Genomic DNA, 143,460 nt, shown 5'->3' on the forward strand with positions numbered 1-143,460 from the left:
GTACACTCGGTGATGGGACCCCTCACAATTTCCCGCGAGAGCCGAAGTGCCGACGGCACATACACATGTAGCGCTATCCTCGTTCATTTTACTTCGAGTCACGGGAGAGTAAGAAATGCGTGCGAAGACCTTGAGGATCTCGTTGAATCCAAACTTCCCATCGGTCATGACGTCACGCTCTATGTCGAGAATTGCACAGCAAAGGAGGAGGTGGTACCCTGGGCAAGGCAAACCGGTCCACATCACCTGGAAAAGTGCAAAACGAAGGGTTACATGTTAGAAAAAGTTGAAATTGGTTGGAAGAACTTAGTGTATACGCGGAAGGTTTTAAGGGTTAATTTAAGTCACGGGGGTTCAGGATGGGAGAGACGGGATGCAAATTCTCCATGTGAACATGTATCGTGTAGCGCCGCTCCTGGTGGGAGAGTGTATTACAAGTCCCAGGGATTTACAATTTGTATTATAATAGTATCTCTGTATGAAAACCTTGGAATCAGAAGCCACTTGGCTAATGTACATACGTGCTCTATGTTTTATGCACTCCTAAACCGATGGACGAATGTTTTATGTTGTTTTGTGTTGTGTTTTCGCCCCCGTTTGTATGTGAGCAGAATATCTCAAAAAGTTGTGGACATATTCGGCCGAAACTTGGTGGACAGGTTGGGTGTGTGACGAGGACAAATCGATTTGATTTTGGTGAACATCCGGATACGAGAATTTTTAAAGTGATTCTTCACAATTGAGAGATGGGGCCAAAAACGAGATATAGCATGGTATCTCAAAAGGTTATAGATGGATAATGACAAAACTTGGTGGACGAGTTGGTGAGGTGACGAGAGCCGATTAGATTTTAGTTCAGGTCCAGATCCAGATCCGGCCTATCAGTGGTATACTAAACTTAAACTATTCAGCCTGGCAGAGGTGCGCGCTCTACCGAGTGTCGTTCGAGTTTTCATTATAAGTGGGTGAATGATCATGCCCGTGAATGCGACTCATGTACTGCTGGACAGAACTAGAGAGTTCAGAGAACACGATACCCCGCACCGTGTTAAAGCATATCCGGTAGGGTCTTGCCATTCGCGAGGGTTACATTCTTGAAAATCCCCGTGAACTGCAAATCCGCAAACTTCGGGGTTAATGCGGAAAATAGTGATAAGCGTTTAAAATTTGTGCAAACTGTACCCTTGTTTGGGCATTGCTGTTGTGCTATTATTTCATGAATAAAAGGGTTATTAAGAACATAAAATAAAGTACATTTTGTTGAGTTATTATTATTACTAGTGTGGATTGGTGCACTCCATGTGCCTCACCACACGTCACTGCAGAGACATGGGCATCTTTGACCATGCCTATCTTCTCTGGGAGTGAGGGAAGGGGGGTGGGGGGGTGGTGGGTGTGGGTTAGTGGTGGCGATAGTGGTTTGGGGATTATTTGGGGGGGGCGGGGGGGAGGTGGAATGGGGGAAGGGATGGGGTGGATGGTGTTGAGAGGGATAGTGATGGAATGGAGGGGGGGGGGGGTGGTGGAGGGGGGTTGGGGTGGATGATGCTGGGGGGATGGTGGGGGAGGTCGGCCAAATATACTTTGTGCTCTGATTGAATATATACTGTAAATCAGAAATCAGAACCCAACACGTATAAATAAAAAGGAACTGAGCACAAATTTATATTTATTTGAAATTATCAGTAAGAGCTGGAAGGGAAGGTCAATACAAAATTATCAAAAACTGGATGGGAGAGTTGAACTTCCAGCCTCATAGAGCAGATGTGCCCCCAATACACCAACTGCCTTCGGCTTCTGGCAAGGTTTTTACGATGTATCTTTTATTTTGCCCATATCACGATCTACATCTCGATTAATCAAGTCAAAGTAACAAAAAAAGTAGCGCTGATGAACACAGGTAAGTCAAGATTGTGTTTCTTAGGTTAGCATTAAATATATAAATAACACGATGGAATTTGTTAAAGAAAATTTGAAGAAGAAGTAGACGTTTCAGTCACAAATATACAAACATAACCACATACGTTTGCTCCATTATAGCAACACACTATTGAAACCTGAGTACCTACATTAATTTTTGACCTGCTTTGATATTTGTAACCCTATGCTTCATGTATTCGCCGTTTTTCACAGGATTTTTGATTTTCCCTTATGAATCATGAACCGCCGGGAACCCATCCCCTCGAATCAATGTCCCAACATTCGCGGATTCAACATTTGTGTTGTGATATTTTCCAAGAACGTATCCCCCAAGAATGTCGTGGTCCGACAGCACTTCAATTTTAATAAAATAATGATTTTAAAGATCGTTTTAAAAAACATCTGGAAGTTTGAGCGGTACTGAAGCAGTCTTATACATCAACCACCCTTACACCCTGTAATAAGATAACGTTGAGTCGCACTTTAGGAGTTGGAGGCTTCATTGATCACCATAGGACACAGCGTCAATCAGCATCGCACAGCACATAGCAATATTGCCGGCCTCTTCTTCACCCCAATACACATGCTACACCCTCTCATGCTATATATCGATATATTGCATAGTTCTTAGAAGTATTATGAAGGTGATTTGGGTTCTGCAGTCTTCAAGTATAAAATTAAATTTAAAGAGATGTGAACACATATAAATAAATTCTTGCTTTTACCGCCATTTTCCTCAGTGTCTATTACACCACCCTATCTAATGTGGAGACCAAGGGTCTATTCAATGGTAAAAATACAATATTTAGATGAATACAATACTTAATTGAGAAATTTAATATATAGGAACATGAATTGTCTTAACTTGGCACAACTGCTGACTCAAGCCAAAAGTCAACTTGCGTGCTTTCCAATCTCTGAGATTGCAGCATCCGTCGCAAGTAAACACGCCTGGAATGTGGTTCATGTCCTGGGTATTGTTCTATACCGACAGCTTGATTCTATCGCCTCACTCTGTATTGACATACAGGGATGAGCGGCGATTTCGTAGTTCTTAGGAATGTTTTGCTTGAATTTAATTATGATATCTTGAATTATGAATTATATTTAAAGAAGGCCCTTCGTAGTAGATTTTCAGACCGTTTTGAAGGCGCCTCGTCTCTGGCGACCATCTTAACGTGTCTCCACAGCTGTGCTTGGTTCTTCAATAAACGTGTGACTTCTTCAAGAACTGGACTCGAGGCTCGGTCTACATCGGAGGGCGAGGACCGGGGTCGGAATCCCACACTAACGCGTCACATTAGTCATTCATGCCTGTTGTATGTGTCCTTTCTAGCGTCCTTAAAAACAGTAAGTTTCCTCTTTGGAAGGATTTTCAGCTTTGTTTGACTGTCAGGCTGGCAGAGCCAAACAATTATCTCACTCTTCTCTATGCATGTGCGATCGGGACGAATTGAGAGCCAAGGTATCGTAAAACGAGAAACTTGTCTTCTTTTTCTTGTTCTGATTCGTGTTTCAAATGTAACATTCAATTTAAATAAGTAGTTCGTCGATCATAAACTGAGACGACAGAGGGATGGATGGATGGACATACGGACATGACCCAATTGCTTAACCCCGCTTTTCGCTTTGCTTGCATGGGGTAATAACATCAGAAGTGGATCTTAATCCCCCCCACCAAAAAGAAAAAAATAAAACTCCGTGAAGTTGTACAAATCATTCTAAAATACGGCAATTATCTGTTACAGTAAAATGACAACAATAACCATCATAGATGTGGGGGGAATGCATTGAAACGTGTGTTTGTTTGTTTGAGGGATAAAATGCATTGAAACTTTGTGGTTATACCTGGGGTGTACATGGGAATGTTATACTAAGTTGGGATGGCGACCTCCAACTTAAAGTTGCACCTCCCCACACACTCTGCACCTAGGGAGCAGGTGTTTCGACTAGGAATAATAATAATAATAATGTACCTCCCACATGCGCAGAATGTCTGGGAAGCAAAACTCCCGCTTGAAGTGGATGATAAGCCAGCGAAAGCAGAAGTACAGATTGCCAGAGTCGTGCGCCTCTGCAGATAAACACAAGATGGAGAGGTCAGATAAGGATGGACAAAATAAAGACAAAAGAGGGCATGGGCACATTTTATAGGTGACATAATTTGGTCTTTGAGAATTACCTGCTTGAGGACTCGGTCAAAGAGAGTAAAGTACCTGTGCAACAACACTCAATACCATTTGAACGGATAGGAACTCGAATAACATTTAAACGTTCAAATCAGGAAGTCTCACGTTTTTAGTGAAGCATGAAGAGTGGCACAACACCTTCAAGGCATGTGAGCATGCTGTAGGAACCAGCAGTATATATATATATTGTTGCAGTTTTGTGTTTTTACAATAAAAGGTTAATTTCCCCTCATAGTTTACTTACACTACAACACGTAGCCTCGTTTAAGCTGTTATTTTTTATTTTTTATTTATTTTTTTGTATACAAGATCGAGGCTCGTGAAAGAGCTAACATTAATCACACAAAAAGACAAACCGACACACAAAACACAAAAAACAAGGGGAGCGGTAGACAAGATGGGGAGAGAGGGGGAAGGACACAAAAGAGAGGGGGAAGGACACAAACACAACATTTGAGAGCAGGGACATCGGGAGGACTTGGGGGGAGGTGGGAGAGGATTAAAACATATGAACACTGCAAGGACTCTGGGGTGAATTACCGGGGGTAGAAAAGATCAAGGTTTTCGATGGGGGAAGATAAGAGATGGTGGTGAACAGCTGTTTTAAAGACCTGGAGGGAGGAGTGGGATTGAAGGGAGTGGGGGAGTTTGTTCCAGAGGCGGGAGAAAAGGGGAATGAAAGAGTGAAGGTGAGCAGAGAGCCTAGACTTTGGCAGTTTAACCAGAAGAAGGTTGCAGGCAGATCTTGTGCGACCTGAAGGAATATTGGGGGGACAGAGCACAGAGAGAGCTGGGGGAGCAAGGCCGGAGAGGAGTCGGTAGAAGACAGAAAGACCACCAACCTGCCTGCGGTGAGTGAGTGAAAGGCCCTTGGCGTTGACTACATCGCAGGAGATTCCAATGATTCTGAAAGCTTTGGCCTCAACAGCGTGAAGCCGAGCAAGGTGTGAGGCAGGAGCACCAGCCCAGAGGGGGGAACAGTATTCCATTGAGCTGCGGCTGAAAGCCTTGTATGTGGTGAGGAGCTCAGGTGTGCCAAGGAAGGACTTCGCACGACGGAGGATGCCCAGTCGGCGACTGGCTTTGGAGGCCAGCTTGGAAATGTGGTTTTCCCAAGAAAGATCATGGCAGATAGTGAGACCCAAAAGCTTGAGCGACAGAACTTCTTGGAGAGGATTGTTGAGAAAGTAGATGGGAGGGTTGTCCAGTCGGTCCTTTCGGAGAGACATTGTAAGAGTGTGAGATTTGTCAGGATTGAAAGACATGTTCCACTTGTTTGACCAGTCTGTGATTTTGTCCAGGTCTGCAGAGAGTGAGGAGGCTGCAGACTGCCGATCTGAGGGATGAGGAATGGAGCGACAGAGAGTAGAGTCGTCAGCAAAGAGATAGAGAGGATTTTCAAGAGAGTCAGAGAGATCATTGATGAAGACCAGAAAAAGCACAGGGCCCAGAACACTACCTTGGGGAACTCCAGCCTGAACAGGAAGAGGAGATGAGAGAAACCCATTCAGGGCCACACGTTGACTACGACCAGAGAGGAAGTCCGCCAGCCATGCGTGGAGATTTCCATGGATACCAAAGGAGGAGAGTTTGGAGAGCAGAGCAGGGTGCCAGACCGTATCGAAGGCACGTGAAATGTCAAGGGAGACAGCTCTAATTTCCTGTTTGGCGTTGAGGACCTCCATCCATTGTTGAGAAAGCAGAAGCAGCATGTCCAGAGTAGAGTGACCAGGTCTGAAACCAAATTGATGATCAGAGATCAAGCCATTGGAGAAGAGGAAAGATTTAATATCTGAAGCAATGATGGATTCCATGACTTTGCTGATAATTGGGAGAAGGCTGATTGGTCTGTAGTTGCTGGGATCTGTTTTTGCACCTTTTTTGTGCAAAGCGGTGATGTTGGCTGATTTCCAAGCAGATGGCAGATGACCTTGAGCAAAAGAGAGGGTGAAGAGAACAGAAAGAGGGAGTGAAAGTGCAGAAGAACATGATTTGAGGACCCGTGGGCTGATGCCGTCAGGACCAGTTGCAGAATCAGAGTCGAGGGTTGCCAGAAACTTTTCCACCTTGTCAGGAGGAAAGGACACAGAGTCCAGGAGCAGCTGGGTACGACTGGGTACGGTGGGTACAGAGAGGGATGGGTTTGGGACACAAGATTTAGAGGCAAACACAGAGTTGAGGCATTCAGCTTTTTCACGTGCGGAGTCAGCCGTTAAGCCGTTTGAGGTGAGGGAGGGGATGGAGGGGGAACAAACACCAGAAACAGATTTGACCAGACGCCACCAGGATTTGGAAGAGGGAGACAGATAAGAGAGTTCGGTCTTGAGAATGGTGAGATATTGTTTCCTGGCTCTCCTGAGGGTGGACACACACTTGTTTCGGGCTTTGTGAAAGGAAATGAGATTTCCTTCCGTTGGATTTGCTTTCCAGGAGACGAAAGCAAGTTGTTTCAGGGCAACAGCCTCACCACAAGATTCCGTGTACCATGGACGGGAGGAAGGGTATGACAACTGAAGACGAGATGGTATAAATCTGTGCATGAGAGAGAGAGCAATTTACTTTGAAAGAATTCCCAGGATGAGTTGATGTCAGAGGCGGTAGAGATGGGAGACCAGTCCAGATGATTGATGGCTGCTTGAAGACCGTGCCAGTTGGCCTGAGTGAAATGCCAGACTCGTCGACGCTGAGGAGGCTCTCTGAGAATGGTCAGAGAGATGTCCACTTTGACAAGCACATGATCAGATGAGCCGATTGGAGCAGAAGAAGAGCAGCAGACATTTTCAAGGAAGTTTGTCATAACCAAATCCAGAAGAGAAGATGCTCCGTTGACTGAGATCCGGGTCGGGAAATTGACAGATTGTGTCAGTCCCAGTGAGTCGCAGAAGTCCTTTGCTGAAGAGCCATGGCTGGTGAGAGAGGTACCCACACCCAGCCAACTGGCATGGTGACAATTGAAATCACCACATATGAGGAAGAGAGAGTTGGGATGGGTAGATAGAAGTTGGTCCATATTATCAGACAGTGAGATGTAGATGGAGTCATCGCTGATTGGTGGACGGTACAACACACATATGAACAAAAGGTGGGAGCGAAGGGGAAGCCGTAGCCAAAGGTATTCCTGGGGGTGAGGTGGAGAGAGGGCAGTGGAGGGCGAGTGAGGAAGAGAGTTTTTTATAAAGATAGCAACCCCACCTCCAGGACGAGGCTCAGGTCTATCATACCGGAGGAGGGAGTAACCTGGGAGAGATACCAAGGCATCAGAGACATCATGAAGGAGGAAAGTTTCTGTTAAGCAGATCACATCTGGTTTGTCAGAAGCAACCTGTATGGAGAGGTCAGTCAAGTTTGAGCGAAGGCCCCGGATGTTTGAGGTCCATACCGTTAATGAAGAGGAAGGGGGAGCATCGGGTCCAGAACAGGGGGGGGGAGGGGTAGGGTAAGATGTGGAAGAGGAGGAAGAGGTAGGGAGAGCTGTTGAAGGTGTGTCAGAGATTTCAGAATAGCTTGGAGAAAGGGAAGAATGGGGCGGACAAAAGGTTTGATGGAGATTGGGTGAGGCACAGTGAGGTGTTATTTGAGGAGGGGGAAGAGCAAGGCAGAAGGTTTGGGGAGATGAAGGTGAAAGTTGGAAGGAGGAAGAAGTAGGGAGGATGCTTTGAGGAGGAGGGGTGAGAGGGGAGTCTAGGAGGGGAGGAGCGAGGGAGAGTCTCGGAGGGGAGGGGTGTGGGGGGAGTTTAGGAGGGAGGGGAGGGAAGGGGCAAGGGGGGAGATTTGAAAGGGATGGGTGATGGGGAGGATTTGGAGGGGAGGGGTGAGATTGGATTTTGAAAAGTGTACGATTCATGGGAAACGAACATTTTTTGCAAAATGAGTTTGAGACCTTCGAGTCAAAAATACGTTTGAGGACACTGGAGGAGGGATGGAGTTCTGGATAGTTTAGGGAATGTAGAAAGGAGGAACTGTAAGAGATGGTATTATATATATTTTTTGGAATGAATAGATTTGGTGAGCAAGACGAAAGCATCCTTTTGTAGGAAAAGAAGAAAAGGGTGTTATAATATATGAGAGAAAATAGTTGTTCAGGGGAGAGATTATACATTTCTAACCGCGTGATCGCGAACGAAGAACGAACGAACAAAAAGAACAAATAAACGAATAAGACCTGGGAAGGAAAGTTTTTTTGGGTTTTTTTTTTTTTTTTTTGTGAGTACAGATATTAAACAAGGAGGTACGGGGTGAACGACTGGGACGAAACAGTGAACGAAAATAATTTCAGCGCATTCGACGAATCTCTGAGAGAAAAACAAACCACAAGGTCGGAGACGGTACGGTAGTCCAAGCCTACGAGTACTAGGCCGCAGAATACTCGATACCATTAACCGACGATTGTGTATACATGTACGAAAAATTAGCACCGAAAATTTTCCAAAAGATACGCTATAGGTACATACACCGAAAGATAGATACAGTCTCGACAAAAACACGATTGAGAAATATCACTTAGCTTCGAAAGCGTGAGCGCATGGAGCAGCTTCGAAAAGACGTGACCTCGCCGTGATCTCGCCGTGATCTTTCTTAGTAAGTGTAAGCGTAGACCTTTCCTATGTTTAGTTTTGCGTTGAGTAGAATAATGAGAGTTAGGATCTTTACAATGCTTATGCTGCCTCGATGCTTTGAGTTTTGGCGCAAAATACCACGAGGCCGGCCTGAACAAGTCGATCCAGGCCGAAGGAAGGCGGGGCAGAAGGAGTGGGAGTGACCGGTAAGCACGAGCCGCCAATCAGGGCTCGAGGGGAGTGGCTTACCACTGTGGCAAAAGGCGTGGTTTGGAACATTCGATGCGGGCTAGGGCGGGGCCAATATAACCCTGTGCCCGAAGCCCCCACCTCAGTTATGAGAAGGGAGGCAGACGAGTTATGAGAAGGGATGCACGGTGTTGAATTCAGTTATGAGAAGGTATGCGCGGTGTTGAATTGAGTTCCAGAAAGTTATGAGAGTCGGTTCGGAGCGTTAAGTTATGAGGAGAAACGCGCTGTGACAAGTTATGAGAAGGGAGGCAGACGAGTTACAAGTTATGAGCTCGGGTGAAACGCGCATGAGTTACAAGTTGAGTTCTCGGTTGAGCTTGAGTCAGATCCTCCGTTGAGCTACGAGAGTGAAAGCGCGCAGTTGTATTAATCGCGCTGTGAAAGACAGCCGTGCCGGGCTACAGAGACGCGCGTATATTTTCCCGCCTGCCTGCCTTTGCCAAGATACGCGCCGCGAGGATCCTTCCCGCCTGCCTGTCTTCGTCGGGGAACGTGCGGTGACCGCCAGAGGGCCACGCCGGGTGAGCTGTTCCTGGACGACCAACGCTGGCACGTTCAGCGCATGAACATTTCTTCCTTCATCTCCCTGATTGTGTGAGTGGGCCCATTATCTGGGAAATAAGCTAAGACTGTATAAGACTGCCCTGTGTCTCGACTTCTTCTACCAATCATTGTAAATAATAATTAAACCTGTTATTTCTTTGATTCAACCGTCTCGTGTTTTCCATCATTGACTTAGCACGGTATGAATTATATCGCTCTGATCGGGTTCCAATAGCCAGGTAACAGCACGGACTACGTGGTACGCCATCCGCTCGGGGGTACTCAAATTACGCGTGGTTCGTGCGAGACTTGATCCCCGCTTCCGCGGCGGCGTGGGTATTTAGGTACGTGCGAACATTGTCCCGAAACCGTGTCCCGCATCTGACCGGAAGTGGTGATACAGTCTCGCGGTTTCGAAGACCCAAGGAGAACAAGGGGCTTAACCTCCCCTTAACATCCTGGATAACAAACTGGACTTTCTCTGTCTCACCGAAACCTGGCAACAACCACTGGACTACTACACGCTCAACCTCACCACACCCAATGGATATTCCTACGTCAATAAACCACGCTCGGAGGGCCGAGGTGGTGGAATTGCCGTTATCCACCGTCAAGACATCAAGACCAACCTCATCTCCATCTCATCTGCTCCATCATTTGAACACCTGGCTTTTAAACTCTCTGGTCACACACAGTCAGTCATGGCTGTCGTCTACCGCCCTCCCAAACCACACCCATTATTCCTGTCTGACTTCTCCTACTTTCTGACCCAGCTATGTTCCCTCTCCCCCTCAATCCTCCTCCTTGGTGATTTCAATATCCACATGGACTCCACTGACTCCACAATAACCACTGACTTCACTGATTTACTCACCTGCTTTAACCTCACTCAACATGTCAACTTTCCTACGCATATCCGTGGTCACATTTTGGACCTTGTCTGCTCCACTGGATTAATTTTGCACCATCTCTCTGGCTCCGACCTCACCCTCTCTGACCACTTAGCCATCACTATAACCATCAACATCCCCACCCCAACACCAAGGCATTATCGCACTATCAACTTCCGTAAGCTAAACGCTCTTTCACCTACCTCATTCTCATCCACCCTCTCTGAAAAAATGTCCACTTCTCCCTTCATTGACCTCCACACCCCTTCCGACCTCACTGACTACTACAACCACACTCTCTCCTCCTGCCTTGACCAGCTTGCACCTGTAAAAACCAAAACAGTTTCTTTCACCCATTCTGCTCCCTGGTTTACCCCTGAACTCCGCCTGATGAAAACTCGTGCTCGACAACTTGAAAGACTCCGCAATAAAACAGGTCTCACAGTTCACTCCCAAGCCTACAAGGACCACCTACAACACTACAAAGATGCCCTCTCCCACGCCCGCTCCGCCTACTACTCTCAAATTATCCACTCTGGCTCCGGAAACCCAAAAGCACTCTTCTCGACAATAAACAAACTCCTCCGCCCCCTGGACACCACCACCCCAGTGATTCACAGGAGACAACTGCATCTCCTTCCTTTCTTTCTTCCAACGCAAAATTGACAACATCTACAACAGCTTGACCACCACCGCACCCGCTCCCCCTCCAACCACCTGCCCCCCCTTATCCTGCCTTCCCCTGTCTCAATTCTCCCCGGTCTCCCCTACTGACCTCTCTGAACTCCTCATAGGAATGAAAACTACCACCTGCACTCTTGACCCCATCCCCTCCAGCTTTGTCAAGGCCTCCCTCCCTGCTCTCTCTCCACTTATCATTGCAACAATAAACTCCTCCCTGTCTACAGGCATCATCCCACCATCCCTCAAAATTGCTGCTGTTACCCCCATTCTAAAAAAACCTGGTCTAAACCCTGACACCCTAAACAACTTCAGACCCATCTCCAACCTACCCTTTCTGTCGAAAGTTTTGGAACGCGCTGTAGCCACTCAACTCAAACATCACCTCTCTGCCAATAACCTGTATGAAACATTCCAATCCGGATTCCGCTCCAACCACAGTACTGAAACTGCTCTCCTCAAAATCACCAACGACCTTCTCCTCTCCTCTGACGCTGGCAACCTCAACATTCTCGTCCTCCTCGACCTCAGCGCTGCCTTTGACACCATCGATCACACCATCCTCCTCACCCGACTTGAATCCACCTTTAACGTTACCGGCACTGCCCTCTCTTGGATTAAATCATACCTCTCTGACAGACGCCAGTTCATCTCCATCAATAACTGCAAATCCCCCACTGCTCCCCTCCCCCAAGGTGTCCCCCAAGGTTCAGTTCTTGGCCCCCTCCTCTTCATCCTTTACCTGTCCCCCCTCGGTCACTTAATCCGCCGTCATGGTCTCCAATTCCACTGCTTCGCCGATGACATCCAGCTTTTCATCTCCACCAAGTCCGTCTCCACCGACACCCACTCTATCCTGACAAACTGCATCTCTGAAATAAAATCCTGGCTTCAAATCAACTTCCTCAAACTTAACTGTGATAAATCTGAAATAATCATCATTGGCCCAAAAACGCTCACAAAATCCACCCATAACTTTGCCCTCAACATCGACGGTATCCCAGTATCCACCTCCCCTCTCATCCGGAATCTTGGCGTCATCTTTGACCAAACCCTCTCCTTCGACAAATACACTAAACAGATCACAAAGACAGCCTTTCACCTGAAAAACATCGCCCGTCTCCGCTCATCCCTCTCCTCCACGGCTGCAGAAACCCTCATCCACGCCTTCATCACCTCCCGTCTGGACTACTGCAATAGCCTCCTCTATGGTTCACCCTCAACAATCACCAATAAACTCCAATGCATTCAGAACTCCGCTGCCCGTCTACTCACCCATTCCCGGACCCGTGACCACATCACCCCTGTGGTGAAAATGTAAGTTGAACCCAGGTGTGACGCTCACTTAAACCACTGGGCGGTGTCTATAAGACCTCGGGACGTCCGCGACTCGAGGCCACTCCTGCGACTTTATACAATGACATGTAGAATTGAATGGTACGTACCCACTTATATTCTAGGCTTGCTTGCATTGACTGATATATCCAATCTTTCTCATATGATGCCTTGATCCTGACATATATGTTGCATGGTGTATTTTACAGGATGATGTTACGATCTAATTGAAATTAAACCTATCTATGGGACGAGTTGTGGATTTGGTTGATTTTCACAACACTTAATTTCAATTATGATCTTCGGAAATGGCGGGACACGAGTCTTGCGATGGCCGGATGAACGCAGATCACAGACGAGCGTTCCCGACATTCTCCGCGCTCCTGCGAGGCCCACGTCGGAGAAGAATGACCGGCGGAGGACCCGTCGAGCTAGCTCCAGCTACGGAGCTCCGACTACTCTCGCCGCCGGTCTGCCTCAAAAGGACCGGATGCGATGGGGACCTCGCAAGCCTTTTGCGGGACCGCGTCGTCAAAACGCAAACTGCTCTCCTGAGGCCCGAACGCCGGAGCAGGCATGACGGACTCCGGCAAGGCGCCTGCTGAAGGAGGCCACTGGGAAATGTCCTGGGCCGCAACCCCGTCGGAACGACGGACGCGTTTGGCGCCGAAGGTACGAGTCTAGCCTCGGTTGCTCGAAACGCTAACGGCTCCGTCCGAGAGAATCATCCTAGATTTGCGTGCCTCGGCCCGAGATGAGATTCCCACGCGAGTGATCACGACTCCCATGTCGGCCATGCCTCCACATGGCCGGCACACTCCGACCACTCGCTACTCGGTGGAATCGCCTCCTCCGCACGGGCCGGACACTCCGACCACTCGCTGCTCAGTGGAATCGCCTCCTCCGCGCGGTTCGCGCACTGCTCGTCGGGATCACGCCGTGCCTCACACGGCCGGCTCACCCTGACCACTCGCTTCTCGGTGGAACCACCTCCTCCGCGCGAATCGCGCACTGCTCGTCGGAATCACGCCGTGCCTCACACGGCCGGCTCACCCTGACCACTCGCTTCTAAGGTGGAACCACCTCCTCCGCGCGAATCACGCACTGCTCGTCGGAATCACGCCGTGCCTCACACGGCCGGCTCACTCCGGCTGCTCGGTGGAATCACCTCCTCCACGCGAATCCCCTCGCTGCTCGGTGGAACCACCTCCTCCGCGTGAATCGCGCACTGCTCGTCGGAATCACGCTGTGCCTCACACGGCCGGCTCACTCCGGCTGCTCGGTGGAATCACCTCCTCCGCGCGAATCGTCGTGCACTGCACCCATCGCGTGCTAATACTCTGGGAGGCCCACGATTCCATTCTGATTCCGATCACCTCCTCGCCGCGAAGCCGCACGTTGCTCCCTTTGCGGGCCCTACTCGGCGAGGCCGGCGATTCCTATCGCTGCTCGCCGGAATCACCTCCTCACGCACAAATCACGCGCTGCACCATCGCTAGATGGCATCCTCACTAGGCACGACGCGCCAGTCGCGCGCGCCGCATCTTCGCTGGATGGACCCCTTCTTCACACGAAGCGCATTCGATTCCCCTTGCTGGCACTACTCTGTGGCCCCGTTGCTGCTGGTCGGAATCCCACCTACGCATGGCTTCTCAGCGAGGCCGGCGAACACCGCTGTACGGACTCGCCTCAACGCGTGTGGCTCGTTTGGCTCCACCCGGGGACTCGCCGAGCATGGTCTTCCTAAACTTTCATCTTCTTCCGCTGTCATAACATTAATAAACAATCTTAAAGGGTTCTAAGGGGTTCACGGCACTCGGGGATTTGTGTAATGTGATGTGTGAAATGTGATTTGTGTTGGCGTGATGTATCGTATCATGCTAGATACCGTTGATAACTACCGCACTGCGGCCGCTATTCCCCCGCTTCAACCCCGGACAAACCCTGCCCGAAAGCCATCGAACAAGACGCTACTTCAGGCCTCTCGTGCGTCTCGTGCGTGCGTCTCGTCTCAGCGTGCCACGCTGGCTGGTTTCGCCAACGAACCGCACGTGCCCGAACCAATTGATGACGTCACCGACTAATCACGCGTTTGCTCTACGGCGTCATTAACGTAATTGCGTGCTTCACGCGATCTCATCGGGGATTCGTTTACATTTCCATGTACCTTGGTAAACTACGTACCAAATGTCCTTTACGTAAACGACGTAAACTACGTAACGCGGCGCTACCTCAAGGTCGCGCGCCCGCGCCGTTTAGGGAGTACACGGTGACCTCGTGAAATGGTGACATTGAGCGTCGCGCCCAACTCCCTTGACACCTGCGCAAGTAACGGGGGCACCGTACTGCCTGCTCGCCCTTGACTCTGGGCTTGTTGTTTATCGGACAGAGCTCTTGGCTCGTATCCACGCACATTTCGAGACTGCGAGACGCCTCGTCTGATTCCATTTTCCCTCTGCCCCAGACTGTCTGTGACTCAGGCTGACCCAGACTGTGAAGGTCGTCTGACTTCGGTATGCAGCGCGCTGCTGCAACCTCGGTGGAGGAGGGGGGGGGGGGTGGGATCCCTGAAGGTTATTGTTGCTCGCCCGGATGCCGTCCGGTATAACGACTCCCACCTCGCCCCTTGTGGGGACCCAGGATGACGTCCATGGATGTCTTTGTGTCTTTGAGTGAGTCTTTGTGTCTTTGAGTGAGTCTTTGAGTCCATGGATGGTCGATCCGAGCCATTCAATGAAGGTGTTGATGGATGGATTGGTCGGACATCCGTGGATGGACAGTCCATCCGGGGCGATGGCTGTCTTTGGGTCTCTGAGTCTTTGCGTCCGTGGATGGTCGATCCATCCGTGGTCCGGCTGGATCCGTGCCATGCAATGAAGGCGTTGAATGGATGGATCGGTCGGACATCCGTGGATGGCCAATCCATCCGGGACATCTAGCATGACAATCATCTCGACATCTAGACAATCCATCCGGGACAACGCTGGGACAAACAAGGTTTGTCCAGCCGGGACTCTCTCTCGGTTTGCCGATCTTCTCCGATCCTCCGCGCGCTGTACAGCGGGACAGGATTGCCATATGCATCCCGGAGGTTCTGCGCGCTTCGCTGGAGAGGCGCGTTTCGGTCGTTTTTGTCGTCCATCCGGGACGTTCTCTCGGCAGCCGGTAAAGCCGGTCTTCTCCGATCCTCCGAGCGCTGTACTGCAGGACGGGATTGCCGTATGCATCGCGGAGGTTCTGCACGCTCCGCTGGGGAGGCGCGTTCCGGTCGTTTTGTGCGTCGTCGTAATCAGCCATGCCGGTCGTCCAGGCAGCCTTCAGAGGCCGCTCGTGTCTCATGCGAAGGATCGCTGCCAACGGTAGATTCGCGTGCCGAAACAAGAGTTTGTAATGCGTATGAGCTGCCGTCAGAGGACGCTCGAGTCTCGTGATTCAACAGGGCCGCTGCCGGTGTCGAGTAACTCTCGTTATGGCTCTCATCGATTCTCTCCCTCGGCAATTCCATGACATGGACCTAACATGGATCGACCCTGTACCCTTGGGAGCCAAGGCAGGTACAGACTTACTGTAATGGACTTACTGTAGTGGCCTCCTGTCATGTAATCTTCCTTACTGTTACAGCTTACTGTAAAGAGGCTTACTGATTTACACATCTTCCACATCGACACATCTTCCTGTAATGTGTTGCCTTGCGACAAATAGACATGGCTTACTGGTTTACACATCTTCCACATCGACACATCTGCCTGAAATGCGTTGCATTGCGACGAATGGACATTCGCTCTTCGACAAGGCACACCTTATGTAATGAGTTGCATATCGCAAAGGTACACCTTATCCAGCACATAGGCCTGTGAGACTAGCCTATTGTGACCCACAGGCTCATCGTCTGCCAGTATCGGACATGTTTGCTAACCAGGCTATGAGTGCGCCTAGAGAACATCTGCCGTCCCTCCCTTCGCCTGATACACCCCTGCCTGAAGCGGTGAGGGCACTGAGGTGCCCCTCCGACACCTGCCTCCAGCGGCTACTCCGAAGCAGGGGACTCCGGATTTGGGGACGACGTACCCGGTAGTTCCCGAACCTGTGCTGGCAGGGTAATTCGCCACACTGACCTCTACGGATGGACCGACTGACCTGCACTACTGATAATGGATTTGTTTCGTATAGCGCTTTCCAGGAAGCCCTAAAGACGCTTTGACAGTGTGCGAAACATAACACAATAGCGCAAAGACAAGAATCAATAGGGATATTTCTTTGACACCCTAATAATGATATAATGACTTCCTCTACCTATTAATGCTGACGCGCGCTCGCTTCCTGCCTAGTGGCAGCATAGTTCTAACGGCGGGGAGAATGTGGTGAAAATGTAAGTTGAACCCAGGTGTGACGCTCACTTAAACCACTGGGCGGTGTCTATAAGACCTCGGGACGTCCGCGACTCGAGGCCACTCCTGCGACTTTATACAATGACATGTAGAATTGAATGGTACGTACCCACTTATATTCTAGGCTTGCTTGCATTGACTGATATATCCAATCTTTCTCATATGATGCCTTGATCCTGACATATATGTTGCATGGTGTATTTTACAGGATGATGTTACGATCTAATTGAAATTAAACCTATCTATGGGACGAGTTGTGGATTTGGTTGATTTTCACAACAACCCCCGTCCTTTACAAGCTTCACTGGCTCCCCATCTCCCAGAGAATACAGTACAAAATCCTCCTCTTTACCTACAAAGCCCTCCATAACCTGGCTCCATCCTACCTGGCTGACCTCCTCTCCAGACACACTCCCACCCACAACCTCCGCTCTGCTGGTACCGACCTCCTGACCCCCCCCCCCCCCCCCATCCGGACCAAATTCAGATCCTGGGGGGACAGGGCCTTCTCCATCGCTGCTCCCACCCTCTGAAACTCACTACCTCACACCATCAGAGACTCCTCCTCACTCACCACATTCAAAACATCACTCAAGACCCACCTGTTCAGCACTGCATTCAACATTCAACCCACAGCATTTAACCCCTGACTATCACTTCTCCTTCTCCGTCCTTTTGCTTTAAATATTTCCCTATTGATTCTTGTCTTTTTGCAATTGTTGTTTTCATGTTTTGTTATGCATTATGTTTTGCACTCTGTCAAAGCGCCTTTGGGCTTCATGAAAAGCGCTATACAAAATAAATGAATTATTATTATTGGTAAGGGAACGGGCTTCGTGCAAAACCATAACAATATATATATATATATATATATATATATATATATATATATATATATATATATATATATATATATATATATATATATATATATATATATATATACAGTGGAACCTTGACTTACGAGTGCCCCAACTTACGAGTTTTTCGAGATACGAGCCGTTGCTCGGGCGGTTTATTGCTTTGAGATGCGAGCCGAGATCCGAGTTACGAGCTTTCGCCACCCGGTCACGTGGTTATCTTGCCGTGCAAGTACAGTATCTCTGTCGTATAGCGCTGCATTTTTGTTTTCGCATGTTGGTTATTTTGAGTTTACGCCGCCAGCTGGGTTCTGGTCACGTGGTTATCTTGCCGTGCAAGTACAGTATCTCTGTCGTATAGCGCTGCATTTTTGTTTTCGCATGTTGGTTATTTTGAGTTTACGCCGCCAGGTGGGTTCTGGTCACGTGGTTATCTTGCCGTGCAAGTACAGTATCTCTGTCGTATAGCGCTGCATTTTTGTTTTCGCATGTTGGTTATTTTGAGTTTACGCCGCCAGGTGGGTTCTGGTCACGTGGTTATCTTGCCGTGCAAGTACAGTATCTCTGCCGTCAACTTGTTCAGAGTGCCGGCGATAGCTCGCCTTCTCTTTGTGGAAAACACGGTACTGAGAAGAAGAAGAGGATGATGTGCTTGGATATAAAACACGCAATCGTCGAAAAACATGAGCGAGGTGTCGAGGAGGACGTATATAACGGCAGAGGAGAAGAGCATGCCAGGCCACAACTTGTGGATATAAAACACGCAATCGTCGTGTTTTATATAAAACTTGTGCTTGGATATAAAACACGCAATCGTCGAAAAACATGAGCGAGGTGCCGAGGAGGACGTATATAACGGCAGAGGAGAAGAGCATGCCAGGCCACAACTTGTTCAGAGTGCCGGCGATAGCTCGCCTTCTCTTTGTGGAAAACACGGTGAGATCCTTAACATCCAACAACTAATGGGACGCAAACGGGGCGCCCAGTTTAGCGGTACACACATTGATGAATCACCCTGCCTGTGATTCACCCATGACAGGTTATAGCTGGGTCGGGATTCAAACCCAGGCTGGACAGTTTAGACTTTAGAGTCAAGTGTGCGTACCTCCAGTCCAGGCCATCCTGCCAACTTGTATGCTGCATACAGGTGAAATATAAAGCGCGAGATATTTTTATATATACTGTATATTTAAAAAAAAATTGGTGTGGTTTTTGGCGGGCTGGAACGGATTAATAGCATTTCAATGTACTAGGGCATGCCCGTACTATATCTATATCTAAAATTATATCCCCCCCCCCCTCTATTTACATGAAATGGTTTGGTCCAAAGCGAACGGCTTGCGAGTGGTGACAATCCCCCCCCTCTATTTACATGCAATGGTTTGGTCCAAAGCGAACGGCTTCCGGAGTTTGGTAAAGAAATCGCCATCGCGTGCACAAACGCGCAGGAAAGCGAATGAATCGCAAATTCGTTTTTATTAGTTGTAAAACATAGTTTAACGCCAACATAGTTTGCAAACGTGAAATAAATGAATACGCTCTCAAATGTGCCATCCGAGGCAGAGTGTGCCCGCCACGTTCGGCACACGCGATCGTTCGCTGCTCTCTGATTGGTTGAATCGTTTTTTGGACATAGCTCGGTAAGTAATTGTCCGATTAATATGAAACCTTGAAAAGGCACATCCTCGGGTCCCCAGCAATATACCTGGCAAGTTAAAAGTATATCGGACCCGTGGTTGTCGAGAAACAGCGGTCACAGACAAACGTACAGACGTACAGACAGACAGACAGAGATTACTGGAATTATAGATAGATTTTAATGGGGAAATTTGATTTGAGAAACGAGCAATTTGAGCTACGAGCTCGGTCACAGAACGAATTAAACTCGTAAGTCAAGGTTCCACTGTATATATATATATATATATATATATATATATATATATATATATATATATATATATATATATATATATATATATATATATATATATATATATATATATATATATATACATATATATATATATATATATATATACAGTGCACACACATACAGTGCATTCAGAAAGTATTCAGACCCCCTTCACTTTTTTCACATTTTGTTATGTTGCAGCCTTATGCTGTAATCGTTTAAATTCATTTTTTCCCTCATCAATCTACACTCAATACCCCATAACGACAAAGAGAAAACAGGATTTTAGAAAGTTTTGAAATTGTAGAAAGAAAGTTTAAAAACAAAAAACTGAAATATCACATTGACATAAGTATTCAGACCCTTTGCTATGACACTTGAAATTTAGCTCGGGTGCCTCCCATTTCTCTTTATCATCTTTGAGATGTTTCTCCACCTTGATTGGAGTCCACCTGTGGTAAATTCAATTGATTGGACATGATTTGGAAAGGCACACACCTGTCTATATAAGGTCTCACAGCTGACAATGCATATCAGAGCAATACCCAAGCCATGAGGTCGAAGGAACTGCCTGCAGAGCTGAGAGACAGGATTGTGTCGAGGTACAGATCTGGGGAAGTCTACAAAAAAATTCTGCTGCATTGAAGGTTCCCAAGAGCACAGTGGCCTCCATACTTCTTAAATGGAAGAAGTTTGGAATAACCAGGACTCTTCCGAGAGCTGGCCGCCCGGCCAAACTGAGCAATCGGGGGAGAAGGGCCTTGGTAGGAGAGGTGACCAAGAACCCGATGGTCACTCTTGCTGAGCTCCAGATATCCTGTGTGGAGATGGGAGAAACTTCCAGAAGGACAACCATCACTGCAACACCACCGATCTGGGCTTTATGGCAGAGTGGCCAGACGGAAGCCTCTCCTCAGTGAAAGACACATGAAAGCCCACTTGGAGTTTGCAAAAAAGCACCTAAAGGACTCTCAGACTGTGAGAAACAAGATTCTGTGGTCTGATGAAACCAAGATTGAACTGCTTGGCCTCAATTCTAAGCGTCATTTCTGGAGGAAACCAGGCACCGCTCATCACCTGCCCAATACCATCCCAACAGTGAAGCATGGTGGTGGCAGAATCATGCTGTGGGGGTGTTTTTCAGCAGCAGGGACTGGGGGACTGGTCAGGGTTGAGGGAACAATGAACGGAGCAAAGTACAGAGATATCCTGAATGAAAACCTGAAACAGAGCGCTCAGGACCTCAGACTGGGCCGAAGGTTCACCTTCCAACAGGACAATGACTCTAAGCACACAGCCAAGACAACGCAGGAGTGGCTTAGGGACAACTCTGTGAAGGTCCTTGAGTGGCTCAGCCAGAGCCCTGACTTGAACCCAATCGAACATCTCTGGAGAGACCTGAAAATGGCTGTCCACCAACGGTCCCCATCCAACCTGACAAAGCTTGAGAGGATCTGCAGAGAAGAATGGCAGAAAATCCCCAAATCAAGGTGTGCACAGCTTGTCACGTCATACCCAAGAAGACTCGAGGCTGTAATCGCTGCCAAAGGTGCTTCAACTAAGTATTGAGTTAAGGGTTTGAATACTTATGTCAATGTGATATTTCAGTTTTTTCTTTTTAATAAATTTGCAAAACTTTCTAAAATCCTGTTTACTCTTTGTCATTATGGGGTATTGAGTGTAGATTGATGAGGGAAAAAATGAATTTAAACGATTTCAGCATAAGGCTGCAACATAACAAAATGTGAAAAAAGTGAAGGGGTCTGAATACTTTCTGAATGCACTGTATACATATACATATTTTGTCCCGTCCCCGGGGTTAAGAGCCCAAGAGGACGAATGGCCAAAACGAGCTTTAACTCCGAGGTGTATACCCAACTAGGCGGTAGTGTCACATGCGGGAGGGTTCAAAGTCTTACCTGATCGGGAACACACGCAGGGTTAATCCGAACCCACAAACGAGGAAACGGACATGACACACAAAAGTAATAATAATAATAATAATAATTCATTTATTTTGTATAGCGCTTTTCCAGAAGCCCAAAGGCGCTTAAATGGAAATGGCGCTTAAAGCATAGATATAGATAAAAGTAAGATGCAACAATAATCAATTTAATGGAAATAAATGCAAGTAACAATGAAAGGCGAGGTAAAAACTAAAATTCCAAATTTGCGATGTCTCCACTCAGTTTCGTATACAAACAAGGGGAAAACGAAAGTAAAAGAAAATAAATAATGCTTTGGTAATCGGCCAGCACTCAGCTTTGCGTCCCCAAATGGCTGGTAAGGCTTGCTGGTCGCTCGTCGCCTCCAAACCACCGCGCACGAAACACACAAAATGGCGCGGAGTCGCGCTCCTCGACATCCAGAGAAAATACGATGCGGATCCAGTCCACCGCCGACGTCGATCCTGTGCCTTGTAGTTCCGACTGTCCAAAACCGCTGTTTCTCACCAGCCCTTTCCCAAGAGCGCACACGAACCAAAGACCACACGCCCATGACCAAGCCGGAACAAGGAGGAATTGCGACTGCCTCCAACCAGCGCCAGGACAGAGAGAGGGACTAAATGGCGAGACCGCGTTCTTTTTCCTGCTCTTGAATGTTCGACGATGACGTCACACTCTGTCCAATCACCAAGCGCTATCCCATCATCCATCGCGCCTCCATCAATCACGAAGGCCGGGGCGTGGCCTTTTCGTTGTCGTGGGATGGGGGGGCTGAGTCTAGTCGTCCTTTGGGAATGTTCGGCTGGGCGGGGTTCCTTTGCCAATCGGCATGTCCGGTCATACCGTCGGCGATTAGGGTTGTTGTAATGGCAGCCCTTTTTGATGCAATAACAACGAAGGGAAAAACCACAGGGCAATTACACACTGGGGGTTATCCTTAAGCCCTACCTAATTAGCATAGCTCCACCCCTCACATGGAGACACATATACACTTAACCGGACATTTGACACTACTTAGATACATCGAGATGGTTTCTTCTTTGCGACACTCGGAGCATGCTAATCTACACGTTTCTATTTCAACTAAGGTATTTCATCTACCCCCACAAACATAACAATATATATCACACATTGTGCACTCCATGATGTGTGACCCTTTTGTATCAGCATATGAACCCATTTTTTTTGCTTGGGAGAAGAATACTCACCGAGGTAATCACAAAATGCAGGATCAAGCAGGTGCAGCAGCGTACTCAATTGCTCCAGCTGCTCCTTCATGCCTTGCTGGTTTTCCTCAAAGTTAGTCCTCTGCAAGCACGTGTGGATTGCAGATATTGAGCTGGCAGGATAGCTCGACGTAGAGACCTGGGTTTCCTATCTATAGGAGTCGGATCCAACTAATACCGGAGGAGTCAGAACAATCTCCAAAATCCCACTCACACCCACCTGCCAGAAATGGTTGCGATAACAAGCAGCACACCAACCATCGGAGAATGGGTTAAGCTGGCTGTCTTGCTTTACCTCGCTTGCGAGGACGAATGCTTCAATTGGTTATTGATATTTAGCATTAGTATGTCTTTGGGACAGCAGGAAAACAAATCCTCCCTACCAATGAAAGAAGTGCAATGTGCCTGTTACCGCAAGCAAAGCTCCTGGATCAGCCAAATTCCCCTTTCTCGTGTTGAAATTCCCAAAAACCCCTGAAACCACCAAACCAAACATTCAATCCAACACCAATGAAAAATTAATGATCTGCCCTTTTGAAGTGAAAGGAGCCATTCATACTAACCACGAGCTCCATGAATCCCACAAAACACCAGAACGCATCAACCTCGCTCTCCTGGACGTACAAGATGGGCGACAGCAGGTCACTCATTCCCTGCACGTAACCTGTGCACCGTCACATGGAATACAGGGCCAATCTCAGCTCTCACAAACCATCACCTTAAAAAGCGTCGTTGATTTACAGCACCGAGCTCCATGGTGGAGGTTTTGAAACACCTGGCACGAGGCATTCCCAGCAGCTGATCAAAACGATCCCGAAACAAGTTACATGGTACATTACCATAGAAACTCACCCAAGTCAAAGTCGTACATGCAATAGGTCATGAGAATGTCATGGAGAAGGCTCAGTCCTGGGTTGTTCACCCCCTCGTAGAATTTATTAGTTCGGTCGGTGCGATTCACATCCTTTTCTGCAGGAAAGGGAATTCAACACCACAATAAACAGATCACTGACATTTCATCACAAACTAGAACAGCACTCGGTAGAGAAAGCACACCTCCACCAGGTGAACAGGTTACGTTTTGTATGCCACTGATAGGCCGGATCTGGATTCGAATCTTCACCAAAATCAAATCAATTCATCCTTGTCAAACACCCAACCTGTCCACTAAGTTTTGTCTGAATCCGTCAACAACCTTTTGAGATATCCTGTTCACAGACAAACAAACAGACAGACAGACAGGGGTGAAACATAACCTCCAGCCACCTTCGGTGGTGGAGGTAACAAGGAGACATTACTACACTAGGGGGCACTGCGCTCCCTCCAAAAAATGACCCAGAAACCCCACCCTCCCCCCAGTCCTAGAAATGCACGTGACCTCTTCCCCCCCCCCCCCCCACCCACCCACCCAATCGGGGCAATGCATATTAACCCCCCCTTTCCCCAGTCATACCAATGAGGCTTCGGCAATCACGCAGGTGCGAGTTGCGCTTCTCCTGCTGCTCGCTTACTGACTTCCACTGCAGCTTCATACGAAAATACTCATCACTGGAGGGGAATTTGAGAGTGGTCGACATGAGGACGTGTATACGACAGCATGTGTAGGGACAGGTACTATGTGCTTGAATACAAAGCGAGTCACGATTATCAGAATCATACTCACGCCTTCTTCTTGATCACTGTGCGACGCTCTTCAAGAGTGCTGTCCCAAGGAAAGTATCCCAGCAGAAACTTCCAAGCTTCCTTCCGCAATGAATTTGACAGACCCTGTAAATAGAAAGCATAGAGTGTTGGTTTACAAGTAGTATATCTGCAAGGTCATGGGTTCAAGTCTCAGGATGCAGTTTCCCACTGAACCAGACTGCTGCTCCTATTTCCGTCGAACCTAAAGCTCCAAAGCAAAGGTAGAGAGAGAGGTGGGCTGAGAATGTCAATGAGGAAGAAGAGTGCATCATTCTAACCACTCACCCCTCGATGAATGTCTGCCTTGAGCTCGTCAATCCGCTGCAGTTGGCCAGCACCGTCCATGTAGCCTTCCCATTCCTCTTGGGACAGGGGATCACCCCGTGTAACAGTCGGCCGTGGGCCGAGCTCCGTCTGCAGTCGATCAAACGGGTCATTACCCAACAGTGCAATGTCTGTGGTAAGTCTGTGTAACTACCTCGATTCTTACACGTTCAATGCATGTCTTGTCCGAATAAACGCTCATAAACATGGCCATACGGGCCTTGCGTGTAGGCCAACAGGCCAGGTGCTGCTCACACAAGTGATGAGTTCAAATCCTGGCTCCTGCTCTTCGCTGATGTTGATCCCCGGAATGGCCTCGTGCAGGGGATCCGCGACCTCTGCGGCCGGACGGCGCTGTGGGATCTCGGTAGGAGGGCCCAGCGTATCACGGAAGAACGTAGTTACCCGTGAAAAACCACCCATCGTAGTAGTGTAAGGGTCCCGGATAAATTTCTGCCATCGAGGATGAGAACGAAAGAAAAAGAGGTTTCAGTGTCCAATCTATACTATAAGAACCACACCGACAGTGACATGGCCTCCTAGTTCACGGTTTTCCGAGTATTAATGTTAGGATTTCGAGATAGTAATAGGAAAGAGGAAAGGATCTTGGCGACCGACCGACACAAAGTGTGAAGAGGTATCGTTGAAAAGCTTCAGTTCATCCATGGATTGTGAGAGTGCCGCAGTGTCGTGACATTGAACCAGGAAGAGTCGAGAGTCTGTAAGGGAGCTGACCGGCACAGACACGGCAATGTTGAACCAGTGGTGGTGACGGAGCAGCTCAGTTTTACAAACAGTACATTGGGTAAGGGGAGAGGAGGGGGGGGGGGGTCAGGGGAATGAGGGGAGTCGAGTCTTATGTCAAGGGCACAGAGAGGCAGACAGACCTCACTCAACCCGATTACGACCCCGAAGAGGCAATGTTTCAACATTTGTCGGGGACATGGACAATGACATGTATCTGCCTTAATCGGATCATAGGCAGGACAAAATAAGCTTTAAATGGCAACTCCTTTTGGCCACGACTCCGTCACATTCTGGGTGCTTTAGCAAACACGACATTTGCATAACTCGAAACGTCATCATTCATGTCAGACTCGATTGACTGACGATGGGAAGAAAATCCGATGTGCAAAATCCACAACCGAACAAATTCCACAATTATTAGAGATATCACTCTAAAAAAACAAAACAACAACAAAAAAAAACCAGGACCACCCTCTCGAGGGAGCAGAACGCTTACTTAGTAAGCGCGACGTAGCGTCGGAGTGCGGCGAGTAGAGCCCGAGAGCCTCCGTGGTGGAAGTGCAGAGCAGGAAAGGAGGTGCCGTCACGGATGATGAAGATGAGGTAAGACCAACCCAGGCCTGGCTTGTTCTTGCGGATGGATTTCAGGTCCGACAAGCTGAAGGAAAATGACCACTTGCTTCGTCGGCTTTGAGGTGGATCCGTCGCCAACAGCTCTGAGACAGAAAGACAGGGAGACCAGACATTTTCTTCTCGACACGAGTAAAACCGGAGCAGGCCAACATCGGATCAAAGAGTGGATTGGAGTGGAGGACCACGAAGGCTGAAAGCAGGAGTCATCGGGAGAGACGACGGCGGAGGCCCAGACGGACGGAGCTAGGGAGAGCCGGGCAAAGGTGAAGGAAGGCTGGGGATAGCAGGATACTAGACGAGGTGGGGGGGGGGGAGAGCAGATGACCAGGATAGCTGGGATGAAAACGAAAGAGGCAAGAAGCGTGACACATGGGTGTGAAGCAACACAACAACAACATGCATTTTAAGGCCATTTTCCCTGCAAGAGCGGGGGTTAGCCACAAGGTGTGAAGGTTGGTGAGAAAGCAAAGAGGGGGAAGTGCCAGAGTTTTGAAGAGCGTCAACATCACTCACCATCCCCAGCTATCCTCTTGCGTCTCACACGATTAACAACGGCCCAGTCGGGCTCGAATCCGGGGTCGTGCACCTCAACAGGACACGGCGGGCATGCTTTTTGTAGTTCCACGACAGAGTTGGAGTCCTCAAGAAGGGTGAGAGGTAGAAGAAGTGAGTTTAGACAAGCTACAGAGAGGGGCACAATGATGGGAGCTGTACGGTAACACATATGGTACCTTTTTAGCACAGTGCATCTGTACAGTGTCTCCATCCTCGTCCACCGGACTCCAGTCCAGTACAGAATCGGTTCCCTGTCCCAAGAAAAAGGCAGGGTAGGGGGGGGGGGGGGGGGGGGGGGGTTGCTGGTATTGAAAACAATTAAATTCTGACTAAATAATTTAATCATCAACAGTGCCGATCTCCCTGAAACTTCAAACCAGGATTATCCAAGCATGGCGGCTCCTTGTGCAAATCCGACAAGAATCAAGGCCTAATCTCTTATGCAGTAAAACTCTTGGGTCTCCATATGTCCTTTGTGACATGGGTTTCTCTTCAGCTCCTCGAAACACAACCATCAACACTCCCTCTCAATGTCTTCTTTTTAGATATACTTAGTCAAGGCTCATGGAAGAGCTGGTACACTGAATGGATCAGGAAGTAATAGGACAGGGAGGAGGAGTAGAGAGAGGGGGGGAAACACAACTTTCTTCTTCAGGAGAGGATGCATGAGGTGGACAAAATGGATTCAGAAGGAAACTCATGAGGGGAAACTGTAAATTTGGAAGGAGGGGTATTGGGGTGGGTGGGAATGTTAGTGGTTGGCGAGGATCGAAACGATTATGGTTTTATGGTTATGGATTGGGGACGATCAAACCGCCTCGCTTGTGGTTTGGTGGTTGTGGTGAAGGGCCGTGCACGCGACAATTTGCAGATAAATAAATGGCCCTTCAACCTGTGTGCGCCATTGTTCGATCAATACTCCAGACTCAGCACAATCATCCATTTCGGAGAAAGAAAAAGTGCATTGTGCTTCGACACGTGAATCACAACGGCGGGTACTTGGGCAGCACAGTGTGCGCACAACTCGAGGTGTAAAATGCATTTACCTTGTCAAGGAGGCGCAGCACCCCAGGAATGAGTGCGTCCTGCTCATTGGAGCGTTTCATGCATGTGTGAACAAATACGCCATCTCTCTCGTACACCAACTGTGAACAATCAAAAACATACACGATGTTAAGGGAAATACAGAACAATCACTTTTCTTCATTGTTTACCACTAAAAGGCACTCCCGCCCTCCAGGTGGGCGTACCCTTCTGCGTTTATTGGAGCTTGGGCAGAGTACGTGCATCGGAGTACGTGCAGGAGTATGTAAGGCTAAAGTATATGCTCATCTGCTGGCCTTGGGTGGCCAGCCCAAGGCTTCAAGGCTTCAACTTCAGGCCAGTGTTGGGGTTAGAACCAGAGGTAGACTGGGTTTGGAACTTCTACGAAGGCCCAGGAACTGTTAAATGTCAATTTTGGAGTTTCAATGACATCCACATTTGCTCCACTATAATATTGTTGCGAATATGGAATTTGGCCTCCATATCCGCTTGTAAATATTCCCCTATTTTCCCCAATACTCCCCAACTATCCCCAATCCCCCATTCCCTAGTCCCATTGTCTGTAAACAACAATCAGTAGAGCCGACCTTCCCCTTATTCCCCCATTAAATGTCGTGCCCAGGTCCACCGCACCACACGTAGACAACTTTCGGACATCTTGCTAGTTATTCTTAGTCTATGTCAGTTAAGGCCTCGTTTCCATTAATTATGACTCTTCGTTGCACCAGAATGTGATTATATGGCATCAGTAGTGAGTTTAGGACCTTTCCCATACCTCCTTCCATCTTCTTCCACAACTATAACTACAACAACAGAGGAGATGGGGGCGGCGCGGCGGCGCGGGGGAGGATGCGTCCTCACACCGGCTCGGCGCTCCACGGGGTTACCAGAGGGGCTGGCTGTCAGCTCCTCGTCAAGGGCGGAGCCTGGTAACCCCCCCGCACCCAATCAGAAGGGCGGACCGATTCCATCTGGGGCGGAGCTAACGAGCCGAGGGCGTGTCACTCCCCGCCGGATATACGTGGCGACTTAGCGGACGTGACGTGAGATGCGCCCCCAGCTGGAGAAAGAAGTACCTGCGCGCGCTGAGTCAGAGGCGCCCCGCCTGAGAAAGAACGTTGCCTGCGATCGCTGAGAGGAAGCGAACCCGCCTGGGAAAGAACGTTACCTCCGAGCGCTGTGACCTCCCCGCATCTTTGGACCGGACCGAACCGTGTGGATTCTGCCCCGAGCCCAGGCGCACCTGGAGCCACCGATACCTGCCTTTCCCTGCCATCAATCCCCGTGTGAGTCAGCCGTTGTCCCGTTTATCTGTCGTCTGTCCGGGGTCAATATAAGAGTGTGTCTAAGTGCCTGTCTTCCTGTGATATACCTCTAGCCCCTGTAATCTAACCTTTCCGTACGAATATAATTGAGAATCGAAACATTGGTGTCTGTCATTATAATCCAGCCGGGTGTCTTCTTTTCCTTTATTGATCCAGCGTAGCGCGGCTCCGTCAACGTCGAGTATAATCGGGTAATTTGTGCGGACACGACGGCCATTCCGCTCGGCCCACCTTAACATCAAAGTCGTGTCTGTAACAATTGGTGTCAGGAGTGAGATTCGGACCCGGGACTAAATTAGTTAGGCCCAAATTTTGGGAGGGAAAATCGAGCCGGAGCGCGTACTGCGCTCGACAAAATCGATCCGGAGCGCGGTCCCGCGGTTACTGCGCTCGACGAAATTATAACAGCAAAATTTGGATTTGTGTTACGAAACTCGAATTTTGAAAGTCGCGCTATGGCGGATCAAGACGGCTGGGGTCCGGTAGGGGAGAGTGAAGCAGGGTCGGTCCAGGACCAAATTGAGACACGTGAGGAGAGCGAAACAGCGGGGGTAGCAGACGCGCGAAATGGCGCCTCGCACATAGCTACGGCGGCCGCACCCGCTGCACAAGTGGGAGGGATGGCCCAGATGCAGGTCCTCATGGAGCAATTTATGGCGCAAATGCAGGCGTCCCTCAAACTGCAGAGTAACCAATTGGGGGTAATGGGGAACCGGATGGAGGCTCAGAATGAGCAATTGGGGGTAATGGGGAACCGGATGGAGGCTCAGAATGAGCAATTGGGGGTAATGGGGAACCGGATGGATGCTCAGGGTGAGCAATTGTGGGTAATGAGGGACGAAGCGAGGGGTACCGGTGAGGGATTAGACAAGAAATTAGAGGGGTTAGACAATGGGATAGAAGGGGTGAAACATGGGTTAATGGGGGTAGAAAACAGAATGGCCGCTCAAGAGAATCAGATAGAGGGAGTGAAACATGGGTTAACGGGGGTAGAAAACAGAATGGCCGCTCAAGAGAATCAAATGGAAGGGATGCAAAAAGGGTTAGAGGGGTTAGAAAACACCATGGAAGGCAAATTGAGGGACATGAGGGACCAAGCGGAAAGGGAAGTTAACCAAATGGGGCAGCAGATAGAGGGGGTCAGAATGGGGGTAGAAACGAAATTGGATGCTCACAGGGAGGAAATGGAGCAGATGAGGGTGGCATCTGGGCAGGAGATGCAAGTGATGGGAGAGGAGATCAGAAGAGGAGTGAGTGAGGAGGTCGGAGGAGTGCGCGAGGAGGTGAGGCACTGTAAGGAGCGCATGGAGAAGGAGGTGAGAAAGGGGACTGTAAAATTGCAAGGGGGTATAGAGGAGTTGACGCTGGGAGTAGAACAACTGACAGTGGGACAAAAGGAGTTGGGGGAACAGGTAAAGAAGAACACAGCGGTAATAGAGGGGTTAAAATCGACGCAGAAGGAGATGAAAAAGGACGTAGGGGTAATTAAAAAAGAGTGTCAGACGGTACATGAGGACTTGACGAAAAAAATGAACAAAGTGGTAGAGGTGATGGAGGTTAAAGAGCGGGAGGTGCGGGAGCACATAGAAAAAAATAAAGTGGAGTTAGAGGAAGAACTTAAAGGGGCGCACGAGGAGATGAAGGAGGTGAAGCAGAAATTAGAAGAAGTGGAAGAGGGGGTGAGCGAAATTAAAAAGCGACGGAGAGAGGATAAGAAAGAGATAAAAGAGGAGGTAAAAGAATTGGTCCAGAGTCTGTGTTCGGATCGTGATGTGCTCATTAACCGGATGAGGGATTCGCAGGTGATGGAGGAGAAGCGAAGAGAAAGAGGACCCGGTGTAAGTGGTGACCAATATGGTCGTGCGTATGATGCGCCAGGTGATTTAATAAGCTTGGGGGTCGAGATAGACCCGGATGTTCGTGAGAGGCCAAGAGTGAGGTGTATGGCTGGTCCGGAGGGTATGGAACGAGAGGTGCGAGGTGTGGGTGAGCAAGGTTGTGGTGGTATGGAATGGGTAGCGGGTTGCGGAGGTGTGACCCATGCATCGACACCAACAGGGGTAGTTGTTGGAGGGACCGGGGAGGCACGAGAGCCCCTTGGGGGTAGTGTACTGTGGGGGCCCGGCCGGTTCGGCCCCGCGCTGACCCCGCAAGGGGCGACGCACGGGGTCCGGCAGGCGGGCAACGACTCACATACGAGGTGGTCCCACAAGGTCCCACTCGCGCCGTATGACGGCAAGAGTGATCTACGCGCGTACCTGGCGCAGTTCGACTGTGTGTGTAAGGGCAACGGTTGGGGTGAGGACGAAGGTGGAGTACACCTGGTGGCCGCATTGCGCGGCGCGGCGGCGGAGGTGCTGACGGCATTACCAGCGGGTGCTCTCACCCTGCCAGCCCTCCGCGACGCCCTAATTAATCGATTCGGCATAGAACAGCAGAGCGAGCTTGTTAAAGCTCAGCTCGCGCTGCGAAAACGCAAGCCCCAGGAAGCCATCGGGGAACTTGCCCACGACATTCGCCGCGCAGTGGGGATCGCACATGCTAGCATGGCAGCGGATTCCCGGGAAAGCCTGGCGCTGGACCATTTTATCCAGGCCCTCCCGGATATTGAGCTCCGGCAACAGCTCGCCATGTGGCGTCCGCAGACTCTGAGCCAGGCGGCTGACGCTGCGGCCCGTTGGGAAGCAGCGAGGCCCCTAGCCCGAGGGGGCGAGCGTCTCGCAATGGCGGTCCGCCAGGTGGGACCCCCGATGGAGGGCGGACCCCTTAGGGGACCCGCCCCCGACATGGGTCCTGACCTGGCGGGCATGGTCCGGAGGCTGGTGGACCAGCGCCTGGCGGGACCTGGACCATGGCAGGCGGCCCCGGAGGTGGCCCGCGGTGGACCACGAGCGGGTAATCCAATTCGGACCTACAGGGGGGGGAATTTGGAATTCCGGAGGCAAGCACCTTATCAGGTGAGGTGCTATACTTGCAACCGTCCGGGTCACCTGGCGCGGCACTGTCGAGCCATGCGCCGGGATGATCCCCGGCGGTTGAGGTCCTCAACTCCGCCCAGGGGGGAGCGGGTTAGCCGACCCCAGACACCCCCCCGCCAGACCCCGGGAAACTAGAAGGTGTCGGGCACGTAGGGCGGTGTTCGGCAACAGAGGATGGAGGAGAGCCCTCATTGACGCGACAGGTCATTTATTGTGGCCAAATTGGAACCGGTAGCCTGACAATTAGATGCAAAATTGCCGGCGTGGGGGTAGACGCCGTAGTGGACACAGGAGCTAGCGCCACGATCATCAGCCCTGTGGTCCTTGATTCGAGCGCAGGTGGCTGGGATAAGATCCAGCGCCTGCAAAATTATAGTTTGCAGCTTGCTACCGGGGTAACGGCCCCGATCATAGGGCGTGGTTCTGTGACCCTCAAGTTAGGGTCGGTAAGGAGGGAGATAGATGTTTGGGTGGCGGAGGTGTGCGACCCATGTTTAATAGGGTTGGACCTGTTGACTGCCAGCGGTTGTAAAATCGACTTGTGCCGGGGGATCCTGCAGGTGGGAGTAGAAGAGCTGCCGTTAGGGGGAGTGAGCACGGCCGAGAGAGCGGAGCTGGAGGCTTCCGAGGCCGTGACCATTCCCCCAAGGGCCGAGGCGATAGTGCCGGCCCGGTGGGCAGCTCGCCCAACATGGCAGGAGTCCTGCGGCCTGGTCGAACCGGTGGCAGCGCAGTCCATACCGGGTTTGATCGTGGGCCGCACCCTTGTAAAAACGGACGGGCCGGTAGTGGCCGTCCGAGTAGTATATGTGAGTACAGAACCACGCACTATAGTAAGGGGCACGAGGGTAGCTGGCTGCACCCCAGTTGAGGAAGTCGCGACAGTGAGGGGCGAGAACGTCCAGCCGAGCCGACCCCGGGGGGAGCCTTCAATAACAAGTAGGAATTGGCCCGATCCCATTTGCGAGATGGTAAATCGTAGTAGCGTAGAGTTGGGAGGTACCCAGAGGGAGGCCTTACACAAACTGGTTGGGTCCCATTTGGACCTCTTCTCCCTGTCCACCGAGGATATTGGACGTACGGGCCTGGTGAAACATCAGATCCACACCGGTGAGGCCCGGCCTATTCGTCAGGCCGCCCGACGGCTCCCTTGGAGCAAGAGGGCGGAAGCTGACGAGCAGGTTGCAAAAATGCTCGACGCAGGTGTGATCGAGCCCTCGGGAAGTCCTTGGATGTCACCTGTTGTGCTGGTCAAAAAGAAGGATGGGACCACGCGGTTCTGCGTGGACTATCGCCAGCTAAACAACGTGACACTCAAGGACTCATATCCCCTGCCAAGGATTGATGACACCCTCGATGCCGTTGCGGGCTCAAATTGGTTCACAACTTTGGACCTCAAGAGTGGGTATTGGCAGGTGGAGATGGATAGGGCAGGGAAGGAGAAAACGGCATTTTCCACAGGTAAGGGACCGTATCAGTTTACTGTGATGCCGTTTGGTTTGTGTAACGCCCCCGCCACCTTTGAGAGATTGATGGAGCATGTACTAGGCGGCATGCCATGGCAATCATGCCTGGTGTACCTGGATGACGTCCTGGTACATGCCCAAACGTTCCCCCAGGCAGTAGCTAATTTGGACCAGGTGTTCGGGTGCCTCAGACAGGCAGGGTTGAAGCTGAACCCGAGTAAGTGCACTTTGTTTGCAAGAGAGGTGGCCTATCTAGGTCACGTGATCGGCCGCGAGGGGGTAAAAACGGACCCAGACAAAATTAAAGCGGTAGAGGAGTGGCCCGCACCACGTACCATCAAAGAGGTGCGGGGATTTTTGGGACTCTGCTCCTACTACCGGCGCTTTGTGGCGAAATTTGCGGAGTTGGCCCGTCCCCTCCACCGGCTTACGGAGAAGGGGACGCGATTTAATTGGACACGGGAGTGCCACGAGGCCTTCCAAAAATTGAAGGGGTGTCTGACATCCGCACCCCTTCTAGCTTACCCCACTAGCGACGGGGCATTTACCCTGGACACGGATGCGAGCCAGGAAGGATTGGGCGCAGTTTTGTCTCAGACACAGGAGGGCGTGGAGAGAGTGATTGGTTATTATAGTCGGGCCTTAAGTAGGCCCGAGCGAAATTATTGTGTCACTCGCAAAGAGTTATTGGCTATGCTGGCTGCCATGAACCATTTCCACCCGTACTTGTACGGGCGGAAATTTTTGGTTAGAACTGACCATTCCTCCTTGCAATGGCTCCTTCGGTTCAAGGAACCGGAGGGCCAAATTGCAAGGTGGTTGGAAAAGTTGCAGCAGTACGATTTTGATGTGGCCCATAGGGCCGGGAAGGCCCATGGTAATGCGGACGCACTCTCTCGGCGTCCTTGTCTGGGGGAAAACTGTAAATTTTGTGCGAGACACGAGGAGAGGGAGCAATTGGGCGATTCCGCCCCGATTCTCGTCGTCCGGGCAACCCGGGTGAGAGGGCCAATTTTGCCACTAACCGCGGACGAGGAATTTGGAGAGTTGGCTTGGAGCACGGCCCAGCAGGAGGATCCTGTTCTGGGGCCGGTGTTCCAATGGGTCAAATTGGGGCAAAGACCAAAGGGGGAAGAGGTCACCCCCCTCGGGGCGCAGACAAAGGCATATTGGGCTCAGTGGCAGACCCTGGAATTGAAAGGCAACATCTTGTATCGCAAGTGGGTGGAGGTTCCCTCTGATAGAACTTCCTGGCTGGTGATAGTCCCTGACAAATTCAAGAACGTCATATTGCAACAGGTGCATGGTACCCGCTCCGGCGGCCATTTGGGCAGGACAAAGACAATATCTCGGGTCCGCCGGAGGTTCTATTGGGTGAATATGGGGCGCGACATACAGGACTGGTGTCGGAGATGCGACGCCTGTACTGCCAAAAAGGGACCAGCACGGAGGATGAGGGCCCCCCTTCAATTACACCAGGTGGGGGCCCCCCTAGAGCGGGTGGCCATGGATATCCTAGGCCCACTACCCCGCACCCGCCTAGGTAATAAGTACATCCTCGTTGTGATGGACTACTTCACCAAGTGGCCGGAGGCCTACGCCCTCCCCAACCAAGAAGCAGGGGTGGTAGCGCAGGCCTTCGTGGAAGGATTTGTGTGCCGGCATGGGATTCCACAGGAGTTGCACACCGACCAGGGACGAAATTTTGAGAGCAAATTGCTAAAAGATGTGTGCAGTCTCCTGTCAATTCGAAAAACCAGGACAACGCCTTTAAGACCTCAATCTGACGGGATGGTGGAAAGATTCAACCGAACTCTAATCCAACAACTGGCACTGTTCACCACCACCCGTCAGGATGACTGGGACGAACATCTCCCTTATTTGCTCATGGCCTACCGAACCAGCCAGCACGGGGCCACCGCATGCAGTCCAGCGTTGCTTATGTATGGGCGGGAGTTACGGGCTCCCGCCGACTTGCTATGCGGTCCCGTGCCAGACACAGTGGTTAACCCGCCGAGGGAGGGGTACGCACGTCACCTAGAGGAAGGCATGGAGCTAGTCCATGCCTTCGCCCGCCGCCAACTCCATCTGGCGGGGGAAAAGATGAAGCGCAGGTACGACGACCGGAGCCAGGGGAGTCAATACGCTCCGGGGATGAAGATTTGGTTCTTTAATCCCCGGAGGCGGAAGGGAAGGTGCCCAAAACTCACCTCCCCCTGGCAAGGCCCAGGAGTCGTCCTGTCGCAAATCTGTGACGTGGTCTTTAAGATCAAAATGGGGCCACGAGCCCTCCCTCGGATCGTCCACGCCGACCGGATAAGACCTTACACCGGCGAGCAGGCGCCCCCGTGGATTGCCTCGGCTTTAGATGCCGAGGCGGGACCCAGTACCTCTGAATAAGGGGGGCTTATTAGTGCCAGAGGACTGGGGGATTGAGGAGCGATAGGCCCGGTGGGAGAGGGTGGCATCCCTGCCACCCTTCCCATGGGGGGGGCAAAGGAGCAATAGTTTATGGGGTGTATGGCAGTGAAAACTAGCCCGGGTGGGTTAGGTTATATTGATAGGGATCTAGCGAAGATGACAGTAGGTAACGTTAAGATTAGTTAGTGACTGATACCTGTAGTGGGGACGCAGGTAGATTAGTGTGGATGATAATGACGAGGGAGCGCAATAGTTTAAAGGGACGACTGGGAAGCGCAAGTTTCAGAAGGGAGTAGTTAGCTGAGATGATGCTGTGTGTGTGAGAATTGAACAGGTGTGATTGCACGGGTGTGCAACTGGACAGGTGTGTGGAGCAGTGTGTGAGTAGTGAGTGTGTGGATCAGCGCGAATGCGCTTGGGGAGAGAAGGGTGCAGGTGGCACCAGGTGTGAGAGCACAGGTGTGCAAGTACAGGTGTGTGGAGAGAGTTGGAGTAAGTGGTACGGAGTGGTGTGCATGGTGCGAAGGTGTGGATGGGGGAAGAGTGGACCCCCTTTCACGAGTACCCGGGGCGGGTAGTGTAAGTGTTAGGTAGAGGGTACAGGTAAATTGTGGTTGGATATTGGCACTTGTGGTGCGGTTGCAGAATGGTGTTGTGAATGGGTGCATTAGTGTTGTGGAAATGGCTGGGCGTGTAGCCTGTTAGTGCGTGTAGTTGGTTGGGCACTCCACCACTGTGAGGATGTCGGCCAGGTGAGGCCGCAGGTGGGCTCTGGGAGCCGGTAGAGTTGTGGATGGGGCCCGAGGATCCGGAGGACGGACCCGGGTAGCCCAGTGCCAGAGAGGGCACCGAGTGGGGAGAGTGCCAGAGGGCCTTCCCCAGGTAGTTAGGTTAGGGCAAGGAGCAGGTAAGCTCGGAGGCAACTGCAGTGGTGGAGGTGTGCAGGTGGGTAGACCCACTGGGAGAGGTACACGCCGCAGCCCAGAAATTGTGCGAGGGCACCGGGAGATGAATCGGGGGAGTGAGACCCCAAATTGAAGCGCACCACAGTTTGGCCAATGGGAATTGGTTTTTAGAACCCATAGTGTAAGAGGGCCAATGGTTTGGCCGGAGAAAGACCCCGGGTAGTGTAAAGTTGTTAAAGTCATTTAGGAAATAGTTAGGATTGATGAACCTGTCGCACCATACGCAGCCACTTACCTGTGGTGATGATGATGACTCCACACCTGTGTTTTCTTTGTTTTGTTGCAGGAGATGAATCGCTGTGTGGATTTGTGAGACGCATCACGACGTGGATGAGACATTGGGGTGATTCCATCTCTCCCTCCCTAGGAGGGACTGATGATGAATTGGTAATGGCAAATTATGATGTTGAGTTGGAGATGGCAAATTTTGATGAGAGTTGAAAATGGCAAATTTGATTGGTTAGGAGGGAGAGAAGACGAATTTGGTATATGGGAGGAACGGGGAAGACAGTAGGGATGTTTGTTGATTTGTAAAGTAGATGTTTATGGGTAGTGTTGTGTTGTGTGGATACAGTAAGGGGTAAGGGAGGGGCCATGTAGGTTACCTGGTGGGGGGGGGGGGGGCGTACGATAGGAACGTACCTGTCTCACCTGGTTCCCATGTGCCCCCAGTGTGCATTACCTTATATTGCGTGCACTTTTGCGCCCTTACCACCTTACTCACTTGTTTCTTCTTTTGTCTCCCACCTCCGAGGATCTGGCTTTGGGGTAGAGAGAGAGGAGAGAGAGGTGCTGGCTACGCAGTTGTGGGCCTGCACTTTCGCTGTTCGCTGCCTGGATCGGTACACCATATGGACCGCAATGTTTGTGGCCACCCACAATGGACCGCAGTTCGTTTGCGGCCAAGCACCACCCGTTGATGGACCTATGGGTCAACGTGGCACCTATGCCATAAAGGTGAACCACTGTTAATTAACACCACTGAAGGCCACACGAAGAGCAAGAGACACCTGCAGGGTTAGGGGTTGTCGAATTTATTTTTATTCCAATGAACAATGGTGACTGCACCGATTGGTGGTGGGGTGGTGCTTTTGATGCTGGGACGGGGTGCTCTGCACGTTATTAAAGGCCGTCGGCCACAGAGCACTCGTGGGTTGGTGTATCGATGCTGGCAAGCGCGCTCTCTCTATGCATAACATCTGCATGTGTTCCTCCAAAGACAGGTCCTGGATCGTAGTGTAGATATCAGCGTAATCTTGTAAATAATGCTCCCTACCGGCTGTATGTGTAGTTTGAGAATTCTTTCCGCAATTCGGTTATCCTGTGGGTGTGTTTCTGTGAGGAGAAGGGTGCAACGTCGCAGGGGGACATATTTACTCATTTGTGAACATCTGTAAAACTGTCGCACTCAGGGTAGAGTTAATAGTAGAGGGAACTACATTGCGTGCCACACTAAAGTAGGTAAAAATTTATCGGGTCGGGACGCCCCGAGGGTAGAGAAGGGTGCAATGTTGCGAATATGGAATTTGGCCTCCATATCCGCTTGTAAATATTCCCCTATTTTCCCCAATACTCCCCAACTATCCCCAATCCCCCATTCCCTAGTCCCATTGTCTGTAAACAACAATCAGTAGAGCCGACCTTCCCCTTATTCCCCCATTAAATGTCGTGCCCAGGTCCACCGCACCACACGTAGACAACTTTCGGACATCTTGCTAGTTATTCTTAGTCTATGTCAGTTAAGGCCTCGTTTCCATTAATTATGACTCTTCGTTGCACCAGAATGTGATTATATGGCATCAGTAGTGAGTTTAGGACCTTTCCCATACCTCCTTCCATCTTCTTCCACAACTATAACTACAACAACAGAGGAGATGGGGGCGGCGCGGCGGCGCGGGGGAGGATGCGTCCTCACACCGGCTCGGCGCTCCACGGGGTTACCAGAGGGGCTGGCTGTCAGCTCCTCGTCAAGGGCGGAGCCTGGTAACCCCCCCGCACCCAATCAGAAGGGCGGACCGATTCCATCTGGGGCGGAGCTAACGAGCCGAGGGCGTGTCACTCCCCGCCGGATATACGTGGCGACTTAGCGGACGTGACGTGAGATGCGCCCCCAGCTGGAGAAAGAAGTACCTGCGCGCGCTGAGTCAGAGGCGCCCCGCCTGAGAAAGAACGTTGCCTGCGATCGCTGAGAGGAAGCGAACCCGCCTGGGAAAGAACGTTACCTCCGAGCGCTGTGACCTCCCCGCATCTTTGGACCGGACCGAACCGTGTGGATTCTGCCCCGAGCCCAGGCGCACCTGGAGCCACCGATACCTGCCTTTCCCTGCCATCAATCCCCGTGTGAGTCAGCCGTTGTCCCGTTTATCTGTCGTCTGTCCGGGGTCAATATAAGAGTGTGTCTAAGTGCCTGTCTTCCTGTGATATACCTCTAGCCCCTGTAATCTAACCTTTCCGTACGAATATAATTGAGAATCGAAACATTGGTGTCTGTCATTATAATCCAGCCGGGTGTCTTCTTTTCCTTTATTGATCCAGCGTAGCGCGGCTCCGTCAACGTCGAGTATAATCGGGTAATTTGTGCGGACACGACGGCCATTCCGCTCGGCCCACCTTAACATCAAAGTCGTGTCTGTAACAATATGATTCAAACCTGGCAACATACCAACCCCAGAGCGACGGTTTACTGGTCCTCAGCTTAAAGAGATGTTAACAAGCAACCAAATAGTGTGTTGACCGAGTTATTGAAACCTAAAAGCCGGGAAAGCTCTTGGCCTCGACAAGATGTCCAAGAAAATCATGACCGAAACAGCCCACTTGATCGGCATTCCTTTGCCAAGCGGTTTCAGATCCAACTTCAATTCTGGTTGTGCCTTACGATTGGACAGATGCAAATATCGGTCTTGTCCTCACATAAAAGGGATCCCAGTTTGGATATGAAACCTGCAAATAGATCAGTGTGACCTCTGTTTAGTACAACATGCATTTTAAGGCAATTTTCCCTGCTAGAGCGGGGGTTAGCCTTGCGGTCCCCATGACAATCTTCTCCATTTTGCCCTATTTTCTGCATCTCCCCTTGTTAACCCCCTTGCCGCATTCCTTCTTCCACCATCTTTAGCCAAGTCTTTCTCGGTCTTCCCCGTCCTCTACTTCCTTCTACATTCATTTCCATCACTCTTCTCAACCAGTCACTTTCATCCTTCCTCAACACATGACCAAACCATCTCAACCTGTTTCTCTTCACAGCATCAATCACAGGCTCTATTCCCATCAGAGGTTAGTAAATACATTGAATTCATTTTAACACGTGATGAGACCTCACTTGGAGTGCAATAACTTACAAAGGATCCACAGCATGGACGAGCATCGTGCAGGTCATCCACTTTACTGACCTCTCTTGACAAGGTGTCACCATATGCCGGTCAAGGTTTTCCAGTTGATATCCTGTAGCTGAACCTCCAGAGGACATCGGCATTGGATAAAGTGCTCAATAAATTCCTTCTATTGAAGATGAACCCACATGGAATCCAGCCAGAGGGTAGATATGGATGTGGATGGAAACATAGCTCAGAGGTTCACTGATGGACTAGTGGACCACAACTCATCGGCCTAAATGGTGATGGATTACTCAACATGATAACCTGGGATGAGTAGTGTGTCATTAGGATGAGGATGAGGCCAAAAGCTTTGCCCAATACCTGTGAACGATATTGACGAGAATATCGTCTCGAACAACCGAAAATTCACTGATGTGAAGTGTTTCACTCTCTCCGTCGGCTCTTGTTATTCAACCTGTTCAAGAGTAAGGTGTTTCATGTACATTGTAGCAGTCTCATTCATAGGAAGTCACTTAATTGGTGAACACCAAAAGAAGACCACTGAGGAGGCAAAGGACTTGGGAGGGGGGGGGGGGGGGGGGGTGGGAGGTGAAAGTCCAGCAAGAAATCAATACCATGGACAAGACATCGACCTATTCATATTGGAACAAGTACAGCGTCAGATGGCAAGAATGACCTCGGAGGTCAAGGGGGTGCCATGTCAAGGGGGTGCCATGTCAGATGGCAAGAATGACCCCGGAGGTCAAGGGGGTGCCATACCTTTAAAGGCATCGGGAGAGGGACGCGGAGCCAGGAGGAAAACGCGGAGCCAGGAGGGGAACGCGGAGCCAGGAGGGGAACGCAGAGCCAGGAGGGGAACGCGGAGCCAGGAGGGGAACGCGGAGCCAGGAGGGGAACGCGGCGCCAGGAGGGGAACGCGGCGCCAGGAGGAGAACGCGGCGCCAGGAGGAGAACGCGGCGCCAGGAGGAGAACGCGGCGCCAGAAGGGGAACGCGGCGCCAGGAGAGGAACGCAGCGCAAGGAGAGGAACGCGGCGCCAGGAGAGGAACGCGGCGCCAGGAGGGGAACGCGGGGCCAGGAGGGGAACGCGGCGCAAGGAGAGGGACGCGGCGCCAGGAGAGGAACGCGGCGCCAGGAGAGGAACGCGGCGCCAGGAGAGGAACGCGGCGCCAGGAGGGGAACGCGGCGCCAGGAGGGGAACGCGGCGCCAGGAGGGGAACGCAGCGCCAGGAGGGGAACGCGGAGCCAGGAGGGGAACGCGGCGCCAGGAGGGGAACGCGGCGCCAGGAGGGGAACGCGGCGCCAGTAGGGGAACGCGGCGCCAGTAGGGGAACGCGGCGCCAGGAGAGGAACGCGGCGCCAGGAGAGGAACGCGGCGCCAGGAGAGGAACGCGGCGCCAGGAGAGGAACGCGGCGCCAGGAGAGGAACGCGGCGCCAGGAGAGGAACGCGGCGCCAGGAGAGGAACGCGGAGCCAGGAGAGGAACGCGGCGCCAGGAGAGGAACGCGGCGCCAGGAGAGGAACGCGGCGCCAGGAGAGGAACGCGGCGCCAGGAGAGGAACGCGGGGCCAGGAGAGGAACGCGGCGCCAGGAGAGGAACGCGGCGCCAGGAGAGGAACGCGGCGCCAGGAGAGGACGCGGCACCAGGAGAGGACGCGGCACCAGGAGAGGAACGCGGCGCCAGGAGAGGACGCGGCGCCAGGAGAGGGACGCGGCGCCAGGAGAGGGACGCGGCGCCAGGAGAGGAACACGGCGCCAGGAGAGGAACACGGCGCCAGGAGAGGAACGCGGCGCCAGGAGAGGAACGCGGCGCCAGGAGAGGAACGCGGCGCCAGGAGAGGAACGCGGCGCCAGGAGAGGAACGCGGCGCCAGGAGAGGAACGCGGCGCCAGGAGAGGAACGCGGCGCCAGGAGAGGAACGCAGCGCCAGGAGAGGAACGCGGGGCCAGGAGAGGAACGCAGCGCCAGGAGAGGAACGCGGCGCCAGGAGAGGAACGCGGCGCCAGGAGAGGAACGCGGCGCCAGGAGAGGAACGCGGCGCCAGGAGAGGAACGCGGCGCCAGGAGAGGAACGCGGCGCCAGGAGAGGAACGCGGCGCCAGGAGAGGAACGCGGCGCCAGGAGAGGAACGCGGCGCCAGGAGAGGAACGCGGCGCCAGGAGAGGAACGCGGCGCCAGGAGAGGAACGCGGCGCCAGGAGAGGAACGCGGCGCCAGGAGAGGAACGCGGCGCCAGGAGAGGAACGCGGCGCCAGGAGAGGAACGCGGCGCCAGGAGAGGAACGCGGCGCCAGGAGAGGAACGCGGCGCCAGGAGAGGACCGCAGCGCCAGGAGGCACGCGGCGCCAGGATAGGAACTTGGTGCCAGGAGAGGAACTCGGTGCCAGGAGAGGAACTCGGTGCCAGGAGAGGAACGCGGAGCCAGGAGAGGAACGCGGGGCCAGGAGAGGAACGCGGTGCCAGGAGAGGAACGCAGCGCCAGGTGAGGAACGCGGCGCCAGGAGAGGAACGCGGCGCCAGGAGAGGAACGCGGCGCCAGGAGAGGAACGCGGCGCCAGGAGAGGAACGCGGCGACAGCAGAGGAACGCGGCGCCAGGAGGAACGCGGCACCAGGATAGGAACGTGGTGCCAGGAGAGGAACTCGGTGCCAGGAGAGGAACGCGGAGCCAGGAGAGGAACGCGGGGCCAGGAGAGGAACGCGGTGCCAGGAGAGGAACTCGGTGCCAGGAGAGGAACGCGGTGCCAGGAGAGGAACGCGGTGCCAGGATAGGGACGTGGTGCCAGGTGTTGATATGTTGTAGATGTTGACGGTAGGGAGGATGGGGATGGTGAGGAACGCAGCGCGTTCACAACCTCGTCTCCACGGCGTGGGTGGATACGAGGTTGTGCGGGTGGCGACGAGGTTGTGCGGGTGGCGACGAGGTTGTGCGGGTGGCGACGAGGTTGTGCGGGTGGCGACGAGGTTGTGCGGGTGGCGACGAGGTTGTGCGGGTGGCGACGAGGTTGTGCGGGTGGCGACGAGGTTGTGCGGGTGGCGACGAGGTTGTGCGGGTGGCGACGAGGTTGTGCGGGTGGCGACGAGGTTGTGCGGGTGGCGACGAGGTTGTGCGGGTGGCGACGAGGTTGTGCGGGTGGCGACGAGGTTGTGCGGGTGGCGACGAGGTTGTGCGGGTGGCGACGAGGTTGTGCGGGTGGCGACGAGGTTGTGCGGGTGGCGACGAGGTTGTGCGGGTGGCGACGAGGTTGTGCGGGTGGCGACGAGGTTGTGCGGGTGGCGACGAGGTTGTGCGGGTGGCGACGAGGTGGTCGGGGTGGAGACGGGGTCGGGGTGGCGACGGGGTCGGGGTGGCGACGGGGTCGGGGTGGCGACGGGGTCGGGGTGACGACGGGGTCGGGGTGGCGACGGGGCCGGGGTGGCGACGGGGCCGGGGTGGCGACGGGGCCGGGGTGGCGACGAGGTCGGGGTGGCGACGAGGTCGGGGTGGCGACGCGGTCGGGGTGGCGACGAGGTCGGGGTGGTGTCTGGTGACGCGGTCGGGGTGGCGACGAGGTCGGGGTGGCGACGAGGTCGGGGTGGTGTCTGGTGACGCGGTCGGGGTGGCGACGAGGTCGGGGTGGTGTGGGGTGGCGACGAGGTCGGGGTGGCGACGAGGTCGGGGTGGCGACGAGGTCGGGGTGGCGACGAGGTCGGGGTGGCGACGAGGTCGGGGTGGCGACGGGGTCGGGGTGGCCACGGGGTCGGGGTGGCCACGGGGTCGGGGTGGCGACGGGGCCGGGGTGGCGACGGGGTCGGGGTGGCGACGGGGCCGGGGTGACGACGGGGTCGGGGTGGCGACGGGATCGGGGTGGCGACGGGGTCGGGGTGACGCCGCGGTCGGGGTGACGCCGGGGTCGGGGTGACGAGGTCGGGGTGACGATGAGGTTGGGGGGTGGTTGGAGCGGTGTGAATCAGTGCCGCGTAGAAACGGGCGGGCGAGGTCGCGAGAGAGGAAGAGGGGACAGGGAAGAGCAGAGTGAAAATGATGAAAGGCGCGGAGGAGGTGAAAAGGACCGAGATACAGGGGACCGGCACATCAGCGAACAGATAAAATAACACACTGACTTTGTTTTCCTGCCGAGTTGACGCCATCGCTCCAATCCACCACGTGACGTCCGGTGATGGCAACACGTTATACTTTTTTTTATGCCGTTGTTGTTATTGTTGTTATCTAATAGTGGTCGAAGTACGTATTACTATTATTGACAGGAATCATGAGACGTTAAAATGATTATAATAACGTTGACGCTTGTTCGCACACTCACATTGTAAACACCACAGAATGTTTAGGCTTTCGTCCGTTTCGTTTTAATGTTGTTTTGCAAATATTATTAATGTTGGCCTCGTTCAGCCCGCGCACAACCACTTTATCACAACGTGAGGTTAAATTGTTTTCTTCACCTGATGATGTCTCATTCCAATGACGTGTCGAGACGTAGAAGGGGTCATCTATGTGTTCGGTGTGTAAATACGGTGAGATTTTGATCTCTGAACACTCCTGTGTCCACAGGCATGAGTGTACCTAATAAATAGATAATATCCCCAAATGACATCCGTCACGTGCTTTGCGCTACAAGTGAAATGTTCACGAGACGTCGTTGGACCTCCTGGGAGAGTTTAACATTTTAAAGTGAACCGCACACAGAACGGTTAAAGTATAACCATGGGTGTGTTCCATCAACAACTAGCAAGAGCAATCAGAGATTGCAAACCTTCCCTCACCTGGACGTGTTGGTGTGGTTTTGTCTTCTGGGTCTTCAGGATATTTGGGTATCTGGGGTCTCTAAGGGTCTTTGAGGTATTTTGGGTCTTTAAGGGTCTTTTGGTTTTTGGGGGTCTTTTGGGTCCTCTGGATATATTGGGTCTTCATTATGGTTTGGGTTTGTGGGATATTAGGGGTCTTTAACGCTCTTTGAAGTATTTTGGGTTATATGGGTCTTTTGGGTCTTCGTAGTCTTTAAGGGTTTTTTTTAGATGTTTTGGGGTCTTCAAGATATTTTGGGTTTAAAGAGTGTTAGGGGTCTTAAAGGTTATTAGTGGTATTGAGGGTCTTGGGGGGGGGCTCTGGGAGTTTTAGGGGTCTGAATGGTCTTCAGAATCTTAGGAGTCTTAATGGGTCTCCGGGTTGTGAATGGTTTTGGGGGGTTTTAAGGGGTCTTAGGGTTCTTTAAGATCCAATGTAATTCATACACATACTCATGTTCTATGGACAAACAAACATGAAATATGTCGTGCATAGCACGATACTTGCGAAATCCAAATAATCCGCCATTACCTCGCCGGTGAGGGTCTCCACACACCAGGCTCCTTTGCCTCCTGCTTCAGCGCAGCTCCACGTGTCGCCGGGGGTCTCCTTTACCCCAGGGCGCCCAACCAGACCCTCCACCGACGAGCTCCAATTTCCAGATACCACCGGCTGCCAGGGGTAATTGCAGCAGAGGGGGGCCGCAGGCATCGCTCCTCAGAGCTTGATCCGTACCTGCGGACGCACATACCTTCCCCACCTACAAGATCCCCAAAACACACTTCCTCCCCCGCTGCCATTCAATTCTCACACAACTCGGCACAATTCCAAAGATGGTGTAAAAGATGTTACAAGGGTTGCCATGGCCTGCTGCATGTGAAATCCCCCAATTCACATTTGCCATTACACATTTCCAAAAGCACAATCATCACCACTCATTGTCCTCCAATAATCATCACTCATCCATTTCCTCCAACCTCACGACCACATAGAAACACATAACCACCACACAAAAACATACGCCACCCACAAGACACTGTGTGGCCCCCATTCCATCCCCCTCACTGGCCATGTCATCACTCTCACCTGCCTCCCAACTCCAAATTACATGTCCCCAATTGAACAAGCAAGTCCTGAAGCCTGGGACTGACACATCATGACCCTACCTCTACCTTGATATACAGGCAACTACGGTTGGTCAGGTCCAAAGTGCAATCCACCCACAAAATCCCAAAATTTCACATTGGGCCTACCAAATTTCACCAAATTTCTCTTTTGTCCCCACTACACTGGCAGGTATGTGGGTCCGCATCCAACGGTGATCACCACTACACAACTACCTGTGGCCACGACAGCTCTGCACCTCTACCGTGCAAGGGTCATCGGGACAAGGTGAGCAGTCAAAACGCCAACATGGCCCATGAGTGTCCATAAGGGTGCGACCCACCATCCATCCTTCGGTGCCCCTGCGAGGAACACAGCTGCACCAGCCCCAGCTGGCCAATATGGTGAGCACCTGCTGCCGAAAACACACTACCGCACGCACAACCTCGGCCCTGGGGGGCACGGTCGCAGTGCGTGGCATCCCTACAGCCATGTCCCTTGCACCTCCACATCATCGCCCAGTCCGACCACAGAACTGCAAAGTGCTCACCCACACTTGACCACACCAAGGTCCAGTCAATAGCCATGCTCCATCAGGAGACCCATCCAGAAGACATGGTCCACACACCTCGGACACCCATAGCACCACGTTGACCCCCAGACCCCCAACTCCATCCCCATGATCCCGCGTCCCAAATATCAGCACAGTCGCCCCTGCAACCAGTTGAAAGCTCTGTCCTGCTACCCTATCAATTTTTATCACAGCCTCCAACACTTTGGTCTACACACCTGGATCAATAATGGTGTCACAAAACAGTGTCCACCATTTCTCTTCACAAAATTCACCCTTAAATTTGCATATAACCCCGAGATTACCCATGCCAAACATTTTTCACTTTTCACTAATCTCAACCAAAGAAAGATGCTTTGCCATACACATGCCAGCCGAGCATGGCCCATATGCTCGGCTCGTCACACATCTCCCGATTCACATCCCCATGGCTCTCTTCCCAAACCGAGAGTTCATAAATCATAACGAAACATCTGTGGAAGATCACTCTCACACCATCACGTTCCACAGATGCCCCAATGGTTGTCCGGCAGGCTATCTCCGTCCCTGTCCATTCGGTTCGACCCGCATCCATAGCCCAGCACAGCATGTCAGGTCACCACATGCTGGCTGTCCCAGAGTCTCAGGGAGAGGGTGTCAAGCCGCATGCCTGGGCAGTCACCACATCAGGCCCAAGTTGGCCGTCCACGGTGCCACCACCAAAGCGTGACCCACAACACCTCCCCATAGTGGTCCTCAATAAATGCCATCCCAGGCATGAGAAACCACCTCGGACCCCCCTGGAGGTCTTAACCCCCACCAGGATCAAGTGACCCTGCCGGCCCGAGCCACACGCCCGGACGGCGCCCGATGGACAAGGGATGCAACACTCCACCAGACCCCCCATGGGGCCCAGGTCGTACCATGACACCCATGGCTGGACCCCACATCCAAATCTCGCCAGCACAGACCCCAGCTGGCTGGCATCCCCAAATTTTGAAAGGGGCAAATTTTGCCCGAGGCCATCCTCAATGACCTCCCCCGGTCTACATCCCGCAGCCCGGGGACCAACTCCAACCAAGGCTGCTCCAAATCACATTCCCATTTTAATTTAATTTTAAATTCCCTTTTAGAAATTTTGGCCCCAGGTGTCCAATCACCACAGCTGCAGGTAACAACCTCTACCACAGGTTGTTCTGCCCCTCCCTGCAGCTGGTCCAAATTCCCTTCGGGGACCAAATCTCCAGAGGCTCTATCTCCCGACTCCCCAAGGTCCAAATCCAGCCCGGAGTCAAAACACTCCCCCAACTGGTTGTCCAATTTCGGAGCCTCTGTTACCAAATCAGAGTGCACGGTGAGGGTCCCCTTAGTCACCTCAACCACCTCCTCAGACCAACTCACCTCTTCCCCCAAACTCCTTTGGGTCCGGTCAACCTCTACCTCCATGGAACTGTCCCAGGTCCACAGCCGCTGAATCCGATCATGCTCATCATCATCATCATCACACCAAACCATTTCTGGCCCCGACAGATTTTCATCAATAAATACCCGGTCCGGCTCCACCACTCGGACCCCCAATAATGTTACCCCCTCTCGCTCTGCACCACCGCCCTGGTGATGCACCATTCCAAATTCATCCCCCGGTTGAGGTGTTGTGGCATCCACCCGGTCCCGACAAACAACCAGGCCAGCAGGTGGGAAACATTCCCCATTACCTTTTAATTCTCCCTTCACCTCCTGGCACTCCACGCTCACCTGTGAGCACTCCCCGTTTACCTGTAGGCATTCCACGTTCACCTGTGGACACACCCCTTTTACCTGTGTGAATTCCCCATCTACCTGTGAATTTGCAGTCTCCCGTTCCAATTCGGTTGCCATTACAATTCCCAATTTGCCTTCCCCCCCGCCCCCCCCCCCCGTTCCGATTCACATCCTGCCACCTTTGGCTTCTCCTGTGCCCCATCGGCACCAAATCTCCTCATTTCTCCGTTTAGTTCACTCCCCTGGGACTCCATTTTTTTTCTCCCATCTCTCCTTTTAACCCATCAATTTGATTTCCGAATCGCTCACCCATTCTCTCACTCTGCTCCCTCTGAGCCTTCGTATCGTCCTTCATTTCTTTACTGGCTCACTCACTGTTCTCCCTCATTTCGTCCTTCATTTCTCCTTTTAGGTCTTTATTCTGAGCATTCATTGCCTTCAATATGTTTTCATACAAGGCCTGTAAATCCATCGGGGCTGTCTTGATCGTAGCGGAGCAACATACTACCCTCTACCCCAACCACTTCTGACTCACCCCCAAGACTTCCCGCATCCTCCATCTTTCCTTCCGCCATATAACTTACCTCTTTCATCCGTGGAGAAGAGCTAGCTTCCCCGCGCGGCTTTTCCTCAAAGACCGAATTTAAATTGCCCGAAAACGCGATATCGCGCTTCGAATGCCCAATCGAGTATATAAATTTTTCCGCCTCCGACTATGAAATTTTTTCGTCTGAACGTTGGGCGTGATATATGCCCAACCGTGCCTATGTCTCGTCGCGGACAAAAAGGTTGTCCGATGGGCCCAAATCCTCACTCCTGACACCAGTTGTCGCGCAACTCCGGTTAACACCAGAATCGCAGATAGCCTAAACGGTCTTACTCGGAGGCAACAACCAAACACGAATTCGGCTATATGTCGCGCGGGAGAAGAAAGAAAATGGAGGCTGCGGCAAAAGCTTACCTTCAGCGCACCGACGTAGCTCCGGTCCTGTAAGGGGATTAACTCAAGCGGGCACAGGTTTAACAGGGGATGCAAAATAATACAAGGGTTTATTAAAGGAAAAAGGCAAGGACAGGAAAAAGCACGCGCCGGTAACAAATATCCTAATCGGGACGTCCCCACACGACATATTTCAGAAACGAGATGAGGGAATATGAATTAATAAAAAGAACACGTTCGTCGTGTAATTGGGAAAGGTAATGTAGTGTGCAGTCTTATCTGTCTGTAGTCTTGCATGTAACACGGCCCCGCTCGGCCGCCACCAGGCCCAGCTCCACGCTCCGATCGTTTGCACATGAGGTAGGCCCCGTTCCAAGCTCCGATCCTCTCCCCGCCCACGAGGTCCATGTACCAGGCACCACGCGTCCAACGCAGGCCAGTGAGCTCCACACAAAGTCGACCCTTAAATCGAGCATGAACACAGAATGATGAAGAACGACAAAAGGGGGAAGAGAGCGTGAGTCCACTGCACGCCAAGTGCTGCTTCGAGCCAAGTCCAAGCCAACGAAGCAACTCTCTCAATTCTCTCCCTGTCCGAACCCAACTGCTCGCCAACTCCTCTGCTTGCCAACTCTCTCACGCTACTGCGTCTCAAAACTCACTACCAGAAGCAACTGCTCTGAACCAACTGCCGCGGAACTCCTCTGAACCAACTCTCGCGCAACTCCCCTCCACTAACTGCCGTGAAACTCACTAACTCTCCGAAAGTCCTGCCGCCCCTCGTATCACTCCGTGGCGGTGACGTCAGCCTTGGCGCGCCACCAAATCAGTGGCCTCCACCGAATCACAGGCTTGTGGTGTGGTCATAGCACGTGGCACTCGAGGTGGATCGGCCTGTCGGCGGTGTAAATGGCGGCGGCCATGCGGTGGTGTCCTGGCCTGGTTTCCTTCTGCCGGTTCTCTTTCACAGTCATGTCAGGGAAGGGCGTTACTTAGTGTTGCGCTAAGGACCTGTCGGAATGTCTATTTTGGTCTGCAGTGCCAAAAGGGACAAAGGTTTGGCTAACCAGGTGAGGACACACAGGGGTTTATTCTTAATCCCTACACTACTTAACACACAAACCTCCTGGTAGGTTCACAAGTATACTCCTTACCCGACAAAACGCCTACACATGAAGAACTTATTACAGGTCGTTTTCCTTACCGCGACACACGAAGCATGTTACCTACTCAGATCTATCTGCTCTACATATTGCTCTACCCCGCCAGACATAACAATATAGCCCCCCCCAAAAATACTATTTTAAAGAAGTATAACATAAATGTTATATTTCTATAATTTTAACCACAACTTACCCACATCCTATCATATAAATTTTAATTATATACATTTTTTCATATTATTTACCTATGTTGTGTCGTTAGTACTATCATCGTTAAACATACACGCCGCTGCTGCTTCTGTAATTTTATTTTGGGATGTAAGATTGTTAATACTAATCATTAACCTGTTTGTTTTCCTAAATATCTCTTGAACAACTACATTATTTACCTTCAATTGAATGGATGGATCCACATCGCCGATAAAAATATTTGATATCTCAATAGCACAGATAACTTTACAGTTCACACCCATCAATTCCTCCGGCTTGATGCGATGATCTTCGATGCATGATTCTTCTGTGATTTTGTTATTGTAAGATGAAGTTAGAATTTCGGGATGTTTATCCGCCTCCCTGTACTTTTCATATTTGTTTAAAAGTTTTGGATACATTGTTGGTGGGTAACCTTCAATAGTAATTCCTCCATCACGTTTTCGCCAAAATATATCAAGTCCGCTAACACGGGCTCTAAACTTGTTCTGGTCCTTTTTCATCTTTTCAATAACATCAGATTTCATCAAATGTGTTTAAATTGCGTTAATAATTTCTTCAAACATTTATATTGTTTTTGTTTCCGCCATCGTTGGGAGGAAGCGTGAATTATACATAACAAGCGGCAGCGAATATGATTCAACTCGGCGCTCCTTAGCATTAGTTTCATTCACTTTAATACCCCATGAAAACAACGTTGGTGTTTCGATAAACAGTTTTCTTATACCGCTTTGTGGGTGAGTATGATCATAATAATTATATTTAATCATAATACGGTAATACTTAATTCCGTTGTTGTTGGAATATTTTGGTTCTTCAAAGATAATATTTTTAATATCAAAATTCAGATACGTCAACGCCATAATAGTTCTTTTTAATAATACTATTTTATTTTTTTAAACTAAAAATCAATTTTTTTTATTTAATTCCATAATCTTATATATAAATGACAATATCTATTATTACACAAATATTGTGTATCATAACCTCATTCTCCTTTATAAATCGTTGTACCCCACAGCTAAATGATAACAATAACCTTGTTATTCCCTGTTATTTTCCCTGTTGTTGCGCATGTGATTGTGTTATTACTCATGATTCTCGTCATTATCCTCGCCATGTTGATTATGGAGATTGTAACGGGGATCATCACGACGATTATGACGATCGTGATGATTTTGGCTGTAGTGGTGGTAAGGATAATGATAAGGATAATGATAATTACAATACTGAGTATTGTAAGTCCGTAACACTACCCGAATGCTGTGAAGACCCCGGTACTTGTATGAAACATGTTAGTGTTATAGATTCAACTACTAACGTTAATGTTAATATAGTAGAAAATGACGCCGATATTGATTATTGTCGCGAATATTGTTGTTCATAAGTAAAATTATTTCTTACTAACCTAAAATTTTGAGTAAATCAATAAAATCACAAAAATCGTGAAAATCGGATATTTTGGAAATTTTGGGAAATTTTCGAAAATTCGAGAAAATCATGAAAATCTGAAAATTAAATAATTAATTGGTCACTTCCGGTTTGTGGTGAATCACTTCCTGTTTTGGGGGGTGAGATAGGTTTCGGTTTGGGAACAGGGGGGATGTGGGGAATGTGAGGAATGTGATCTGAGCTGGGGGTGGTCTGGATCTCCCCTTTTATATCTACTACAGTCAGGTGAAAAAGTAAGTACACCCCATGTAAAGTTTTGACTTTTTCAACATATTTCAACATACAGCTATTTGATCTTCATTTCAACAATATTGAGAGATAAAGGTGATGTAATATAACAAATATCATGAAACATTTACATTTTGTAGTCCATTGTATAATTTAAATAAACATAAATGCAAATTTCGCATGTGGAAAAAGTAAGTACGCCCTTGGCTCTAATCGGTGGTATTGCCCCCTTTGGCAGAAACAACCTCAAGTAGGCGTTTCTTATAACTGTCTACCAGTCTCTGACATCGACTGGGAGAAATTTTTGCCCACTCCTCCATGCAGAATTCTTTCAGCTGTGCGATGTTTGAGGGGTTTCTTGTATGCACAGCTCGTTTCAAATCCCCCCACAACATCTCGATGGGATTTAGATCCGGGCTTTGACTTGGACATTCCAGAACCCTCCATTTCTTTCTTTTCAGCCATTCCTTGGTGGATTTACTGGTATGTTTAGGGTCATTGTCATGTTGCAAGGTCCACCTTCGGTTGAGCTTCAACATTCCGACAGATGGCCTCACATTATCTTCAAGCACCCTCTGGTACAATGAAGAATTCATAGTGGATTATACGATGGTGAGCTGCCCAGGCCCTGATGCAGCAAAGCTGCCCCAAACCATAATATTTCCACCACCATGCTTTGCAGTTGGTATCAGGTTATTGTGGTCAAATGCTGTCTTTGGTTTTCACCAAACATGTCTTCTGGTACTGTGGCCAAATAGTTCTATCTTTGACTCATCTGTCCAGAGCACATTGTTCAAGAAGTGCTGGTCTTTGCCGAGGTGTTCATTGACAAACTTTAGTCGTGCCCTGATGTTCTTTCTGGACAGCAAAGGTTTCCCCCTAGCACACCTCCCATGTAGATCAAATTTGTGCAGCCTCTTTCTCATGGTAGACTCGTGCACTTTGACATCAATAGTGGCAAGAGCTACCTGTAGGTCCCGTGATGACATTCTGGGGTTCTTAGAGACTTCTTTCAGCATCTTGCGTTCTGCTCTCGGGCTGAACTTGCTGGGGCGGCCTGGCCTGAACAAGTTGGCAGTTGTTTGGAATATTCTCCACTTGTAGATGATCTTCCGGACAGTCGAATGATTGATTTCAAATTGTTTGGAGATCTTTTTAAATCCCTTCCCAGACTCGTAGGCATCTATAACCTTCTTTCTGAAGGCCTCAGAGAGCTCTTTTGATCTAGTCATGGTGACACCGCAAACTTCAACAACAAAGAGCAAACCAAACGAAATGTCTGAGGTTTAAATAAGACAGGTTCCTCCAAGATCCTCTCTAACGATTTTCTAATCATTTGCACCTGAGCTGGTGCACCTGATTCTAATTTTAGGTATTTGAAGTAGTGATAAATGTAGGGGTGTACTTACTTTTTCCACATGTGAAATTTGCCTTTATGTTTATTTAAATTATACATTATACAATGGACTACAAAATGTAAATGTTTCATGATATTTGTTATGTTATATCACCTTTATCTATCAATATTGTTGAAATGAAGATCAAATAGCTGCATGTTGAAATATGTTGAAAAGGTCAAAACTTTACATGGGGTGTACTTACTTTTTCACGTGACTGTACCTGGTGGTTTTAGGGGTGACAATGCGTCCTTGTTAGTTTCCATAGAGTTCAAATTGTTCTGCTCTGATTACGGCATTAACCAAACTACTCCGAGCCCTCGATTTGCTCGTGCTAAAGGTGCAGTCACACTATGACGTTTTAGGGAAACTTATATCTAGCGTATGAAAAATCATAAAATAATGTCAACACGTCGGCATACGCCCAAAAAAGCATCGAAAATTCTCCAGCATGAATAAATTGGGCGTATGCATAACGTATTGAACGTATACACAGCGTATGTCTAACCTATTAGTAACCTATCACTAACTTATATATAACTTATGACAGCGTATCACAGCGTATCACAGCGTATGGCCAGCGTATGTCCAGCGTTCTCGACTTATGCCCAACGTATGAGTAACTTAGGAGAAATCTATGCGCAGCGCGCTCGGCGTGTTGCCGACGATCACGTGACGTTCTGCATAAATACGTCGCCGATCTCTACAGTACCGCGAGCTATCAACATCAACATGGCACCCAAGAAAACGAAGAAGATCCAGACCCCGATCCCGATCCATGGTCTGACTCAGACCTTCCCCCGTCGTTGACCTCTTCTCCTCCTCATCCTATTGGCACGGATCTGGTGAAGTGCCAATTCGATGATGTCATACTGATGTTGGAGAACGACTAGTTGGTATTCTTGTCGAAGCCTCTCAGGATCCTCCATCTTCTCTGATGACGGGTGGAGAAGTGATGGTGAGCTACTCACAGGCCCCCATATATACAGTGACCGCAAAACGCTGGCAAAACGCCAATAATACGCTAGTTGTACGGTAGAAACACGTTCAATAAGTTACTCCATCATCAGACATACGTCTAATACGTCTGAATACGTCAATATGCGTTGCAGATACGTCAGATATAGGTTAGATGTAGGTTAGAAGTAAGTTACTCATAGGTTATCAATAAGTTAGCTGTACGGTACACCTTCATGCCAACGTATCTCGACGTATGAGCAACCTACCTCTAACGTATTTAACGTATGTCTAGCGTATGTTTAGCGTATGCCTAACCTATGAAGAGGACGTCGGCATACGCCCAAAATTTTTGTGCATGCACAAAAAATTATTTCGGCCTCTGCGTACAACAACGTATGCCAGCTTATACCAGCGTGCTTTTAACGTATACAACTTATACCAAACCTACCCCTAACTTATGTCAACGTACACCAACGTGTTGGTGAAAATTCACATACATCGGCATAAGTTACTGCTATACGTTATAGTGTGACTGCACATTAACGGAAACATCTGGCTTTGTTGGACTACCGCACCACTCCGCTGGGACTACACATGTCCACTGCACAATATTGTTATTGGGTAGAGACCACGTGACAAGCTGCCTGGAAAGCACAGTGTACCTGCACCAAAATCCTCCAGCTTTCATGATGTTAAATGACGTTTTGACGTGGAGAAGACAAACCAGAAGTTCTATCATGTTCAGGAAGCACGAGTGCGGCCATCTTTAGTTCAGGGTCAGCAGGTATGTCCACGTGGAACCACTGCCAGGCTCTGGGAAATGGAGGAAATGGGTTCCTGGTGAGATCGTACAAAAAAGATGAGTCGCCTCGGTCATACGTGCTCCGAGCAGGTAACGGTAACCGTTTGTTCCGTAGGAATCACCAACATCTTCAAGGAAGTTGGGCAACTACACTGGTGTTGGATGACCAGTTCCATGAGCCTGTTGCCGACACTACTCGCTCTGTCCAGACTAACCTAAATCTGTGATTTGATTTTCATTCTGAAGGAGAGACGTCATGGAATGCAGTTCGTACTCCAGGTGTGTTTTGGTCTGGTTCCGTGTTTTGTGAACGCTGAACGACCATATGCCTTGTGATTCCAACGGGACGGGATCGAGTGAGATCTCGCGAGAGCACGCCAGACAACTATGGCTGGATAATAAAGCGGTTATCTTGGTGTCTTAGTGTTGGCTGCATTAGGTAGGCTTGATGGGTCTCATGGCCCCTGCGTTGAAGTTCCTTGTGATTCCTTGTGACTCTTTTCAACAGACACTACTGGAGGAGTAACATGGCGCTTCTAATGATTCCATGGAGGAGTAACATGGCGCTTTAATGGCTTCGATATCCTGAAAAGAGTGCACTCTATTACATTGAGCTGTGGTCATGTCGTGATCGGTTCACGTAAAACAACCCGTTAGGCATTTTGTCCTTGGCGTACGTAGATCATTCGGGATATAAAAACAACGTTAACATTGATGGGAGGAAGGAAATATGACAGTGCTGGGATCACGCGCTCACGGCGGGTCACGTGGCTCAGGGGCGTAGTGACGTCATTGGTGCTGGCGTTCTGGTCATGTGGAGTCGCCATTTCGGCGAAGCCAGGAAGGGAAACTGAAAGTGACGCTTGCGGGACTTTCGTATCGCCTGGCGAATTACGGAGTGAAGGACAGTGGTCGAGAGAGGGATAGAGAGGGGCTGCGTGTGTGGAGCGGGAATGGCGGGCGGGCAGGTTACCGGGCGGTCTTTCTCTTTCAAGGTGGTTTTGCTCGGTGAGGGCTGCGTGGGCAAAACGTCAGTGGTCTTGAGATACTGCGAGAACAAGTTCAACGAACGGCACATCACCACCTTGCAGGTTTGAACGTCACCCTTGTGGAAGCGTCACACACCTAGTTCTAGTCGTTACACGTCACTAGCTGTGCCTACGTCGTTACGCTCTTGATCCGGATAGTTTCCCTGTTCCGTTGCTGAACGTCACATTTAATATGCTGTTGATAAAATAAATGTGTTCGGAAACAAAATGAATAATTCCCCGTGTGGCTTCTCACTCTCCTCATTGACCCACCACCCAATCCCCATCCCCCCCCCCCCCCCCAATCACCACCCTCCCAATCCCCATCCCCAATCCCCAACCCCACCTCGTTCCAATCGCCCCCTGCTCCATGATCTTGCACCACTCTCCCCCCCCCCTCCCTTCCCCATCCCATGATCCCGCAACTTACTCCGCACCCTCCTCCCTCATGATCACGCTCTTGCTTCCCCCTACTCAATGATCTTGCACCACTCTCACCCCACCTCATGATCTCGCAACTTGCTCCGCTCCCACCCCCACTCCCAACATCTCGCAAATCATCCCGCAAATCATCCTCTTCCCCCCCCCCCCCCCATCCCATGAGGCATGATCTCGCAACTCACTCCCGCTCCCTCCCCCCCTCAAACATCTCTCCCCCCTCCCCCCCCAACCCATGATCCCGCATCTCTCTCCGCTCAGACCGAGAGCCAGAAAATACCTCCACCCCCTGATCTCGCAACTTCCTCTCTCCCCCCCCCCCCCCCACCTCCCCGTGATCTTGCAACTTGCTCCACTTCCCAATGTCTCGCACGTCATCCTCCTACCACCCACAAAATCTTACAAGTCGTCCCCTTAACTCCCCCCCCCCCCCCCCGTGATACTGCAATTTACTCCGCTTCCTCTTCCCCCACCACCCCCCAACATCTCGCAAGTCATCCCCCCACCCGATGATATGATCCTGCAACTCGCTCCAATCACCCCCCCTCCCCACTCTATGATCTCGCTCCTTGAGCAACTGATATGAGCAACCCACCACATTCCCTTCCCTCATGACCTTTCACCCCTATTTCCCTACTTCAGGCTTCCTTTCTCACGAAGAAACTAAACATTGGAGGGAAACGTGTCAACCTGGCTATCTGGGTGAGCATTTCCTCCTGTAAACTCATTTTACATCTCAAACACCGCCATCCCAACACAAACACCGCCTTCCCAACACAAACACCGCCTTCCCAACACAAACACCGCCTTCCCAACACAAACACCGCCATCCCAACACAAACACCGCCATCCCAACACAAACACCGCCATCCCAACACAAACACCGCCATCCCAACACAAACACCGCCATCCCAACACAAACACCGCCATCCCAACACAAACACCGCCATCCCAACACAAACACCGCCATCCCAACACAAACACCGCCATCCCAACACAAACACCGCCATCCCAACACAAACACCGCCATCCCAACACAAACACCGCCATCCCAACACAAACACCGCCATCCCAACACAAACACCGCCATCCCAACACAAACACCGCCATCCCAACACAAACACCGCCATCCCAACACAAACACCGCCATCACGATTTTCACATTATTGTCTTGTGTTTGTCCCAAGTCGTTCACAAACCGGCTGCCCGAGCCCGACGTTCGAATGAAGGTGATTTTGGCAAGAATGAGTAATTTGAGGGTGCCAGAGATAACTTTGCGACTCTTCATTCGACCCTTCTCTGGCCTGCCCCATCTGCTCTTTTTGTGCTTTGTGACCCCCCCTCGGTTATATCCTGATACATTTAGTGCTTTAGGTGTTTCTCGATCCTTGACTCGATAAAATAAAGGGACTTGGTGGGATATTTAACGTCAATCAACTAACAACTAATTTATGCTGGTACGCATTGATTGTAGCGTGCTAACTACAGACTTGGCATTTAATATGGAATATTTTTTTTGTGGGGGTGAACTTGCTTTTCAAGATGACTTAGAACCAAAAGTTCATTGGAATTATGTTGAAATTATTCTAGATTTTGTTAATGTGACCTTTAAAAGAAACAAAAACCACATTTTACATTTCAAAACAAATAAATTGATCCTTGAAAGTGATGTAAACCGATATCGAACTCAATTCATGGACAGTACTGTGTTAAACTTCTGTACGTTTTCCAGAAGTATCTCTTTATTTTGCACATTAGCCAAATTTTTTTTTAACAAAAACAAAAGTTAAATTACGACTGGGATTACGGACGTAAAATTACAGTTCAGTACTTCGTGTAACCCCCACGAGCATTCAGGCGAGCACGTACACGTCGAGGCATGCTGTTCACGAGATTTGCCAAGGTTTGGACAGGAATCGCTTGCCATGCAGTGACAATAGTCTGCTGCAATTCACGCACAGATGTCGGCTGCTGGTCCAAGTTGTCGACTTGACGCGTTAATTCTGCCCACAAGTTCTCTATCGGATTCATATCCGGGGACATGGCAGGCCACTCCATATGCTCTACACCACGGTCAACAAGAAAGTGTTGGATCATACGAGCTCGATGAGGCCATGCATTGGCATCTTGGAAGACAAAGTTTCCTCGAAAGGCTGCACAAACAAATGGAAGCAATGTTTCTTTCAGAATGGCCCTGTACTTGAACTGGTTCAGGTTTCCATTCAGAACAACCAGGTCAGTTTTGCCCCCTGCATGAAAAGCAGCCCAAACGGTCACCCCACCACCTCCAGCTTGGACTCTTGGCACTATACAATCTTCGTTGTGGGCTTCATGCACTTGTCTGCGCACTCGGTCACGGCCATCTTGACGATAGACGAGAAATCTAGACTCGTCACTGAAGATCACGTGATTCCAGTGTCCTGGCTGCCATTGACGGTGCTCTCTGGCCCACTGAAATCGGCGCTGGCGGTGTTGTCTGGTCAGACGTGGCTTTCTCAGGGGACGCCTGGCACGATAGCCTGCTTGAACCAGTCGTTGGTTGACTGGCCTTCTGGATACAGGCACATTTGTCAGTTGCTGCCACTCAGCCCTAAGCCGATTAGCTGACTTGGTACGGCCATTGCGGACTAACCGGTGCAGCTGGCGATCATCCCTCCTTGTGGTTCTGCGGGGACGTCCTGGCCTCGGTATTGGAGTAGGGACACCCCTCTGAGCATTTCGTTTTAGGATCTTTGACACCTGACCTTGAGTGATGCCATACTGCCAAGCAATAGCACGCTGTTTCATGCCGGAATTTCGTAAAGCCACCACTAAATGACAAACAGCATTGTCGAGTTGATGGACCATCTCCAGGGGAAGCGGCAATAACTTTTGTAGACGTGCAGCAGTTGTTTTCCACTAATACAGAACGCAACAACCCTTATATACCCGATTGTGAAGCCAATCGTCAAATGTACCTGTCCGTACATTTTGTCACGCCACCTGTGATATAATCCTGTTATTGACTTCTTGCTGCGACAGACAATCAGTGACATGGTTCTTTTAACAAATAAATCACCGAAGCGTAAAAGAAACTCACCAGATTGATATACTGAGTTCAGAAAGTAAACCCGAGTCAAGAAAAAAAAAAAAAATCCATATTAAATGCCAAGTCTGTAATTGAACTAACGACTACAGCCGGCTTGTAGCATCAGTCTGAGGAGCCATGAATGTTGACCATCGCTCAACCTGCAAATCCCCAATCGGACATTTTTATCAGGTCAGGAATCCAAACCGGATTTGCACCTCCTCTGCACCATCCTATGGGATATCAAGTTGTCGTCATCATCCTGACCAATGAAAACCCGACAAACTTTCGAACGTTGCAGAATACGTAATATGTAGAGTGTAGACGCCCCTTCCACATTGGTGTTCTTGCCATGTTCGTGTGTGACGGTCGAAACGTACGTGCTGCATATTTTGTGACGTAACGCGGGATTGTTGCATCAGTTAAGATGTTTTGTATAGCACGAGCACGTGATCATGACTGAAATCGCATAGGTTTACGGTACTTGTGCCAGGGACTCTTTGGGGCCCGATGAGTTACACAGGTGAGGGTCGATGTGAAGCAAACTGGGTTAAGGTACGAGCTTGTCGTGTTGAAGGATAGGTCACAGAGCCAAGAATGTGGTTTGAGAGGCTCACACCTCACCCGTTACCACCTCAGCATATGTTCCTAATGATTTGTCTACTCGTTTGCACCAAGGTGTGAGACTCCTCGGCATCAAATAATGAGCTAAGGTGTAGAGAGCACAGCAAAGGTGTATTCTGCGGCGGTGTAATCGACCTTTGTGTGCTAAAACACGTTATATGATGTTTAATCCACCAATGGTCTAGTCTAATCTAGTCGAGTCGTTTGGTCTCAAGTATGAATCCTTGCATCCCAAGTCTGTGTTGTGGTTGGGGAACTACGTTAAACCGCTGTGGAGCACTGCCTCCTACCAGGTTGCCATAAAACATCACAGTACATGGAGTGGTGTAAACTCGGAGCCATTTCTGGTACCAAAAGGCTCCAAAGAAATGCTCTGCACATGGTGTGAGTTGTGGAAGAAGGTAATTAATTATTGATCACTATATCATTCATTCCTTGGTATGCAGGACACGGCAGGGCAGGAGCGGTTTCACGCCCTAGGACCCATTTACTACAGGGATTCAAATGGGGCAATCCTGGTCTATGACATCACTGATGAAGACTCATTCCAGAAGGTGTGAGTGCGTGAGTGTGTGCATGCGTGTGTAACGCAGACCTCCCAGGTCTCGAGGTGCCCCCTCCGATTCACTAACAGTTCATGATTCATGGACCAAGCTGTGAAGTTTTCTTGATCTCGAAGTTTTATTCTGAGGGATCTTTTGAGGAGACCGGGCAGCTTCCAACTGGAGGTTGTTTGTAGTAATATTCCCTGGGGATGTTTTTAAAGATCTCCATGATGTTCTTCTTCATCATTCCAATTGCTCCAATTTTCACAGGTACAATTTTGGCACTCTTCAGTTTCATTTTTGTGATCCTGGTATTTGGTCATGTTCTTGATTTCTGTGTTTAGAGTTGGACCAAAATCGTTGGGTAATGACACCTCAATTACCAATGTTGCCTTTTATTTTTACACACTTTTATTTAATGTCATCTGAACTTTGTTTGTTTGTCCCTTGTCAAATCTTTGAGCCGTTCGTTTTCTAGGTTCCTTACATCCTAGAGAGCTGAAATTTGACCCACGGTCCTCTTTTCTGGCACATTTTCATCTATCAAAATTTAATTAAAAACAAAAACAACAAAAAAATAGGTTTAAAACTTAAAAAGAAAAGAAAAGTGTGTAGCCCGAAAACATGTTTTTGCGTTTACTTTTTTTGTACCTCAGTACTCTATCTGGTCACAGTGCTTTGTTTTATATTTTCACGCTCTATGGGATCATCAGGTCATACTTGAGCATTACGTTCTTGTTTTCATTGACGTTTTTCGTTCATGTTTCCATGAGTTTTCTGGAACTGGAATATTAAGACTTTTACAGATGTACCAGTGGATTACTCTACATACCTTGTTGTGACTTTGTGTGTACAGCTGCTCTGACATGAGCTTTTTGCATCCCGATAGGAGCTAGGAGGTGGCTCGTGCTTTCTGTTTCTACCTGTCAGAACTTGCACTTATCCGATTGACTCAGTCCCACCATTTTCTTAAAGCCATTCGTGTAGCGTCCCTGCTCATGGGCGTTTATGATTCGTTCTGTGCTTTTGGGTCTCACGATTTGCCATGATCTTTCCTGGGAAAACCACATTTCAAATCTGGCCTCCAAAGCCAGTCGCCGACTGGGCATCCTCCGTCGTGCGAAGTCCTTCCTTGGCACACCTGAGCTCCTCACCACATACAAGGCTTTCATCCGCAGCTCTATGGAATACTGCTCTCCCCTCTGGTCTGTTGCTCCTGCCTCACACCTAGCCCGTCTTCACGCTGTTGAAACCAAAGCGTTCAGAATCATTGGAATCTCCCGCGATGAAGCTAACTCCAAGGGCCTTTCACTCACTCACCGCAGGCAGGTTGGTGGTCTTTCCGTCTTCTACCGACTCCTCTCTGGCCTTGCCCCCCCAGCCCTCTCTGGGCTCTGTCCCCCAAATATTCCTACAGGTCGCACAAGATCTGCCTGCAACCCTCTTATGGTTAAACTGCCAAAATCAAGACTTTCTGCTCACCTTCACTCCTTCATTCCTCTTTTCTCCCACCTCTGGAACAAACTCCCTCACTCTCTTCAATCCCACTCCACCCTTCAGGTCTTTAAAACAGCTGTTCACTACCATCTCTTATCCTCCCCTATCCAAAACCTTGATCTTTTCTACCCCCGCTAATTTCGGTCCCCTTGTGTTTTATACCTCTCCCACCCCCCACCCCCCTCCCCTTCCCATGCCTCCTGCCCCCAAGCCCTCTCCCTCCCACACTTCTCACTGCTCTCAAATGTTGTGGTTGTGTGCTTCCCCTTCTCTCCCCATCTTGTCTTCCGCTCCCTCTTTTTGTATATTTTGTTTGTCTGGTTGATTTGTTTGTGAAATAAATGTTAGCTCTTTCACGAGCCTCGATTCAGTATACAAAAAGCCATTCCAAAGATCCTTCTTTGTCAATGCCCAATTTGTCCAACTTTTTTTTTAAAATATCTTACTGCTCTTTTATAATTTTCCCAGTTGTCAGTGTATATCTGTTGTTTTTTGGTTCACGAGTTATCAAGTGACCACTATATTCGTCGTGTGTGTGTGTGTGTGTGTGTGTGTGTGTGTGTGTGTGTGTGTGTGTCTGTCTGTCTGTCTGTCTGTCTGTCTGTCCGCAGCATAACTACCTGATAATGTCATCCGATCTTGATGAAACTTTGGTGGAAGGTTGATATCATGATCTAGTTGTGTCCTGCCTAGAGTGGGCGTATTGCGCCTATTGTGGGCGGAGCCACGCCCGAAAAAGATGTCTTTTTCGGAGTTATCGATTTCAAGCTACATCTTCTCCGAGGGGTTTGATGGAATCTGACAGGGGTTTCGATATTTGGTTAGGCCATCTGTCTAGCCCCACGGAGCTCGATTTTTTTCATTTTTTTTTCACCATTTCATTTTTCACTGAATTTTCGGTATTGTGTAGCTAACTAACCTCATAACTGATGACACATTATTTTCTATCTCATTTCAAGGTCAGTAACCTTCGTTTTGACATTTCCGGGCCTGTTTCGGTTATAGTCCGTCCTTTGTCATTGAATACCACTCGCTCGTTGAACCATCGTCGTCTCCTGACTTTTTTTTTTTTTTTTGGCTCTTCTTCCTTATTTTTTGCAATTGTTACCTCGCCACACCGGAGGTTGTTTTCACCCCTGTCTGTCTGTTTGTCTGTATGTGAACAAGATATCTCAAAAAGTTGTGGATGGATTCAGACGAAACATGGTGGACAGGTTGGGTGTGTGACGAGGACAAATTGATTATGGTGAAGATCTGAATCTGGATTCAGAGATGAGAATAATTTGAATCCGGATGAGAATGAAAAAAATTTTTAAAAGCGATTCTTCAACTTTGAGTGATTGGGCCAAAACGATACGTAGCACAGCATTTCAAACGTTGTGCACGAATTATAAGAATTATTGGTGGAAGAGTTAGGTAAGTGACAAGAAGAAGCCGATTCGATTTTGGTTCATGTCGGATCCAGATGCTGTCTATCAGTGGCTACAAAGCGTAAACTGTTCACCAGGTGGAGGTGTGCGCTCTCTTGAGTGTCATTCTAGTTAGGACTGTATTTGTTGCTCATTCGGTTTCATGTGTGACCCCTTATATGTGTGTACAATGTACATGGTCTCGTGTAAATAAAGAACAAACATGCATTTTAAGGCCATTTTCCCTGCCAGAGCGGGAGGAAAATGTAAATGTTGTAACATTGTAACATGTGTTGTAACATGTAACATGTAAATGTAACGACACGTAAATGTTGGGGGAAAAGGGGTGTGGGGGTGGGGGGGGGGGGGGGTGCCTCACGTACACATGAGTATGAGGTTGGGTGGAAGAGGGGGTGATGTGACGTGATATTGAAACAGATCGTTTTTCTTCAGGTGAAAAACTGGGTGAAGGAGCTCAGGAAAATGCTGGGAAATGAGATCTGTTTGTGCATCGTCGGTAGGTTTCCCGTATCCTGACGCACGTTTCGCCCTGCATGTACCAGATGTACCACTCGCTTTAATCTTCATTTATTTGTACATGTTGCCTTGCTTTCTTAATGGCGACAATATATACATAAACTGCTTTTATGTAAATATTGGACTGGCCACATGACCAGTCCTCTGTTGTTTGTGGGTCAAAGGAAGTGTTAAATGAAAAAGACTGCCTTGGCTGTTATTCCGATCACTTGCTTTGCCCGGTGCAGGGAACAAGACCGACCTTGAGGCCGATAGACACGTGTCCGTGCAGGAAGCCGAGGAGTAAGTGATTTCCATCCGCAACACCCGGCATGCCGACTTCGGTTAGTCTCGCTTCCCGCAACGCCTGACCGTGGTCCCGTGGATTCATGTTCCCGGTAGGTACGCGAAGTCCGTGGGCGCTCAACACTTCCACACGTCGGCCAAGCTGGACCGAGGCATCGAGGAGGTTTTCCTCGACCTGTGCAAACGTGAGTACCTGGACAGCAACGTATACGTTTAAAACGCTGCGATGCTTCCTTGTGGAAATGGAAACTCATTTTAGGTTCATCTTAAATGATGTACCATTCTCTTTTTCACATCTAGCTTGTTAATACATTCTGGGTTCACTTATTCTAGATACAACGAGTATCGCACAGTGTCCGAGTGCAACCAAAGTTCGTGTATCGTTTGTATATGCAGGTCCCAGTGTGTACCCCGGATAAGAATAGGTACGCCGTATCCCTGCGTGTCGTAAGAGGCGACTAAGAGGGTTGGCGTCAGGAAGGGCATCCGGCCATAAAAAAAAAAATTGCCTCAAAAAAAGAACCATGACAATTACAACTACATGTGGGCAGGGTACAGCCCGAAGTGGACATCGGTTTCTGAGGTTTGGGACATGGAATGTAGGGACAATGACAGGGAGATCAGGAGAAGTGGTGGAAGTATTGGTCAGAAGAAGAGTGGACATATGTTGTGTGCAAGAGACGAGATGGAAGGGAAGTGGTGTGAGAATGGTGAAGGGCAGACAGAGACAGAAATACAAGTTTGTGTGGCAAGGGTGCCTGGAGGGCGTGAATGGTGTTGGTGTCCTGTTTTCTGAGGAGTTTGTAGACAGTGTGGTGAGTGTGACTGGAGTGAGTGATAGGTTGATGATGGTGAAAATGATGATTGGAAAGCTTTGTGGTGAACGTCATCTCGGGATATGCTCCGCAGGTTGGTCGAAGCGATGAAGAGAAGGACAAGTTCTGGTGTGCGATAGAGAAGCTGATGGAAAACGTGAAAGATAAGGAAGTTGTTGTGGTAGGAGGAGACCTAAATGGACATGTGGGAAGGAGTATGGACGGTTTTGACGGAGTTCATGGGGGTTACGGATATGGTGTGAGAAATGGAGAAGGTGAAAGGATTTTGGAGTTTGCTGATGGAGCTGATTTGTTGATTTGTAATACTCAGTTCCAGAAAGAGGATAATAAGCTTGTTACATACACGTCAGGTGGGTCGACGACAACCGTTGACTACCTGATGGTGCGTAGGCGAGATAGGGGGCACCTCCGAGACACAAAGGTGATCCCGGGGGAGGAGGCTGTTTCACAGCACCACTTGGTTGTCTGCGACGTAAGGGTGAAAGGTGCGAGGAGAGCTCGGCGGGTGAAGTACCAACCGAGAATGAAGGTGTGGAGGTTGAAAGAGGTGACAGTAAGGGAGGCATTAAAAGAGAGGCTGAGTATGGTCGAGGATGATGTGGTTGAGCTTGAAAGTGGTTGGATGTCAATGAAAGCTAGTCTGTTGGGAGCCGTTGGTGAGGTATGTGGATGGACAAAAGGACCACCGAGGCACTCGGAAACATGGTGGTGGGATGATGAAGTTGGAAAGAGGATTGACGAGAAGAGGAAGAAGTTCAAGGAGTGGCAGAAGGCGAAGGGTACGGGAGCAGAAACAGCAGAGCATGAAAGTTATAAGGCAGCCAGGAAGGCTGCAAAGAAAGAGGTAGCAAAGGCGCAGGAGGCATGTAGGAAAATGTTCGGAGAACGCTTGGATTCGGAAGAGGGTCAGAAAGCAGTATTCAGGATTGCAAAGCAGATAGCGAAACAGAGGTGTGATGTGATGGGGCTGAGTTGCTTGAAGGATGAAGTGGGACAAATTGTTGTCGACCCAGATGGAAATAAAGGAAGATGGAAAAGATATCTGGAAATGCTGTTGAATACAGAGAATGAATGGGATGGCAACATAGAGAGTAACCCAGTTTTAGGACCGGCAGAGAAGATAACTGAGAAGGAAGTTGAGGAAGCGATAAAAGCAATGAAGAGTAGAAAAGCGGGAGGGCCGACGGGAGTTGTGGGAGATATGTTGAAGGCAGCAGGAAGTTGGGGTGTGAAGAGAATGACAGAGATCTGTAATCTGGTGGTGAAAGAAGGCCGCATTCCAGTGGATTGGGAACTGAGTACCCTCGTCCCTCTATACAAGGGGAAAGGTGACCCTCTGGAGTGTGGCTCGTACCGAGCGATAAAGTTATTGGAGCATGGAATGAAGGTATTGGAAAGGGTGTTGGAGAGGAGGATAAAGAAGAAAGTGAAGATCGACGAAATGCAGTTTGGATTCATGCCAGGAAGAGGAACGACAGACGCGCTTTTCATTGTGAGGCAGTTGCAGGAGAAGTACATGGAGAAGAGGAAGAAGTTGTTTCTTGGGTTTGTTGATCTGGAAAAAGCATTCGATAGGGTTCCACGCGAAGTATTGACATGGGCATTGAGGAAGTTAGGAGTGGAGGAATGGTTGATCAGAGTAGTGATGGCAATGTACAAAAGAGTGCGCACAGCTGAAAGGACGAAGGACGGGAACAGTGGTGAGTTTGAGGTGAAGGTGGGAGTGCATCAAGGATCGGTACTAAGTCCACTACTATTTGTAGCTGTGATGGAGGTGCTGGCTCAGAACGTAAAGGAGGGTTTACCGTGGGAGTTGTTGTATGCAGATGATCTGGTGTTGTTTGCGGAAAGTATGGATGGACTGAAGGAAAAGATGAACACGTGGAAGGAATGTATGGAGACAAAAGGTCTGAAGGTGAATATCGGAAAGACGAAGGTGTTGGCAAGTTGTAAAGCATATGGTAAGGTGGAAAGAACTGGGAAGTGGCCCTGTGCTGTGTGTAGGAAGGGTGTCGGAGTGAACTCCATTCAGTGTACAATGTGCGCTGAGTGGGTTCATCAAAAATGTAGTGGTCTGAGAGGGTCATTAACCAGTGTGGCAGCTACATTCAAATGTAAGGTGTGCACAGAGGGAGCTGCAGATGGAGGAAATGTTGAGTTGGATCTTGGAGACGGCGTGAAGCTGGAAGGTGTGAAAACATTTTGCTACCTCGGAGACATGCTGAATGGAGAAGGTGGATCAGACTCGGCAACGGTTGCTCGAGTGAGATGTGCATGGAAGAAGTTTCGGGAATTGAGTGGCGTGCTGATGATGAGGGGAGTGTCGTTGAAGCTGAAGGGAAAGGTGTATGCTGCATGTGTGAGAAGTGTTATGATTTATGGGAGCGAGACATGGGTAATGAACGTAGAGCAGCAACGAAGGTTGGAAAGGGTGGAAATGCGAATGGTTTGACGGATGTGCGGAGTATCGTTGAGAGAGAGGAAGACAAATGATGAATTGCGAAAGATGATGGGAATAGAGCCTGTGATTGATGCTGTGAAGAGGAACAGGTTGAGATGGTTTGGTCATGAGTTGAGGAAGGATGAAAGTGACTGGTTGAGAAGAGTGATGGAAATGAATGTAGAAGGAAGTAGAAGACGGGGAAGACCGAGTAAGACTTGGCTAAAGATGGTGGAAGAAGAAATGCGGGCAAGGGGGTTAACAAGGAGAGATGCAGAAAATAGGGCAAAATGTTGAAGATTGTCATGGGGACCGCAAGGCTAACCCCCGCTCTAGCAGGGAAAATGGCCTTTAAAATGCATGTTGTGTTGTGTTGTATGCAGGTCACAAACTCGAGCAAGTCAGTCGAGGTACCATCGGTACAAGCAATGTGTGTCCGACGGTTACACCATTTTGTGCGGGACAGTGCTCGGCATGTTTCTTCATGGTTGACCGTTTTGCTTTGTCCCGAATGTCCACTTACCCGTTATCAAATGAAACAGATGATCAAGGCCCTTGTTACCTCCACCACCAAAGGTGGATGGAGGTTATGTTTTCACCCGTCTGTCTGTTTGTGAACAGGATATCTCAAAAAGATGTGGACGGATTCGGACGAAACGTGGTGGACCAGTTGGGTGTCCGATAAGGACAAATAGATTCAATTTTGGTGAAGATCTGAATATGTATTCGGATATGAGAATTATTTAATTTTGAAGTGTTTCTTTGCCATTGGGAGATAGGGCTTCAAACCAACATATAGCAGAATATCTCAAAAATTTATGGATGGATTTGGACGAAACTTGGTGGACAGGTTGTGTGTGACAAGGAAGAATCTATTCAATTTTGGTGAAGATCCAGATCTGGCTAGTAGAATTTTTAAGTGAATCTTCACCATTGGGAGATCAGGCCAAAAACGATATCTAGCAGGATATCAAAAAGTTGTGGACGGATTTTGATTAAATGTCATTCTGTATTGTGACTTTCTGGTCTACTCTGGGATGCAAAACGTAAACTGCTCACCTGGCAGAGGTATGTTATCTACTGAGTGCCGTTCTAGTTTGTTCATGCGTCCCGCCTTCCCTCGCTCACAGGTATGCTGGAGGTGGCGCAGGTGGAGAATTCCCGTACAGATGGCACTTCGAGACACGGAACTGCGCGTCGAGGGGTCCAGATTGTCGACGACGAGCCACAGGGTCAAGGGGGCAGTGGCGGTTGCTGCTCATAGATCTCAAACGCCAGGGCGCAGTGCGGGTATGGCTGCGGGCCGTGAGCCAGACCCCTAATCCATGTTCGTGCCTTGCCAGTTGCTAGAATGCCTGGTAGAACATCTGGCTTTACCGGTTTCGGGTCGAGCCGCCTGCTTTCCTGCTTTTATTTTGTGGTGGGAGCGAGCGCTAGTGGCGGGAAGTGGCTGAGGGGAGAAGATGGGTAGGAAACCGCTGCGTGCAAGACATGTACCACGCATCTAACCACTCGTTTTAATCTCCACGACCTCCCAGCTTAAACTCCAATTTCCCCAAGAAGAGCGTGGTCCCAATTAACACAGATGTGCAGTCATAACAAATGTTCCCATGTGCCATCTCTGCTTTATCAGTCTTGTCTTTCCTTTTTGTTTAAATCAAACCTCATCACAACCCTCAGCAATGGATTTTATCAAGAAAACCTTAATGAAACTTAGTCTCTCTCTGTCCATGCGAGTCTTCACAGATGAGCATTCTGTGGTTCCTCTTCGCGTTTGACTTTGTGGTTTGTCATTTCAAGTTTGAGAAAATGGCGACTTGTAGTTAAACTGCCTCATCTGGTAAATGGTGCCTCATCCCGGCACCCAGATAACCTTAACCTCACCTGTTCTTGCGCCGGTAGCAGAATCTGCGCTAGCTCCTTCCACCTTCCTTCTTGTTCTACCAATGATTTGTTTGGATTTTGTGCACGTCGGATGGATTGTTTCGGGGAACAATATCATGCTAAGCCCGACAAATGGTTTCTTCGAGCATAGAACCCGGCATTTTTGTTTGTACTGAGGTCTTGGTCTTTCATTTTTCTCTCCAGCATCCTATCAACCTGAGCATCCATGTTTGTGTGAAGCTCGTTTTTCACTGAGGGTTTTACTTGCACTGAGCTTGCTCTCCTCTTAACTGACCCGCCGTGTTCGTTCTTCCGGCGAGTGGAGAATTCCCATCTGAAACCGTGAGCGTTTGCTCTCGTATCCAAACAAAATCTGTATCCAAACTTGCCCTTAATTTTGAGGTGAAATAGCACTTTATCGCCCCCTCCCCCCCCTCCAACCCCCTTTTGTGTTGTGCATCTGTCAGCAGTGCATTGTCAGTAGTTAAAGGAGACAACCTGGCTCGGTCGGTGCGTCTGCAATTTATCATTCTATTTCCCTCTGCCAGAGCCTGGAAAGTACTCCGCATACCGGTTCTACCGGTGGCACGTTGGAGGGGAAAAATGGCGGCCACCTTGGGCTTGTACGAAGTTTTGTTCTGTGCTTGCTGCGCACGTCTTTGTGCTGTGTATATACTGGGTGTAAGTGCTTGCAAAAGGTGCTGGCATGGTGTTGGGGTTTTCAAACATTGGTTTCTGACGACGGTGACACGGCGGGGCATGAGTACGTGTCACGTCCCCCTCATCCCGTCTTTGTGTGCGTAAAATGTCTGCACATTTAGTTTTGCTTTCTGTACAAGAGGAAATCGAAGAAATCTAAAATTGCCGAAGGTAAAATAAAAAGCAATGTGCATTTTGTTGCCGAGTGGGCAATTTTTGTAATTGTGCAAAGGTTGCTCTATAATGGAGATGTGAATGTTTAAATGTACATCACGATGTGGCGGACGGTTCTCACGGGAACGCTCCTGCTAGTTTGTTCCTCGTTTCATTCGTTGCACGCACGTTTGGGATGTGGTGTGTATTCATGGCTCGAGATATTTATGGAAAGCCTCTTTTATCTTTCTTCTAAAATTGTGTGAATATTCTGATTTGGACCAACTTGAGCTCAGGGTCTTCCCTCCAAGTATATCTCGTGGTGGCAAGCTGAGTGTGGGTCCATGAATGGCAGTGTGCGGTCGGATCGGGCAGCAGGAGGCAATAAAAGCTGAGCATGAACAATATTTTCTCACTGATAAACATGTTGCTAATAAATTATCATTGGCATCGTTTATGAATGGATTTCCAATAGATTAAAGTGGTTATCAAATCGTTACCTGTCGAAGTTGTGCGTATTTTCATTTTGTACCTTGTCAACTCTTGGGGGTACTCATCCACTTATTGATCTCTGTCAGGGTGGAGGTTTACAAAAGTTTGAATCCTCACCTGTAAGTAATGTTGCCAAAAGTCGATTACTAGAGAATGTTTAGATGTTGCACAAGGGTGGGTACAGAACTAAACTACTCGTATAAACGTTGGCTTTATTATTTAAGGAAAGAAATATGAGAAAATGTAAAAAATATTTCATTTTGTTGAAATAAAAAAGAAATAGAAAACTAGAACTGCAAGCAGTGATGATAGGCTTCCAGACAAAATGGCCGCCATACCACCCGACTGATGTCATCGTTTTCAATAAAGTTTCTTCGGAGGTAGTCGATATGTATAAATTTTGGGTTGGATCAGTTAAGTGGTTCTGGAGATGTAGATTGTAGATTTTCAATTTTTTTTTCCCCCTTAAATCCAAGATGGCCACCATATCAGTGACTGATGACGTCATAGTTTACAAAAAATTCCCACATCCGTAGTTGATCATATGACATTTTGCATTGATCTGTTAAGCGGTACTCTGGAAAAGCTTATTTATATATTTTTGCCTAAATTCAAGATTGCGGGCAAACCACATGACTGATAACACCATGGTTTGCACATATTCCCCCCCGCCCCCCAGCGGAATGTAAACATGTTTCAAGTTTCATATCAATCGGATAAGCGGTTTTGGAGTATGTTTTCAAAGTTTTATTTTTAAATCCAATATGGCCACCAAATCAAGTGACGGATGACGTTTCTTTTCGCAAACTTTTATCCCCATGTCTAGGTGGTGACATTTGTAAAATTTCGTGAATATCTGTTCAGTGGTTCTGGAGAAGTTGTTTAAATTTGATGACGTCATAAGCAATGGCAGCCAATGTCAGTCAAAATTGCAAAAACAAAATTGATGATTCACTAAGTTACATTGGTACCTATAATGAGTTAAAGTTTCGTGGAGGTGTGAGACGAAACAACCTCGTAGAGGTGCAACCTTCACATACAAAAGGTGTGAGAATGATACTCGTAATAATAATCCCAATAACAATAGCTTTCCAATGGGAACCTCACCGGAAGCCTAATAAAAACAAGACCAAAAGTCAGATAGCGGCGAAGCTGGACTTGTAAAATATTATAAAGCACAAACACACATGATTAGCTTTTTAAACAGTCGCTAATGCTGTTTATAACATTAAACCAAGAAATTTGGAGGAATCCCGACATCCTTGAGGTAAGTTTTACTTACAGAACCTAGCGAAGATCTACTGTAATCTATATACCCCACAAGGGTTGGAGGTGTGCTCATTTACCAAGCAACTAGCTAGCGCTTGCCTTAACGGTTTTGAATGGAGTGCTTGCTCGAATGCTTAAACCACTTGGCGATCTCTCCACAAGAAACTTGGTAAATCAACACACCCAATGTTCTTGAGACCCGACCATAGATCGACTGTAATCTATATACCCCAAAGACCCTTCCTGCCACTCCCGTAGTGAGCAGGTAAAAAATAACCACCTTTAGAGGCCATTTTTCCCCGCAAAGCGGGGGTTGGCCTTTTTCGGGAACCATGGTTGTTGTTGTTTTTTGGTCCCCTTTTCGAAGCAATGTTTTACGGCCGGATGCCCTTCCTGACGCCAACCCTTTTTGCCGCCTTTAACGACAAACAGGGAATTACCAGTGAACTGGTACTCAATTAGCCGACCTCGGAAGGATGACAGGCTGTGTACTTGTAAATTAAAATGTCGGTTGGTGGAGTCAGCCGTCGTAATGACATCATAGACGTAATGGGTAATGACGTAATGGACACAAAACTGCCGCCACTTTAATATGTAGATGATATATTTTAACTTCCAGTACGTTTGCAGTCACGACGAAGGAATTCGTGTGATGATTAGATTTACAATAATATTAACGTTGTATTTTGAAAATGATATTACCATTTAATAACCGAGGCCAATTCCTTACTTCTGCGATTATTAACATTAGTGCCAAACACCGATCATTGATCATGAACCATACACCGCTCATCATGTCAGGACATTGGGATTAAAGTGTTATGGTTATATTTACGATATTATTAACGCACAGGTTGTAAACCTGTGCGTTATAGCGTTTGCCTGGGAATTTCGGGCGCTCAAAAGTGAAGCTAGTTTCTGTCACCCATTTCTGTCGCTCATTTCTGTCGCTCATTTCTGTCGCTCAGATGTGTAAACATGACGTCATCAAATCTATATTTATAGGATAGGTTATAGGAGATATATATGTTATAGGATAGGAATATAGGACCCAAATGACCCAGAGGACCCAAATGACCCAGAGGACCCAGAGGACCCAAATGACCCAGAGGACCCAGAGGACCCAAATGACCCAGAGGACCCAAATGACCCAGAGGACCCAAATGACCCAGAGGACCCAAATGACCCAGAGGACCCAAATGACCCAGAGGACCCAAATGACCCAGAGGACCCAAATGACCCAAATGACCCAGAGGACCCAAATGACCCAAATGACCCAGAGGACCCAAATGACCCAGAGGACCCAAATGACCCAGAGGACCCAAATGACCCAGAGGACCCAAATGACCCAAATGACCCAGAGGACCCAAATGACCCAGAGGACCCAAATGACCCAGAGGACCCAAATGACCCAGAGGACCCAAATTCTATGTATGTTTCTATGATGATGTATGTTTTGGTGAAAGTACATAATGTGAATACTAGTAGCAATTTTACAAAAACCATGGCATAATTTCAAATCTTGACCCGAGATGATAATTATGCTACATCATAATTTCCATGTGCCAACCTGGGCGGAATCCAAGTGGATTCACTTGACTTGTTATTATTATTATTACGAAAATGATACTACCGAAAAAAAAATTTTTTTTTGGACAAGTATGTAGATTACTTCGGCTTGTGTTTGTCTGTCCGCTCACTTATACTTGCCTACAGGTCACAATATTAAACCAATCTTCACGAACCTTCACCAAATGGTAGAGTTTGTGGTCCGACAAAATCCTATATATTTGAGGTCAAAAGGTCAACAGGCCAAAGGTCAACCACTTTTTATCAAACTTCTAAAATCCTCAATTTTCATCCGATCGACTTGAAATTTGAATAGGATTTACATATTGGCTAACTAAATTCAACCACTAACTATTTTTAAGATCAGGGTCGGACAAAAGGTCAACAACCATTTCAAATTTCTAAAATCCTCAATTTCCATCCGATTGACTTGAAAACAGAATAGGATTTGCATATCAGCTTACTGAAACTAACCACCAACTATTTTTGAGATCAACATAGGTCAAAATTCTAAAGTTGTCAATTTTCATCCGATGAACTTAAACTTAGATGATTTGTATATCAGGTCACTGAATTCAACCAGGAATTATTTTTGAGTTCAAAAGGATGCTCTACCGCGTGCCTATACAATTCGACTTTGTTCTTTACATCATTATACATATCTGTACCAAGTTTGAATTAGATCCCTTTTGCGTTCTCAAGTTATAGACCTCTTACAGACGTTGACCTTTTGACCCCAAAATTTAATTCGCTAATCTTTACATCATTATACATACCTGTACCAAATTTGGTCAGAATCCCATCACTGGTTCACAAGTTATCGTGGAACAAGATTTTTACCCAACATGACCTGTGATCCTTGGCCTTTGACCTCGTAACCCCAAAATCGAATCGGTTCATCTTTACCTCATTATACATACCTGCACCAAATTTGACGAAGATCCCTTCAGCCGTTCCCAAGTTATCACAGACGGACGGACGGACAACCTGAAAACATAATGCCTCCAGCGACTTCGTCAACGGAGGCATAAAAATCTGGGCCTCAGGTGGTCTATGAGGGGGGGGGGGGGGGGGCATGCGGGGGTTACCCCCCAAAATAGTATTGACTCTTAGATACGACACACAATTCTGATTAAACTAGAGCACAACTTTCATCACCCGTGATGTACCAAAGTTTCGTATACCGCTTTATTCTACCAGGTGAGCACCCAGGGGTTTTGCCCCTATTTTTATTTGAACTTTGCTGATACTAGGAATGTTCAATTTACTCAAAGATGAAACTTTGAAGCAGGTAGTTTTACCAGCAGATACCCTTTGTGTAATTTATTGGATGGCCCAATGGATGGAACCTAAAACAAACATCACAATTATCTTACTATAATTCACCAAATGTCCGTCTGTCTGTTCGCAGGTACCGCAAAAACGGCTCAACCGATCGCAACGATATTTTGGGTGGGTATTCCTGGGACCCCTGGGAGTAAAATAGGCTATATTGTTTTTCCAATTTTTCCAAACAATGGAATAATATTTACCGATATGAACAGCGATGTGGCTTTTGTTGAAATTCTACCTACCAGGAGAGAGTAGATCGATTCCTGACGAACTCTTCCTATATAACGTGCGGCTCCAAAGTAACACGGCAGCGTGTGCAAAGCGACTGAGAAACAGGTGTAGCGGCCGCTTCCGTGTTACAGATTCGGCACGCACTGTTCACACTTAAATGTGTGACAGAAAGACGTGTAGCGGCCGCTTCCGTTTTGCAGAATTCAATCTTTTTTCAAAATGGGCGCCATGTACTGTTTAGATTTTGATGATTTGCGTGTGATATGATTCAACGGATGTTTATATGAATCGTTTAAAATAAAAAAAGCCTTCAATTTTTGATATTTTGCCTTTTCATTTGGGCCTCCCAATTGAAGCCCCGCCCGAAGGGCAGGTACCGGTGCTAATAAAAATAATTTCATTTTCCTTTGAGATTCCACCATTCCACGTTTCAAACAAGGTTTTCATCCCACTTCGTCGTTTTCAAACCGACTTCATCGGTGGAGGCATTATGGTTTCAGGTTGTCCGTCCGGCTGTCCATCCGTAATAGGTTTTCATTCCCGCGATAACCTGAGAGCGGCTGAAGGGATCTTCGTCAAAGTTGGTGCAGGTATATATAATGCGGTAAAGATGAACTAATTCGATTTTGGGGTTACGAGGTCAAAGGTCAGAGGTCATGTTAGGAAAAATCCTGTTACCGCAATAACTTGCAAACCAGTGATGGGATTCTGGCCAAATTTGGTACACTTATGTAGAATGATGTAAAGATGAACTGACTAGATTTTTTGGGTCAAGAGGTCAAAGGTCAAAGGATCTAATAAGTATAACTTGAACGGCTAAAGGATTAATTCAAACTTGGTGCAGGTGTGTATAATGATGTAAAGATTAACTGATTAGATTTTGGGGTCTGGATGTCAGAGGTCATGTCAGGTTAAAATGTGATGACTTGAGAACAGCTGAATGGATTTAAATCGAACTTGGTACAAGTATTATAATGATGTAATAATGTGGGTGGAGTCATATCGGTCGACGTTGTGACATCAAATAGTGTTCTAGATATTGCATATTCTCATTATGGAGAGGTCAGCAAGTATGCTTGAGGTAATTATGAGGTAGTGTGTCCGTTACCATGTACCACACCTGAATGAAGCCAGTCCAATTGGAAACTGAATAATAAATGAGTGGACAGCATTTAAACGAGTCTCATTGAGATGACCATTCACATTCGCTTTGCGATTTCTATAGAGACGGATGTGCATCGGAGGCCAGGTAGTTACCGATCTGAGTACCTCCTGTGACGTCACCATGTCCACTGACTCACCCGTGAAGAAATGATTGGGTGTGCCGAATCTTTTCAAATCTTTATTCATCCGTATCAACATTCATTTCCCCAAACCAACAAGTCGCTTTAGTGCTCAGTTCACAGTAAGAGTACAGGTGGCAAGTTTTAAACTAAACGAATGGAAGTTTTGAAAATTGCAGGTAAAGCCGTATAGAAAGCAATTACTCGAGCTCAGCAAATGAAGCGAGCCAGGTACTTGGCACAAAGCTCTCGATATGACTGTCCCCTCACACCTGGCGTTTCACCTTGCGGCTGCGCGACTCGGATCGGCGTACAAAACCTCGGGTCATCGCTGGACGTTTTTTTTTTGTTTTTAACACCTGTACGCCAATCGGAGAGAAAGGAAAAAGATCTGGAAGAGAGCAAGATGGTGCGTTGTGCCTTTTCTTGGTAAAGGTGAAACATTTACAAACATCGTGCAAATCGGTTTGCCATTTTCGATGCAAAATGACCACACAGGTGAAGCACAACGCAAACATTTCCAAACCAATAGAACCAACTAACACTTCCAGAGTTCCAGTACCGAATTGCAATTCGCACTTCCTCTTTCAATAATGTCTATTTTTGGCAAACTTACCAAACCCCAACAGCAAACAAAGGAACAAACAATGCTGGTAAGGAAACAATACTGTTGAATGAAAAATGCAGGTATTTATTTAATTCCAAACGCAGTGGAGTTTTGTGCATTTTTTTGTTTCAAACAAAACTTTCCAGGAAAACTGTGCTGGCACCTTTTGTGTAAACGAGGCAGCCCTTTACAGCGTGCAGTGACGACCATTTGGACTCTCTCCATGCTCGGCAAGGCCTCCTGCTAAGCCTCAAACTTCACTTCCTAAACAACACAAACAAGATATTCGACCAGTCGTGGTGGGCGATGACGCCCGAAAGGAGGCAATAAAAATAAATCTTCACTTTCCATTCACATCGTACCGTGAAGAGCGCACTCTGCTAAAACACCGAAGGCTTCACCTGGTTCACCGAGCAGCTCGAACGAACGGCTCCCTTGGATGAAACCTGACATCTCTAACTCCGACACTGGCACGGTCGGGGTGGTATAACCATCAGTGCCCCAAATAAGACCAGTGATAGAGAGCCAAGCTGAACATGCGAAGGAAAACCTAGAAACCAGACTACTGCATAAAGGATCACCGATTTGGGAAACTTTGTGCAGGTGCTGATAGTGTTACTCGTTAACCAGTGTATCTGTTACCTGCAGGCACCTCGAGACGCCGAGCAGCAACAAATGGCCGCCACAAGACCCGCTTGTGGAAAAACCAGAGAACCCACTGGCATCACGACTCCCTTGGCCTGGACTTTCAGAAACCAACGCTTTTATGAAAATATCCAATGGGGAGGTTGTACGCTCCGAAAGGGAGATGCTGGAAAGGATCATGCCACCGGAACACGTCTTCGCTAAAAAAAAGGATGGGGCTTGCCATTTGGATATTATTGCTCAAGAGATCCAGAAAGGTCGACGTGCTGCCACGCACCTAGTGCAAATACATGTCGCAGCGCCTGCGACCCACTCGCGAGCCAATAACAAACCGACAAGCCAACACCAGGATGTGCGTGGAAGTAGATACAGCAGCGGTACGGTACATTTGTTGTACAAAAGTTTGAGTAAAAGGAGACGGAGCGACATTTGCCAGAAACATTACAGAGCCGCTTGGGTTTAATGGCCCAAGAAGGGTCAGGTAGAAGGAAGCCAACTGTGCGGCCAAGAAGGGGGAGCCTCCTTAGCATGCTGATGACCGACCTGCCTTTACAGACTACGGGGATGTAGAGACATGTCCGAGGGGGGGAGGGTGGGGGCAGGACCCAGAACACGAGGTAAGTGTGCTAAGCACTGATGTGGGACCTGGATTTTTAAACCATTATCTCTAAAGGTGAAATAAGAGCGAAATGGTAAAATCTTCAGGTTATTTCCACCGACAAAAGTGTTGTTTATGATGAGGGGGAGAGGAGGGGCTACGTGCAAACTCTCAGAATACAAGTAAAGCTCCGTGCCAGGCAGGTATCGGGTGAAAGAGTGAATAACCAAAGCTGCAACCGTTACCCACCTGGCTGGAAGCAACCAGCACAACCGTTCAAGACAAATCACGTGGGGTAGAGGGAGGTGATTTTGTAAAAAGGAGTCCCAGACAAAATTGTCCGGTGGGATTGCCAGCACAGACAGCAGATGTAAATAAATACAAAAATAGAGTTGGACAGGCACACCTACGATATGGTACCTTTGGAGTCACCGAAGTGTGTGTCGTGTTCCCGTCCCAGTAGGACCGCACGAAGCAGGAATTGCGCTGCAACATGGGGTGGTGGGTGTGAGTGTGTGGATCTTTAGCAAGAAGTGTGTGCAAAGTGTGTTAACACCCGTTCGTAGCTTAAACAAAGGTGAGGAAAACAAACTGTCCGACATGTTAATAAGGGTGGCATGTTTTGTACAAGCTGGAAAAAGGAACAGTTTGTCTGCAGGTATAGAGTGAAGGTTTGAATAAGAAGAATGCTGGAGTGTGAGAATGGGTAGAAAGCCAGGAATTTCCTTTCACAGCAATATCCGAGGAAGGAACGCCAAACGGGACAGACAAACATAGAATGATGTTCATGGTTGGACATTGTCCTGGCCCAGCTGTAGCACGGTCAATCAGATCTTTATGTTGCTTGGTTTTATGCCTAGCTCTCCGGTGTTGAGGCGTGGGCGAGGCAGGTCACCAAACATCTCGGTGCCGTCGCTCACACTCATAGTAAGCGCACGCATGCTGGCGGCGATCGTCTCCAGGTCTGGGCAGGGAGTCTACAGGGGGTGGGTTGCAAAGATAAGGCGTCTCAAGACCTCACGAGTGTCACCTCAAGAACCCTCTGCTACTTTTAAACAGATCCTACAGCATTGCCTTCAACTATGAAGAAAACTCCTCTCCTTAGGAGGTATTGCAAAGGAAAGGTGAGGTTTGAATCCCAAGTTTTCTCTGCACCCTCTATCTTTATCCTTGGTTCCCACATTTGCAAGAAGAGCCAAAGCATCCAAGGCAAGGGAACATATGATGCAGCCAACAACATGGAGATCGTCAAGTCTCACCCTCTCTTCGACGTCCGGTTCCTGAAGCTGGGCAGGCATGCGGTAGCTCCAGACGGGCACCGACACGGGCAAAGACATGGCGTACAGACGCCCGGCGGGGCGATGACCTGCGTCTTCACTCCAACTACCATCTGCAGGTACGTAAATATCCGTGAGACAATTTAAACAGCAGCAACACGAGTGACGTCAGGTGCACAAGACTATTCCCAGAACGTGCATTGCATGGTTTCTAATCCCTAAACTTTGCATCAGTAAGGATTCAACCTCTCGTTTGTCTTTTCTTACCATCAGTGCTTTCCCCTTCAGCATCGGATTCGAAGAAGGGCTCGCAGTCATTGTTTGCACAATCTTCATCCATGGTAAACAGGCCTGATGGGAAGACATCAACGATACAATATGGAATAAAGTTACAAAGGCTCCTTGCCGAAGCCTTATAATAACGGGGGGGGGGGGGGGGGGGGGGGGGTGCGGGGAGGGTGAGGGGAGGGGAGGGGGAGGAGGAAGAGGAGGGGGGTAGAGGGTGTTGAGGTGAGCAAGTTAAAAATCCATGTTTTTCTTGTATATCTCAATAGTTGCTAACTACTCCAGCATTAAACATAAACATTGAAAATGACACAATATGAACGAGAGTTCATGGATCCAAACATGTTGAATCAACAAATGACAAAGTCTTTTGGGTTTTTACCTCCGCCATTGAAGGTGAATGGAGGTTGTGCTTTCACCTGTTTGTCTGTCTGTGAGGAGATATCTCAAAGTTGTGGATGGATTCGGCCAAAACTTGGTGGGACAGGTTGGGTATGTGACAAGGACGAATTGATTTGATTTTGGTGAAGACCCGAATCTGGATATGAGAATATTTTAATTTTTTAAATAATTCTTCACCATTGAGACGTGGGGCCAAAACGATATACATCATGATATTTAAAAAGGTTATGGACAAGTTATGACAAAACTTGGTGGACGAGTTGGTTAGGTGACAAGAACAAGCCGATTAGAGTTTGGTTCATGTCCGAAATCCAGATCCGGTCTATCAGTGGAATACAAAACATAAACTGTTCATCCTGGTGGAGGTTTGTGCTCTACCGAGTGCCGTTCTTGTATTATAAACCTGTTTTTCTCCGTATCAAGGATAAAGCGTCGAAACCACAGTGAAGGTTAAGAGCTCATTTATTGATCCAATTAAGTCTTTTCCAACTCAGAAATGGTTAATTTGATTCAGAATCTATACTATAGATGCCTCGATAACTATGGAGCCCTTGACATCTCAAATCACCTTAATACCTAAAGACTATTTTATACCTTAAGACCCCCATGACCCATCTGAGGGGCTTCTGCAGTAACACTTGAGGGTCACCAGCCATAATCAAAAGCCCTACCCCCCCCCCCCCATTGGTAAACCGCATCAGCACCGAGCTAAGATGGTAGAAAAAGCCCAACGCAAAATAGAATTACATAATTTTCTCTTTTCCCTTTTTTCAGGTTCTGCTCATCTTGGTTAGTAGCAGAGCGAAAAGTCCCACGTTGAGGAGAAAAACTCTGCCGTGGCAAAGACAAAAGCCCAACATGACAAAGAAAAATGTCCCACATGACAAAGGGAAAATCCCGAAGTGACAAAGAGAAAAGGCCCACATGACAAAGAGAAAAGCCCCACGTGACAAAGAGAAAAGCCCCACGTGACAATGAGAAAAGCCCAACATGACAAAGAGAAAGGCCCCACCTGACAAAGAGAAAAGCCCCACGTAACAAAGAGCAAAGCCCAAAGTGACAAAGACAAAAGCCCAACATGACAAAGCAAAATGTCCCACATGACAAAGGGAAAATCCAGACGTGACAAAGAGAAAAGCACAACGTGACAAAGAGAAAAGCCCAACGTGACAAAGAGAAAAGCCCGTGACAAAGAGAAAAGCCCAACGTGACAAAGAGAAAAGCTCAACGTGACAAAGGAAAGCCAAACGTGACAAAGAGGAAAGCCTAACGTGACAAAGAGAAAAGCATAACGTGACAAAGAGAAAAGCACAACGTGACAAAGAGAAAAGCCCCACGTGACAAAGAGAAAAGCCCCACGTGACAAAGAGAAAGGCCCCACATGACAAAGAGAAAAGCCCCACGTGACAAAGAAAAGCCCCACGTGATAAAGCCCCACGTGATAAAGCCCCACGTGACAAAGAAAAATGTCCCCCGTGACAAAGAGAGAAGCACAACGTGACAAAGAAAAAATGTCCCCCGTGACAAAGAGAGAAGCACAACGTGACAGAGAAAAGCCCCACGTGACAAAGAGAAAGGCCCCACATGACAAAGAGAAAAGCCCCACGTGACAAAGAAAAGCCCCACGTGACAAAGAGAAAAGCACAACGTGACAAAGAGAAAAGCACAACGTGACAAAGAGAAAAGCACGTGACAAAGAGAAAAGCCCAACGTGACAAAGAGAAAAGCCCAACGTGACAAAGAGAAAAGCTCAACGTGACAAAGAGAAAAGCACAACATGACAAAGAGAAAAGCACAACGTCACAAAGAGAAAAGCCCAACGTGACAAAGAGAAAATCCCCACGTGACAAAGAGAAAAGCCCCACGTGACAAAGAGAAAAGCCCCACGTGACAAAGAGAAAAGCCCCACGTGACAAAGAAAAGCCCCACGTGACAGAGAAAAGCCCCACGTGACAGAGAAAAGCCCCACGTGACAGAGAAAAGCCCCACGTGACAGAGAAAAGCCCCACGTGACAGAGAAAAGCCCCACGTGACAGAGAAAAGCCCCACGTGACAGAGAAAAGCCCCACGTGACAGAGAAAAGCCCCACGTGACAGAGAAAAGCCCCACGTGACAGAGAAAAGCCCCACGTGACAAAGAGAAAAGCCCCACGTGACAAAGAGAAAAGCCCCACGTGACAAAGAGAAAAGCCCCACGTGACAAAGAGAAAAGCCCCACGTGACAAAGAGAAAAGCCCCACGTGACAAAGAGAAAAGCACAACGTGACAAAGAGAAAAGCACAACGTGACAAAGAGAAAAGCACAACGTGACAAAGAGAAAAGCACAACGTGACAAAGAGAAAAGCACAACGTGACAAAGAGAAAAGCACAACGTGACAAAGAGAAAAGCACAACGTGACAAAGAGAAAAGCCCAACGTGAAAAAGAGAAAAGCACAACATGACAAAGAGAAAAGCCCAACGTGAGAAAGAGAAAAGCACAACGTGACAAAGAGAAAAGCCCCACGTGACAAAGAGAAAAGCCCCACGTGACAAAATCAAAAGCCCCATGTGACAAAGAGAAAATGGTGTCCATGACAACAATTTAATGTCCATTGCAACCAAATGGGGTATTTTGTGATTTTACAGTCGTGGCCAAAAATATTGGCACCCCTGCACTTTTTTCAAACAACTCACAATTTTCTCCAAAAATAAGTTGAAATTGACAAAAGTATTTGGTCTCCACAATTCTTTATTTCACTGTTAATATTACAGAACCTTTGTTTTTGACTCAGAACTTGATATATCCTTTTAAATCAGAAAATAAAAAGAAATGGCATTGACAAAATTATTGACACCCTCGACTTAATATTTGGTAGCACGGCCTTTGGACAAAATAACTGCTGTCAAGCACTTCCTATAGCCAGGAATGAGCTTCCTATACCTCTACTGGCAGTTTGGCCTACTCTTCTTGTGCAAACTGCTCCAGTTCAACCAGATTTGAAGGGTTTCTTCTCCCAACAGCTGTTTTCAGATCTCCCCACAGGTGTTCAAAGGGATTTAGATCTGGACTCATTGCTGGCCACTTCAGAACAGTCCAGCGTTTTGTCTTGAACCATTCCTGGGTTATTTTTGAAGTGTTTGGGGACATTGTCCTGCTGCAAGACCCATGACCTTCGATGGACACCCAGCTTTCTGACACTGCATTGAACATTGCGCTCCAAAATGCCTTGGTAATCTCCTGATTTCATGATGCCATGCACACGTTCAAGGTACCCAGTGCCAGAGGTAGCACAGCAACCCCAAAACATCACTGAACCTCCTCCATGTTTGACTGTAGGGAAAGTGTTCTTTTCTTTGAAGGCTTCATTTTGTTTTCTGTAAACATAAAGATGATGTGTTTTACCAAAAAGCTCTAATCTCGTCTCATCTGTCCACAGGACATTCTCCCAGAAGGATTTTGGCTTGTTCAGGTGTGTTTTGGCAAACTCCAGTCAGGCTTTCTTATGTCTCTTTCTCAGCAGTGGGGTCCTCCTGGGTTTCTTACCATAGAACTGTTGTCATTGTCCATGACAACAATTTCATTGAGTTGGCGACGGCTGGTGCGAGTTGAAACTGTCGTACCTTGTATCTGTTTAGCAGTTGATCGAGGTGCTTTCTCCACCATTTTTTTTTTTTTTTTTTGTATACAGAGTCGAGGCTCGTGAAAGAGCGAACATTTATCAAACAAACAAATCAAACAAACAAGTAAACAAAGTATATAAAAATGGGAGCGGTCGACAAGATGGGGAGAGAAGGGGAGGAAGCCCACAAACACAACATTTGAGGGCAGGGACATCGGGAGATGTGTGGGAGGCAGAGGGCCTGGGGGAAGGCAGGATAGGTATAAAACGCAAGGACACCAAGGACTTCCAGGAAAGAAGACAAAAGTCACCTCAAAAAAGTGGATTTGGGGTGAAATTAGCGGGGGTAGAAAAGATCAAGGTTTTGGATTGGGGAAGATAAGAGATGGTGGTGAACATAGTAAGGGCATTTTATGAGATATTTCACAAATCTGTTAACTAAATTGTTACCAAAAAATTTCTTCACCAATATGTTTGTAAAGGTGTGTACTAACATGTGTTAAAATGTTGAAGTTCAACTCCCGTGGGAAACCCAGAAAAAAAGCTGTTGAATTCGGGTACCGAAAAATTATTTTCGAGAATTTTTTTTTATTTAAATCGGCCCTTAAGTAACTTATGAGGGGTCAAAATAAGGGTTTTTCATGATTGAGTTGATTGTTAACATTTATATTTTCACTTTTACATTTACACACAAAGTAGCTTTTATTTCACATACATATATAATACTCAAGAGTTATTTCTCATTCACAATGTCAGAAGTTTCAACAGTCATTGTCTATGTCTTCTTCAGACTCAACAACATCATGACTGCAGTTTCTGCATGTAATGCCATTACAGACTCCACAGGCCGAGATGCACGTGACCCCATTCTTCTTGCAGCTGCATCGCCGGTTGCTGCAATCTCCATGACAATCTTCCATGATGTTACCCATTGATCCAAGATAAGACTTCAGCAGGTGAAAACCACCCAACCTTGGAATGACGGGTAGATTTGCCTGCTTTATTATATTCACAGCCTTCAGCCAAATCGGAAGATCAAAGGTCACTATAGCGACCCCAGCGCGCCGTATGCACTCTTTCAGAGTGGTGAAGATGGTGTTGAGGTCATTAGGGTCTCCTTCAATAACTGGGAGGAACTCGATCTGTGTGCTCTGCTTTGCATCATTAGCATGGATTCTCTTCATCCAGCCATTCCAGTTGGAGTGTGGGAACTCAGGATCGTTGGCTTTGATCACCCACCCCGCTGCCCAGAGTGTGTCACCTGGAGTGAGGAGTGGCTGATCATGAGCCAGGGAGGAGGAAAGCTCAGCGAGGGGGAGAAACATGATCGCGTTCGTTCCTATCTGTTTAAAAAAAAAAAAACCACCTTTAGAGGCCATTTTTCCCCGCAAAGCGGGGGTTGGCCTTTTTCGGGAACCATGGTTGTTGTTGTTTTTTGGTCCCCTTTTTGAAGCAATGTTTTACGGCCGGATGCCCTTCCTGACGCCAACCCTTTTTGCCGCCTTTAACGACAAACAGGGAATTACCAGTGAACTGGTACTCAAATTAGCCGACCTCGGAAGGATGACAGGCTGAGTCAACCCCCCTGGCGTTAATTCAGCGATCGACCGGGATTCGAACCCAGGATCCTAGGATCCTAAGCCGGCACCCTAGCCGCTAGCCCAACACCAGGGTTGAATCTGTTTGTTTGTTTTGTTGATCCAACCCAATCTGTTATCTGTTTCCTGTTCGTAAATGGAATAATCTTTACTTCAGTTCCTCTCAGGATCTTAGCTTTGTCGAGTGCCTTCAACTTCACCCGGGGGAAAGCTGCTGTTGTCTGTGGATCTGGCAAAGGTGGTGCCGGAGAGGTGACTTCGATCCAACCCATTGAGTGAAAGGGAGTGTTTCCGTGAATAGAGACAATGTTTAAATCTATATTGTCTCCAACAAACTGAGTGACTGCATTGTTTGTTTCCCCAACCTCCATAAAGACCACCTGATCATTACTTGACAATTCACTTTCACTGGCTGGCACTTTGGCTGTCATCACTGATTGATCCTCAAGCGCAGCATCAACTGCAACCTCATCATTGATCTGTTCATCGGTTTCCTCCACAATGGTGTCAAGAGTGCCAGAAGTATCTGGAACATCATCTCCACTCCTACTATTAAGGAAGCAGTATTTGTAGTTTTGTGTCTCCGTGTAAGACTCAGTGTATCCCAGCCGGTGGAACTTGTTGAGCATCCATTTTGACCCAAATCTATGATCAAGTTGTATGGCAAGCCCCATTTGGTGTGGCAATACTCCAGACCGAGGTCGACAGGCCTTAATAAAATTCTGCCCCCAAACGGCAACTCTTTCGTCTGTCTTGACAATCGGTCTCAAGAACATCTGAAGGCTTGCAGGAACAAGTGTCAGCTGACTATCGATGTCAGTCATACTGTGTGTGGTGGGGTATGACTTTGGACCTAAATCAATCAAGGCAATATCATTGGATATGAACTTGAGTGCCGTCTTTATGATCTGAGTCTTCTCATCTCCATGGTCAAGATTAGCATGATGCTCTCGCAGAATATTGTCGGTGCCATCTTTGAGACAGAGTACATCTGCCCTTCTTTCCTGTGTTGTGAAATACAAGGTGTCTTCGTATTTCTCTAGAAGTTTTATCTTTAGCCAATGCTTTGAATAAGAAAGGCTCTTCTCTGGTGACTGATCAAACTCCTGCAGCTTTTCATGGACTTGGTCCATGTTCATTACCCCATGCTCTAATTCTGAGTCTAACCATTCGCAGAATTCAATAAAAACTGCCTCTCGCTCCTCATCAATACTCCTCTGTCCTCTCTTCCTTTTTCCTTCCTCATCAGTCTTGGACAAACTGTCACCTCTCGCAAACATAAGTTTGCATCGCAAATGGTACAGTGTTTCTTCTGCTACCAAGTCGTTGATCCCTTCCAGGCGTCCAGTGACTTCAGTGCCCCAGTCATCCCCGCGACTCCGTGCTGTCTTCAGCAAGCTTGCCTTCAGTGTATCTGCAGTCAAATTATCTGGCACTGTATTTCTTTCTAGCTTGTGCTGGATTATTTTTGTAGAGCTGGGCTGGTTGGTTGCAAAGAATGCATACATCCTTATACAGGAGGTCAACTGACTGTGATCTTCTAGAACTGCAGCCAGTTGATGAACTGAACTCACAAGTAGTGCGTCTTCTCTTCAACTTTGATGACTCTTTCTCTGCCTTTGATGCTTGAGCTGGCTTCTTGGTGGTTGCAACAAAGTTGTTGTACAGATCATTTTTACACTTCTGGTGGTACCTCAGTTTTCCTTCCTTTTGAGCCTCCTTCATACGTTCCACAACAGTAACATTTTCGACAGTTTCTGCTTGTTTCAATAAAGTTGAGTATCCCTTTGGAGTTGCCTGTATGAGCCTTTCAGCTGGTGTATCCGAGCGTGCACAGATGAAGCAATTGAGCACAGGTGGAGTAACGTCTTCATCCATATTGCTAGACTCCATGTCTTGCAAAGTAGAAAATGAGATATATTTAGAAATTATTTTTCCACAAAGGAGTGTCTGTGGTGAAATATAAATGTTAACAATCAACTCAGAATCATGAAAAACCCTTATTTGACCCCTCATAAGTTACTTAAGGGCCGATTAAAAAAAATAAAAATTCTCGAAAATAATTTTTCGGTACCCGAATTCAACAGCTTTTTTTCTGGGTTTCCCACGGGAGTTGACCTTCAACATTTTAACACATGTTATTACACACCTTTACAAACATATCGGTGAAGAAATTTTTTGGTAACAATTTAGTTAACAGATTTTCATATGTTTCCCTTACAAACAGCCGTTTTAAAGACCTGGAGGGAGGAGTGGGATTGAAGAGAGGGAGGGAGTTTGTTCCAGAGGTGGGAGAAAAGAGGAATGAAGGAGTGAAGGTGAGCAGAGAGTCTTGATTTTGGCAGTTTGACCATAAGAGGGTTGCTGGCAGATCTTGTCCGACCTGCAGGAATATTTGGGGGACAGAGCCCAGGGAGAGCTGGGGGAGCAAGGCCGGAGAGGAGTCGGTAGAAGACGGAAAGACCACCAACCTGCCTGCGGTGAGTAAGTGAAAGGCCCTCGGAGATAGCGTCATCGCAGGAGATTCCAATGATTCTGAACGCTTTGGTTTCAACAGCGTGAAGACGAGCTAGGTGTGAGGCAGGAGCACCAGCCCAGAGGGGAGAGCAGTATTCCATTGAGCTGCGGATGAAAGCCTTGTATGTGGTGAGGAGCACAGGTGTGTCAAGGAAGGACTTCGCATGACGGAGGATGCCCAGTCGGCGACTGGCTTTGGAGGCCAGCTTGGAAATGTGGTTTTCCCAGGAAAGATCATGGCAGATAGTGAGACCCAAAAGCTTGAGTGACAAAACTTCTTGGAGAGGATTATTCAGAAAGTCGATGGGAGGGTTGTCCAGTCGGTCTTTTCGGAGAGACATCGTAAGAGTGTGAGATTTGTCAGGATTGAAAGACATGTTCCAATTGTTTTCCCAGTCTGTGATTTTGTCCAGGTCTGCAGAGAGTGAGGAGGCTGCAGACTGCCGATCTCAGGGATGAGGAATGGAGCGGCAGAGAGTGGAGTCATCAGCAAAGAGAGAGAGAGGATTTTCAAGAGAGTCAGAGAGATCATTGATGAAGACCAGAAAAAGCACAGGGCCCAGAACACTGCCTTGGGGAACTCCAGCCTGAACAGGTAGAGGAGATGAGAGAAACCCATTCAGGGCCACACGTTGACTACGACGAGAGAGGAAGTCTGCCAGCCATGCGTGGAGATTTCCATGGATACCAAAGGAGGAGAGTTTGGTGAGCAGAGCGGGGTGCCAGACCGTATCGAAGGCACGTGATATGTCGAGGGAGACAGCTCTAATTTCCTGTTTGGCATTGAGGACCTCCATCCATTGTTGAGACAGCAGAAGCAGCATGTCCAGAGTAGAGTGACCTGGTCTGAAACCAAATTGATGATCAGAGATCAAGCCATTGGAGAAGAGGAAAGATTTCATATCCGAAGCAATGATGGATTCCATGACTTTGCTGATAATTGAGAGAAGGCTGATTGGTCTGTCGTTGCTAGGATCTGTTTTTGCACCTTTTTTGTGCAAAGCGGTGATGTTGGCTGATTTCCAAGCAGATGGCAGTTGACCTTGAGCAAAAGAGAGGGTGAAGAGAACAGAGAGAGGGAGTGAAAGAGCGGAAGAACAGGATTTTATGACCCGTGGGCTGATGCCGTCAGGTCCAGTTGCAGAATCAGAGTCGAGGGTTGACAGAAACTTTTCCACCTTGTCAGGAGGAAAGGACACGGAGTCCAGGAGCAGCTGGGTACGACTGGGTACGGTGGGTACAGAGAGGGATGGGTTTGGGACACAAGATTTAGAGGCAAACACAGAGTTGAGGCATTCAGCTTTTTCACGTGCGGAGTCAGCTGTGTAGCCGTTTGAGGTGAGGGAGGGGATGGAGGGGGAACAAACACCAGAAACAGATTTGACCAGACGCCACCAGGATTTGCAAGAGGGAGACAGATAAGAGAGTTCGGTCTTGAGAACGGAGAGATATTATTTCCTGGCTCTCCTGAGGGTGGACACACACTTGTTTCGGGCTTTGTGAAAGGAAATGAGATTTCCTTCCGTTGGATTTGCTTTCCAGGAGACGAAGGCAAGTTGTTTCTGGGCAACAGCCTCACCACAAGATTCCGTGTACCATGGACGGGAGGAAGGGTATGACAACTGAAGACGAGATCGGATAAATCTGTGCATGAGAGAGAGCAATTTACTTTGGAAGAATTCCCAGGATGAGTTGATGTCAGAGGTGGTAGAGATGGGAGACCAGTCCAGATGATTGATGGCTGCTTGAAGACCGTGCCAGTTGGCCTGAGTGAAATGCCAGACTCGTCGACACTGAGGAGGCTCCCTGAGAATGGTCAGAGAGATGTCCACTTTAACAAGCACATGATCAGATGAGCCGATTGGAGCAGAAGAAGAGCAGCAGACATTTTCAGGGAAGTTAGTCATAACCAAGTCCAGAAGAGAAGATGCTCCGTTGACTGAGATCCGGGTCGGGAAATTGACAGATTGTGTCAGTCCCAGTGAGTCGCAGAAGTCCTTTGCTGAGGAGCCATGGCTGGTGAGAGCGGTACCCACACCCAGCCAACTGGCATGGTGACAATTGAAATCACCACATATGACGAAGAGAGAGTTAGGATGAGTAGACAGAAGTTGGTCCATTTTATCAGACAGCGAGATGTAGATGGAGTCATCACTGTTTGGTGGACGGTACAACACACATATGAACAAGAGGTGGGAGCGAAGCGGAAGCCGTAGCCAGAGGTATTCCTGGGGGTGAGGTGGAGAGAGTGCAGTGCAGGGCGAGTGAGGAAGAGAGTTTTTGATAAAGATAGCAACCCCACCTCCAGGACGAGGCTCAGGTCTATCATACCGGAGGAGGGAGTAACCCGGGAGAGATACTAAGGAATCAGAGATATCATGAAGGAGGAAAGTTTCTGTTAAGCAGATCACGTCTGGTTTGACAGAAGCAACCTGTATGGAGAGATCAGTTGAGTTTGAACGAAGGCCCCGGATGTTTGAGGTCCATACCGTTAATGAAGAGGAAGGGGGAGCATCGGATACAGAACAGGGGGGAGGAGGGGTAGGGTAAGATGTGGAAGAGGTGGATGGAAGAGGTAGGGAGAGCTGTTGAAGGTGTGTCAGAGATTTCAGAATAGCTCGGAGAAAGGGAAGGATGGGGCGGACAAAAGGTTTGATGGTGATTGGGTGAGGCACAATGAGGTGTTATTTGAGGAGGGGGAAGAGCGAGGCAGAAGGTTGGGGGAGATGGAGGTGAGAGTTGGAAGAGGGAAGGACGCTTTGAGGAGGGGGAGTGAGAGGGGGGAAATTGAGAAGAAATGAGGGTGGGGAGATTTGAAGGGGAGGGGCGAGGGGGGAGTTTAGGAGGGAAGGGACAAGGGGAGGGATTTGAAAGGGATGGGATATGGGGGAGATTTGGAGGGGAGGGGTGAGGGGGGAGTCAAGGAGGGGAGGAGCGAGGGGGAGTCTTGGAGGGGAGGGGTGTGGGGGGAGTTTAGGAGAGAAGGGGAAAGGGGGGAGATTTGAAAGGGATGGGTGATGGGGAGGATTAGGAGGGAAGTGGCGAGGGGGAAGATTTGGAGGGGAGGGATGATGGGGAAGATTTGGATGGGAGGGGTTATGGGGAAGATTTGGAGGGGAGGGGTGAGATTGTATTTTAGAAAGTGTACGATTAATGGGAAACGAACATTTATTGCAAAATGAGTTTCTTGTGACCTTCGAGTCAAAAATATGTTTAAGGACGCTGGAGGGAGGATGGAGTGCAGGAGAGTTTAGGGAATGTAGAAAAGAGGCACTGAAAGAGATGGAATTTTTTTTTGGGATGGATAGATTTGGTGAGCAAGTCGAAAGCAACCTTTTAAAGAAGAAGAAGAAGAAAAAGGTGTTATAATATATGACAGAATACAGAACTTGAGGGGAAAGTGTAAACATTATATTTATAAGGTTAATAACATTGAACGTTAACAGTGAACAGTAATAACTGTTATTACAGTAACAGTAATAACAGTGAACGTCGTTCGAAGAACGAACGACCATTAGAACAATCCTTCGCTGCAATCTTCAATCAGGTTTTCTCTTGCGGCCACGTCCAGGGAGGTTGGCTACAGTGCCATGGGCCTTACTTCCTGATAACATTGCGTACGGTGGACACAGGAACATCAAGGTCTCTGGAGATGGACTTGTAGCCTTGAGATTTTTTTTTTTTTTTTTTTGTATACAAGATCGAGGCTCGTGAAAGAGCGAACATTAATCACACAGAAAGACAAACCGACACATAAAACATATAACATCGGGAGTGGTAGACAAGATGGGGAGAGAGGGGGAAGGACACAAACACAACATTTGAGAGCAGGGACCGAGAGACATGGAGACATCGAGAGATCTGAGAGAGGGCGAGGGCTTGGGGGGGGGGGGGGGGCATGGGAAGGGGGCGGTGGGAGAGGTATAAAACATATGGACACTGCCAGGACTTCCAGGAAAGAAGTTGGAATTTCAAACAAGGTGGATCTGGGGTGAATTAGCGGGGGTAGAAAAGATCAAGGTTTTGGATGGGGGAAGATAAGAGATGGTGGTGAACAGCTGTTTTGAAGACCTGGAGGGAGGAGTGGGATTGAAGGGAGTGAGGGAGTTTGTTCCAGAGGCGGGAGAAAAGAGGAATGAAAGAGTGAAGGTGAGCAGAGAGCCGAGATTTCGGCAGTTTAACCATCAGAGGGTTGCTGGCAGATCTTGTGCGACCTGTAGGAATATTTGGGGGACAGAGCACAGAGAGAGCTGGGGGTGCAAGACCGGAGAGGAGTCGGTAGAAGGCAGAAAGACCACCTACCTGCCTGCGGTGAGTGAGTGAAAGGCCCTCAGAGATAGCTTCATTGCGGGAGATTCCAATAATTCTGAAAGCTTTGGTTTCAACAGCGTGAAGCCGAGCTAGGTGTGAGGCAGGAGCACCGGCCCATAGGGGAGAACAGTATTCCATTGAGCTGCGGATGAAAGCCTTGTATGTGGTGAGGAGCTCAGGTGTGCCGAGGAAGGACTTCGCACGACGGAGGATGCCCAGTCGGCGACTGGCTTTGGAGGCCAGCTTGGAAATGTGGTTTTCCCAAGAAAGATCATGGCAGATAGTGAGACCCAAAAGCTTGAGCGACAGAACTTCTTGGAGAGGATTGTTGACAAAGTAGATGGGAGGGTTGTCCAGTCGATCTTTTCGGAGAGACATAGTAAGAGTGTGAGATTTGTCAGGATTGAAAGACATGTTCCACTTGTTTGACCAGTCTGTGATTTTGTCCAAGTCTTCAGAGAGTGAGGAGGCTGCAGACTGCCGATCTGAGGGAAGAGGAATGGAGCGGCAGAGAGTGGAGTCATCAGCAAAGAGATAGAGAGGATTTTCAAGAGAGTCAGAGAGATCATTGATGAAGACCAGAAAAAGCACGGGGCCCAGAACACTGCCTTGGGGAACTCCAGCCTGAACAGGAAGAGGAGATGAGAGAAACCCATTCAGGGCCACACGTTGACGACGACTAGAGAGGAAGTCCACCAGCCATGCGTGGAGATTTCCATGGATACCAAAGGAGGAGAGTTTGGTGAGCAGAGCGGGGTGCCAGACCGTGTCGAAGGCACGTGATATGTCAAGGGAGACAGCTCTAATTTCCTGTTTGGCATTGAGGACCTCCATCCATTGTTGAGACAGCAGAAGCAGCATGTCCAGAGTAGAGTGACCTGGTCTGAAACCAAATTGATGATCAGAGATCAAGCCATTGGAGAAGAGGAAAGATTTCATATCCGAAGCAATGATGGATTCCATGACTTTGCTGATAATTGGGAGAAGGCTGATTGGTCTGTAGTTGCTAGGATCTGTTTTTGCACCTTTTTTGTGCAAAGCGGTGATGTTGGCTGATTTCCAAGCAGATGGCAGTTGACCTTGAGCAAAAGAGAGGGTGAAGAGAACAAAGAGAGGGTGAGATAGAGCGGCAGAGCAGGATTTTAGGACCCGTGGGCTGATGCCGTCGGGTCCAGTTGCAGAATCAGAGTCGAGGGTTGACAGAAACTTTTCCACCTTGTCAGGAGGAAAGGACACGGAGTCCAGGAGCAGCAGGGTACGACTGGGTATAGTGGGTACAGAGAGGGATGGAGATTGTCTATGCTTGGCTACAGTATTGTGTCTGACCTCCTCAGACAATTGTCTGGTTTTCTTTCTTTTCTCCATGCTCATTGTTGTACACACAGTGACACAAAACAGCAGATTGACTCCTTTTCCCTATTCAAACTGGTTGGATGTGATTTTTATATTGCAGGCAACTGTAACTCACCACAGGTGAGTTCAATTCCAAAGTAAAGGACAATAACCTGCTTGAAATATAATTATTTCTAACAATAATATTGTCCTGGACATTTTAGGATTTCTGTGTGGAATAAGCTAAGATTTAGTAATTATTTCAGCTTTTTTTTGTTTTGTTTCAATGCAAACCAAATAAATACATTTGTGGATACCAAAAGATTTTTTAATTTCTACAATTTTCTGGAAGAAATGGTGCATTATTTGAAAAAAGTGTAAGGGTGCCAATATTTTTGGCCACGACTGTATAATTGCGAAACCTCTGGAATTTTGCAAGACATCATATTGAAATGTACACAGGTTATTTGTACGCATGTGTAGTATACGTGTATAAAATCTGGTCAAAATTAGTTAAAGCCATCCAAAACATGTAACACACCTATTCGGCGGAAATGAGAAAATTGATCAACCATATTTGTTATGCACAACATTGAATCATGTTAAAACGCTTGATAGGTCAAATTTGAAATAACCAAATTAGTTACCATTTCAACTACAAGCAACGGTACCTGCCCTCTGGGCGGGGCTTCAATTGGGAGGCCCAAATGAAAAGGCAAAATATCAGAAATTGAAGGCTTTTTTTTATTTTAAACGATTCATATAAACATCCGTTGAATCACATCACACGCAAATCATCAAAATCTAAACAGTACATGGCGCCCATTTTGAAAAAAGATTGAATTCTGCAAAAGGGAAGCGGCCGCTACACGTCCTTCTCAGTCGCACGTTTATGTGTGAAGAGTGCGCACCGAATCTGTAACATGGAAGCGGCCGCTACACCTATTTCTCAGTCGCTTTGCACACGCTGCCGTGTTACTTCGGAGCCGCACGTTTATATAGGAAGAGTTCGTCAGGAATCGATCTACTCTCTCCTGGTACGTAGAATAAACAGTATTTGTAGAATTTCAACAAAAGCCACATCACTGTTCATATCGGTAAATATTATTCCATCGTGTTTGGAAACACTGGAAAATTTGAAAAACAATATAGCCTATTTTGCTCCCAGGGGTCCCAGGAATACCCACCCAAAATATCGTTGCGATCGGTTGAGCCGTTTTTGCGGTACCTTCGAACGGACATTTGGTGAATTATAGTAGGATTGTTTATTTGGATCTCACAAGTATCGTGCTATGCACGACATATATATTTAATCACCAACGATAGTTCTTCTGAGCGGACCGCCATTGTCCATAAGGTAAACATGTACCACATGTCACGGTCCACATCTTCACTTTACGTTGAAGAATTCTCGTTTCTACCAATACACACTCTACCAATATACACTCCAAAAATTACTCATTTGAGATGAGACATGTACAAACTTGTTGGAGACGGGTGCTATGCTAGTGAGTATAAATACCAGAATGACAAGTGAAACCCCGTCTTTATGCTTTACATGTTATATTATTTGTGTACAACACTGTGACAGCTGTAATAGCAGCTGTAAGGCCTACAAAGTAAACAGCTGTAATAAGGATGAATGAATGGTGAGCAAAACCATTGTTTGGAATATTGTAAATGAATCAAGGAGGCCCCACCAAATGAGACAGGGATGACAATTTATAATAACAAGAGATATATTCTCACAGGGATCATGTTACAATGAAAGGGAGAAGCTTTTTGTTTATCAGATGAAAAGGCCCGATTTTGTGTGATGTTGTGAGATTACTGGATGATGCAAGATTACTGGATTTACACACCATCGTGTGATGGTGTGTCCACATGCTCAGGACATTGATGGGTGTGCATGAAAATCGCCACTTTTACACAGTGCAGGTTTAACAGGCCCGCTGCAAAACTCACCTACAGAATCTCCTTTTTCTCGATGCTTTTCTGGCTCCTCTTCTTCGTCCTCATAATCGTCATCGTCGTCGTATTCTAGAATTCCGTTCAATTCGACCATCCCATCCAAAGTCTCCTTTCCCTCATCGGGAGGCACCAAAAGAGGAAGAGCAGAAGGTGGCGGAGGGACAATGGGCGTGGTTCCACCGAGGTCTCCTCCTACTCCTCGACCATAAATTGAGGGGTAACTGGTGGAAAAAGGACCCTGAGGTCGTGCGGATGGAGATGGGGAGCCGTGGTTCTTCAGGGGCAAAGGAATAGTGGCAGACAGGGCTTTTCGGTGCCACAAGGCAATGCCATCCAAATAATGGCGTGCCGCATCACCCAGAAGTCCACCGCCATGTATCAAATAGGCCAGCCCCTTGCCTCCCGGACCGGCCGTTACATCTCGTGGAGCAAATGCCGTCAGGACGGACACTTCATGTCCCGTTCCTCGGCGATACCTCTCGGCGGCGTGTACAAGTGCATCCCAGCTCTCCCGGTGGTTGTCAGCCATGTCTGTTGCCATGATCGTCACTCCAAACTTCTTCTTTGCTCGACTCTGCTGGGGACAAGACGATAAGAAAAGCAAAGTTTTATATTACTGCCTCTGCATTTCATTCTCGTGCAACCGGCCTCAAAGGATCGTTACACCATGCTATTTTGTACTGCTGAATTATTGGTCAGTCCTGGAGGCACTCAAAGATAGCATTAACCCAAAATATATCACTGTGATTATCCTGCCTGCCAGGCTCCTTGCTATGGAAAGATACAATAATTGTTTACCTACTCTAAGACTGCGGAACGTGTCGGACTGCACATGCTCCCTCATGTCTAGTGCTCATTTAAAGCCTCCATCATCTTGGCAGATTGCCCAAGGGGCAGCATGGGCACAGTGGGCCTTTGTGAAGCATCAGAAGCTTGTTCAAGCACAACTATAATATTAGAGCCACCTAATAAGGGTGGAAGACAAGCTCCCACTTGGCTTTTCCTGCTGCAAAAAAACATTTTTCATGAATCGGACAAAGGGAGTCATCATTTGCAGGTGGGAGGTCAGCTGCTCCTATACAAAAGCCCCCTTAAACACATTAAAATAAACTATTTCATTGCCCCCTTTGCTGCCCCCTCCCCCACCCCCCCAACCATACTTCACTGCTTGTTTGGGTACAGTTTGCTTGGAAGGACCAAACTTGAAAACAAAATAGCTTGCGGTGATTCAGTGTATGCTGACCTCGTTATTTTTTTTCCGTAAAACAATGGACACCGATAAAAGAGCGAATTGGCAGAGGGAAGAGGCAATGTAGTGTCGGTGGAGCAGTGGGGGGTCATAGCTGCACAAGCAAGGAAAGAAAAAAAACTAGAACGGCACTCTTCGACATCGACTGATATGCCTCTGCCCACATTATTGTCCCCCGTCGCACCGCGGAGCGAAAGGGGGACTATGGTTTTCCCCTCCGTCCGTGTGTCCGTCCGTCCATGCGTGCGTAAGCGAAGGACCGCATTCGAATTTGGTGTGCGGGTGCAACCCACGTCAAAATCCAAGATGGCCGCCTCCATGTATGACTATGTCTGATGCCATGTATGTCTGAACCTTGTGAGCGGAATATCTTGAAAAATAAGCGAAGTACCAACTTCTAATCTGGTGTGTGGGTGTATCTAGGCACAAGGAAGAACCCTATTGAAAATTGGGTCGCCACGTCAAAATCCAAGATGGCCGCCGCCATGTATGTCTGAACCTTGTGAGATGGATATCTTGAAAAATAAGCGAAGTACCAACTTCTACTCTGGTGTGTGGGTGTATCTCGGCATAAGGAAGAACCCTATTGAAAATTGGGTCGCCACGTCAAAATCCAAGATGGCCGCCGCCATGTATGTCAGAATCTTGTGAGCGAAATATCATATCATAGCATGTTTTCTGCGTCTTCCACTTTGTCAACTCACATCACTTCCCCGACGGGGGAACTAGGCGTAACGCTTGTTATACATACTTATACCAAAGTTTATTTAAATCCCACTCAGCTATTTATATACTCAAAGTATGTGAAACTGACAGTATCACATTTTTACCTGACCTTTGACCTCTTGATCCCAAAATTAAATAATTTCATCTTTGCATCATAAAACATACTTGTACCAACTTTGGTCAACATCCCATCACCGGTTCAACATCCCAAGTTATCGGCGTAACAGGATTTGTACCTAACACTGATAGACGGTATGAACAAATCTTGTATAAGCAGCTAAAACTGTGTCCGGGGACTCATGACTCCCCCTGTAGACCATTTTTGACCTTGTAAGACTCTTTATCCCCTCTTAGACTCCTGAAGACCTTTACACCCTTTATACCCCTTGACCCTTTTAGACCCCCAAGATCCTTTAAGACCATGAAGACTCTATATACCCTGTTATAATCCTTAGAACCCTAAAACCTCGACCTGTTTGACCCGATAGATCCATAAGGCCCTTTTGAATTCTAAGATCCTATTGACCATGTTAGACCCTTTAGAACCCTCAGATCTTGGTAATAAGAGTATAATTATTTAATCATTGAATGTTGTGACTGACACTAATATCTGAGGGCCTTCTGCAGTAACACATGAGGGTCATCGCCATAATCACAAGCCAACCCCCCCCTCCCCATTGATAAACCGCTTCAGCACCAAGCTAAGAGCAAAAATATAAGATTGATTTTGTCGTTCTTTTTTTTTCAGGTTCTGCTCATCCTGGTTCGTGGTATTGAGAAACGTCGCACATGGCAAAGGGAAAATGGTGTCCATGACAACGATTTCACCCCATTAACATCAAAGAGGATATTTTTGTGATTTTATTATTGCCAAAGCTCAGGAATATTGCAACATGTCAGACTGAAACACACACAGCTTATTTGTATGTCTGCGTAGTGTATATGTGTGGACAATCTGGCAAATAATTAAATAACAAAATAGTACATTGCTGGAAAAAAGTCACAACTGATGTACTGATGGCCGTGGGCTGAAGCGGCTTGGCAAAGGGCAATAGGCAGTGTGCAAGGGGAGGGTGGAGCTTGGGGAGATGGAGAGGGGCGGGTGGAGCTTGGGGAGACGGAGAGGGGAGGGTGGAGCATGGGGGGATGGAAGAGGGGAGGGTGTAGCTTGGGGAGATGGAAGAGGGAGAGAGGGTAGCTTGGGGAGATGGACAGGGGAGGGTGTAGCTTGGGGAGATTGAAGAGGGGAGGGTGTAGCTTGGGGAGATTGGAAGAGGGAGAGGGTGTAGCTTGGGGAGATGGAGAGGGGAGGGTGGAGCTTGGGGAGATGGAAAAGGGAGATGGTGTAGCTTGGGGAGATGGAAGAGGGAGAGGGTGTAGCTTGGGGAGATGGAGAGGGGAGGGTGTAGCTTGGGGAGATGGAAGAGGGAGAGGGTGTAGCTTGGGGAGATGGACAGGGGAGGGTGTAGCTTGGGGAGATTGAAGAGGGGAGGGTGTAGCTTGGGGAGATGGAAGAGGGAGAGGGTGTAGCTTGGGGAGATGGAGAGGGGAGGTGTAGCTTGGGGAGATGGAAGAAGGAGAGGGTGTAGCTTGGGGAGATGGAAGAGGGAGAGGGTGTAGCTTGGGGAGATGGAAGAGATGGAGGGTATAGCTTGGGGAGATGGAAGAGGGAGAGGGTGTAGCTTGGGGAGATGGAGAGGGGAGGTGGAGCTTGGGGAGATGGAAGAGGGGAGGGTGTAGCTTGGGGAGATGGAAGAGGGAGAGGGTGTAGCTTGGGGAGATGGAGAGGGGAGGATGTAGCTTGGGGAGATGGAAGAGGAGGAGGATGTAGCTTGGGGAGATGGAAGAGAGGGAGGATGTAGCTTGGGACGATGGAAGAGTGGGAGGGTATAGCTTGGGGAGATGGAAGAGAGGGCGGGTGTAGCTTGCTGGAAATGGAAGAGGGGAGGGTGTAGCTTGCTGGAAATGGAAGAGGGGAGGGTGTAGCTTGGGGAGATAGAAGAGGGGAGGGTGTAGCTTAGGGAGATGGAAGAGGTTGAGGGTGTAGCTTGGGGAGATGGAAGAGGCGAGGGTGTACCTTGGGGAGATGGAAGAGGGGGAGGGTGTAGCTTGGGGAGATGGAAGAGGGGGAGGTGGCATGTTGAAGGGAGGGAGGGTTTTAATAAAAATATAGTCATGAAAAACATTTCTGCAATCGTCTTAAATGGAACAAATGTACAGCATATTCCCTTACTTTTCTTTTTTACAAAATTATTAAAAATGAAATACAGAAATATCTCATTACCTCCATCACCAAAGGTGGATGGAGGTTATGTTTTCACCCCGCCCTGTCTGTCCGTTTGTGAACAAAATATCTCAAAAAGTTGTGGACGGATCGGGCGAAATTTGGCAAAGATGTAGCATATGTGACAAGGACGAAATGATTAGATTTTGGTGAAGATTCGGATCCGGATCCAGCTAGTAGAATTTTTAAAGTGATTCTTCACCATTGAGTGATATGGCCAACAAGGCGGAGGTATGCTCTCGACTGAGTGCCGTTCTAGTTTACATAAGTATTCAACCCTATGAGTCAATACTTCATAGAAGCGTCTTTGGCAGCGATTACAGCTTCAGCTTTGGTTTTGGGTATGTCTGTATCAGCTTTGCACATCTATATTTGGGGAGTTTCTCCCATTCTTCCTTGCAGATTTGCTCAAGCTCTGTCAAGTTGGATGGGCAGCTTCAGTGAACAGCAATCTTCAGTCTTACCAAAGATTCTCAATGGGATTCAAGTCTAGGATTTGGTTGGGCCACTCAAGGACTTTCTCGTTCTTGTTCTGAAGCCATTCCAGTGTTGCTTTGGCTGCATACTTGGGGACATTGTCCTGTTGGAACATAAATCTTCGTCGCAGTCTAAGGCCTTTTGCACTCTGAAGCAGGTTCCCTCAAGGTTTTGCCTGTATTTGGCTCCATTCATGGTTCCCTCTACCCTTACAAGTTCCCCAGTCCCTGCTGCTGAAAAGCATCCCCATAGCATGATGCTGCCACCACCATGCTTCACAGTAGTGATGGTGATGGCTCGGTTTCCACCAGACGTAGCACTTTGCATTCAGGCCAAATAATTAAATTTTCGTCTCATCAGACCACAAAATATTTTGCCTTGTGCTGTCAGAGTTTTTCATGTGCCTTTTTACAAACTCCAGGCATGCTGTCATGTTCCTTTTCTCTTCCGTCTCGGCCCCCCCCCCCCTCCCATAAAGACTAGATTTGTGAAGTGCTGCAGAGACTGGTGTCCTTCTGGCAGGTTCGCCCATCTCAGCCAAGAAACTTTGTAGTTTTGTTAGAGTTGTCATTGGGTTCTTGGTGACCTTCCTGAATAATGGCGCTTTTCTACCACAGTACCGTACCATAATGTACCGCACCAGTGCACTGTGGGACCTTGTATAGAAAGGTGTGTTTCTTTCTAAATCGTCATATTTTTCACGGTATTTCATGGTATTAATTGAATTAGCCACAGGTGGACTCCAATCAAGTTGTAGAGACGTCTCAAGGATGATCAAAGGAAATTGGATGCACCTGAGCTCAATTTGGAGTGTCATAGCAAAGGGGCATGAATACTTATTGACTCGACATTTTAGCAAAAATTTCTAAAATAAAAAATCCCACTATCACATTACGGGGTAGTATGTGAAGATCAGTGACAAAAAAAATCTCAATTTAATCCATTTTAAATTCAGGCTGTAACACAAAAAATGTGAAAAAAGTCAGGGGGTGTGAATACTTTCTGAAGGTATTTTATACATACATACATACATACATACATACATACATACATATACATATATACAGGGTGTTCCAAAAACACCTGGACAACTTTGGTTATTAATATTTTTAGTACCACAAATAATACAACAATACCCTTTATGTTCAGGTTTTCTTTATTTTCAGGTCTGGTGGGTTAATGTAAGAAAATAACGACTCCACAGGAGAAATCTCAGTGTCGAATGTTTCAGCAAGAAGAGATCCGACACACAAGTTCAGTGTAATTTCCATACAAGGTATGGTAGGAATCCGCCATCGCGGACCAGTATTAACGAATGGAACCAGAGGTTTAAGGAGACTGGAAGTTGTCAGAAACAGAAAAGTACCGGTTGACCAAGCACAAGTGCAACAGACGTTGAGAGTGCACAAATCATTTCTACAAAGTCCCAGAAAATCAATCCGACACGCATACAGAAAACTGGGACTACAAACCACCACTGTACACAGGATTTTGCATGAAAGACTGAAGCTTTATACCTACAAGGTGCAGATTCTACAGGAACTCAAACAAAAATTGCTCAGTCACATAGACAGTGACGAAAATTAGCTGAAAAAGGTCATGTTCACGGACGAAGTTTGCTTTCATGTATCGGGGAAGGTCCACCAGCACAATGTGAGGATATGGGGCTCTGAAAACCCCCACTTGGTCATTGAACACATACATGACAGTCCAAAGGTCAATGTGTGGTGTGACCTTCTTCATGACCACTTGGTGGGTCCGTTTTTCTTTGCGGAGGATACAGTGACCTCAATAATTTACATGAACATGTTGGAAGCATTCACCTTCCCACAGATTGAAGACCTGCAACCTGATATCATTTTTCAACAGCACGGCGCTCCTCCTCATTAGGCCTTTGTCGTTTGAGCCATCCTGAATGAAAATTTTCCAGGTCGCTCGATTGGCCGAGATGGACCAACTGCCTGGCACCCACAATCACCAGACATAACGCCATTGTCGTTTCCTCTGGGGGTTTGTCAAAGATGTCGACAACACCAAGTTGGCAAACCTGCAAGATCTTCGTTCTCGGATCACAGCTGCATGCGCACTGGTGGACGCAAACATGCTGAGATAAACATGGCAAGAACTCATTCTCAACCCCAGTGTGTGACCCACTCCCCAGTGTGTGACCCACTCCCCAGTATGTGACCCACTCCCCAGTGTGTGACCCACTCCCCAGTGTGTGACCCACTCCCCAGTGTGTGACCCACTCCCCAGTGTGTGACCCACTCCCCAGTGTGTGACCCACTCCCCAGTGTGTGACCCACTCCCCAGTGTGTGACCCACTCCCCAGTGTGTGACCCACTCCCCAGTGTGTGACCCACTCCCCAGTGTGTGACCCACTCCCCAGTGTGTGACCCACTCCCCAGTGTGTGACCCACTCCCCAGTGTGTGACCCACTCCCCAGTGTGTGACCCACTCCCCAGTGTGTGACCCACTCCCCTGTGTGTGACCCACTCCCCTGTGTGTGACCCACTCCCCTGTGTGTGACCCACTCCCCTGTGTGTGACCCACTCCCCTGTGTGTGACCCACTCCCCTGTGTGTGACCCACTCCCGTGTGTGTGACCCACTCCCGTGTGTAATCCACTCCCCAATGTGTGATCTCCTCAGTGCAGTGTGCATGATGTGGGAGAGATGGGCGAGGAGGGAGAGGATTTGAGCTCTTGAAGTCACATTTTACATTCGGTGTAATGACACATTTCAAACTGTATTTCCCAAGTGCATGCACATGCATTCACATGTTATCAACAACAACAACAACAACAACAACAACAACAACATGCACTTTAAGGCCATTTTCCCTGCAAGAGCGGGGGTTAACCTTGCGGTCCCCATGACAATCTTCTCCATTTTGCCCTATTTTCTGCATCTCTATTTTGACTTTTGAAAATTTTGACTTTTTGTCGAATGAAAACGATGTGGGGGTGTACTTACTTTTTGCACATGCGAAATTTGCATTTATGTTTATTTAAATTATACAATGGACTACAAAATGTAAATGTTTCATGATATTTGTTATATCACCTTTATCTATCAATATTGTTGAAATGAAGATCAAATAGCTGTATGTTGAAATATGTTGAAAAAGTCAAAACTTTACATGGGGTGTACTTACTTTTTCACGTGATTGTATATACATATACATATACATATTGTTACGGCTGCCAGAGCGGAATCCCACTGCCGGCACCAATATGTCATGGTGCTTGGACAGGAATCTCGCTCCTGAACACCGAATTGTTACGGTCCGGGGTTCGGGTTTACTACGAGGGGGTTAACCTCCGTTCCCTCCCGAACTTACCGGACCTGCGGCTGCCGCGCACGAATAGCTTCGTGCTTAGCAGGTTGCGAATCAGCAACTATGAACGCCGATTGGTCCGTCATGCGATAGCTTACCTGTACCATGTGACGGTCCCAATCGGGGAACGCACTGTACCCTTCGGCGGTACACCAATTTAGACGGCCAAGTGAAAACCGTTGGTAACCGCCGGAGTGATGGTAATGTCGTTACGGCCAATCTTTAATCTGGGTACAAACAATGGCGGATCAATGGAAAAAAAGACATTCACGGACAGAGAGAAAAGGAAAACGTTTTAACGATTTGATTTATTACACATATTTACAATGTTATTATTTCAATAGGAAAGAAAAAGGGACGAGAAGCAGAAACCTAGCTTATTCTACGCCTTATTATGATTACTTCAGATAAACACCACATGGGCCCAGCACACTTTCATGGGGGAGGGGAATGAACAAACAAACGTAGGAAACCTGATAGCACAAAGGCTACGATGCTCCGGATACCCACCAGCACGGTAGAGTGAGGTCGATCATCAGCACGGACTTGGGCAGGTAAGGTCGTGCGCACGTGCACCAAGAGAGAGTCCGGCAGCCAGCGGAGAACAATGAACACATGCAAAATGAGAAAGTTCAAGGCCTCTGTCGTGTACACATGCAGCGAGAGGGAGCAGGGAGAGTCCAGCCAAGAGAGCAATCACGTGGAGAGGCTGAGTGAACCCGGCAGAGAGAAACAGGCCCAGAGTCGAATAATCTTGCAGACACGTGGTGAGTGGGCCGAGAGAGAACGGCCAGAGCGAGTGAATGCACATGTGCTTAGTCACAAAGTCCACGCCCAAGAGGTGAATAATGCAGGTGTAGAGGCCTGTGAGAGGGAGACCAGCCAAGAGCAACAATGTCCACATGCTCAGTGGGGCGAGAGAGAGAGAGAGAGAGAGAGAGAGAGCGGCCAGAGCGCAAAGTGTCCACGTGCTGAGTGGGCAGAAAGAGAATCAATCCAGGCAGGTGTTAGGTCCACAATGTCCAAGAACCAAGAAGAGCGTGCAAAAACGTGTTCACAATCTCTTTGTTCACCCGCGCCGAGGGTGGGGGGGGGGGGGGGGGGGGGGATTCTTGGAGGTCTCCTGGCTCCCGATTGGTGGAGCCCGTTACTCTGCCCCACAAGTACCCCCAAAGTAACTTTCATCCTGATTGGTGGGTTTCTGAACCTGGACACCATGGTGTGCCTTGGAGCCTGGTGCATTGCCTGGTACATTATCCCTTATGGGTGGAGGACCTATGTTTCCTTTCCCCAATGCATAAAGACATAATAACCCAAAATAAGGGAAAGGGGCTAAGATAATGGTCTGCTATGAAATAACTATTCTAAGGGACCTGTATGGTGGTTGCCATTACTTTTTAGTGGTTTCCCAAAACCGCAACAATATACATATAAATATACACATATGCATATATACATATACATACATACATACATACATATACATACAGTATACACATATACACATATACACATTCCCGCATGCATGCACACACACATTTAAATAATTCCTACAACTGCATGAGGGCCAGTTATGGAGAGAAGTTTTATTCAGGGAGCCACGATGACGTCAAAAATACTTTTGTGGTAAGTTTGTTTTGGCAAGTTAACCTTGACCATGTTTCTCCTTCTGATAAAGCAAAGGATGAAGGGTTTGAATCACTAAAACAGGAGGTAAGAGAAGTCTCAACACATTCTCCGCTTTTTACAAGGCCTGACATTTGGTCCACCTGCTGCCATTGGTACACAATATCCAAACTGTAATTGGAGATCAGACGTCATGCACATTAAAAAGAATGTTTCACTCTTGATGTCATCTCACACCCCGAGGAGGCTGAAGTACAACGGTGCACTCGAACCAATTTTGTTTCCAATCTACATCAATACTATCACCTAGAGTAGACTCTGGTATTTGAATCATGGTCATGGTCACAAAAGTTTGCAACAGGTCAGTGAAGAATGGAAAGATGCGTTTTATATGATCATAAATACCGAATAGAGAAATACAAAATAGTTCAGAAACAAGACCGAGATCACACAGGTCATGCAAACAAATAAAATGAATGGAGATGGAATGGTTCTCCAGCTCGAGACAGACCCATGGCAGATTGACAAAATGGACAAGGGGTGAGAATTGCTTCACAATGCATGTCCCCTACCAAGCTTCAGTTCAGTGTGTTGAAGGGTAAGGGGTAAAAGTCTGGAAAACCACAGGTGGGACAGAGACAGACAGACAGACAGACACAGACAGAGAGCAAACCTATAGTCACCTACAGTGAAACCAGTAGGGGACTAATAACAGAATGGAGACCAAGAAGATGAGGTGACAAACTTGAGACAGTATGATCCTCCCGTCCAATCAAACCCATTATCATCCCATCACCCGTTCTTGATGGAAATATCTGCGAGCAATTAAACAAAAAAGTACTCAGCTGTTTGGAACATGATTTTCAACACAGGTAGATCGGCAAACTCCTCCAACAGAACTACTTGACTTTATAGAACGCTTGGCCTAACTTGTTTTGGGTGTACCACAAAATCAAAGCTTACATCTAAAGATGATAGCTATCCGGGGATTCTCCGCAGGGATTATTAATCTCCTCACCGCATACAAGGTCTTCATCCGGAGCATCATGGAGGATTTTTCTCCACCCAGCAGGGACCCGTGGAAATTCCATGTCATGTAAAATGGGAGTTCCAGTCCTCAACCCTCCACACAAACCCCAAGCCTCAACCTCCCCTCCCGACTCTGTCCCACCTTTGCTCTCCCCCCCATCCACCCCCCCCCCCCAACCCTAAGTATTCACTCTCCCCCTCCCAAAATGAAGGTGTCAATCACCTCCACACTCCAAGCCTTCAACCCATACAACTTCTGAACCCCTGTGACCCCCACCGGAAGTCCTCACACAACCCACCTCCACCTCAACCAAGGCCTCATCCTCCCCTCCCAACTCTGTCCATCTTTGCTCTTTCCTTCCCCCAAACTGTAAGTCCTCATCCTCCTGACCCTAAGGTGTAAATCCTTCAAACCCCGTCCCCACCCATCATGGTGGCCTGTCCAACTCACAATCCCACGAGATATGTGACCATGAGCAGCTCATAGCCCGTCATCGTCTCCTGTCCAATTCACAATCCCACGAGATATGCAGAAAAGATATGCGACTATGAGCAGGTCATGGCCGTCACCGTCACCTGTCCAACTCACAATCCCACGAGATATGTGGAAAATATATGTGACTATGAGCAGGTCATGGCCCGTCACTGTCACCTGTCCAACTCACAATCCCACGAGATATGTGGAAAATATATGTGACAATAAACAACCTGAAACCAATTATCTTCTTCCTGAGAAAAAAAACAATTATCTTCTTCCCGAGAAAATACCAATTATCTTCCATATATACACACATCGTTAGAAGTAAATAATAACATTGGAGAAAGATATTTTCTAACGATGTGGGTTTAAGCCCTGCTGGAGAGAATGGCGCATAGTTATTTGGGCGGTTTACAGACCACTGCCTCGATCGCTGAGGCCAATCATCAGAAGGCCTGTGACGCCTATTGGCTCAAAATCATTTTACAATGAAGGGAAAACTTAGAGGGACGTCATGGCGATTGTGAATATGAAAGCTCCGAAGGCGTCATTGCCTTTGCATCACAGGAAGCACCAACAAGGTGAAGTGTAATTTGTGGGTGGAGTCAGGTGAACTGTCCAACCAATGGGTGCAATGGAATGCTACAAACAGACACATGGACGGACAAGTGTATTATTATAAAGATTTGGGCTGCAGTACCCAGAATGTCACTTGGTCCTCTCTGACACGGTGGTGAACAAGGCCCTGGTCAATAACCAGAATCTCAAAGCTCGATACCAGGGCATGAAGCCTAGTGCTTTCGCACCTCAAGTAGGTCGGTGGCTTTCCAATTTCCGTCACTGTGGTCTTATTGCACCTGCCCCTTCCCAGCTTCAACGGGTTACAGCAAAATCCACTATTTGAGCCTGTACACAGATCTGGAAATATATATATATATCCATCAAATCCGAGTCCAAATTTTCTCCTCCTTTCACTTCTTCAAGGAGGCAGATCATCATCACATGCTGTCTAACAGTCTTGAACCTGAAGACCTTTTGTTCTGCACCTCCCCACTTTGTTGACATTTGTTGACATGGCTTAGCTTTTCCATAGGCCTTGACAAATTGTAACGAAAAAGAAAAAGGGAAATAGCAAAATCCCAAACATCGATCAGGAATTCAAGACTGTGCTGAGCAATTACCACTGATAAATCCTGATGCTATTATAATGAACCAGAATAGAAATCTCCTCAAGTTGAGCAGATGACTCCATCTTCTCAATGTATGACAAAAGGCAACAACAACAGCCAGAAGCAGCAAAGTTCAAATCAAGTTTCAAAGTTCTCACAATGAAAACACCACCTCAAGAATAACATGTTGCAACAGCTAACAATGCGAGCACAGACACAAGCACAGCACTTCAGAACCACGAGCATGATAACCACGGACATGTGTGTCAAGAGGCGACCATCGATGAAGCAACAACATAGTGAAAGTGATCCGTCATCAGCAATACTGCGGATGTAGTGTGAAACTTTTCGTTCACCTTGGTGAAAGTTCAAAGCAAATTACAACAACGACGTGTGTAAAATTGATTTCTAACAATGAAACATTTACTATTTGACACATCAACAATGGGAATAAAAAGTGCGAGGGCCTGGAAGTTGACAGAGCTGCTGGGATCTCAGGTTCAAACCCCATATGATGGGGTCAATCGTCTCCTGGGCTGACAGAATGGACGAGAGGAACACACACTCGCCTTTACTCTGTCTAGCCTGAATTTGAATCCCATCCCCGCTATAAACTGTCATTCGAAACAAGAACAATCGCCGATGCCCTTACAATTCACATAGAGTACACCGATGCCTCCGACTGTCCCGGTCCCATATGTGATTCTATCAGAACTCCTTATAACAACTTACCTTCCATAGGTTTAAACTTGAATCACAACGCCATTTATTCTTCTCCTCCAGTCTGGCACCTGGAGCAGTCTTCCCTCGAGATTCGAGAACAGCAAGTCCGTTGCAAACCAGCACCTTGTGTTCTCCCATAATTCCTAACTCTGAGCTTCTCTTCACCTGGTGAGTGAGATCCTGTCCCCCTTTCACCTGCAACTCATCCCACTGTACGTACCGCAGTACATCCATCAGTTTTTGCCCTCCTGTTTCCACTTCATCCCACTCTGTCTGTCTGTTGATCCTTTGCTCCGTTGTTCTGCTCTTCCTCGATACCAGGGCTCGATATTAACGGATGTGTGGGACAGGAAATGTTGCCGGTTGAATTTGTGAAACCCTCAGCAAACCTCTCCTTTGGACAGGTCAATTTTACCACCAGGAAGTTTCATAAACTTGAAGCATCTCAACCTCGAACGCAGTTGCTACTGTTTTAGTAAAGGCATGGGTTATTAGCAGTGATTAAGAAGATGTTTTCAGGATAATCCCGGATTCCTGCATTGATAAAAGCTCCTTTAAGAGTCTGAGAACAAATTTTCAAAAAACAAGCATTCCATCCAATTAACTACAGAATCACAACCGTTCCATTGTAATCTGTCAGTCCTATTCCCCAAGAGCCTTGACATCCCATACTGGACGAGCACAGAAGCAAAGAACAAACGTGGTCGAAACGTGCAGGAATCGCACCAAAAAGGCCAGAACCCTCAGCTCACGCTTATCGTACGTTAACTTAGCAAATAACCACAGCCATAAACACTATCGCTCCGATTCGACTTTGCGGACAAGGTTGCGGTGTTAATGTACAACCAGGCATTCCTCCCGATCCAGTGCAACGATTGTGCAGCTGTGGTACGTGTAGCGTGACCTTGTTCCTGAGTCTACAACCTCTTTGAGCAATGCGCAACAGACACTCTCGGAACTACAATGAGAGCAGCGAAGCACTACTGAGTGGTAGTGACAGCTGTCACGTGACATTTCAACCGACCTCCCAAGCTAGCTATGCCAGGCCTGGGGGAGTGCTATTTCAGAGAGGGCAAGCATGATGCAAGCCCTCGTCCGAGTTACAAAAGCTCGGCACAAACACCGGCACAATCTTATCACAGCGGAGCCGGAGAATCGAAGATTCATGTGTGCCAGAATTACTGGAAAGTTCACTCAAACACTCCACGCACACTCATTAGCAATAGGTTCCTTCACTTCACAGAAATCATTTGACCACCTGGCAGTGCCATTCTGGTGGTGGTGTGCGCACCTGTTTCATACCAACATACCAAACAGGCATTATTTCACAACCTCTTTTCAGACAGGACGAAAGGGCAGAACAGTGGGAGGTTGAGCGAGAGAGTCACCTCTCACCATCATGATGGAATCACCTTGGCCTATCCCCCAAAACGTGCACAATACAACCACTTTCGACCAGCACTACCAGATTATCAAAACTGAACAACGCACTTCTGATTCTGATGCCTAAACTCTGTAATAGAGCGTCGCTGCTGCTGAAGCAGTTTCTTGGTAAGTGTTACACTGGATGGTTTGCCATTGCCTTCCCAGCAGTAGTTCGGACAGGAATTCGTCATTTGTTCAGGGTGCCACCCAGAGGGCACCCACTCTTCGTGAAGACCACCGTGGAATCTTTAACGCCCAACTACGCCAGCCCGAAACAACGCACTACCAAGACATTAAAATAATTATTCACTTCCTCAGCAAAACACAAACATAATCACAACACAACGAAGGAAAGAAAGTAATGACTAGTTGATGAAAAGTGATGTTGGTAACTCCAAAGAAATGTGAAGATCAGGGTGGGTCCGTCCATAGTGGGATATCAAATAAAATCCTTCACTTTCAAACAACGTCTTTAATGGACGAGGACCGACTTGAGTTTCAGGCATTACACATGAAGTTGTTGCTTTACCAACTAGATGGTATTCATAGAATACTTACCCTGTAGTCTTGAGAAGGACTTGGTGCAAGCCAACTCTCCTGTTTTTTTAAGGGTTTTTTAAAATCCAATATGGCTGCCAGACCAGTAACTGATGTCACTTTTATTAAACTATATTTCCCATGGGTAGTTGATCAATTAGTTAAAGATTTGCATTGATCGGTTAAGCAGTTTAAGAGGAGAATATTTTCAGATTTTCAAATATTAGCAAAGATTTTTGCTAAGATAATCATGTGATATGATGACGTCATCAAAACGTCGTTCGTCGTGTGACGACGTCAATCAAAAAAATAATTATGTCATCAGGCACGTGGTTCGGTCGCCATCTTGGAAAAACTGAAAAACTTCGCCCCTCTATATCTCCGAAAGCGCTGCATAGAAAAAATTGAGAAATGGCTCATTTTAAAGAACTCTTCATGGGGAATAAAATATGTTAATGATTATGTCATTGGTGGCTCCATTATGACGTCATAATTCGACAAGTACAGAACTTCATCCGATCAAGATGAAATTTATTGAGCGTCATCTGGGGATAAATTGGTGGAGAAAAAAAAAATGATGTCATCGGTCACGTATTTCGGCCGCCATATTTGTTTTCACACAAAAGCCTTAAAAAACACAAACACATCCTGGCGAAGGTCTGCAATCTCTCCTTGCTCTTTCTTGTTTTTCCATGTAGAGGTTTCGGAGTTATAGAGGTGCAAAGTTTTTCGTTTTTTCCAAGATGGCGCCTGTACTACATGACCCATGATGTCATAATTTTCATTAAAAAATTATACGGGAGGAGGCGCTCCGATGGTGAAGATTCCGTGTCCATCGGACCAACAGTTGCTCAGAATTTTTTTTTCATTACTTATCGAATGAAATCGTTGTGCTTGTCACATTATGATGTCATTATTACGGTACTGATGCTGAATTAACGCCAGGGGGGTTGACTCAGCCTGTCATCCTTCCGAGGTCGGCTAATTGAGTACCAGTTCACTGGTAATTCCCTGCTTGTCGTAAAAAGGCGACAAAAAGGGTTGGCGGCAGGAAGGGCATCCGGCCATAAAACATTGCTTCAAAAAGGGGACCAAAAAACAACAACAACCACGGTCCCCGAAAAAGGCCAACCCCCGCTTTGCGGGGAAAAATGGCCTCTAAAGGTGTTTTTTATTACGGTACTGATGACCATCATTAACAAATCTTATTCCTCAAGGGGAGTGCTTGACATTGAGCCATATTTCAATTTTTTTCCATGGAGTGGTTTCTGAGATATGGAGGTGCAACGTTTTTCGATTTTTCCAAGATGGCGCCTGTACCACGTGACCATTGACGTCATAATTATCATGAGAACAATTCTACAGGAGGAGCCGCTCATATTCTGAAAATTTCGTGTTCATCGGACTAAGTTGCAGTGGAACTTTTTTTCATACTGATCAGATCAAGCGTTGTACTTGTCGAATTATGACGTCATAATGGAGGCACCTGTGACATTATCATAAACATATCTTATTCCCCATGGGGTGTACCTGACAATGAGGCATGTTTCAATTTTTTTTCCATTAAGCGGTTTGCGAGATATAGAGGTGTAACGTTTTTCCAAGATGGCGTCCGTACCATGTGACCTATGACGTCATAATTATCAGTAAAAAAAATCTACAGACAGAGGCGCTCCCACGGTAAAATTTCATGTCAATCGGACCAACGGTTGCCGAGAAAATGAATTTTTAAAATGCAGACACGGCCCACGTACGGCACACGCACACGGACAGGCGCACGGCACACATACGCACCCGACTGCTTAACCCTGCGTTCGCGATAACAGAACACATCTAGTCTAGCAAAGATTACCAAATGCTGTTTCACCACAGTATGTGCAACCACATCACAACAACAACAACAACAACAACAACAACAATGTGAGGAGAGCAACCCGACCGACTTAAGAAGTGGGATCTTCCTCTAACGTTCCAGAACTACATCATTTTACTGTTTAATTTAACATTCATTTCCTATTCGTACCAGCAACGGTGTTATACCATTAAGAGTTAGTGATAAGGTGGGAACATTTTATTAGGATTCCGTAAACAAGCCAAAGCAAGTGAATATAAAATATATAGGGTTATATGCTCATCCAGTGCACGATACCACCGGGAAAGCATTTTGCAGGGGTCGCTTCCCGCTCCCGGATTCCGGCGGGGTTGCGTCCCGCTCCCGGATCCCGGCGGGGTCGCGTCCCGCTCCCGGCGGGGTCGCGTCCCGCTCCCGGATCCCGGCGGGGTCGCGTCCCGCTCCCGGATCCTGGCGGGGTCGCGTCCCGCTCCCGGATCCCGGCGGGGTCGCGTCCCGCTCCCGGATCCCGGCGGGGTCGCGTCCCGCTCCCGGATCCCGGCGGGGTCGCGTCCCGCTCCCGGCTCCCGGCGGGGTCGCGTCCCGCTCCCGGATCCCGGCGGGGTCGCGTCCCGCTCCCGGATCCCGGCGGGGTCGCGTCCCGCTCCCTTAACCCGGCGGGGTCGCGTCCCGCTCCCGTAACCCGGCGGGGTCGCTTCCCGCTCCCGTAACCCGGCGGGGTCGCGTCCCGCTCCCGTAACCGGCGGGGTCGCGTCCCGCAACCCGGCGGGGTCGTGTCCCGATCCCGGATCCTGGCGGTGTCGTGTCCCGCTCCCGTAACCTGGCGGGTTCGCGTCCCGCTCCCGTAACCTGGCGGGGTCGCGTCCCGCTCCCGTAACCTGGCGGGGTCGCGTCCTGCTCCCGTAACCTGGCGGGGTCGCGTCCCGCTCCCGTAACCTGGCGGGGTCGCGTGCCGCTCCTGGATCCCGGCAGAGTCGCGTCCCGCTCCTGGATCCCGGCGGGGTCGCGTCCCGCTCCCGTAACCTGGCGGGGTCGCGTGCCGCTCCTGGATCCTGGCGGAGTCGCGTCCCGCTCCTGGATCCCGGCGGGGTCATGTCACTCTCCCAGATCCCGGCGGGGTCATGTCACGCTCCCAGATCCCGGTGGGGTCGCGTCCCGCTCCTGGATCCCGGCGGGGTCGCGTCACGCTCCCGGATCCCGGCGGGGTCGCGTCCCGCTCCCGGATCCCGGCGGGGTCGCGTCCCGCTCCCGTAACCCGGCGGGGTCGCGTCCCGCTCCCGTAACCCGGCGGGGTCACGTCCCGTAACCCGGCGGGGTCGCGTCCCGATCCCGGATCCTGGCGGTGTCGCGTCCAGCTCCCGTAACCTGGCGGGGTCGCGTCCAGCTCCCGTAACCTGGCGGGGTCGCGTCCCGCTCCCGTAACCTGGCGGGGTCGCGTCCCGCTCCCGTAACCTGGCGGGGTCGCGTCCCGCTCCCGTAACCTGGCGGGGTCGCGTTCCGCACCCTAATCTCGCCGGGGTCGCATCCCGTGCCCCAATCTTGCCGGGGTCGCATCCCGCGCCCCAATCTTGCCGGGGTCGTATCCCACGACCCAATCTCGCCGGGGTCGCATCCCGTGCCCCAATCTCGCCGGGGTCGTATCCCGCGTCCGAATCTCGCCGGAATCGCATCCCGTGCATTAATCCCAGGATTGGACGCCGTGGCTCGTGGCCTGTACTCATATGAGTTGCATGCTGGGCTCGCTTCCCTATGCTCGCCTCCCGGGCCCAGAACACCTGGACATGCTTACCCTGCTCACCTGGGTTACCTGTATGTGGCACGAGAACATCCTGGGACAAATCAAAGTTCTCTCAGAAACCCTTAGCTTGTTACCTACCTTACGCAAGTTACCTGAGCACGCACGCATCACAGGTCAAAAGTGCTTGTCTTCTTATTCAATTACTAGGAGGCTTCAGGGTTGCAACAAAGGAAAACATCAGCACACACATGTTTTGAAGTACGAAGGCAAGCGGAGCGTGCTTCCAAATGGCTGCAGTAGAAATCCACGAGCAGCTTCCATAACCAAAGGGAAGTGAAAAACTTACACCTGTTTTGATCGGGAATTGTTCTGACGGTACATTTATGAAGGTGTCCAAACACCCACGACCCGCCGAAGGCAAAATAGTTCCACTTGAGCTTCGACCGAGAGCAAACACCGCGGGCACGACAGTGAAGGTGAACCGAACGAAGACCTTCCAGGGTCACTTCCAAAAAGTAGACCCAAGACCATTCCTAAATCTCACCTCTGGCGGTGCGGAAGCAAATCGCACGGTGTGAGCTCGGAGGATGAAATTCCGGCTGAAGGGGAGTAGGGATGCCCAATATGAGGAGGTATGTGGACGGTACAGGGATAAAGGATGTCTGCGATAAACACCAAGAGCAACAAAGGGGCGACGGCAGGAATGCACGGGTGATCGACACAAGGAGGCAGACAAGAGGACGAGGAGTGCACGGGTAATCGACACAAGGAGGCAGACAAGAGGGGCAGGAGTGCACGGGTGATCGACACAAGGAGGCAGACAAGAGGGGGAGGAGTGCACGGGTAAGGAGGCAGACAAGAGGGGGAGGAGTGCACGGGTAAGGAGGCAGACAAGAGGGGAGGAGTGCACGGGTGATCGACACAAGGAGGCAGACAAGAGGGGGAGGAGTGCACGGGTAAGGAGTGCACGGGTAAGGAGGCAGACAAGAGGGGTAGGAGTGCACGGGTAAGGAGGCAGACAAGAGGAGGAGGAGTGCACGGGTAAGGAGGCAGACAAGAGGGGAGGAGTGCACGGGTGATCGACACAAGGAGGCAGACAAGAGGGGAGGAGTGCACGGGTAAGGAGTGCACGGGTAAGGAGGCAGACAAGAGGGGCAGGAGTGCACGGGTAAGGAGGCAGACAAGAGGGGTAGGAGTGCACGGGTAAGGAGGCAGACAAGAGGGGCAGGAGTGCACGGGTAAGGAGGCAGACAAGAGGGGTAGGAGTGCACGGGTAAGGAGGCAGACAAGAGGGGCAGGAGTGCACGGGTAAGGAGGCAGACAAGAGGGGCAGGAGGCGGGTGGATGATGCACAAAATCACGTAAACAGCAACAAAGGTCGTCAGCAGCTGCGGAGCCTTCAGGGAGGTGTGGAGGGTGAGGGCGGGGGTTGGGGTGCCGAGTTCGTAAACAACTCAAGGCAGTCCCACTGTAGGGTGGGAGGGAGACGAAGAGGGAATCTGTTCCCAACTCACAGACGTCTCCAGACCATGCCCTCCTTCGAGCCGGATAAACAACAACATGGACAACATGGACAACAGCTCCAAAGATGTTCAAACATCCAGGCGGTGTACCAGTACCTTCCACCAAGTGCGGTGTACCAGTACCTTCCACCAAGCGCGGTGTACCAGTACCTTCCACCAAGCGCGGTGTACCAGTACCTTCCACCAAGCGCGGTGTACCAGTACCTTCCACCAAGCGCAGTGTACCAGTACCTTACACCAAGCGCGGTGAACCAGTACCTTTCACCAAGCGCAGTGTACCAGTACCTTACACCAAGCGTGGTGTACCAGTACCTTCCACCAAGCGCGGTGTACCAGTACCTTCCACCAAGCGCGGTGTACCAGTACCTTCCACCAAGCGCGGTGTACCAGTACCTTACACCAAGCGCGGTGAACCAGTACCTTCCACCAAGCGCAGTGTACCAGTACCTTCCACCAAGCGCGGTGAACCAGTACCTTCCACCAAGCGCGGTGTACCAGTACCTTCCACCAAGCGTGGTGTACCAGTACCTTCCACCAAGCGCAGTGTACCAGTACCTTCCACCAAGCCCGGTGTACCAGTACCTTCCACCAAGCACGGTGTACCAGTACCTTCCACCAAGCGCGGTGTACCAGTACCTAACACCAAGCGCAGTGTACCAGTACCTTACACCAAGCACGGTGTACCAGTACCTTCCACCAAGCGCGGTGTACCAGTACCTAACACCAAGCGCAGTGTACCAGTACCTTACACCAAGCGCGGTGTACCAGTACCTTAGACCAAGCGCGGTGTACCAGTACCTTACACCAAGCGCGGTATACCAGTACCTTAAACCAAGCGCGGTGCACAAGTACCTTACACCAAGTGCGGTATACCAGTACCTTAAACCAAGCGCGGTGTACCAGTACCTTACACCAAGCGTGGTGTACCAGTACCTTACACTAAAGTCTAAACGCGGTGTACCAGTACCTTACACCAAGCGCGGTGTACCAGTACCTTAAACCAAGCACGGTGTACCAATACCTTACACTAAGCACGGTGTACCAGTACCTTACACTAAGCGCGGTGTACCGGTACCTTCCACCAAACGCGGTGTACCAGTACCTTACAGTTACACCAAGCGCAGTGCACCAGTACCTTGCACTAAGCGCGGTGTACCAGTACCTTCCACCAAGCGCGGTGTACCAGTACCTTCCACCAAGCGCGGTGTACCAGTACCTTCCACCAAGCGCGGTGTACCAGTACCTTCCACCAAGCGCGGTGTACCAGTACCTTCCACCAAGCGCGGTGTACCAGTACCTTCCACCAAGCGCGGTGTACCAGTACCTTCCACCAAGCGCGGTGTACCAGTACCTTCCACCAAGCGCGGTGTACCAGTACCTTCCACCAAGCGCGGTGTACAAGTACCTTACACCAAGCGCGGTGTACCAGTACCTTACACCAAGCGCGGTGTACAAGTACCTTACACCAAGCGCGGTGTACCAGTACCTTACACCAAGCGCGGTGTACCAGTACCTTACACCAAGCGCGGTGTACCAGTACCTTACACCAAGCGTGGTGTACCAGTACCTTACACCTGCGCGGTGTATCAGTACCTTACACCAAGCGCGGTGCACCAGTACCTTACACCAAGCGCGGTGTACCAGTACCTTACACCTGCGCGGTGCACCAGTACCTTACACCAAGCGCGGTGTACCAGTACCTTACACCAAGCGCGGTGTACCAGTACCTTACACCAAGCGCGGTGTACCAGTACCTTCCACCAAGCGCGGTGTACAAGTACCTTACACCAAGCGCGGTGTACCAGTACCTTACACTAAGCGCGGTGTACCAGTACCTTACACCAAGCGCGGTGTACCGATGCAGACACAAAAAACAGTTGTTATTTAATAAACGCGAACGCAAGCACATACTTTGTTAACCATCACACTCGTGAAATAATCTATATAATAATAATACAATGACGATGATAAATCAAAGAGACGATGGAGACATGTGGTGATGATACAAAGCAACAAACATGTTGGCTTCCTCCAGACGTCGAAACGCGGGGACCGATCATTTAGGCAGATTAGCGTGACGTGAGTAGCGAAGATCTACAATGTACGTACACTGGGCAGTGTGGACATGATGATGTGGTGATGGTGATGGTGATGATGATGTGTGGTGATGATGATGTGTGGTGATGATGATGTGTGGTGATGACGATGTGTGGTGATGATGATGTGTGGTGATGACGATGTGTGGTGATGATGAGTGGTGATGATGATGTGTGGTGATGATGTGTGGTGATGAGTGGTGATGATGATGTGTGGTGATGGTGATGTGTGGTGATGATGATGTGTGGTGATGATGATGATGAGTGGTGATGATGATGTGTGGTGATGATGTGTGGTGATGATGATGTGTGGTGATGACGATGTGTGGTGATGACGATGTGTGGTGATGACGATGTGTGGTGATGACGATGAGTGGTGATGATGATGTGTGGTGAGAGACTGTACTTCACACCTCGCGGTCTTTATCCCTCCGATGTTAGAGAAGCTGCTCCCCTGAGGCCTTTGCTCCTCTGTCGGCAGATGTATCCGAGCCAGTCCAGTCAAACAAGCCGACGGTATATCCCAGGACCACCCGCTCTGCACCTCTGAAACTTGACACCCCCGCGACTTCTTCCGTCCTCGTTCTCTTCTCTCACACCGTTCAATCCCTCCACTCAACTCTCGGCTCCTCACTCCGATGCTTCGATGCTTCGTCCAAAAGGCAAACACACAACTGTTGCGAAGCACGTGACCAGGTAGGCAGGGTGAAGGGAGAGAATGTATCAGGAATCATTGGCTGGTCGAATCATGGGGCGGAGTCTCATTGCCTGCGCCACGAGAACGCTATGAAATGATTGGACGGTGATATTGTGGAAGCGGTTGATTGGTCAGAAAGCAAAGACGTCCCGTTCACGATTTAACACCGTAATCTCTGGTTGATATGAATGGAATCGCCTGCTGAGTGCAATGTTAGTATTCTAAATGCAGTTTCCTCTCTATTGAAGTCGTGGCTGTCTGGAATAACAACGTAACTTTGAACAGTAAAATGATTTGTGAAAACGAACGAATAATGAATGAATTTCCAGTGCCAAAAATTAAATACAGGCAACTCATTCAGTCTGCACTGAAGAAATATTGCATCATCACTCGTCGTGATTTATACACACGTGCACGTGCGCGCGCACACACACACACACACACACACACAAACACACACGTGCACAAACATACACGCGTACACGCACACGTACAAATACACACACGTGTACACACACAAACATAAACACACACACACACAAACATAAACACACACACACGTACACACACACACACACACACACACACACACACACACACACACAAACATAAACACACACACACGTACACACACACACGTACACACACACACACACACACACACACACACACACACACACACACACACACACACACACACACACACACACACACACACACATATGCGTGTACACACATGTACATGTCCACAAACATACACGCATACACACACGCGTACACATACACACACGTGTACACACACAAACATAAACACACACACACACACACGAGTACACACATGTATGCGCATACACACATGCACATACACATGTACACACACATACGTGTGTGAACACACACATAAACATGTGCACACACACACACACACTCTCACTCACACATACGTGTGTAAAGACACACATAAACATGTGTACACACACACACACGTATACACAGTGGCGAGTGATGGTTTGTGGTGCTCGGGGCGAAGGTCAAAAATAGCGCCGACTGCAGGCACTGACTGTCAGATATTCATGTCCGTAAAGTTAGCACCCTTTAGCCTTGACCCTTTAGCCTTGACCCGATTCAAAGTTAGGGTTGTACCATTACAAAAATGGGGGGTGTTGTGGATTTCTTTGTACAAAAGGTGGATGCGAATGCGTAAATAGGGTAAATTATGGACAATGGTAATCCGATAATGGTTCGAATCCTGTAAAGGATGGATAATAGACTATGGTAATCTGATAATGGCTCGAATCCTGTAAAGGATTGATAATGGACAATGGTAATCCGATAATGGTTCGAATCCTGTAAAGGATGGATAATAGACTATGGTAATCCGATAATGGTTCGAATCCTGTAAAGGATTGATAATGGACTATGGTAATCCGATAATGGTTCGAATCCTGTAAAGGATTGATAATGGACAATGGTAATCCGATAATGGTTCGAATCCTGTAAAGGATGGATAATAGACTATGGTAATCCGATAATGGTTCGAATCCTGAAAAGGATGGATAATGGACTATAGTAATCCGATAATGGTTCGAATCCTGTAAAGGATTGATAATGGACTATAGTAATCCGATAATGGTTCGAATCCTGTAAAGGATTGATAATGGTCTATGGTAATCCGATAATGGTTCGAATCCTGTAAAGGATTGATAATGGTCTATGGTAATCTGATAATGGCTCGAATCCTGTAAAGGATTGATAATGGTCGATGGTAATCCGATAATGGTTCGAATCCTGTAAAGGATTGATAATGGTCTATGGTAATCTGATAATGGCTCGAATCCTGTAAAGGATTGATAATGGTCTATGGTAATCCGATAATGGTTCGAATCCTGTAAAGGATTGATAATGGTCGATGGTAATCCGATAATGGTTCGAATCCTGTAAAGGATTGATAATGGTCTATGGTAATCTGATAATGGTTCGAATCCTGTAAAGGATTGATAATGGTCTATGGTAATCCGATAATGGTTCGAATCCTGTAAAGGATTGATAATGGTCTATGGTAATCTGATAATGGCTCGAATCCTGTAAAGGATTGATAATGGTCTATGGTAATCCGATAATGGTTCGAATCCTGTAAAGGATTGATAATGGTCTATGGTAATCCGATAATGGTTCGAATCCTGTAAAGGATTGATAATGGTCTATGGTAATCTGATAATGGCTCGAATCCTGTAAAGGATTGATAATGGTCTATGGTAATCTGATAATGGTTCGAATCCTGTAAAGGATTGATAATGGTCTATGGTAATCCGATAATGGCTCGAATCCTGTAAAGGATTGATAATGGTCTATGGTAATCCGATAATGGTTCGAATCCTGTAAAGGATTGATAATGGACTATGGTAATCCGATAATGGTTCGAATCCTGTAAAGGATTGATAATGGACGATGGTAATCTGATAATGGCTCGAATCCTGTAAAGGATTGATAATGGTCTATGGTAATCTGATAATGGTTCGAATCCTGTAAAGGATTGATAATGGTCCATGGTAATCCGATAATGGCTCGAATCCTGTAAAGGATTGATAATGGTCTATGGTAATCCGATAATGGTTCGAATCCTGTAAAGGATTGATAATGGTCTATGGTAATCCGATAATGGTTCGAATCCTGTAAAGGATTGATAATGGTCTATGGTAATCTGATAATGGCTCGAATCCTGTAAAGGATTGATAATGGTCTATGGTAATCTGATAATGGTTCGAATCCTGTAAAGGATTGATAATGGTCTATGGTAATCCGATAATGGCTCGAATCCTGTAAAGGATTGATAATGGACTATGGTAATCCGATAATGGTTCGAATCCTGTAAAGGATTGATAATGGTCTATGGTAATCCGATAATGGTTCGAATCCTGTAAAGGATTGATAATGGTCTATGGTAATCCGATAATGGCTCGAATCCTGTAAAGGATGGATAATGGTCTATGGTAATCTGATAATGGCTTGAATCCTGTAAAGGATTGATAATGGTGTATGGTAATCCGATAATGGCTCGAATCCTGTAAAGGATGGATAATGGTCTATGGTAATCCGATAATGGCTCGAATCCTGTAAAGGATGGATAATGGTCTATAGTAATCCGATAATGGTTCGAATCCTGTAAAGGATTGATAATGGTCTATGGTAATCTGATAATGGTTCGAATCCTGTAAAGGATGGATAATGGTCTATGGTAATCTGATAATGGTTCGAATCCTGTAAAGGATTGATAATGGTCTATGGTAATCCGATAATGGTTCGAATCCTGTAAAGGATTGATAATGGTCTATGGTAATCTGATAATGGTTCGAATCCTGTAAAGGATTGATAATGGTCTATGGTAATCCGATAATGGTTCGAATCCTGTAAAGGATTGATAATGGTCTATGGTAATCTGATAATGGCTCGAATCCTGTAAAGGATTGATAATGGTCTATGGTAATCTGATAATGGTTCGAATCCTGTAAAGGATTGATAATGGTCTATGGTAATCCGATAATGGCTCGAATCCTGTAAAGGATTGATAATGGACTATGGTAATCCGATAATGGTTCGAATCCTGTAAAGGATTGATAATGGTCTATGGTAATCCGATAATGGTTCGAATCCTGTAAAGGATTGATAATGGTCTATGGTAATCCGATAATGGCTCGAATCCTGTAAAGGATGGATAATGGTCTATGGTAATCTGATAATGGCTTGAATCCTGTAAAGGATTGATAATGGTGTATGGTAATCCGATAATGGCTCGAATCCTGTAAAGGATGGATAATGGTCTATGGTAATCCGATAATGGCTCGAATCCTGTAAAGGATGGATAATGGTCTATAGTAATCCGATAATGGTTCGAATCCTGTAAAGGATTGATAATGGTCTATGGTAATCCGATAATGGTTCGAATCCTGTAAAGGATTGATAATGGTCTATGGTAATCTGATAATGGCTCGAATCCTGTAAAGGATTGATAATGGTCTATGGTAATCTGATAATGGTTCGAATCCTGTAAAGGATTGATAATGGTCTATGGTAATCCGATAATGGCTCGAATCCTGTAAAGGATTGATAATGGACTATGGTAATCCGATAATGGTTCGAATCCTGTAAAGGATTGATAATGGTCTATGGTAATCCGATAATGGTTCGAATCCTGTAAAGGATTGATAATGGTCTATGGTAATCCGATAATGGCTCGAATCCTGTAAAGGATGGATAATGGTCTATGGTAATCTGATAATGGCTTGAATCCTGTAAAGGATTGATAATGGTGTATGGTAATCCGATAATGGCTCGAATCCTGTAAAGGATGGATAATGGTCTATGGTAATCCGATAATGGCTCGAATCCTGTAAAGGATGGATAATGGTCTATAGTAATCCGAAAATGGTTCGAATCCTGTAAAGGATTGATAATGGTCTATGGTAATCTGATAATGGTTCGAATCCTGTAAAGGATGGATAATGGTCTATGGTAATCTGATAATGGTTCGAATCCTGTAAAGGATGGATAATGGTCTATGGTAATCCGATAATGGTTCGAATCCTGTAAAGGATTGATAATGGACTATGGTAATCTGATAATGGCTCGAATCCTGTAAAGGATTGATAATGGTCTATGGTAATCCGATAATGGTTCGAATCCTGTAAAGGATTGATAATGGACGATGGTAATCTGATAATGGTTCGAATCCTGAAAAGGATGGATAATGGACTATGGTAATCTGATAATGGTTCGAATCCTGTAAAGGATTGATAATGGTCTATGGTAATCCGATAATGGTTCGAATCCTGTAAAGGATTGATAATGGTCTATGGTAATCCGATAATGGCTCGAATCCTGTAAAGGATTGATAATGGACTATGGTAATCCGATAATGGTTCGAATCCTGTAAAGGATTGATAATGGTCTATGGTAATCCGATAATGGTTCGAATCCTGTAAAGGATTGATAATGGTCTATGGTAATCCGATAATGGCTCGAATCCTGTAAAGGATGGATAATGGTCTATGGTAATCTGATAATGGCTCGAATCCTGTAAAGGATTGATAATGGTGTATGGTAATCCGATAATGGCTCGAATCCTGTAAAGGATTGATAATGGACTATGGTAATCTGATAATGGCTCGAATCCTGTAAAGGATTGATACTGGTCTATGGTAATCTGATAATGGTTCGAATCCTGTAAAGGATTGATAATGGTGTATGGTAATCCGATAATGGTTCGAATCCTGTAAAGGATTGATAATGGTCTATGGTAATCCGATAATGGTTCGAATCCTGTAAAGGATTGATACTGGTCTATGGTAATCTGATAATGGTTCGAATCCTGTAAAGGATGGATAATGGTCTATGGTAATCCGATAATGGTTCGAATCCTGTAAAGGATTGATAATGGACTATGGTAATCTGATAATGGTTCGAATCCTGTAAAGGATTGATAATGGACTATGGTAATCTGATAATGGTTCGAATCCTGTAAAGGATTGATAATGGACTATAGTAATCTGATAATGGTTCGAATCCTGTAAAGGATGGATAATGGTCTATGGTAATCCGATAATGGTTCGAATCCTGTAAAGGATTGATAATGGACTATGGTAATCTGATAATGGCTCGAATCCTGTAAAGGATTGATAATGGACTATGGTAATCTGATAATGGTTCGAATCCTGTAAAGGATTAATAATGGTCTATGGTAATCCGATAATGGTTCGAATCCTGTAAAGGATTGATAATGGACTATGGTAATCTGATAATGGCTCGAATCCTGTAAAGGATTGATAATGGACTATGGTAATCTGATAATGGTTCGAATCCTGAAAAGGATTGATAATGGACGATGGTAATCTGATAATGGTTCGAATCCTGAAAAGGATTGATAATGGACAATGGTAATCTGATAATGGTTCGAATCCTGTTAAGGATTGATAATATGGACTATGGTAATCTGATAATGGTTCGAATCCTGTAAAGGATTGATAATGGACTATGGTAATCTGATAATGGTTCGAATCCTGTAAAGGATTGATAATGGACTATGGTAATCTGATAATGGTTCGAATCCTGTAAAGGATTGATAATGGACGATGGTAATCTGATAATGGCTCGAATCCTGTAAAGGATTGATAATGGACAATGGTAATCCGATAATGGTTCGAATCCTGAAAAGGATTGATAATGGACTATAGTAATCCGATAATGGTTCGAATCCTGAAAAGGATGGATAATGGACTATAGTAATCCGATAATGGTTCGAATCCTGGAATGGACTGAATCGGTTAATCGTTGAAATGCAGTAAAGGGTTGAAATGGGGAAAATATAATCGAATCCGGTAAACCTTTGAATCAGGTGAAGGTTCGAATCCGGTAAACGTTTGAATCAGCTGGAGGTTCGAATCCGGTAAACGTTTGAATCAGCTGGAGGTTCGAATCCGGTAAACGTTTGAATCAGCTGGAGGTTCGAATCCGGTAAACGTTTGAATCAGGTGAAGGTTCGAATCCGGTAAACGTTTGAATAAGCTGGAGGTTCGAATCCGGTAAACGTTTGAATCAGCTGGAGGTTCGAATCCGGTAAACGTTTGAATCAGTTAGGGGTTCGAATCCGGTAAACGTTTGAATCAGTTAGGGGTTCGAATCCGGTAAACGTTTGAATAAGCTGGAGGTTCGAATCCGGTAAACGTTTGAATCAGCTGGAGGTTCGAATCCGGTAAACGTTTGAATCAGGTGAAGGTTCGAATCCGGTAAACGTTTGAATCAGCTGGAGGTTCGAAACCAGTAAACGTTTGAATCAGGTGAAGGTTCGAATCCGGTAAGTGTTTGAATCAGTTTGAGGTTCGAATCCGGTAAACGTTTGAATCGACTAAAGGTTCGAATCCAGTAAACGTTTGAATCAACTAGACGTTCGAATCCGGTAAACGTTTGAATCAGCTAGACGTTCGAATCCGGTAAACGTTTGAATCAGTTAGGGGTTCGAATCCGGTAAATGTTTGAATCAGCTAGATGTTCGAATCCGGTAAACGTTTGAATCAGCTAGATGTTCGAATCCAGTAAACGTTTGAATCAACTAAAGGTTCGAATCCGGTAAACGTTTGAATCAGCTAGAGGTTCGAATCCGGTAAACGTTTGAATCAGTTAGGGGTTCGAATCCGGTAAATGTTTGAATCAGCTAGATGTTCGAATCCGGTAAACGTTTGAATCAGGTGAAGGTTCGAATCCGGTAAACGTTTGAATCAGGTGAAGGTTCGAATCCGGTAAACGTTTGAATCAGGTGAAGGTTCGAATCCGGTAAACGTTTGAATCAGCTAGAGGGTCGAATCCGGTAAATGTTTGAATCAGGTGAAGGTTCGAATCCGGTAAATGTTTGAATCAGGTGAAGGTTCGAATCCGGCAAACGTTTGAATCAGTTGGAGGTTCGAATCCGGTAAACGTTGGAATCAGCTAGAGGTTCGAATCCGGTAAACGTTTGAATCAGGTGAAGGTTCGAATCCGGTAAACGTTTGAATCAGCTGGAGGTTCGAATCCGGTAAACGTTGGAATCAGCTAGAGGTTCGAATCCGGTAAACTTTTGAATCAGGTGAAGGTTCGAATCCGGTAAACGTTTGAATCAGCTAGAGGTTCGAAACCAGTAAACGTTTGAATCAGGTGAAGGTTCGAATCCGGTAAATGTTTGAATCAGGTAGAGGTTCGAATCCGGTAAACTTTTGAATCAGGTGAAGGTTCGAATCCGGCAAACGTTTGAATCAGCTAGAGGTTCAAAACCAGTAAACGTTTGAATCAGGTGAAGGTTCGAATCCGGTAAACGTTTGAATCAGTTAGGGGTTCGAATCCGGTAAATGTTTGAATCAGCTAGATGTTCGAATCCGGTAAACGTTTGAATCAGTTAGGGGTTCGAATCCGGTAAATGTTTGAATCAGCTTGAGGTTCGAATCCGATGAACGCTTGAATCAGGTGAAGGTTCGAATCTGGTAAACGTTTGAATCAGCTGGAGGTTCGAATCCGGTAAACGTTTGAATCAGTTAGGGGTTCGAATCCGGTAAATGTTTGAATCAGCTTGAGGTTCGAATCCGATGAACGTTTGAATCAGCTGGAGGTTCGAATCCGGTAAACGCTTGAATCAGGTGAAGGTTCGAATCCGGTAAACGTTTGAATCAGCTCGAGGTTCGAATCCGGTAAACGTTTGAATCAGCTCGAGGTTCGAATCCAGTAAACGTTTGAATAGGGTAAAGGTTTTAATATGGTAAAGGTTTGAATAGGGTAAAGGTTTTAATGGGGTAAAGGTTTGAAAAGGGTAAAGGTTTGAATTGGGTAAAGGTTTTAATAGGGTAAAGGTTTGAATCGGGTAAAGGTTTGAATAGGGTAAAGGTTTAAATAGGGTAAAGGTTTGAATAGGGTAAAGGTTTTAATGGGGTAAAGGTTTGAATAGGGTAAAGGTTTAAATAGGGTAAAGGTTTGAATAGGGTAAAGGTTTTAATAGGGTAAAGGTTTGAATAGGGTAAAGGTTTTAATGGGGTAAAAGTTTGAATAGTGTGAAGGTTTGAATCGGGTAAAAGTTTTAATAGGGTAAAGGTTTGAAAAGGGTAAAGGTTTGAATCGGGTAAAGGTTTGAATCGGGTAAAGGTTTGAATCGGGTAAAGGTTCGAATAGGGTAAAGGTTCGAATAGGGTAAAGGTTCAAATAGGGTAAAGGTTTGAATTGGGTAAAGGTTTGAATCGGGTAAAGGTTTGAATCGGGTAAAGGTTTGAATAGGGTAAAGGTTCGAATAGGGTAAAGGTTTGAATAGGGTAAAGGTTTGAATCGGGTAAAGGTTTGAATAGGGTAAAGGTTCGAATAGGGTAAAGGTTTGAATAGGGTAAAGGTTCGAATAGGGTAAAGGTTTGAATAGGGTAAAGGTTTGAATAGGGTAAAGGTTTGAATAGGGTAAAGGTTTGAATAGGGTAAAGGTTTGAATCGGGTAAAGGTTTGAATTGGGTAAAGGTTTGAAAAGGGTAAAGGTTTGAATCGGGTAAAGGTTTGAATCGGGTAAAGGTTTGAATTGGGTAAAGGTTCGAATAGGGTAAAGGTTTGAATAGGGTAAAGGTTTGAATCGGGTAAAGGTTTGAATAGGGTAAAAGTTTGAATCGGGTAAAGGTTTGAATCGGGTAAAGGTTTGAATAGGGTAAAGGTTTGAATCGGGTAAAGGTTTGAATAGGGTAAAGGTTTGAATCGGGTAAAGGTTTGAATAGGGTAAAAGTTTGAATCGGGTAAAGGTTTGAATAGGGTAAAGGTTCGAATCGGGTAAAGGTTTGAATAGGGTAAAAGTTTGAATAGGGTAAAGGTTTGAATAGGGTAAAGGTTTGAATCGGGTAAAGGTTTGAATAGGGTAAAAGTTTGAATCGGGTAAAGGTTTGAATCGGGTAAAGGTTTGAATAGGGTAAAGGTTTGAATCGGGTAAAGGTTTGAATAGGGTAAAGGTTTGAATCGGGTAAAGGTTTGAATAGGGTAAAAGTTTGAATCGGGTAAAGGTTTGAATCGGGTAAAGGTTTGAATAGGGTAAAGGTTTGAATCGGGTAAAGGTTCGAATAGGGTAAAGGTTTGAATAGGGTAAAGGTTCGAATAGGGTAAAGGTTTGAATAGGGTAAAGGTTTGAATAGGGTAAAGGTTTGAATCGGGTAAAGGTTTGAATAGGGTAAAGGTTCGAATAGGGTAAAGGTTTGAATAGGGTAAAGGTTCGAATAGGGTAAAGGTTTGAATAGGGTAAAGGTTTGAATAGGGTAAAGGTTTGAATAGGGTAAAGGTTTGAATCGGGTAAAGGTTTGAATCGGGTAAAGGTTTGAATAGGGTAAAGGTTTGAATCGGGTAAAGGTTTGAATAGGGTAAAAGTTTGAATCGGGTAAAGGTTTGAATCGGGTAAAGGTTTGAATAGGGTAAAGGTTTGAATCGGGTAAAGGTTCGAATAGGGTAAAGGTTTGAATAGGGTAAAGGTTCGAATAGGGTAAAGGTTTGAATAGGGTAAAGGTTTGAATAGGGTAAAGGTTTGAATCGGGTAAAGGTTTGAATAGGGTAAAGGTTCGAATAGGGTAAAGGTTTGAATAGGGTAAAGGTTCGAATAGGGTAAAGGTTTGAATAGGGTAAAGGTTTGAATAGGGTAAAGGTTTGAATAGGGTAAAGGTTTGAATAGGGTAAAGGTTTGAATCGGGTAAAGGTTTGAATAGGGTAAAGGTTCGAATAGGGTAAAGGCTCGAATCGGGTAAAGGCTTGAATAGGGTAAAGGTTCGAATAGGGTAAAGGTTCGAATAGGGTAAAGGTTCGAATAGGGTAAAGGTTTGAATAGGGTAAAGGTTCGAATAGGGTAAAGGTTCGAATAGGGTAAAGGTTCGAATAGGGTAAAGGTTTGAATCGGGTAAAGGTTCGAATAGGGTAAAGGTTCGAATAGGGTAAAGGTTCGAATAGGGTAAAGGTTCGAATAGGGTAAAGGTTCGAATAGGGTAAAGGTTCGAATAGGGTAAAGGTTCGAATAGGGTAAAGGTTCGAATAGGGTAAAGGTTCGAATAGGGTAAAGGTTCGAATAGGGTAAAGGTTCGAATAGGGTAAAGGTTCGAATAGGGTAAAGGTTCGAATAGGGTAAAGGTTTGAATCGGGTAAAGGTTTGAATCGGGTAAAGGTTTGAATCGGGTAAAGGTTTGAATAGGGTAAAGGTTCGAATAGGGTAAAGGTTTGAATCGGGTAAAGGTTTGAATAGGGTAAAGGTTCGAATAGGGTAAAGGTTCGAATCGGGTAAAGGTTTGAATCGGGTAAAGGTTTGAATCGGGTAAAGGCTTGAATCGGGTAAAGGTTTGAATAGGGTAAAGGTTTGAATAGGGTAAAGGTTCGAATAGGGTAAAGGTTCGAATCGGGTAAAGGTTTGAATAGGGTAAAGGTTCGAATAGGGTAAAGGTTCGAATAGGGTGAAGGTTTGAATAGGGTAAAGGTTTGAATCGGGTAAATTTTTGAATAGGGTAAAGGTTTGAATCGGGTAAAGGTTTGAATAGGGTAAAGGTTCGAATAGGGTAAAGGTTTGAATCGGGTAAAGGTTTGAATAGGGTAAAGGTTTGAATCGGGTAAAGGTTTGAATCGGGTAAAGGTTTGAATAGGGTAAAGGTTTGAATCGGGTAAAGGTTTGAATAGGGTAAAGGTTCGAATAGGGTAAAGGTTCGAATCGGGTAAAGGTTTGAATAGGGTAAAGGTTCGAATAGGGTAAAGGTTTGAATAGGGTAAAGGTTCGAATAGGGTAAAGGTTCGAATCGGGTAAAGGTTTGAATAGGGTAAAGGTTTGAATAGGGTAAAGGTTCAAATAGGGTAAAGGTTTGAATCGGGTAAAGGTTTGAATAGGGCAAAGGTTCGAATAGGGTAAAGGTTCGAATAGGGTAAAGGTTCGAATAGGGTAAAGGTTTGAATCGGGTAAAGGTTTGAATCGGGTAAAGGTTTGAATAGGGTAAAGGTTTGAATCGGGTAAAGGTTTGAATAGGGTAAAGGTTTGAATCGGGTAAAGGTTTGAATCGGGTAAAGGTTTGAATAGGGTAAAGGTTTGAATAGGGTAAAGGTTTGAATAGGGTAAAGGTTTGAATAGGGTGAAGGTTTGAATAGGGTAAAGGTTTGAATCTGGTAAAGGTTTGAATAGGGTGAAGGTTTGAATAGGGTGAAGGTTTGAATAGGGTGAAGGTTTGAATAGGGTAAAGGTTTAAATCGGGTAAAGGTTTGAATAGGGTAAAGGTTTGAATAGGGTGAAGGTTTGAATAGGGTGAAGGTTTGAATAGGGTAAAGGTTTAAATCGGGTAAAGGTTTGAATAGGGTAAAGGTTTGAATAGGGTAAAGGTTTGAATAGGGTGAAGGTTTGAATCTGGTAAAGGTTTGAATCTGGTAAAGGTTTGAATAGGGTGAAGGTTTGAATAGGGTAAAGGTTTAAATAGGGTAAAGGTTTGAATAGGGTGAAGGTTTGAATCTGGTAAAGGTTTGAATCTGGTAAAGGTTTGAATAGGGTGAAGGTTTGAATAGGGTAAAGGTTTGAATAGGGTAAAGGTTTGAATCTGGTAAAGGTTTGAATAGGGTGAAGGTTTGAATAGGGTAAAGGTTTAAATCGGGTAAAGGTTTGAATAGGGTAAAGGTTTGAATCGGGTAAAGGTTTGCATCGGGTAAAGGTTTGAATAGGGTAAAGGTTCGAATAGGGTAAAGGTTTGAATCGGGTAAAGGTTTGAATCGGGTAAAGGTTTGAATAGGGTAAAGGTTTGAATCGGGTAAAGGTTTGAATAGGGTGAAGGTTTGAATAGGGTAAAGGTTTAAATCGGGTAAAGGTTTGAATAGGGTAAAGGTTTGAATCTGGTAAAGGTTTGAATCGGGTAAAGGTTTGAATAGGGTAAAGGTTCGAATAGGGTAAAGGTTTGAATCGGGTAAAGGTTTGAATCGGGTAAAGGTTTGAATAGGGTAAAGGTTTGAATAGGGTAAAGGTTCGAATAGGGTAAAGGTTTGAATAGGGTAAAGGTTTGAATCGGGTAAAGGTTTGAATAGGGTGAAGGTTTGAATAGGGTAAAGGTTTAAATCGGGTAAAGGTTTGAATAGGGTAAAGGTTTGAATCTGGTAAAGGTTTGAATCGGGTAAAGGTTTGAATAGGGTAAAGGTTTGAATAGGGTAAAGGTTTGAATCGGGTAAAGGTTTGAATAGGGTAAAGGTTCGAATAGGGTAAAGGTTTGAATAGGGTGAAGGTTTGAATAGGGTAAAGGTTTGAATAGGGTGAAGGTTTGAATAGGGTAAAGGTTCGAATAGGGTAAAGGTTTGAATAGGGTAAAGGTTTGAATAGGGTAAAGGTTTGAATCGGGTAAAGGTTTGAATAGGGTAAAGGTTCGAATAGGGTAAAGGTTCGAATAGGGTAAAGGTTCGAATAGGGTAAAGGTTCGAATAGGGTAAAGGTTCGAATCGGGTAAAGGTTCGAATAGGGTAAAGGTTTGAATAGGGTAAAGGTTCGAATAGGGTAAAGGTTTGAATAGGGTAAAGGTTTGAATAGGGTAAAGGTTTGAATCGGGTAAAGGTTTGAATAGGGTAAAGGTTCGAATAGGGTAAAGGTTTGAATAGGGTAAAGGTTTGAATAGGGTGAAGGTTTGAATCGGGTGAAGGTTTGAATAGGGTAAAGGTTCGAATAGGGTAAAGGTTTGAATAGGGTGAAGGTTTGAATCAGGTAAAGGTTTGAATAGGGTAAAGGTTCGAATAGGGTAAAGGTTTGAATCGGGTAAAGGTTTGAATCGGGTAAAGGTTTGAATAGGGTAAAGGTTTGAATAGGGTAAAGGTTCGAATAGGGTAAAGGTTTGAATAGGGTAAAGGTTTGAATCGGGTAAAGGTTTGAATCGGGTAAAGGTTTGAATAGGGTAAAGGTTTGAATAGGGTAAAGGTTTGAATAGGGTAATGGTTTGAATCGGGTAAAGGTTTGAATAGGGTAAAGGTTTGAATAGGGTAAAGGTTTAAATCGGGTAAAGGTTCGAATAGGGTAAAGGTTTGAAAAGGGTAAAGGTTTGAAAAGGGTAAAGGTTTGAATAGGGTAAAGGTTCGAATAGGGTAAAGGTTTAAATCGGGTAAAGGTTCGAATAGGGTAAAGGTTCGAATAGGGTAAAGGTTCGAATAGGGTAAAGGTTCGAATAGGGTGAAGGTTCGAATAGGGTAAAGGTTCGAATAGGGTAAAGGTTTAAATCGGGTAAAGGTTCGAATAGGGTAAAGGTGTGAAAAGGGTAAAGGTTTGAAAAGGGTAAAGGTTTGAATAGGGTAAAGGTTCGAATAGGGTAAAGGTTTGGATCGGGTAAAGGTTTGAATAGGGTAAAGGTTTGGATCGGGTAAAGGTTTGAATAGGGTAAAGGTTTGAATAGGGTAAAGGTTTGAATAGGGTAAAGGTTTGAATCGGGTAAAGGTTTGAATATGGTAAAGGTTTGAATAGGGTAAAGGTTTGAATAGGGTAAAGGTCCGAATAGGGTAAAGGTTTGAATAGGGTGAAGGTTTGAATCGGGTGAAGGTTTGAATAGGGTAAAGGTTCGAATAGGGTAAAGGTTTGAATCGGGTAAAGGTTTGAATAGGGTAAAGGTTTGAATAGGGTAAAGGTTTGATTCGGGTAAAGGTTTGAATCGGGTAAAGGTTTGAATAGGGTAAAGGTTTGAATAGGGTAAATGTTTAAATCGGGTAAAGGTTCGAATAGGGTAAAGGTTTGAAAAGGGTAAAGGTTTGAAAAGGGTAAAGGTTTGAATAGGGTAAAGGTTCGAATAGGGTAAAGGTTTAAATCGGGTAAAGGTTCGAATAGGGTAAAGGTTCGAATAGGGTAAAGGTTCGAATAGGGTGAAGGTTCGAATAGGGTGAAGGTTCGAATAGGGTAAAGGTTCGAATAGGGTAAAGGTTCGAATAGGGTGAAGGTTCGAATAGGGTAAAGGTTTGAATAGGGTAAAGGTTCGAATAGGGTAAAGGTTTGAATAGGGTGAAGGTTTGAATAGGGTAAAGGTTCGAATAGGGTAAAGGTTTGAATAGGGTAAAGGTTTAAATCGGGTAAAGGTTCGAATAGGGTAAAGGTTTGAAAAGGGTAAAGGTTTGAAAAGGGTAAAGGTTTGAATAGGGTAAAGGTTCGAATAGGGTAAAGGTTTAAATCGGGTAAAGGTTCGAATAGGGTAAAGGTTCGAATAGGGTAAAGGTTTGAATAGGGTGAAGGTTTAAATCGGGTAAAGGTTCGAATAGGGTAAAGGTTCGAATAGGGTAAAGGTTTGAATAGGGTGAAGGTTTGAATAGGGTAAAGGTTCGAATAGGGTAAAGGTTTAAATCGGGTAAAGGTTCGAATAGGGTAAAGGTTTGAATAGGGTAAAGGTTTGAAAAGGATAAAGGTTTGAATAGGGTAAAGTTTCGAATAGGGTAAAGGTTTGAAAAGGGTAAAGGTTCGAATAGGGTAAAGGTTCGAATAGGGTAAAGGTTTGAATAGGGTAAAGGTTTGGATCGGGTAAAGGTTTGAATAGGGTAAAGGTTTGAATAGGGTAAAGGTTTGAATAGGGTAAAGGTTTGAATCGGGTAAAGGTTTGAATATGGTAAAGGTTTGAATAGGGTAAAGGTTTGAATAGGGTAAAGGTCCGAATAGGGTAAAGGTTTGAATAGGGTGAAGGTTTGAATCGGGTGAAGGTTTGAATAGGGTAAAGGTTCGAATAGGGTAAAGGTTTGAATCGGGTAAAGGTTTGAATAGGGTAAAGGTTTGAATAGGGTAAAGGTTTGATTCGGGTAAAGGTTTGAATCGGGTAAAGGTTTGAATAGGGTAAAGGTTTGAATAGGGTAAATGTTTAAATCGGGTAAAGGTTCGAATAGGGTAAAGGTTTGAAAAGGGTAAAGGTTTGAAAAGGGTAAAGGTTTGAATAGGGTAAAGGTTCGAATAGGGTAAAGGTTTAAATCGGGTAAAGGTTCGAATAGGGTAAAGGTTCGAATAGGGTAAAGGTTCGAATAGGGTGAAGGTTCGAATAGGGTGAAGGTTCGAATAGGGTAAAGGTTCGAATAGGGTAAAGGTTCGAATAGGGTGAAGGTTCGAATAGGGTAAAGGTTTGAATAGGGTAAAGGTTCGAATAGGGTAAAGGTTTGAATAGGGTGAAGGTTTGAATAGGGTAAAGGTTCGAATAGGGTAAAGGTTTGAATAGGGTAAAGGTTTAAATCGGGTAAAGGTTCGAATAGGGTAAAGGTTTGAAAAGGGTAAAGGTTTGAAAAGGGTAAAGGTTTGAATAGGGTAAAGGTTCGAATAGGGTAAAGGTTTAAATCGGGTAAAGGTTCGAATAGGGTAAAGGTTCGAATAGGGTAAAGGTTTGAATAGGGTGAAGGTTTAAATCGGGTAAAGGTTCGAATAGGGTAAAGGTTCGAATAGGGTAAAGGTTTGAATAGGGTGAAGGTTTGAATAGGGTAAAGGTTCGAATAGGGTAAAGGTTTAAATCGGGTAAAGGTTCGAATAGGGTAAAGGTTTGAATAGGGTAAAGGTTTGAAAAGGATAAAGGTTTGAATAGGGTAAAGTTTCGAATAGGGTAAAGGTTTGAAAAGGGTAAAGGTTCGAATAGGGTAAAGGTTCGAATAGGGTAAAGGTTTGAATAGGGTGAAGGTTTGAATAGGGTAAAGGTTTGAATAGGGTAAAGGTTTGAATCGGGTAAAGGTTTGAATAGGGTAAAGGTTCGAATAGGGTAAAGGTTTGAATCGGGTAAAGGTTTGAATAGGGTAAAGGTTCGAATAGGGTAAAGGTTCGAATAGGGTAAAGGTTTAAATCGGGTAAAGATTCGAATAGGGTAAAGGTTTGAATCGGGTAAAGGTTTAAATCGGGTAAAGGTTCGAATAGGGTAAAGGTTTGAATAGGGTAAAGGTTTAAATCGGGTAAAGATTCGAATAGGGTAAAGGTTTGAATCGGGTAAAGGTTTAAATTGGGTAAAGGTTCGAATAGGGTAAAGGTTTGAATAGGGTGAAGGTTTGAATAGGGTAAAGGTTTGAATAGGGTAAAGGTTCGAATAGGGTAAAGGTTTGAATCGGGTAAAGGTTTGAATAGGGTAAAGGCTCGAATAGGGTAAAGGTTTGAATAGGGTAAAGGTTTGAATAGGGTAAAGGTTCGAATAGGGTAAAGGTTTGAATCGGGTAAAGGTTTGAATAGGGTAAAGGTTCGAATAGGGTAAAGGTTTGAATAGGGTGAGGGTTTGAATAGGGTAAAGGTTCGAATAGGGTAAAGGTTTGAATCGGGTAAAGGTTTGAATAGGGTAAAGGTTCGAATAGGGTAAAGGTTCGAATAGGGTAAGGGTTTGAATAGGGTAAAGGTTCGAATAGGGTAAAGGTTTGAATCTGAGTAAAGGTTTGAATAGGGTAAAGGTTCGAATAGGGTAAAGGTTTGAATCGGGTAAAGGTTTGAATAGGGTAAAGGTTCGAATAGGGTAAAGGTTTGAATCGGGTAAAGGTTTGAATCGGGTAAAGGTTTGAATAGGGTAAAGGTTTGAATCGGGTAAAGGTTTGAATAGGGTAAAGGTTCGAATAGGGTAAAGGTTTGAATCGGGTAAAGGTTTGAATAGGGTAAAGGTTCGAATTGGGTAAAGGTTCGAATAGGGTGAAGGTTTGAATAAGGTAAAGGTTTGAATCGGGTAAAGGTTTGAATAGGGTAAAGGTTTGAATAGGGTAAAGGTTTGAATCTGGTAAAGGTTTGAATCTGGTAAAGGTTTGAATCTGGTAAAGGTTTGAATCTGGTAAAGGTTTGAATAGGGTAAAGGTTCGAATAGGGTAAAGGTTTGAATTGGGTAAAGGTTTGAATCGGGTAAAGGTTTAAATAGGGTAAAGGTTTGAATCGGGTAAAGGTTTAAATCGGGTAAAGGTTTGAATCGGGTAAAGGTTTAAATCGGGTAAAGGTTTGAATCGGGTAAAGGTTTGAATCGGGTAAAGGTTTGAATAGGGTAAAGGTTCGAATAAGGTAAAGGTTTGAATCTGGTAAAGGTTTGAATAGGGTAAAGGTTTGAATAGGGTAAAGGTTTGAATCTGGTAAAGGTTTGAATAGGGTAAAGGTTTGAATAGGGTAAAGGTTTGAATCTGGTAAAGGTTTGAATAGGGTAAAGGTTTGAATCTGGTAAAGGTTTGAATAGGGTAAAGGTTTAAATCGTGTAAAGGTTTGAATGGGGTAAAGGTTTGAATAGGGTAAAGGTTCGAATAAGGTAAAGGTTTGAATCTGGTAAAGGTTTGAATAGGGTAAAGGTTTGAATAGGGTAAAGGTTTGAATCTGGTAAAGGTTTGAATAGGGTAAAGGTTTGAATAGGGTAAAGGTTTGAATCTGGTAAAGGTTTGAATAGGGTAAAGGTTTGAATAGGGTAAAGGTTTGAATAGGGTAAAGGTTTGAATCTGGTAAAGGTTTGAATCGGGTAAAGGTTTGAATCTGGTAAAGGTTTGAATAGGGTAAAGGTTTGAAAAGGGTAAAGGTTTGAATCGGGTAAAGGTTTGAATGGGGTAAAGGTTCGAATAGGGTAAAGGTTTGAATAGGGTAAAGGTTTGAATCTGGTAAAGGTTTGAATCGGGTAAAGGTTTGAATCTGGTAAAGGTTTGAATAGGGTAAAGGTTTGAATAGGGTAAAGGTTTGAATAGGGTAAAGGTTTGAATCTGGTAAAGGTTTGAATAGGGTAAAGGTTTGAATAGGGTAAAGGTTTGAATCTGGTAAAGGTTTGAATCGGGTAAAGGTTTGAATAGGGTAAAGGTTTGAATCTGGTAAAGGTTTGAATAGGGTAAAGGTTTGAATAGGGTAAAGGTTTGAATCAGGTAAAGGTTTGAATAGGGTAAAGGTTTGAATCGGGTAAAGGTTTGAATCAGGTAAAGGTTTGAATAGGGTAAAGGTTTGAATCTGGTAAAGGTTTGAATAGGGTAAAGGTTTGAATAGGGTAAAGGTTCGAATAGGGTAAAGGTTTAAATCGGGTAAAGGTTCGAATAGGGTAAAGGTTCGAATAGGGTAAAGGTTCGAATAGGGTAAAGGTTCGAATAGGGTGAAGGTTCGAATAGGGTAAAGGTTCGAATAGGGTAAAGGTTTAAATCGGGTAAAGGTTCGAATAGGGTAAAGGTTTGAAAAGGGTAAAGGTTTGAAAAGGGTAAAGGTTTGAATAGGGTAAAGGTTCGAATAGGGTAAAGGTTTGGATCGGGTAAAGGTTTGAATAGGGTAAAGGTTTGAATAGGGTAAAGGTTTGAATAGGGTAAAGGTTTGAATCGGGTAAAGGTTTGAATAGGGTAAAGGTTTGAATCGGGTAAAGGTTTGAATGGGGTAAAGGTTTGAATCGGGTAAAGGTTTGAATAGGGTAAAGGTTTGAATCGGGTAAAGGTTTGAATAGGGTAAAGGTTTGAATCGGGTAAAGGTTTGAATAGGGTAAAGGTTCGAATAGGGTAAAGGTTTGAATAGGGTAAAGGTTCGAATAGGGTAAAGGTTTGAATAGGGTGAAGGTTTGAATAGGGTGAAGGTTTGAATAGGGTAAAGGTTCGAATAGGGTAAAGGTTTGAATCGGGTAAAGGTTTGAATCGGGTAAAGGTTTGAATAGGGTAAAGGATTGAATAGGGTAAAGGTTTGAATAGGGTAAAGGTTTGAATCGGGTAAAGGTTTGAATAGGGTAAAGGTTTGAATAGGGTAAAGGTTTAAATCGGGTAAAGGTTCGAATAGGGTAAAGGTTTGAAAAGGGTAAAGGTTTGAAAAGGGTAAAGGTTTGAATAGGGTAAAGGTTCGAATAGGGTAAAGGTTTGAATAGGGTAAAGGTTTGAATCGGGTAAAGGTTTGAATAGGGTAAAGGTTTGAATCGGGTAAAGGTTTGAATAGGGTAAAGGTTCGAATAGGGTAAAGGTTTGAATAGGGTAAAGGTTCGAATAGGGTAAAGGTTTGAATCGGGTAAAGGTTTGAATAGGGTAAAGGCTCGAATAGGGTAAAGGTTTGAATAGGGTAAAGGTTTGAATAGGGTAAAGGTTCGAATAGGGTAAAGGTTTGAATCGGGTAAAGGTTTGAATAGGGTAAAGGTTCGAATAGGGTAAAGGTTTGAATAGGGTGAGGGTTTGAATAGGGTAAAGGTTCGAATAGGGTAAAGGTTTGAATCGGGTAAAGGTTTGAATAGGGTAAAGGTTCGAATAGGGTAAAGGTTCGAATAGGGTAAGGGTTTGAATAGGGTAAAGGTTCGAATAGGGTAAAGGTTTGAATCTGAGTAAAGGTTTGAATAGGGTAAAGGTTCGAATAGGGTAAAGGTTTGAATCGGGTAAAGGTTTGAATAGGGTAAAGGTTCGAATAGGGTAAAGGTTTGAATCGGGTAAAGGTTTGAATCGGGTAAAGGTTTGAATAGGGTAAAGGTTTGAATCGGGTAAAGGTTTGAATAGGGTAAAGGTTCGAATAGGGTAAAGGTTTGAATCGGGTAAAGGTTTGAATAGGGTAAAGGTTCGAATTGGGTAAAGGTTCGAATAGGGTGAAGGTTTGAATAAGGTAAAGGTTTGAATCGGGTAAAGGTTTGAATAGGGTAAAGGTTTGAATAGGGTAAAGGTTTGAATCTGGTAAAGGTTTGAATCTGGTAAAGGTTTGAATCTGGTAAAGGTTTGAATCTGGTAAAGGTTTGAATAGGGTAAAGGTTCGAATAGGGTAAAGGTTTGAATTGGGTAAAGGTTTGAATCGGGTAAAGGTTTAAATAGGGTAAAGGTTTGAATCGGGTAAAGGTTTAAATCGGGTAAAGGTTTGAATCGGGTAAAGGTTTAAATCGGGTAAAGGTTTGAATCGGGTAAAGGTTTGAATCGGGTAAAGGTTTGAATAGGTTAAAGGTTCGAATAAGGTAAAGGTTTGAATCTGGTAAAGGTTTGAATAGGGTAAAGGTTTGAATAGGGTAAAGGTTTGAATCTGGTAAAGGTTTGAATAGGGTAAAGGTTTGAATAGGGTAAAGGTTTGAATCTGGTAAAGGTTTGAATAGGGTAAAGGTTTGAATCTGGTAAAGGTTTGAATAGGGTAAAGGTTTAAATCGTGTAAAGGTTTGAATGGGGTAAAGGTTTGAATAGGGTAAAGGTTCGAATAAGGTAAAGGTTTGAATCTGGTAAAGGTTTGAATAGGGTAAAGGTTTGAATAGGGTAAAGGTTTGAATCTGGTAAAGGTTTGAATAGGGTAAAGGTTTGAATAGGGTAAAGGTTTGAATCTGGTAAAGGTTTGAATAGGGTAAAGGTTTGAATAGGGTAAAGGTTTGAATAGGGTAAAGGTTTGAATCTGGTAAAGGTTTGAATCGGGTAAAGGTTTGAATCTGGTAAAGGTTTGAATAGGGTAAAGGTTTGAAAAGGGTAAAGGTTTGAATCGGGTAAAGGTTTGAATGGGGTAAAGGTTCGAATAGGGTAAAGGTTTGAATAGGGTAAAGGTTTGAATCTGGTAAAGGTTTGAATCGGGTAAAGGTTTGAATCTGGTAAAGGTTTGAATAGGGTAAAGGTTTGAATAGGGTAAAGGTTTGAATAGGGTAAAGGTTTGAATCTGGTAAAGGTTTGAATAGGGTAAAGGTTTGAATAGGGTAAAGGTTTGAATCTGGTAAAGGTTTGAATCGGGTAAAGGTTTGAATAGGGTAAAGGTTTGAATCTGGTAAAGGTTTGAATAGGGTAAAGGTTTGAATAGGGTAAAGGTTTGAATCAGGTAAAGGTTTGAATAGGGTAAAGGTTTGAATCGGGTAAAGGTTTGAATCAGGTAAAGGTTTGAATAGGGTAAAGGTTTGAATCTGGTAAAGGTTTGAATAGGGTAAAGGTTTGAATAGGGTAAAGGTTCGAATAGGGTAAAGGTTTAAATCGGGTAAAGGTTCGAATAGGGTAAAGGTTCGAATAGGGTAAAGGTTCGAATAGGGTAAAGGTTCGAATAGGGTGAAGGTTCGAATAGGGTAAAGGTTTGAATAGGGTAAAGGTTTAAATCGGGTAAAGGTTCGAATAGGGTAAAGGTTTGAAAAGGGTAAAGGTTTGAAAAGGGTAAAGGTTTGAATAGGGTAAAGGTTCGAATAGGGTAAAGGTTTGGATCGGGTAAAGGTTTGAATAGGGTAAAGGTTTGAATAGGGTAAAGGTTTGAATAGGGTAAAGGTTTGAATCGGGTAAAGGTTTGAATAGGGTAAAGGTTTGAATCGGGTAAAGGTTTGAATGGGGTAAAGGTTTGAATCGGGTAAAGGTTTGAATAGGGTAAAGGTTTGAATCGGGTAAAGGTTTGAATAGGGTAAAGGTTTGAATCGGGTAAAGGTTTGAATAGGGTAAAGGTTCGAATAGGGTAAAGGTTTGAATAGGGTAAAGGTTCGAATAGGGTAAAGGTTTGAATAGGGTGAAGGTTTGAATAGGGTGAAGGTTTGAATAGGGTAAAGGTTCGAATAGGGTAAAGGTTTGAATCGGGTAAAGGTTTGAATCGGGTAAAGGTTTGAATAGGGTAAAGGATTGAATAGGGTAAAGGTTTGAATAGGGTAAAGGTTTGAATCGGGTAAAGGTTTGAATAGGGTAAAGGTTTGAATAGGGTAAAGGTTTAAATCGGGTAAAGGTTCGAATAGGGTAAAGGTTTGAAAAGGGTAAAGGTTTGAAAAGGGTAAAGGTTTGAATAGGGTAAAGGTTCGAATAGGGTAAAGGTTTAAATCGGGTAAAGGTTCGAATAGGTTAAAGGTTCGAATAGGGTAAAGGTTTGAATAGGGTGAAGGTTTGAATAGGGTGAAGGTTTGAATAGGGTAAAGGTTCGAATAGGGTAAAGGTTTAAATCGGGTACAGGTTCGAATAGGGTAAAGGTTTGAATCGGGTAAAGGTTCGAATAGGGTAAAGGTTTGAATAGGGTGAAGGTTTGAATAGGGTAAAGGTTCGAATAGGGTAAAGGTTTGAATAGGGTAAAGGTTTAAATCGGGTAAAGGTTCGAATAGGGTAAAGGTTTGAAAAGGGTAAAGGTTTGAAAAGGGTAAAGGTTTGAATAGGGTAAAGGTTCGAATAGGGTAAAGGTTTAAATCGGGTAAAGGTTCGAATAGGGTAAAGGTTCGAATAGGGTAAAGGTTTGAATAGGGTGAAGGTTTGAATAGGGTAAAGGTTCGAATAGGGTAAAGGTTTAAATCGGGTAAAGGTTCGAATAGGCTTCAATAGGGTAAAGGTTTGAATAGGGTAAAGGTTTGAAAAGGGTAAAGGTTTGAAAAGGGTAAAGGTTTGAATAGGGTAAAGTTTCGAATAGGGTAAAGGTTTAAATCGGGTAAAGGTTCGAATAGGGTAAAGGTTCGAATAGGGTAAAGGTTTGAATAGGGTGAAGGTTTGAATAGGGTAAAGGTTTGAATAGGGTAAAGGTTTGAATCGGGTAAAGGTTTGAATAGGGTAAAGGTTCGAATAGGGTAAAGGTTCGAATAGGGTAAAGGTTTAAATCGGGTAAAGATTCGAATAGGGTAAAGGTTCGAATAGGGTAAAGGTTTAAATCGGGTAAAGATTCGAATAGGGTAAAGGTTTGAATCGGGTAAAGGTTTAAATCGGGTAAAGGTTCGAATAGGGTAAAGGTTTGAATAGGGTAAAGGTTTGAATAGGGTAAAGGTTCGAATAGGGTAAAGGTTTGAATCGGGTAAAGGTTTGAATAGGGTAAAGGTTCGAATAGGGTAAAGGTTTGAATAGGGTGAAGGTTTGAATAGGGTAAAGGTTTGAATAGGGTAAAGGTTTGAATAGGGTAAAGGTTCGAATAGGGTAAAGGTTCGAATCGGGTAAAGGTTTGAATAGGGTAAAGGTTCGAATAGGGTAAAGGTTCGAATAGGGTGAAGGTTTGAATAGGGTAAAGGTTTGAATCGGGTAAATTTTTGAATAGGGTAAAGGTTTGAATCGGGTAAAGGTTTGAATAGGGTAAAGGTTCGAATAGGGTAAAGGTTTGAATCGGGTAAAGGTTTGAATAGGGTAAAGGTTTGAATCGGGTAAAGGTTTGAATCGGGTAAAGGTTTGAATAGGGTAAAGGTTTGAATCGGGTAAAGGTTTGAATAGGGTAAAGGTTCGAATAGGGTAAAGGTTCGAATCGGGTAAAGGTTTGAATAGGGTAAAGGTTCGAATAGGGTAAAGGTTTGAATAGGGTAAAGGTTCGAATAGGGTAAAGGTTCGAATCGGGTAAAGGTTTGAATAGGGTAAAGGTTTGAATAGGGTAAAGGTTCAAATAGGGTAAAGGTTTGAATCGGGTAAAGGTTTGAATAGGGTAAAGGTTCGAATAGGGTAAAGGTTCGAATAGGGTAAAGGTTCGAATAGGGTAAAGGTTTGAATCGGGTAAAGGTTTGAATCGGGTAAAGGTTTGAATAGGGTAAAGGTTTGAATCGGGTAAAGGTTTGAATAGGGTAAAGGTTTGAATCGGGTAAAGGTTTGAATCGGGTAAAGGTTTGAATAGGGTAAAGGTTTGAATAGGGTAAAGGTTTGAATAGGGTAAAGGTTTGAATAGGGTGAAGGTTTGAATAGGGTAAAGGTTTGAATCTGGTAAAGGTTTGAATAGGGTGAAGGTTTGAATAGGGTGAAGGTTTGAATAGGGTGAAGGTTTGAATAGGGTAAAGGTTTAAATCGGGTAAAGGTTTGAATAGGGTAAAGGTTTGAATAGGGTGAAGGTTTGAATAGGGTGAAGGTTTGAATAGGGTAAAGGTTTAAATCGGGTAAAGGTTTGAATAGGGTAAAGGTTTGAATAGGGTAAAGGTTTGAATAGGGTGAAGGTTTGAATCTGGTAAAGGTTTGAATC

General features: G+C 46.9%; 4 protein-coding genes and 1 long non-coding RNA gene across 14 annotated transcripts in view; 2 read left to right on the forward strand and 3 right to left on the reverse strand.

Annotated features, from left to right (window-relative positions):
• Positions 1-44,344, reverse strand: part of TBC1D17 (TBC1 domain family member 17) — a 55,303-nt gene extending 10,959 nt beyond the window's left edge. Inside the window, exons 1-15 of one of the 2 annotated variants that reach the window (XM_068106946.2) lie at positions 44,274-44,344; positions 27,687-27,785; positions 26,817-26,891; positions 26,599-26,725; positions 25,949-26,168; positions 25,324-25,435; positions 24,961-25,158; positions 24,667-24,795; positions 24,362-24,465; positions 24,152-24,246; positions 23,551-23,667; positions 23,262-23,362; positions 22,681-22,780; positions 3,897-3,994; positions 130-246 (exon numbers count right to left, since the gene is read on the reverse strand). In XM_068106946.2, coding sequence (XP_067963047.2) covers positions 130-246; positions 3,897-3,994; positions 22,681-22,780; positions 23,262-23,362; positions 23,551-23,667; positions 24,152-24,246; positions 24,362-24,465; positions 24,667-24,795; positions 24,961-25,158; positions 25,324-25,435; positions 25,949-26,168; positions 26,599-26,725; positions 26,817-26,891; positions 27,687-27,785; positions 44,274-44,300 — 1,719 coding nt within the window. In that variant the 5' untranslated portion in view covers positions 44,301-44,344. Of the gene's footprint in view, positions 1-129; positions 247-3,896; positions 3,995-22,680; positions 22,781-23,261; positions 23,363-23,550; positions 23,668-24,151; positions 24,247-24,361; positions 24,466-24,666; positions 24,796-24,960; positions 25,159-25,323; positions 25,436-25,948; positions 26,169-26,598; positions 26,726-26,816; positions 26,892-27,686; positions 27,786-40,177; positions 40,197-44,273 lie in introns of those variants that run through there. The other variant, XM_078780204.1, reaches the window with a different exon arrangement.
• On the forward strand, positions 12,349-12,620 carry LOC144889703 (uncharacterized). The gene is made up of 2 exons (XR_013622011.1): positions 12,349-12,468; positions 12,576-12,620. It is a non-coding gene; the product is annotated as an uncharacterized LOC144889703 (long non-coding RNA).
• On the reverse strand, positions 40,412-44,098 carry LOC144889698 (uncharacterized; the record flags this gene model as incomplete). The annotated part of the gene is made up of 2 exons (XM_078770880.1): positions 40,412-40,534; positions 42,782-44,098. Coding segments are annotated over 2 exons (1,440 nt in total), but the record flags the coding sequence as incomplete, so codon positions are not given.
• An 11,892-nt stretch (positions 44,345-56,236) lies between the features above and the next one.
• Positions 56,237-99,138, forward strand: RAB21 (RAB21, member RAS oncogene family). Of its 3 annotated transcripts, none has more exons than XM_078780978.1 (8): positions 56,271-56,610; positions 57,628-57,687; positions 61,123-61,230; positions 64,581-64,644; positions 64,892-64,946; positions 65,046-65,134; positions 68,847-68,931; positions 69,356-71,460. In XM_078780978.1, the coding sequence occupies exons 1-7, from the start codon at positions 56,473-56,475 to the stop codon at positions 68,918-68,920; spliced, it is 588 nt and encodes a 195-aa protein (XP_078637104.1). In that variant the 5' UTR covers positions 56,271-56,472; the 3' UTR covers positions 68,921-68,931; positions 69,356-71,460. The 3 variants fall into 3 exon arrangements, with proteins under 3 accessions (XP_078637003.1, XP_078637104.1, XP_078637041.1); XM_078780915.1 differs by lacking the exon at positions 68,847-68,931 and adding an exon at positions 99,003-99,138 and having other exon boundaries at positions 56,285-56,610; positions 69,356-69,515; XM_078780877.1 differs by lacking the exon at positions 68,847-68,931 and having other exon boundaries at positions 56,237-56,610.
• On the reverse strand, positions 77,184-119,247 carry AKT1S1 (AKT1 substrate 1). 7 transcript variants are annotated; one of them, XM_068106986.2, is made up of 5 exons: positions 118,963-119,247; positions 96,274-96,853; positions 80,532-80,615; positions 80,247-80,377; positions 77,184-79,964 (listed from the first exon to the last, which is right to left on the reverse strand). In XM_068106986.2, the coding sequence occupies exons 2-5, from the start codon at positions 96,818-96,820 to the stop codon at positions 79,815-79,817; spliced, it is 912 nt and encodes a 303-aa protein (XP_067963087.2). In that variant the 5' UTR covers positions 96,821-96,853; positions 118,963-119,247; the 3' UTR covers positions 77,184-79,814. The 7 variants fall into 7 exon arrangements, with proteins under 7 accessions (XP_067963087.2, XP_067963100.2, XP_078636913.1 ...); XM_068106999.2 differs by having other exon boundaries at positions 96,274-96,856; positions 118,963-119,230; XM_078780787.1 differs by having other exon boundaries at positions 96,278-96,853; positions 118,963-119,102.
• Positions 119,248-143,460: the final 24,213 nt, after the last annotated feature.

This window comes from Myxine glutinosa, chromosome 1, assembly GCF_964187855.1.
Source record: "Myxine glutinosa chromosome 1, kmMyxGlut1.1, whole genome shotgun sequence".
Lineage (NCBI taxonomy): Eukaryota > Metazoa > Chordata > Myxini > Myxiniformes > Myxinidae > Myxine > Myxine glutinosa.

Coding starts and splice junctions, on each gene's coding strand:
- RAB21 (XM_078780877.1), top strand. CDS start 56,473: ATGGCGGGCGGGCAGGTTACCGGGCGGTCTTTCTCTTTCAAGGTGGTT. Junction 64,645..64,891: donor GATCTGTTTGTGCATCGTCG/GTAGGTTTCCCG, acceptor TGCCCGGTGCAG/GGAACAAGACCGACCTTGAG. Junction 64,947..65,045: donor TCCGTGCAGGAAGCCGAGGA/GTAAGTGATTTC, acceptor TGTTCCCGGTAG/GTACGCGAAGTCCGTGGGCG.
- AKT1S1 (XM_068106986.2), bottom strand. CDS start 96,820: ATGGCAACAGACATGGCTGACAACCACCGGGAGAGCTGGGATGCACTT. Junction 80,378..80,531: donor TGAAGGGGAAAGCACTGATG/GTAAGAAAAGAC, acceptor ACGTACCTGCAG/ATGGTAGTTGGAGTGAAGAC. Junction 79,965..80,246: donor AACCGGACGTCGAAGAGAGG/GTGAGACTTGAC, acceptor CACCCCCTGTAG/ACTCCCTGCCCAGACCTGGA.